This window comes from Genypterus blacodes, unplaced genomic scaffold (genome assembly GCF_046128005.1).
Source record: "Genypterus blacodes isolate CSIRO-AG114 ecotype Tasmania unplaced genomic scaffold, CSIRO-AGI_Gbla_v1 ptg000120l_1, whole genome shotgun sequence".
Lineage (NCBI taxonomy): Eukaryota > Metazoa > Chordata > Actinopteri > Ophidiiformes > Ophidiidae > Genypterus > Genypterus blacodes.
This window is the reverse complement of record NW_027466923.1, coordinates 2,367,879-2,507,989: the sequence shown is the minus strand read 5'-3', so window position 1 is coordinate 2,507,989 and position 140,111 is coordinate 2,367,879. Positions and strand designations below refer to the sequence as shown.

General features: G+C 44.3%; 11 protein-coding genes and 2 long non-coding RNA genes across 23 annotated transcripts; 7 read left to right on the top strand and 6 right to left on the bottom strand.

The window, feature by feature from the left end:
• The first annotated feature begins 47 nt into the window (after window positions 1-47).
• On the top strand, window positions 48-12,330 carry LOC143010039 (serine/threonine-protein kinase tousled-like 1-B). Of its 2 annotated transcripts, none has more exons than XM_076162167.1 (22): window positions 48-465; window positions 2,138-2,208; window positions 2,936-3,004; window positions 3,244-3,282; window positions 3,392-3,467; window positions 3,563-3,606; window positions 3,695-3,784; window positions 3,876-3,956; window positions 4,065-4,157; window positions 4,285-4,395; window positions 4,769-4,905; window positions 5,098-5,289; window positions 5,796-5,862; window positions 5,960-6,057; window positions 6,911-6,992; window positions 7,093-7,184; window positions 7,287-7,376; window positions 8,089-8,258; window positions 8,495-8,630; window positions 8,891-9,002; window positions 9,128-9,235; window positions 9,543-12,330. In XM_076162167.1, the coding sequence occupies exons 1-22, from the start codon at window positions 339-341 to the stop codon at window positions 9,690-9,692; spliced, it is 2,235 nt and encodes a 744-aa protein (XP_076018282.1). In that variant the 5' UTR covers window positions 48-338; the 3' UTR covers window positions 9,693-12,330. The 2 variants fall into 2 exon arrangements, with proteins under 2 accessions (XP_076018282.1, XP_076018281.1); XM_076162166.1 differs by having other exon boundaries at window positions 2,138-2,259.
• Window positions 12,331-12,398: 68 nt separating this feature from the next.
• Window positions 12,399-15,162, bottom strand: LOC143010040 (uncharacterized). Of its 4 annotated transcripts, none has more exons than XM_076162170.1 (7): window positions 15,066-15,162; window positions 14,856-14,982; window positions 13,759-14,050; window positions 13,583-13,682; window positions 13,416-13,498; window positions 13,228-13,343; window positions 12,399-12,769 (listed from the first exon to the last, which is right to left on the bottom strand). In XM_076162170.1, exons 1-7 carry the CDS (start codon window positions 15,124-15,126, stop codon window positions 12,751-12,753), a joined length of 798 nt encoding a protein of 265 aa, XP_076018285.1. In that variant the 5' UTR covers window positions 15,127-15,162; the 3' UTR covers window positions 12,399-12,750. The 4 variants fall into 4 exon arrangements, with proteins under 4 accessions (XP_076018285.1, XP_076018284.1, XP_076018283.1 ...); XM_076162169.1 differs by having other exon boundaries at window positions 12,399-12,765; XM_076162168.1 differs by lacking the exon at window positions 12,399-12,769 and having other exon boundaries at window positions 13,045-13,343.
• A 609-nt stretch (window positions 15,163-15,771) lies between these two features.
• LOC143010166 (Golgi reassembly-stacking protein 2-like) lies at window positions 15,772-20,076 on the bottom strand. The gene is made up of 10 exons (XM_076162372.1): window positions 19,864-20,076; window positions 19,238-19,318; window positions 18,904-19,107; window positions 18,711-18,797; window positions 18,497-18,627; window positions 18,267-18,399; window positions 17,874-17,991; window positions 17,656-17,763; window positions 17,103-17,237; window positions 15,772-16,958 (listed from the first exon to the last, which is right to left on the bottom strand). Exons 1-10 carry the CDS (start codon window positions 19,924-19,926, stop codon window positions 16,699-16,701), a joined length of 1,320 nt encoding a protein of 439 aa, XP_076018487.1. The 5' UTR covers window positions 19,927-20,076; the 3' UTR covers window positions 15,772-16,698.
• On the top strand, window positions 17,991-18,620 carry LOC143010167 (uncharacterized). Its single transcript, XR_012964767.1, has 3 exons — window positions 17,991-18,029; window positions 18,182-18,417; window positions 18,515-18,620. It is a non-coding gene; the product is annotated as an uncharacterized LOC143010167 (long non-coding RNA).
• An 813-nt stretch (window positions 20,077-20,889) lies between the features above and the next one.
• On the bottom strand, window positions 20,890-37,712 carry LOC143010012 (glutamate decarboxylase 1-like). Its single transcript, XM_076162119.1, has 16 exons — window positions 37,637-37,712; window positions 35,656-35,712; window positions 33,792-33,929; window positions 32,465-32,707; window positions 30,066-30,156; window positions 25,611-25,723; window positions 25,412-25,527; window positions 24,994-25,073; window positions 24,818-24,872; window positions 24,612-24,728; window positions 24,447-24,511; window positions 24,088-24,166; window positions 23,858-24,007; window positions 23,646-23,753; window positions 23,420-23,509; window positions 20,890-23,292 (listed from the first exon to the last, which is right to left on the bottom strand). Exons 1-16 carry the CDS (start codon window positions 37,710-37,712, stop codon window positions 23,119-23,121), a joined length of 1,752 nt encoding a protein of 583 aa, XP_076018234.1. The 3' UTR covers window positions 20,890-23,118.
• A 1,547-nt stretch (window positions 37,713-39,259) lies between these two features.
• erich2 (glutamate-rich 2) lies at window positions 39,260-43,739 on the bottom strand. The gene is made up of 12 exons (XM_076162327.1): window positions 43,613-43,739; window positions 43,272-43,308; window positions 42,941-42,989; window positions 42,802-42,841; window positions 42,683-42,722; window positions 42,174-42,222; window positions 41,784-41,820; window positions 41,627-41,700; window positions 41,396-41,532; window positions 40,853-40,910; window positions 40,687-40,758; window positions 39,260-40,427 (listed from the first exon to the last, which is right to left on the bottom strand). The coding sequence occupies exons 1-12, from the start codon at window positions 43,618-43,620 to the stop codon at window positions 40,228-40,230; spliced, it is 801 nt and encodes a 266-aa protein (XP_076018442.1). The 5' UTR covers window positions 43,621-43,739; the 3' UTR covers window positions 39,260-40,227.
• A 14,461-nt stretch (window positions 43,740-58,200) lies between these two features.
• On the top strand, window positions 58,201-64,000 carry LOC143010178 (kidney mitochondrial carrier protein 1-like). 2 transcript variants are annotated; one of them, XM_076162385.1, is made up of 9 exons: window positions 58,203-58,407; window positions 58,519-58,666; window positions 58,750-58,844; window positions 59,088-59,173; window positions 60,172-60,267; window positions 60,364-60,488; window positions 60,578-60,701; window positions 61,297-61,377; window positions 61,851-64,000. In XM_076162385.1, exons 1-9 carry the CDS (start codon window positions 58,344-58,346, stop codon window positions 61,890-61,892), a joined length of 861 nt encoding a protein of 286 aa, XP_076018500.1. In that variant the 5' UTR covers window positions 58,203-58,343; the 3' UTR covers window positions 61,893-64,000. The 2 variants fall into 2 exon arrangements, with proteins under 2 accessions (XP_076018499.1, XP_076018500.1); XM_076162384.1 differs by having other exon boundaries at window positions 58,201-58,407; window positions 60,172-60,488.
• Window positions 64,001-80,437: 16,437 nt separating this feature from the next.
• Window positions 80,438-84,055, top strand: ednrba (endothelin receptor Ba). Its single transcript, XM_076162253.1, has 7 exons — window positions 80,438-80,880; window positions 81,630-81,742; window positions 81,884-82,088; window positions 82,731-82,880; window positions 83,429-83,562; window positions 83,648-83,756; window positions 83,896-84,055. Exons 1-7 carry the CDS (start codon window positions 80,464-80,466, stop codon window positions 84,019-84,021), a joined length of 1,254 nt encoding a protein of 417 aa, XP_076018368.1. The 5' UTR covers window positions 80,438-80,463; the 3' UTR covers window positions 84,022-84,055.
• A 7,131-nt stretch (window positions 84,056-91,186) lies between these two features.
• LOC143010079 (ETS-related transcription factor Elf-1-like) lies at window positions 91,187-98,640 on the top strand. Of its 5 annotated transcripts, none has more exons than XM_076162247.1 (8): window positions 91,187-91,433; window positions 93,864-93,995; window positions 94,086-94,209; window positions 95,425-95,535; window positions 96,035-96,190; window positions 96,280-96,354; window positions 96,451-96,643; window positions 96,783-98,640. In XM_076162247.1, the coding sequence occupies exons 1-8, from the start codon at window positions 91,380-91,382 to the stop codon at window positions 97,423-97,425; spliced, it is 1,488 nt and encodes a 495-aa protein (XP_076018362.1). In that variant the 5' UTR covers window positions 91,187-91,379; the 3' UTR covers window positions 97,426-98,640. The 5 variants fall into 5 exon arrangements, with proteins under 5 accessions (XP_076018362.1, XP_076018363.1, XP_076018364.1 ...); XM_076162248.1 differs by having other exon boundaries at window positions 93,712-93,995; XM_076162249.1 differs by lacking the exon at window positions 91,187-91,433 and adding an exon at window positions 91,462-93,090 and having other exon boundaries at window positions 93,712-93,995.
• A 408-nt stretch (window positions 98,641-99,048) lies between these two features.
• sugt1 (SGT1 homolog, MIS12 kinetochore complex assembly cochaperone) lies at window positions 99,049-115,082 on the top strand. Of its 2 annotated transcripts, none has more exons than XM_076162289.1 (13): window positions 99,049-99,161; window positions 99,265-99,313; window positions 100,746-100,836; window positions 101,095-101,164; window positions 101,252-101,322; window positions 101,558-101,611; window positions 104,007-104,035; window positions 104,246-104,268; window positions 104,579-104,675; window positions 105,988-106,095; window positions 112,581-112,671; window positions 113,522-113,694; window positions 114,371-115,082. In XM_076162289.1, the coding sequence occupies exons 1-13, from the start codon at window positions 99,148-99,150 to the stop codon at window positions 114,470-114,472; spliced, it is 972 nt and encodes a 323-aa protein (XP_076018404.1). In that variant the 5' UTR covers window positions 99,049-99,147; the 3' UTR covers window positions 114,473-115,082. The 2 variants fall into 2 exon arrangements, with proteins under 2 accessions (XP_076018404.1, XP_076018403.1); XM_076162288.1 differs by having other exon boundaries at window positions 104,243-104,268.
• Window positions 115,083-116,284: 1,202 nt separating this feature from the next.
• LOC143010132 (leukocyte cell-derived chemotaxin 1-like) lies at window positions 116,285-123,981 on the bottom strand. The gene is made up of 7 exons (XM_076162328.1): window positions 123,743-123,981; window positions 123,301-123,441; window positions 122,292-122,432; window positions 120,777-120,890; window positions 118,538-118,688; window positions 118,171-118,277; window positions 116,285-117,382 (listed from the first exon to the last, which is right to left on the bottom strand). Exons 1-7 carry the CDS (start codon window positions 123,812-123,814, stop codon window positions 117,158-117,160), a joined length of 951 nt encoding a protein of 316 aa, XP_076018443.1. The 5' UTR covers window positions 123,815-123,981; the 3' UTR covers window positions 116,285-117,157.
• Window positions 123,982-125,237: 1,256 nt separating this feature from the next.
• Window positions 125,238-129,304, bottom strand: LOC143010141 (protocadherin-8-like). Its single transcript, XM_076162338.1, has 3 exons — window positions 126,515-129,304; window positions 126,191-126,416; window positions 125,238-126,036 (listed from the first exon to the last, which is right to left on the bottom strand). The coding sequence occupies exons 1-3, from the start codon at window positions 128,963-128,965 to the stop codon at window positions 125,684-125,686; spliced, it is 3,030 nt and encodes a 1,009-aa protein (XP_076018453.1). The 5' UTR covers window positions 128,966-129,304; the 3' UTR covers window positions 125,238-125,683.
• Window positions 129,305-130,111: 807 nt separating this feature from the next.
• LOC143010177 (uncharacterized) lies at window positions 130,112-137,818 on the top strand. Its single transcript, XR_012964768.1, has 3 exons — window positions 130,112-130,314; window positions 137,461-137,621; window positions 137,696-137,818. It is a non-coding gene; the product is annotated as an uncharacterized LOC143010177 (long non-coding RNA).
• The last annotated feature ends 2,293 nt before the right edge of the window (window positions 137,819-140,111 follow it).

Genomic DNA, 140,111 nt, shown 5'->3' with positions numbered 1-140,111 from the left:
ACGCCATCCCCCACCGCGCCCGCTAGGTGCGCGCAGCCTCGCGATAGCTTCGCCAAGTAGAATCAAAGCTCCGCTCGCGGAGTGGATGCTGACAGGCGCGCGGTGCGGTCATCATGCAAAGGTTACACCGGATCCGTTTCAGCGAGTCTCGAATGAAGCCGCTCCTCCGCAGGACTCATACGGGAGCACAATGCCAGACATCTAGCGACGCAAACACGGACTAACTCGCGTTCGCTGGCCGGTTTTGGCGACAGCAGGTGTCAAACGATGGAAGCAAGTTGGCGATTTCCGCGAACGGCAGTGTGTACGCTCGCTCCTCTCGGCGGTAAAGTGGCTTCATGAGTGTCCAAAGTAACAGTGGAAGTGGTGGTGGAAGTTTGGAGGCGACGCCATCTTGGTCGCAGCTCTCCCCGTCCCCAACGATTTCTCAACAACATATAACGGCGACCGCAAAGAGCAAGGAAGGTATCTAAGCTCGCCAAGTGCACGCCCGACTCTTATTCTGCCTAAAGTGTGTCATTAGCAGGGAAAGAGGAATATTTTGGCCGTGTTAAGCTAACGTTAGTGGAAGTGAAAATGGATGTCAAGTTCAGTGATGGCGTGAATTGGAAGCCAAACGTCAGCTGTCAGTTCATTTGATGGCCAGACTAAGTAGCAGCAGGCTATCATGTTTGCACAAAGGCAGCTAGCTTGTTGTTTTGTTTGTGTGACTGTCAGGTTACGGGATTGTGTGTTGCTCGTAGCTGTGGATGCGGTGACAGCTTAACGTAACAGCAATCAACAGCATCCAGCTGGATATTAAACAACGTAGCTATACATGCAGCCATTAATGCATTACAGTGCCTGACCCTCCTGCTGCTTAAGTTAAGAACAGGCCCTGGGTTTTTACTTTGTAGCCAGTTTGGACGCATCTGGTTGTACACATCCCCGTAGAAGCGTCGTTATTTACTCCGATGTCGCTGGATTTGACGTGACAGGGCAGTTATTCTAAGTAAGATCAATGTGGTTTTATGTTGATATACGCGAGCTAAATGCATTAGTTACGATGTCATAAAGAGTGTGTAGCCAGAGTGTGTTCAGTTATAACACCACCCCAGCTTACATTTGCTTTATGATAACTATAATGCCTTTTAAGTGTCAGAGTTAATCCTCAACCTGATACACTAAGCATTAAAATAGGAACTAAAAGTCGCGGAAAGCTGTGATATATTGCTGTGCCAAGCTGTATACACTAATTAACCTGAAACACTCGCCCCTGTCCTTAGATAACCTAACTTGGGCGATGTAGTGTGTGTGTGTAGTCGTTAGTTTACAGAACAAACGTTTGCATGGTTGCCTATTGTGCCTTTTAGGGCATCGCTCCAGTGTGAGGAACTATGTAAAGATGACAACCAGGAAATGTCCAATAAAGAAAGGAAACATGCAGCGGTATCCAGCAGGGAGCAGACGAGCCCCTTTTCCTTCCCTGGAGACTGATTGTCATAGAATAAAGGCCCAGCTGATGTTGTTATCAGTCATTGTGTACATGTAGAGTTGTTTAATCCATGTTTTGTTGTGTTTATTCGGTGTTAGACGCCTGCTTATCTTGGTTTGATGATGAATTAGGGAGGAATACGGCTTCTAGGATTTATGAAACCATCTCTTGGTTTCCTTGACATGCAGGTGGTGGCACACATCTATCAAAATAGCTGAATTTGTATTTGATTCCAGGATAACTATACGGTCTTGACTTGTTGTGGCTCTGTCTGATCAGAATGAGGTCATTGTGACAGTCGAGCTGCTGAGATGGATTGGTTGAAGATCTCTTTTGTTGACATTCTGGGAGATTCGCTCCATCAACCTTGACTCTGTCTTGGCTTCCAATTCTCGGAATGACCTTCCAAATGTAGTTAAAGCCTCAATGTCAGTCCCCAAACTGCTATCAGAGCCTGATAATGGATCTCCCTTTAATACTGCCCAGTTTAATTCTGTTTTCTACCCTTTTTCTTACCTTAATCCTTTCATTTAATCTCTGCTTGTGCTCATATTTCCTAAAGTTTTGTTACAGTAATGTCGTCTGGCACAGTGTCTGTTGTTCTTGCCCTGGTTTACTGTCAGATTTAACCCCAACGTTGCCGATCCCCTTCCCTCCCGCCAGGCCCCATGGATGAGCTGCAGAGTTTGGATCCCAGGAGACAGGAGCTCCTGGAGGCCCGGTTCACAGGAGCTGTAAGTGGAAACACAGTAGGCAGCACGGGGAGCACCAGTGGAGGTGCCAAGGTAACAGTGACGGAGAAGAGAAAAAAAACCCCCATGAAAGCTTGTGTTTGAGATATGTCACACACCAAACAGTAACACAGCGACACACCCTGTGATCATAGAACGGGATTCCCATCAGCCTCGGAAAGGACTGAACTTCAAGTGGGACTTAAGACGGTGTTTGTTGGTGTTAACAACTTAAAAACTGTGACAATATCCACACAAAAATACGTGCTATTGGCTAAAGATTACCTGAGTAAACACGTCATTCCTGCTGCGGCACAATCTGTCAGTAAAGAATGCTCAGAGGAATATTTGTGACGTCATTTACTGACTCCAGTGTTTTTCTCAAGGGGAACCGATTTCTCTTTGTTGTTCAATGATATTTGTCCTTGATTTGTTTTGTTCACGCGTTTCATCTCGGCAGCTTTCAACGACCCCTGAGCAGCCAGACAATCTATTTATATCAGTTTACGGTTTAATTTCCATTTTATATTCTACCAATCCTATCTGTCTCTGATGTAAGGACGGCTCAGCCTTTATACTTGCTTATAAAGGCTGTGTGCTGTCTCTGCCTGCTCGTGTAGCGACTCTGTCAAGGCTGTATTCTACCTGCACACTTTAGGGGCTTGTAGAGAATTCATTTGTACCCTTAATACTATAATGTAATGTGTGGTGTTTCTCTTTTCTTTGTTAGGGTTTGGCCAATGAGTCTTCTAACCACAGCTACGGCAGCCTGGGCTCCTCCAGTGACAAAGAGTCCGAGGTAAAAACAGGAAACAGTCGTGTTTACAATGAACAGATCAACGGATGTTGTAGCGGCTCTACTTCTTCTACTACTGTTCAGTCACTTTAATTATTGAGAAGGCTAAATAGGAGTCAATGCCGCCCATTATGCAGATACTGATACAATCTGGTTAGGTTAACACTGTTGGTGTCCTTTATGTTCCATCCCTGATCAATCTGCATCTTCCTCCTCCTCTCTCTCTCACTTCTCTCCCCCAGAACTCTGATTTGAAGAGAGGGAGCTCCCCTGCCTACTCGGTATGTACTCCCTCTCTCCCGCTGCTCCGTCCTGTCAAATTTCACTGCTGGAAGCTAAGTTTTGTTCGAATTTATTTCTCCTTTCTCTCGCCTTCATTTCCTTTGACAGACCCCGGAAAAGAAGCACTCCGAGTCTTCAAGAGGGAGAAAGAGAAAAGCTGACACCTATTCGGAGAGTAGCCAAGGTATGATTGACACCTGCAGTAAATCAGAGTAATTAAGGCGTCTGAGCATAACTGATAGCTTGTTTAAAACGTTTTTTTGTCCATCATCTGTGCAGGGAAAACCTCCACACGTGGGCCCAAGATAAGCGACTACTTTGATGTGAGTATTGCAGAAGCCGCTGTCGCTCTTAACGTGTTTGTTCTGATCGGTTTTACTCAACCACTCAAATCTGTCCATTTTGTTTCAGTTCCAGGGAGGAAATGGTTCCAGTCCGGTCAGGGGCCTCCCTTCAACCCGCCGCTCTCCACAGAACTCCCACTCTGCACCGGGATCAATTGTAAGTGTTTCCCACACACACAAAGCAAACGCCCGCGTTGAGTGTTTGGTTGCATTATTAGATCTAATATGGTTACTGAATGTGCCTGCAGATCCGTCAGAACAGCTCCTCTCCAACAAGTCTCTGTTTTGGGGATCACAATCTGAAAGCCTCCTCCACCAAGTTTGTCCAGGTAATAGGACAGGAAACACACTGATCTGACATCGACTTGATACACTTTTCCTTATCAATCCACAACTAACACACGTCTGACCGGTACCTCACCATCTGCTCCTCTTAGACGGAGTTGACGGGCCTGAAACTCGCGGCCCTGGAGAGCAACAAGAGCCTGGACCTGGAAAAGAAAGAAGGGAGAATCGACGACCTGCTCAGGGTGCGTTCTGCGTCTACAAAACTGAACACACGGGAGATCCAGTGTGTTATTTCTTGTTTAATCTGCATCACGTTTATAACTACACAACCTGAGTCAACAATGTCCCTTTTTTGTCTTTGCGCCGCAGGCTAACTGTGATCTGCGGCGACAGATCGACGAACAGCAGAAACTCCTGGAGAAATACAAGGAGCGGCTCAACAAGTGTATCACCATGAGCAAGAAGCTGCTCATAGAGAAGGTACCTGTCTGTGTGTACGTGTGCACAGTGTGGTGTAAGACAGGTGGCTTGGCATTAGGCTGTGGGCCTCCCTGCAGTTTTCTATACGGAGGTCCGTGAAAGCTGTGTCGGAGCTGAAACTAAATAGTGCACTAAACCATAACAATGAGCTTCAAACTGCACAAAGCTGTTGTGGTGTGCTGACTCTCAGCGGGACGGACGGTACTCAGCAGCACTCTCAGCGGGAGACATTCGATCCCGTAACGATATACGTCCACGGATTCGCTTTTGGAATTCGCATTGGAAAAAAATGTACTTGGCAAAAAATTGAAATAGAGGTGAAATGTTACACTCGTGTCTAATTCTTTGTCTTTGTGTGGTTTCCTGTGCCCAGAGCACGCAGGAGAAGCAGTCGTGCCGCGAGAAGAGCATGCAGGACCGCCTGCGCCTCGGCCACTTCACCACCGTCCGACACGGAGCGTCCTACACCGAGCAGTGGACCGACGGCTACGCATTCCAGAACCTGATCAAGTGAGACAGTGAACACACGCCGTTTATGATGTAGCTGAAGTGAAGCGACATGTAATTGTTGTATGACGCCCAAGGTCATGTAAGTTGTGATTTTGCTCGCGTGTTTCAAGTGAGGAGTAGACGGTAGAAGTGTCACCCTGTACCGCCCGCTCAGTCCCTCCGTCTGTGTCTCCTCCTCCTCTACGCATGCAGGCAGCAGGAGGGCATCAACCAACAGCGGGAGGACATAGAGCGACAGAGGAAGCTACTGGCTAAGAGGAAGCCTCCCAACCCGGCGTCTCCCTCCCTGTCGGTCGCCTCGACGTCCGAGCCAAAGCAACGCAAAACCAAGGTGGTCAACGGCAACGATTCGGACCCCTTCCTCAAACCCTCCCTGCCTCAGCTGTGAGTGTCCTGCAATCTGAGCCGCATTCATCTTTCATGTAGACATACTTTGTTTACTTTTGACTGCAGTATACTTTATAGTCCTTCATTTTTCCTCCTTTTTGGCCCATTTTTCCTCATGACGCTCTCCTGTATGATGTGCGGTCCGTCACATAGAGTATCCAGATCAGATGTGTTTAGATCTTGAACTGATGGACCATATTAATATCATTCCAGTCATAGTCAAAGGCTCACAGATATGAAAGGTTGGATTCCTCCTCCGCCTTCATGCTGTAAGGATTCTCTCTCATTCCTTTTGAAATTGGAGACTTGAAAATACGACTATAGCGTGAAATAGATTAGATAGAGAGCCACACTCTAGTTCCACATTAATAATCCCTTGTTAGTTCTGTAGCAGCTTGGACAATATTCTGTTCTTTTCTATTGAATTCAAAAAGCCGTATTGATTTGCCCGAAGCGTCGCATCGTCGACCACAATGTTTGAGACTTGTCCATCTCTTTGTCAGACTGACCCTGGCTGAATACCACGAGCAGGAGGAGATCTTCAAGCTTCGCCTTGGACATCTGAAGAAGGTGGGTGGCAAAAATGTTTGGACTTACAGTAATGTTGTGCGCGAAATGACAAAAACGGCAGATTCAAGCGTTTAAAATGTCCTTTTTTTTTGTGTAGGAGGAAGCTGAGATCCAAGCGGAGCTGGAGCGGTTGGAGAGGGTGAGGAACCTCCACATCCGAGAGCTGAAGAGGATAAACAATGAGGACAGCTCAGCGTAAGTCTAATCTCACGACGCAGGACCCGCCGCTCATCCTCGCCACTAATAGGAATGAGAGAATGAGGATGAGCTCTGGATTCATAACTTCAATTTCCTACTGTCTGTGAAGAAATCCTGACTTTCTGCTTTTACTACGCCTGATGGTTTGCGTTCCTATAAATGTGGGACGTCCTCTTTTGAGTAGGAAAGCTTTATTACTCCCTATTTAAGTAATTAATTGCGTTTCTTCTAGATTGCTCTGATTGTAGTTAAGGTTTTGTTCCTGCAATGCAACCTTTCACGTCAGACATTCTGGAATAAAAGCGTCTTGTTTTCTGTTGAGTGGACCAAACAGGAGAGAGCAGTGTTTCATTCCAAAAGGCTTTTATAGTGAAAAAATCAATAGGAAGCGTTTAAATGGAAACTACATTTTAAAGCGGTTAGTACCCTCGCTCTGAATGAGGGCCGATCGGCAGCGAGGGAGAATAGTTCTGCTCAAACCAAAGAGAAACACAGCGGCAGATTAGCGATTGTGTTATGACTGTGTCGTCTCACTGATTGAGTTAATGTTGTGGAAATTCACATTATGCTAAATTTGCTATGACAGCTATCACAGCGCGGCGCAGGAGTGTGTGTTTGCGCTGACGGGGAAACGGCAACATCACAATCGGAAAACAGAAGATTTAACAAACCGGCGGGGGGGGGGGGGAGATTAATTCACATCTCACTATTTGAGCTTTTACACTCCAACCAGCTGTGTTTCCATTCTAGTCTTTGCACAAAACAGTAAACGATGATATAAGCAAATAAGCTTTTCTCTTAAGATCAGAAGTCGACACGTACTTTAACCCTTGTGTGCCTCCTCACGCAGGTTTAAAGACCATCCCACTCTGAATGAGAGGTACCTGCTGCTGCACTTGCTGGGCAGGGGCGGCTTCAGTGAAGTCTATAAGGTACACACACACTCCTCTTCTCTTCTCTCCTCTCCTCTCCCCTCTCTCTCTCCTTCCTCGGAGCGCCTGTGGATACCAATGTGTTATCTTCCTCTCCCAGGCTTTTGACCTGTTTGAGCAGCGCTACGCCGCTGTTAAAATCCACCAGCTCAACAAGAACTGGAGGGAGGAGAAGAAGGAGAACTACCACAAGTAGGTTACCAGCTCGAGCAAACAAACACACACCTTTTTAAGATACACCGAGACAAAGTGCGTCTCTGGTTAACCCCCACTGTGGTGACCTTTCCCTTCCAGGCATGCGTGCAGGGAGTACAGGATACATAAGCAGCTGGACCATCCCAGAATAGTCAAACTCTACGACTACTTCTCCCTGGATACCGACACGTGAGTGACCTCCGACCTGTGCCAGCTGCAGTCGCGCTAGGCATGGGGTTTTTTTTTTGCACACAGCAGTGGGTTAAATGATGTTTCTATTTTCTGTCAGCCCCCCCCTGCGTCGTACATTTCCAAATAATACATTGCAGTTGTTTACATTCTGCCTCGATGCTTCACGTCAGAGGGCGATACTGGGGAGAGGCAATATCAGAGAAATCAAACAGAGGAACTCACAGAAAACAGGCGTCGCTCTTTCTTTTGGTAACATGTTGTTACCTGGCAGAGGAGGAATGGAAACGTGTTCCTCAGGCCCACAGATGTTTTGAGGAATGACAGAAAATGAGTGAAATTTGAAGCCGTGTGAGTGAAATCTTGACAGGTGCAGCCAGAACCTTAGATGGGGAAGCAATGGAGATATTTTTACGACCTGGAAACGACCCCTCACCTCCCCCGAGGTTTCACTCAGGCACCAAGAATGTGTCCAGTCATGAAGTAGTAGTAGACAGTCTGTGGGAACCTCCACTTATTGATCTGTGCACTAAGAAGTTTAGTTTACACTGCCATAGATTCTTACACATCCACATCACTGTCACTGGCTGAACAGTTGACTTCCTTCCCTACCTAACCACAGCGTTATTAAAAAGCTAAATGTTTGTCCCTTTGCTTGTCCGACTCGTCCCCCTTTTGTTGAATTTGCCTGTCTTCATTTCTCCCCTGTTAGTTTCTGTACCGTGCTTGAATTCTGCGAAGGCAACGACCTGGACTTCTACCTGAAGCAGAACAAGCTGATGTCAGAGAAGGAGGCCCGCTCCATCGTCATGCAGATCGTCAGCGCCCTGCGCTACCTCAACGAGATCAAGCCCCCCATCATCCACTACGACCTCAAGCCGGGTGTGTCACAACGTGCAAATGGCGTCTAGATGCTAGAAAGGGTTTAGCTCATAGGAGAGGAGACGAGGAGCTCTGTGAGTGATTAGGAGCTCAGAGTGTTTCGCCTTGTTAACCTTGAGAGAAGGAAGGAACGGCTGGCTGGGATGATGTAGCTGCAGGCACAGCATACTCTCTGAGAATGCAAACACACACACACCCTTTATTTACTGAGTCTTCCCTGTTTGCTCGGCACACAGGTAACATCTTATTGGTGGACGGCACCGCCTGTGGAGAGATCAAAATCACAGACTTCGGCCTGTCCAAGATCATGGACGACGACAACTACGGCGTGGACGGGATGGACCTCACGTCACAGGGGGCCGGCACCTACTGGTGAGACACACACACACACACACACACACACACACACACACACACACACACACACACACACACACACACACACACACACACACACACACACACACACACACACACACACACACACACACACACACTGTGGTCTAGTCTATCATATTAGTTACTTATATTCATTCCCAGCCCCAGTATGAATGTGATAAAGTCGTAGAGTGGTCTGCTAAAATATGCATGACATCTTCTGACATTGATTGAATGGTGTGTGTGTGTTCCAGGTACCTCCCTCCAGAGTGTTTTGTGGTGGGGAAGGAGCCGCCTAAGATCTCCAACAAGGTGGACGTCTGGTCTGTGGGCGTGATCTTCTTCCAGTGTCTCTACGGACGCAAGGTACCAGACTAGAGCGAGCAGCAACCACCTACGTGTGATAACCGTCCAGGGGCTTCTGGTGATGATGATGATGTTAATTTGTCTCTGTGTCTGTGCGTGTCTGTGCGTGTCTGTCTGTCCAACAGCCGTTTGGTCACAACCAGTCTCAGCAGGACATCCTCCAGGAAAACACCATCCTCAAAGCCACAGAGGTCCAGTTCCCCGCTAAGCCACAGGCCAGCACAGAGGCCAAGGTAACACACACACACACACACACACACACACACACACACACACACACACACACACACACACACACACACACACACACACACACACACACACACACACACACACACACACACACACACACACACACACACACACACACCCATTCTACCACAAAAGAATATAATGTAAGCATCACATTACATTAAACTAAGTAAATTTTAGATGTTGTTTAGATTTCAGATTAGACAAATTGCATTCATAATAAGGCCACACACACACACACACACATGCTGCGGCTGAGTGAGTAAAATGCCTCCCTGTGCTCCTCAGGCGTTTATCCGCCGCTGCCTGGCTTACCGCAAGGAGGACAGGTTCGACGTTCACCAACTGTGCTCAGACACGTACCTCCTCCCTCACATGCGGCGCTCCAACTCCTCCGGCTCCCTGCAGCCCGCCGCCTCCTACGTCCCCACCTACTGACTGGCTCGCTCACGTGACAGCAGCCTCTGGCCAATCGCGAGGAGGGAACCGCCGGAACGTGGAGGATAATAGATTGGGGTGGGGGGGAGGGGGTGAAGGAAAGGGGACCGGCTCTTTTACCTGTGATGTTCCCCCGAAAAAGGATGAGGACGGAGCGGAACGGAAAAAGGAAAACGCGAGACGGAAGCAGGAAGAGGAAAGAGGGGAATCGGAATCCCCCCCCCCCGGTTGCTTACATTGTACAGCTTTGTGCCCTGGAACTCAAGTGTGTGTGAGACGGGAGGAAGACGAATAGAAGAAATTGAAAGGAAGTGGAGGGAGAGAGAGGGGTGGGGCTTAGAGAAGAGGCAGTGAAATTGCGCTGCGTGGTTTTCTTTTGTTACCTCAGCGGATCAGGGGGCAGAAAGGGGTCACGATGAAGCGAGTGGACGATGTTTATGTAAGGCGACTCCTGCAGAGACGATTCCACAGCTGCAGGATGTCCTCCACGCTCTGTGCAAGGCCACTTTCTCTGCACTACACCACAGCACGCCTGAGATGAATGAGAATGGCTGCCGTTTAACAGAATCCCTCTCGGTTCAACCGCGGGGGAAACGTGAGCCGGGAGCAATCAGGTGTAGCTGTGTGGCGCAGAGGAGGGTACAAAGTGTGTGTGTGTGTGTGTGTGTGTGCGCCTGCGTGCGCGCGTGTCGACTGCAATCCATTTTTACTTGGCACAAAATGACGATACATCTCATTGGATTCGCAGGGCCGGGAATCCTGCGGTTCTGTCGGAGGCCGGATGGGATTTAAAAATGTAACAGATAATGTTCCAGGTTCAGAATCTGGGCTTGATTTGCACTTCAGATCCAGATTGCGGCCGACGGCGCCTCGCTGGTTCGGCATGAAGTAATTTTAAAGAACGTGCGCTAGTTCCCGAAATTCCTCCCAAACATTTACATCTTCACTGTTTTTTTTTTAAATCTGATTCAGGTCTACTGCTGGGTTTCCACAATGCGGATAAACCAATCCATCCCCATCCCCATAAAGCTGTTCACACTCATGACAGATCCCTAAAGGAGCGGTGCGGAGTGTTACAGTGTGTATCCTCACCTGACCTGCCTGATCCAAACCCCCCCCACCCCCCAAACCCAGGGCCTGGATCAGCTGTTACTGTGGCTTCACTGGACTTACACACAAGATATGAAAGCTTAACCTTCGCCCCCCCCGGTGTCTCCTCACTCGCTCACCCCGTTACTTTCGTGTTCTCCTCGGAAAAAAAAGCTGTTCTCAGTTTGCTGCTATAAATGTTGCTTTTAGTTGGTAACTTGTGAACTGTTCCGCCTGGCATATTTGCATACTTGAACTCTTTTTAGGATGAGAAAGGATCCGGAGCACCGACTGTGCTGTTCACCTTCTGCCACCGACATCAGCGTCCAACTGGGGTGTTTGTTTTGTTTTTCTTTTTCTTTCTGTTTACTTTCATGTAAACTTCCAACAACCAATGTATGGAGCAGAGTCCCTTGTAGGCCGTGTAGTGATGAGTGGTATCTGTCCATAAGCAGGTGCAGGAGAGGAGGAGGAGGAGGAGGAGGGGGCGGGGCTAAGGGGGGCGTGCTCCAGGTTGGCAGTACTGTAGCAAGATTTACTAAAAAAAAAAAAAAAATCAAGCTTGTCATGATGTAAATAAAAACACTCTATATGTTGTTGTGACACGTTAAGCCTCTGAGAACGCAGACAACCTGGACCCCGGCCCAGCAGCTAGACACGGACACGGAGAAGAAGCCGTCTCATCTTCACCTCTGCTTTCAGAAAGTCTTAAAGGCCTCTCTCTCTCTCTCTGCGTATACGTGCCAGCCCGTAGACGGACCAAGAGGTGTCGCTGCTCCCAAATGAAAGCAGGTGATGAGGTCCAGTCTGTCCGCTTTCATTAACTGTAATTTTCTCCATTAGGGGGCAAATATATCCACTGCTGTCTAGTTTCTCTTCTAACGCTGTGTCTGATTGCATGGGCAAGCCTCTGCTGCTACTGTATGCAGGCGGCATCCTGCAGGGAACACAGGGCTCGGTGTAAGTGCTGGAGAGGAGACGGCCTGCAAAGAGATGTCACGGAAGTCAACCAAAAGAGATGTACAGGTTTAAGTCCTGCTGTTAACTTAACTGTCCCAGGTGTGAAGATGTATGGTTACTCACAAATACTATACAGTCTGTGTCTCACCGCTACTATTGTTGTGGTGTTATCGCTATGGATTCTGGGAAGGATACACTGGTTGTGTCCAATGGAAGCAGCCTTCAAATGCATCTTTCAGTCGATGGAGACGCAGAGCACGACCCCACAGAATAGCTGTCCAGCCTTTTTCATTAGGAGCGCCACAACAAAAAGTGTGTGAGGTGATGTATGGAACTCTGCTGCAGGTCGTCGTGTCTCCAGGGTTTAGACTGGGCCTTCCTCCCTCTGCAAGGATGCGTCCCGTGAAATGAGACATCGCTCATGGGTGCTGGCATCACATGCATACCTGACTGTCCGTGTGTAGACAGGTGTACGTACAGCCATTACTAAACTCAGATACATGTAGGATGGAATCTCATCAGCAGAGCGATGAGGGCAATGCTAGGCTATGTCATTCATATGCAATAAAGATTGCCTTACAAGTCTTAAGTCACGCAGTTTCCTTGTGTAACTTCCTTATATGAAGCAGCAGTGTGTAAGAAGGGGAGGGAGTGCAGAGTAACAGCATCCCAATCCTGCTGCCATAACGCCACCTGACAACAGGAGAAATCACCTCCCACCAGTAGGAGGGGCTAAATCACGGCACATTCCATAAAGGTGTGTGTAGAAGTGACACTGCAACTATGACAGGATAACAAAACATGGAGATGTGGGAAGGAAGTGAATGTCAGTTTATTATTCATGGCTTGACTGAGCATTAGTTTCAGCTGCAGAATAATGTTTATACTGTAACAGTACTTCAACATGCCTGTTAACTCTTCAGTTGTAATCAGCTGCCTCCATGACTCGTCATCTTCACTCTGCTGGTTTCTGGACACACTCGCTCATTGTCAGGATTCCTCTTCCATTTTACGACCTTTGACCCTGTCTTTGAGAACAAACATCCAAACACAAAGATTCATTTATATATGGTAAAAGGACTTTACTTATATAGCACTTTTCTCCAAAGAGCTTTAGTTTACAATGACCTCACATTCACACATTCACGCACTGATGCCAGGGCAGCAGCACCTTTCTCTCAGTGTTTTCCAGAGATATTGGATTGGAACGCAAGGTTCAGCAACCAGAATAGGGCAAACAGCAGGTAAACAGGAAGTACAATGAGACCGAATGCATTCAGGAAAAATATATATATCTTATATTTATGTACATCTTGTTTTTCTACTTTATTCTAGAATAAAATGCCACAAAATCATGGAGATCAAATTGAACAAATACATAAGACAAGATAAAACAGGAAAACAAAAAAATCATTATAATTAAGTCAAATATAATGATTTAAAATTACATTACACTTTGATTTTTAATGACATGCTTGTGTTGTACCTAATGGAGTGAAGCTGATGGATCTCTCCCTGTGAGGAAGCTGCTGCCTCCTCCTCCTCCTTCTCCTGTTCCTCTTTTTTCCAGGATGTTGTCCTCTTCAGGAAACAATCTCTTTTCTTTCACAGCAAACATGTTGCTAATTGGACATTCAGTCGGTAGTGCCGATGCTGAACATGTGCTGTACTCACCTTGAGATAAGATTGTGTTTTGGATGGAATGTTGCCAAAAACTGGAGGAAGGTTCTTCATATGTTCACCTTCTGGCTTCTTGACTGTGGGGAATAAAAACAGCAATGTAGGACAGATGATTTTTGGAGTAAAAGCTAAAAGAAAACCTGAAACAAGTTACCCCTCACCTTTCTGCCCAGATATCCCATAATGCTTTTGGGTGCGAGCTCCCTCATCACTTCTCTGTCTCAGGGAGGGAGGGTGAGGCGTGATGGGCACAGGTGGAGGCTAACAGTGAAACATCAATGTAACTGTTGGATCTTTATTAGGGAACAGATGTTGATGTGATTGAAGTCTAACTCACTGTGGGGTGAGGATCAGGGGTGGACGTCAGATGGGGCAGGTGTGGAGGGTCGCCGGTGGTGGACAGACTCTGCCTCTCTGGAGTACAGGAGGAGGTTGGGAGAGGAGGGAGGTGGAAGGAGACGGGTGGAGGAGGAGAGGAGGGACGCCGGTGCGGGTGAGAGTCAGGGAGAGGAGGGAGGTGAGGTTGGTTTGAGGTAGAAGGAGCAGAGTCAACGGCTAAACTGTCCAGAGAGGAACAAGAGTTCAGCTCCTCGATCAAGGCTTCCTGGGCCTGTGTTATCTGTTGGAGGCTGCAACAAACAGAGGTCAAAGGTCAGAGCTCATGTGGGAATACTTGCAGTGCAGTCATGCCTCTACCTTGGAGGCCAAAGTCAATAGTTAACTTCAGCAGTAGGGGGGAATCAGCAGATTCCATCTTCACTATCTTCAGTAATTGCACTTTTCCATATGTACTCAACCCACTCACATCACTTATACTGATGAAAGTGCTTTAATTAACATTTTAACTTAATTTTTATTGTTAAGTTTAATTTTTTATTTTCTTGTAAATCACTTCAATCTTTGCTATTATATCACTATAATTCCAACTTGTTAATTATTTAATGTTTTATTTTCTTGAGAATTTTTAATCATTTAATTTTTTTGTTAGTCATTTATTTATTTTACTTTTTAGTTAGATTTTATACAGTCTGCTGTACTCTTTAAGTAAATTGTATTAATTTTATTTATATTTAGGTCACTCTTTTTACCCAATGTTTACCTTTTTCTTATGCTTTCCTTCGGGATAAAGTTCTCTCTCATATTATCTTATCTTTTTTCAATAAAATGCACCTAATATGTGCCTCGCTTTGTATAAATTGCTGTGATATGTGTAAAATACATAAAATACCTGTCAAATGTACAAGTTGAAGCACCATTTCGCCAGTTAATTGTGATTTTTGTGAGCTGTGAATCTCCAGCTGTTTCCATTTAAAATCAACCTGCTCGGGAATGTTCTAGAAATGAGTGAGAGGATCTGAATCAAACCGGAATTAGACGCCACCACAATCCAGGAAATGGCTCTTGATTCGACACTTTTCTGTTGCGTTCACTTACCGTCTGTTCTCCCGCATTAACTGCGCCACTCCTGCGCACAGGTGCACGGCTCCTCTCCGGGCTCCAGACATGACGAACAGCACCGCCTGGGATGCGATGTCTTTGTCCTCATTTAGGTCTCCGGAGTCTGAAAAGACATGGAAACTATTTGAGCCGATTAAGGTTGAAGTTCTGGTTGCTTTGTGTGCGTTATTACGGTTACAATCCAACCTGCTGCGACAGAGCTCCGGACTAGTTCCAATTTCGGACAGTCGCCTCCCGCGGTGCTCATCTCCTCTGTCGGGTCTCTTCTGGCCGAGCACACACACACACACAAACACCTACAACTAACTGGAGCTTCTCATTAACCGTCTCAAACTTCGCTGTGTGACACGAACACAGCTGACTGCTCTGTGGCTTCAATACAAACACATTTATGGGCTATTTAGACAACTGGAGTCTACAATTATACTTTTCGCTGGTTTTCATTTGCCACCTTAAAACACATTTTGACACTTTTTAATTTGTAGAAAAATGTGATGGAGGAAATTTTCGGTATAAAACATAAAAAGAAAATCTGAAAATTAAAAAATCTGAAAATTTCAGGAGGAAAGTCTAGACAAATTTTACTAAAATATAAAATCTTTTTAAGTGTTACAGAAAATGTCTATACAACTCAGTGATCAGCTGTTAAACGCTTACTTACTTGTTAAACGGGTTTGTTAACATCTGATGCTGATCAAGTTGCTGATAACCTACAGGCCGCAGGTGGAGCTCAATCAAGCCGAGTTTGCTCCAGAACGAGGGCCTTTGTATTTGTTATTCTTGCTCAGTAACTATTCTAACAGTTGAGCTCCAACAGAAAATAAAACCCGTGACTGCTTAATTGACTTTAAATTCAACAATTAAAAGCAACAAACACACGAGATGCTTCATGTAAAATTAATTTGGTTTTATTGCTCCGCTGTATATAGCCGTTTTCACAAAATGGCGCTACAGCGACATCCTGTGGTCACATAGGATCACTGCAATTCTGTCTGCTCATTCACTTGCATCATGCCAGGACAGGCAAAGAACTTATATACTGTATATATGACGAACCCCTCACCTATCTCATCCTACCTAATCCTCCCCAAACAGCAGGCCTGCATTGTATTCAGTAGCTTGTGTTAAAGTGAAACACAGTCCACCTGCCACAGGCTCCTGGGTGCTTGCATGTTGGTCAGGGTTGTGTAAAGTCCTCTGCACATACATGAAGTACAAAGGGGCAGGTGTGTCTAATGATTCCATAACACAAAGATGGTGCAAAATAATGCAGATTCATTCATTGTTTGGAAACAATCATACAGCAATTTCAAAAAAATTAGTACATGTACAGTGAATCAAATTAATGGATTGGTCAGGACTCTACTAAACTAACAGGTTATACTGTGTACATAAAAAAAACAAAAAGGTGGTACGGTCAGAGGAGGAAAGGGAGAAGATCCTAATACCTGCCGAAATGTGACACACACACACACACACACACAGCGGACCAGTTAATCAAATAGGCAGTAGCTTGGCGTGAAGCTACAGTGCTACAAGGTCTGTTGCAATATAACGATCTAGCCAAACATACATGATGGTGAGACCAGTAAACCCAATCTATGAGTCTATTTATCCTTCATTGCACCACATGAGTTCCCACCCCATAACTGGAGTATACTGGCCTCTGTTTGAACCGTCTGTCTGTCCCTCTTGGCCAAATAAATAGAAAAACAGAGAAAGACAGACAGGGAGAAAGAAAGGGGGAGAGAGAGAGAGAGAAAGAGAGAAACTGGCTGTGTGTTTTGGTTTGATGGAAGCAGGATCTTTCTTTGTCGTGTTATGACGTTGTTAGTGTCGTTTCCGTGGGGGCCGGTGATTCCGTGGCGTTCGTGGGGACGGTTTCCGTGGGGACTGTGAGGTCGGCGGCCCCCTCGGGTGCAGCGGGGGGAGGGGTGACGGCGGCCAAAGTGGCGGGCAGGATGGGGGCGACTCCCTGGGGGAGGAGAGGAGGCAGGGAGGCTAGCATGGCCGGCAGAGGAGGTAAGGGGGACAGACCTGGCAGGTTGAGGGCTGGGAGGGGGACGAAGGGTGGGATCCCTAGAGACAGAGAATAGGAAAAAGAACAATTAGGGATGTGCTGGCCACATTTTAACCTTCTAACAGCTCCAACACGCTTGCTTTGAAGTGTGTGAGCCTGTGTGTCACATGATGAGACAAAGGGCCTGTGAGTGTTCCTGTTACCTGTCGTTCCTGCTGGCAGCGGTAAGGCGGTGGCTCCTGCTAACGACATGGCACTGAGGTCTGGGAGTGTCAGGTTGAGGTTGAGGTTGGGCAGGTTAGGGAGCGGAGGCAAGCCGGCCGGGAGGGGCAGCAGACCTGCAGGTACACACACACACACACACACGTGTCCAGAGGTGTGTTACTCTCCTGTACTGAGGCTCATTTGGAGATCAATCAGGCAGAAATGTGAAAGAAACTGAGAAAGGTTCATGAATGACATGAGTCACAATTGACTCATGGATTGATAAACACTTTCTGTGCTGCAGGACACACACACCATTAATCCCAGCCTCGGTTTATCACTGTGAAAACAAAGAGTCTGAAGCCACCTAACATTATAATCACTCCCAGCTCCTGCAGTTGAGGGAGGATGTTCCTTTTATTTTGTGAAAATGTGCGACACACCCCTTACAAAAATGTAGATAACAAAAGCTCTGTTGTCCTCTCACCTTTGGTCTAATTTCGGGGATAGAGCTCCGACGTGTTAGAAGTGTGTGTGAGACATGTCACCCACCTGGTAACGTGGCGGCGGGATTAAAGGGGGCGGCGCCTGGGTTGAGAGGAGCGAGGGCGCTGAGGGAGGGAGCGGTGGACGAGGGCAGCAGAGGAACTGTGGGCAAACCTGCAGGATGACAAAGCGGCGAGATTAAACAACAAAGAGTTAACGTTAGGCAGAGCTTAGATGACTTTGTTGTGATAAAGGAGAGAACAAAACAAAATCAGATAGAGTACCTGTCTGCAGCTCACTGGGGATGGTGGGCGGGGCCGTGCTGATTGACAGCGCAGATAGCGAATCTTCCAGCCCAGAGGGGACAGAAGAAGGGGGAGGAGTCACGGCCGAAAGCTGCACCTGAGCAGAGGGAGGAAGAGAAGAGGAAGCAAACACAGGTCAGCTTCATTCTTTACTGTGATTTAGGCTGTGATAGAGCAGATCCATGACCAAACATATTGCTTTAACCGGAGTATGAATCAAATGTTTACCATGTGTTTATGCGCTGAGTGAGGATGCTGGTGTTCGCTGTGTAAACATCTTTCTGCAGGATTCATGTCCGTCAACAATTTATCCTGATTTACAATGGGACTACAACGCCTGGCAGAGCTTTCATATTCAGCACGAGCACTGACCTCTGTGAATCCATCCTTCAGCGGACTGAGGGGCTCACTGGGGGAGTTGGCAGGGAAGCTGATCTTCTTCCCCTCCTCGAAAGGCCGGGTGGGAATCCTGTGGAGGTAACCATAGCCGATCCCACATCCGAGGCTGGAAGAGAGGAGGAAGGTATGTTTGTTTACGCACTAATTACTCAGCAAATATATTCAAAACAATGTGACAACTGTGACTATACGTGTTTGTTTACCTGCCCTCTCCTCCCCAGACACTGTTAGGCGTGATGACCACCTCTCTGCAGTTGTCAGTGTCTGTGTTGTAAACATACAGCTTCAGGCCTTTCCCCTCATGGCTCTCAATCAGAGAGAACAGGTCCTCTGACTGTGGACGGAGAAAGAGAGGATTATTCTCCATTCTTTCCCGGACGTCGGTGCATTATCATGGACACAGTTTGGATCAGCTACCTCATTCATAACAGTGTCTGCTCCGATGATGTAGTCGGTGTGTGGCCGCAAGCCGGCGAGGGCGGCTGGAGAGTTTGGCTCCACCTCCTGTTAAACCAGCAAAGGTGTTAATTAGAGCTGTAAACAAGCAAAACAGAGATTCCTAAACGAGAACGACACGCGTGAGAGTATCTGAAACATTTCGGCTGCATACCAGAACATGCCAGACATTCTCATTGGCGCCTTCAAAGCTGCAGAATCGGATGGAGACACCAAGCAAGCCCTGCCCGCCCCACAGGTTGCTTGGGGTGACGGTGGACTCTCTCAGCTCAAGGGTCTTGGAGGAGTAAACCAGCATCTTGACCGGCTTCTCCACACTGGCTTTCAGTAAGTCCTTCAAGGTGTCGTTGTCCTTGTTCTGGAGAAGAAGGCAGAGAGAGCAGATGCAACCGTTAACTCTCCTTCCACTCATCGCTTCATTCTGGTCCTACTACATACAGTGACTGATCTTCCTCACCACCAACACAGTCATCAGTCCATCTGCTTACCAGTCTGGTGTTGTTGATGGAGACAATGAAGTCAAAGAAAGGCTCCAGTCCTGCCCGGTGCCCAGGAGAGTTCTCCTGAACCTGTACACAGACAATCAACAACATTAGTTTACTACATTACCTTTTTATTGATTCATAAAAGATGGAATTAAATCTCATTTTATCCAAAAACTTCTGTTGACTACAGACTGGGGAGTGAACTAACTAACCAAATAATAAGGCAGATAAAACATGATGCAAACACGCTCGGATGTCTTTAAACAAATCTATCAATCAACAAGGAAGAAGCAGGAATGTGTCCGATAATGGAAACCATATCAGTAACATCTTAGCAGCTGTCATTTGAGGCTTTAGCTACGTAGCTTTGGCAACGTCCGACTGGAGTGCACAGCTTGTAGGTAAGTGCGTTTCATTGAAGCATTGGTAGGTACAAACAGACACCACGAGAAGAAATGACGCAGTGTTCTATCCCCGACATATTTTCTAACAAGCTGTGTTGTATTCCGGACGGAGGCCCAGATGTCATCCTCGGCCTGTGGTCACAACAGAGGGCGGGGACTCCACCCAGCCGCTGAGCCGATGCTAAGCTAATAGCTAACAGGAGGCTGTCAGAGGCAAACACTCACCCGGAGGACATGGTAGCCCTCTGAGCCTCCGCCTGGTATCTCCAAACTCTGCGCGCCTCCCATGGCTCCAGTCCTTTAAGACGTTTCGGGGTTTTATGACAGCTTAGTCCCACGGCAGAGTTGAATTCCCGGGGAAAGCTTTCACACACCGGTACACGTAGCCAAATAGCGAGCGAGGCGATGCGCATGCGCCATTACGTGGCAGGAAGTGACTTGTTTCAACAACATTTTAAATCTGTGCATGTAGAATTCTAAGGGTTTAGGATTAAATAATACAATCAAACAATATCAAAGATGAGTTGCACTAAAAAAAAAGAGATTGCAGAGATGGTTTGGATAATTCTGCAAAAATAATAATGATTTGTTACTCAATTTTGCTTTATTTGATTACAGATTGATATTAACGAAGCCCCTAAAGCAGTGGTTCTCAAACTTTTTCTTTCGCGCCCCCCTTTTATAGATCATACAATTTTCGTGCGTGTTGTCCGTGACGTTCCCGGCGCCCGCGCGTGCAAAAAACTCCGGGTTTAATATCTTCCCCCCTGTAACTCCCCTGTAACCAGAGGTTTCCCCTGTAACCAGAGGTTTCAGGGGAAGTTACAGGGGGGGCCAGACCCACTGGTGCTTTCGGACAGTGGTCCCGGTGGCCGGAAATAATCTAAAAGCAAAAACATGTTGTCCGTGCCGTTCCCGGCGCCCGCGCAAAAATACAAGATCACAACATCCTGCTTATTCATTGCTGTGCAGGTGATCTCTGATGTCAAATGATTGGCTTGCACAGATAGATGTTGACCACCAGAGGGGGATGGTGGGTCATTGTAGCCCCTAGTCTCTCTCTCTCTCTCTCTCTCTCTCTCTCTCTCTCTCTCTCTCTCTCTCTCTCTCTCTCTCTCTCTCTCTCTCTCTCTCTCTCTCTCTCTCTCTCTCTCTCTCTCTCTCTCTCTCTCTCTCTCTCTCTCTCTCTCTCTCTCTCTCTCTCTCTCTCTCTCTCTCTCTCTCTCTCTCTCTCTCTCTCTCTCTCAACATGCTGTTGCCACACAAAATGTTTCCTTGCACTTCAAATTTTTGATTATTCTTTCAGACACGATGAAAGATTCCAGCCAATTCCTCTCCTGCTTTTTGAAATGCCTTAGTGACTCTGCATCACTGGACCTGAATATGTTGTGTTGTACAGCTGAAAGATGAGGGAATGAAGAGGAAAGCATACAAAAAGGAGTAAATACGAGAAACAAGTGAATGACTTGACAGAAGAGTGAGGAGATGAACTGAGGGGAGAGAAGAACGGGAGAAGAGAAGGTTTCACACAGCCAATCTGACACACAGCTGGAGGCCAAACAAAGCCTTCTCTTGGATGATTAGGCAGAGGCAATTGTGTGTGTGTGTGCGTGTGTGTGAGTGTGTGTGTGTAGCCCGTTCAGAAGGATACTTTGGATTCTAGACTGAAACGAGTTCAGCTTGTGGCATCAGAAAACAAATGTGTGTGATATGCGCTCCAGCAAAACAGACAGACTCAGTTTTACCTTTAATAGACTTTATTAAAGATTTTATTTAAGATATTATGACTCTGTTAAAGTGCCTGCTGAAAACCCCCTGGGAAACGTTTCGCTCACACCCTGGCTTCATCCAAAACCAGATTGTTGATGTCTTGGAGACACACAGATTACTTTAAATATGATTTATACAATTGTGCCATTCACATATAATCCCTATATACCATAAATACTTCAACATAACTTTTGTTTTGTTTATATATTACTTCGGTAATACACATCTCTTTACAATGGAAGAAAGAAGGTGAACATTGTGCAAAGACACAAACAGGAAACTGGATTCGATTTACAAGATATTCCTCTGAGTTCCCGTAACACTGAATACAGATAATATGTATTACAATTAATATCCTATAGTACAATAAATGTAATAAGAATCAGACACGTAACAATCCTGTTTCTCTCAGGTCTCTATAGAGGGCAGTACATTCTCACAGACACCCCCGCATCTTTTGTGCTTCCCTCCCGAAATAAACCAGCAGAATTTGCTCCATCTTCATCTTAATCTCATCAGACGGCCAAAAACATTCAAGGACTCACAATCACAGAAAGAAGCACATTGTTTAAATTGCATCGCAGTCGAGAGCCGATTAAAATGTCAAATATTACAAACACCTAGAAGTCATTTGAAGGACGATGGATTGCTCTTTTCCCTCCCCGATTTGCTTTCTTTGGCTGACAGTCACTATAAATAAACTTCACTTAAAGTTCCAGTGATCACATTTACAAATGTATTACCGTTGTAATACACATAAAGATACATTTACAATAAAATACCTGAATCTGCAAACAGTGGAAATGCAATAATAGTATATGAGCTTTTTTTTGGAATATAGAATTAAACATTTGACCAATATTAAAAACATCTACAGGTATCACATGATTGCATGAAACAAACAACGAGCCAGCGTTTTACACCTTTCAGATAAATATCACAAACTTAGGATAGATTGAGCCATTTTAAATCTTAATATCTTATCTTATTATATCTCTATGTAAGGGAAAGTATTGCAGACTTTAGAAGAGTTGCTAGAGGGAACTAAGTCCTTTCATTTTAACACAGTTGATTAAGTTGTGCACATTAGGTCGTAGATTTAACAGTGCTACACTAAAATACATGACAGCAGACACACACACTCACACGCTCTCTCTCACACACACACACGCGCGGGACAAGATTCCATTGCTGTACACCTTATGATGTATCTTATGCATAATACATGAATAATACTTCTTAATATTGCAATCTGTGCTTTTCTTCCCTTTTCGTCACATCCGTACCCCAACACACACACACACACACACACACACACACACACAGGCACACATTGAGTAACAAACAACATTGGATTACACACAAATTACAAAATTCCACTGCACACACATACATTAGGACACATGTTGTCATAATTAGAGCCTAAGCGTTCAAATACTGGATAATATGATCTAGAGGAGGAGGAGGAGGAGCTATGTGGGACGGACTGAGAGAGAAACGTGAGCTTTCTCATTGCTATGTTCTCTACAGAATGCTGCAGGTGAAGAATAGGATCATTACTCCGTCTGCAGCAATGTGAATGATGCACCGTGTGTGTGTGTGTGTGTGTGTGTGTGTGTGTGTGTGTGTGTGTGTGTGTGTGTGTGTGTGTGTGTGTGTGTGTGTTAGGCCTGTGGCCACGCGGGGCAGTGATGGCTGGAGATCTGTTGTCTACAGGTCGTGACCGAGCCTCTCGATCTCATCAATGAGGAAGTCGATGTCAGACTGAGTGACGGCAGAGTTGGAGACGACCATACGGAAGAAATTGACTTTCTGACCCTGAGGCTGATAGCCCACCATGGTCGTCCCTGACTCCATCATCATCGCCTTGATCTTTGGTGCCACCTGGTGGAGTAAAGAAACAAGCAAATCAGTGCCTTCCACACGCAAGAACTCTCTCCCGTTTGAAGGATTAAAAGGGTAAACGTCCAACAGAATGGTTCCTAGATTGATTGATTGACAGGTATCGTACCCTGTGAAGCTTCTCCCGCCGCTCTTCACCCTCCGGCATGTCTCTCAGGCTGGGAGGGAGGTACCAGAAGCAAACGTTTGTGTGCTGAGGCTGTGGGTATAGACGTCAGACACAGTTAATAAATACACAAGGAGGACAGGTGGAGGCAGAGAAATTCCTAACTAAAGCGAAGAAACAACTCTGGTAGATATTCTCAATCTATATCGTAGGGAATCTTGACTCTTACCACTCCGTCAAACACCATCTGATATCCCTCCCTGTTCTTGATCTTGTTGTACAGATACTGCGACAGGTCCAGGCACTTGTCAATATGCTGCTCGAAGCCGATGGTGCCCTGCAGGAGAAGAGAGAGATGAAGATAATACAGCATGGAGAATAACAATGACTCGAGACAACCAATGGTTACCAGTGTGTGTGTTACCAGTGTGTGCGTCTCACCTTGGCCTTCCACATGAGCCAAAACTTAAAGATGTCCACATGCCTGCCACACTGAATGGCCTTGTCCCCGGTGTCATAGGTGACGTCGTACTGTTTGTCCGGTTGGAACAAGTAACCTGCACACATGCTGTTACAGCCAGACAGGATTCCCTATAGACACACACACTGTTAGAAGAACTTGTCTGGAAACATTGTGGCTGCAGAGTGTGAGAGTGTGTGTGTTTAGTTACCTTCTCTCTGACCAGGATAGCAGAACACTGTAGCGGCACGCCCATCATCTTATGAGGGTTCCATGTGACAGAGTTGGCCCTGTGAAGTTCAATACACCAGTTTAAGTATTTGTGTAGTTTCAAGTTTCCTTTCTAAGTTGGAGATTATCTTGATTCAATATGATATCTTGATTCAGTAGTCTAATATAAACCCTGTGCAGTACTTTAGTGTGCACACTGGGTGAAAACAGGCTGCCGCTCTACCGTATCTCTTACTGGATGTGTTTTGATCTCAGGTATTAAAACTACAACATGACACTATTGAAAAGAGCCAAAATGACAAAAACATGATACTGTCTCTTTAAAAGGACGACACAAACCTCTCAACTCCATTCAGCTTATGGCGATGCTTCCTGGACATCAGAAGTCCACCGCCCCACGCTCCCTGAGGAGACCAGACGTTAGCACACACCACAGAGGAATCCTTGTATTGAAACTATCAATGTTATTACTTTTACTGCTGTGATTCTTTAGTCTCTGCTTACATCAACGTGGAGCCACAAGTTGTACTTCTCGCAGATATCAGCGATCTCGTTTATGGGGTCGAACGCGCCATAAACGGTAGAGCCACCTGTTGCGTTCACAAACAAGGGCACATAACCCTGTGGGATCAAGGCGAGGAGAGAGTGATCAATAAAGCGCAAGAGGCGGAGAAAGAGAGAAAGAGGGAGATAAAGAAGCAGTCACTAACCTTCTGTTTAGCATCGATGATTTTAGCCTCCAGATCTGCAGGAATAACTCGGCCCCTGTGAGTGTAGAGACGCATATTAACACAATTCTCCTTTTGTGGGACTTAGATAATATTCAGTGGATTGTCTGGACGTCACATGTTGTGCTGTATTGTGGTTTTAAAGGTGAGACCTCTACCTTTCATCTGTGCTGAGCAGGATCACGTTCTCTGAGCCGAAGCCCAGAGCGGCGCCGGCTTTCTTTATGGAGTAGTGGCTCTGCAGGGACAAACAACAGGTACAGAGAATTTACATTTATATTGCTGCTTAATCAGGGTGTGTGTGTATGAGTGTGTATGAGTGTGTGTGTATGAGTGTGTATGAGTGTGTATGAGTGAGTGTGAGGAAGAGTGAGTGAGTGAGTGAGTGAGTGAGTGAGTGAGTGAGTGAGTGAGTGTGTGTATGAGTGTGTATGAGTGAGTGTGAAGGAGAGTGAGTGAGTGAGTGTGTGTATGAGTGTGTATGAGTGAGTGTGAAGGAGAGTGAGTGAGTGAGTGTGAGGGAGAGTGAGTGAGTGAGTGTGAGGGAGAGTGAGTGAGTGTGTGTGTGTCACGTACGTGTTCAGACGTGAAGAGGACCAGGCGGGGAGCAGCAGACATGCCCTTGGTCTTGACCTCAGGGAAGTACTTGTAGCGAGCGATCATCACGCTGTACATGTTAGAGATGGCGCCCCCTATGGAGCAGAGACACACATATCAGCCTGCCGTTCTTCTTCTTTCTTTCCTGTAGCAGTAATTACTCTCTGCGCAGGCTAACCTGGTGAGAAGAGGCCGTCTCCCTCTCCGTTGGGCCAGCCAATCATCTCCCTCATTTTCCTCAGAGTCAGCTGCTCCATCAGCACAAACACTGGAGCGATCTCATAGGTGAACCTGACGAGGATCGGGTTAAGAATGACAGCATCCATCAACATCCACTGTAAGAGCTGAGTCATTAACAACTGCTGTGAATACTGTAAAAGATGAGTGAAAACAAGGCTTGATCACCGTGAACACACACTCACACAGACACAGACACACACACACACACACACACGCTCGTCACAGGCTGGTACCTCTGCTTTTCATTATCCTTGCTAGAATTCCATCCACAGAGCTCAGACTGGAGCTTGTGCTGACTGGGGCTAATTAAAAAAGTGTCTGATAGGAGTCGCGGTAGCAAACATTCATATTCAAATCCAAACTCAGGAGTTTAATTAAAGCACACAAAGCTCTGATGGTTATCTGTCAGTCCTGCCAATCTCAGCGGCCCGTCTGAATGCGGCTGATTTGAAGGCTGACAGAAAAATAAATGTCCTTTTGTGTGTGAGACAGAAAGAGGGAATGTTTGACAGAGATAACAGCTCCTCTGACCCCAAAATCCAGAAAAACTGATGAAAAGACGTTGATATGGATTAAATGTTAATTAAAAGAAAAGGAGGAATCGTCACAACTCTGGGAGCTTTAACCAAAGGATGAGGAACAGAAATAGAAACACTGTGACCTCTGTCAGCTCACCACACTGAATACCTCTCAGTTAAGTCTCTAAAATAAATGGGACACCAGGACTGTGGACTCGAGTCCCACCTTTGCTGACTGGAGACTGTCAGCTTGACTTTGACGCAGCTGATTTGTGGCTGCACTTGGACTTGAGCCTCTTCAAATGGCAACTAAAGATTCATTAATGTGAGTTTGCAAGTTAATATTTGCAGTTACAAGTTTCATATTTTCGATTTATAAAGTTTACTAACTTATAACGTCGGTTTTAGAGTATTATGTCTTGTTAAGGACTTGAAATTCAAACTTTAGGACTTGGGACTTTTTTAATGTCTTTTCACGTTAATAACACTAATTAATCTCTTAATAATTACCAGAGAATCCATGAAACAGAAATGCCTTAAACCCCATGATATCAGGCCTTACTTTCTTAACTGGATTTTAAAAATTTCTCTTAAATTCCAATTATTGTAGAGGTGTCGTGTGTCCTTTTACACACACAAGCTGATGTGTTCAGTGAGCAACAACCAGGCACAACTAATAAAGGAAGGAAACTAGGTTAAATACTGTATGTCACACACACACACACACACACCCTCCAGCAGCTCCAATCAGTTATACAACGCTTCTCTACTTGCATCTTTTAACCCAACGATCTCTCCCATGATAACAACCAAAACTCTGCTTCCTGATCTGTTTGATTACGCTTCACACAAACAAGGACTCTAGCATTTTGGTAGGTCAGGGAGGAGAGGAAGCTAAACGGAGACAACGTCCTGAAGGAGACACAAATGACGACAGAGGGAGAGGAGGGGATTGCGATGTGGGAAGCATACAGACGAGAAAAGAGACATTAAGGTCAAAAGAAGGAGGGGAAAAATAGAGGGAGCAAAACAAGGGGAAGACATCGTCAAGGACAAATAAGAGTGGAAGGAAAAGACAAAGCAAAGGAGGAGAGACAGGCATCTTTTCTTTCTGTTATTACTCCGGTTGAGGCCTGGCCCACAGCAGCATGGATTAGATTGGAACATTAGCTTCAAGTCAATACCAAACCCAAGATTAGGACTTCTGGGCTCTGACAGGGAAATAAACGGCCATGAAGGATAAAAGTGAAAACACTATTTCGTTTTATTGGGAATTTGATACAAAGAAAAAAAACAAAAAACACCAAACATCCTCTGTGTTTCATTTTCTCTCCTCCAACCAGAGCACAGGAGAGACAAAAACATGTGCACCTTTTTTAAATTCTCCTTTTCCCCGACAGTCATTTCACGCTGTAATGACAATAATGGTGATCATTATCACAATCAGAGCCAATCATTGGTCTTTTCAGGGTGAAAATTACCCCTCAGTCACCTGCCTGTCTCCAGGGACGGCCCCTAAATGCCCTTATTATCATCATCAAGGGCACTTTTCCCCCTGTGTGTGTGTGTGTGTGTGTGTGTGTGTGTGTGTGTGTGTGTGTGTGTGTGTGTGTGCGCACGCCTCTATGTGACTAACCCTCTGACCCCCGAGTCACACGCGTCTTTCAGCCCCCTCAAAGAAGCATTGAGTTCAGCCTGTATCCATGGGGACAAAAGAGCCGGAATGAGCGCTCTGCAGGGAGCCGCCCCAGCTAGTTTCCACAGGGTTTGCTGTGCAGCCGGAGGACATTGTGTGTCAGTGTGGGGCCCAGCTGGCCTATCTGCTAAGACCAGCTCACAATGAGCCTGCAGTCAATGGGCCGGAAACCCTCACTGCTGTATCTGGGACACACAGGGCTGGTGTGTGTGTGTGTGTGGGTGTGTGTGTGTGTGGGGACTGGTGTGCTTATCAAAGTGTGCAGGAGCGTGTGCGTGTGTGTGTGTGTATCTGAATTCAATGGCTTCTGTCTGTCTGGGCATTGTTCCAACCAGGAGATGAGATGGGAAGTTCTATGATAATGTTTAAGAAAATAAATTAAATTAACCATCTCAGTTCATCACAGCGTTTAGTTTAATATACAGAAACTGATTCTGTTTCCCAAAGAGTCCAGGATGTGAATTTGTTCCATGTTCTTTACCCAAATGCTTCATGTCGATTAAAATCCCTGCTATTGTTGTTTACATTTTATTATTAATAACGTGGCGCTCACCTTCTTTTTGTTCAAGCTGGATTTTGACACTTTGTGGCTTTGTGTTTTGTGTCTTTTATCCTCTTTAATGCCATTGTTTACACTCCACTGAGTCTGACACTACAGTAGTGCACACTGAACTGTACTGTATTGTCCTGTGACCCATTTGTTTTGGATCTTAAACGATCTTTAGTTACAGTTTTGCCACAGAAATGCAATTGAAAATTATCCAGCTGGCACGTTTATACAGAGATGTTGATTAATGCGGGTTGACTAATGTATACTAAACACTCCCTTTGTGTATGTGGAGCGGAGACTCATTAAAAAGTAAAAAGTAAACAAAAAAGAGAGTAAGAAAGTCCTTCTAATGCAAGCCTGTATGATCATGTCCAGCTGTCCTTCTATCTGAACACAAACGACTCCTTCTCTGTCATTAATATCTGTTTTGCTTTCAGCTTTTGTCAGCAGCAGCGGCTCAGTTCTCGTTCCACCCTCTGTTACATAACACTGCAGTATTTTCACCGTTTCGATGAATTAATGTGAACTTTAAATATCAAACTCCCTCCTTTATGTACAGACCTGTAAGTACCAAACCGGTGTGTGTGTGTGTGTGTGTGTGTGTGTGTGTGTGTGTGTGTGTGTGTGTGTGTGTGTGTGTGTGTGTGTGTGTGTGTGTGTGTGTGTGTGTGAATGTCTGTGTGTGCTGTACTAGTTCCCGTAAATGTAAGCATTGGTTATTTACAACGTGTGTGTGTATTTGTGTGTGTGTGTGTTGTTGTGTATCCCGTGTTGATAGCGTGTGATGTCGCTGTGGTTCGTGCCCTCTATCAAACTGGACCACCGTGTAACTGTGACCTGAGATCAATATGCAATCTAAGCCCCCCTGAGGCTGCAGCGCCTCTGCGATCCAGCAGGGTACAGTGGCAGCCCTTACAGTCCGTCCGTCTGTCTGTCAATAACACGGCCTCAGCGGGACGAGCCAAACACTTTATATAACTGCCCTCAGAGGCCATTTGACCTGCAATGTAGAGAGATGAGGGGAGCAGCACCTGCCTAATGACCCCAGCTTATTCCCTCTGTCCTTTAAAGGGGGAAATCTCTATAATGTCTGTTTCATATCCCATAGAGGTGTTTCCCCTCTATACATCATGATGTGATCTATTATTTATATTATTCAACTGCAATTGATCTTCTGAAGTTTAGGCCTTTTGGACTTTGACTTGCCAGTTTTGAGTTTCAATTTATAGTCCAGGGTTTATTATTCTGTGTCTTTTCACATTAATAAGTCACTTAAAACGACATAAACCATGAAAACAAATCAATTTCTAACCTCTCATTTACCAGAATCAAGCAAAAAATCCCTTAAATTCACTCATACTCTCTTAACTTACCGCATTTATGTCCCTTAATATTCAGTTTAATCTAAATGTGCACTGCATCATTTTATAAGAATACAATAAAAAAAATCAGTGGGTTAGATTGTGTAGTGAGACGAGGGAAACACCGCAACGACCAGCAGCTGCTTTGCCTGTTTGGCTTTAACAAGATAACGATTTCCGGTGGGGAAACATCTATAATGTCCCCCTGTAACATATAGAGGAGCGTATGTGTGTTATGAACACACGTGAGCAAAGAGAGCAGACTTACATGTTGGTGTTTGCAGTGGAAGTGAGCCACTCTCCTGCCAGGCCGATGATGTCCAGACCAGACGACAGCTGGTTAAAGAAACGTGGGTGACCTGTGAGAGAAACACACACACACACACAGGCTTTTTTCATGGGTTTGCTGTAACTGCGTCATATATAAAGAAGAGAGTGTGTATCTATCCGCCTTGTACATAAGGATGCTTTATAGAGGTGCATAAAGAAAGTAATCCCCTGCAGGCTGAAGCTGACTGCCTAACTCTGATTAATAAAGAAGAACAAGCACAATACGAAGACCGGAAAGAGATGAAACATTTCTTTAACTTCACTGTTTTGTATTCTACTCATCAACCGTGAGGCTCACAGGTTATAATAAGGGATCTGACACAATCTGCCATAATTACATCGGTAGCGGTTGTATGACAGCCGTTTAGGCTGTAAGGTACTTCCATTAACAGAGACACTACGAACGGGCCTGCAGCCTGAACGCATCGCTGCCGTCACTTAAACGCCACGTGGATGTGCACAAAGTAACAGCACTGATTTATTTAATAAGAATAAGAAAATTAATGTAATAATGTTTCGCAAACTAATAGTAACTGACTTGTTTTCACGTTGTTGGTTTGTACTTGTCTGCTGCCCCTAACTATAAACTCTGATGTCACACTTTTGAGGAGGGGGTCTCTTGTATCTTACTAGTTTACAAGAGAGTTTAGGCCTCTGAAGCTCTTTTAAACTAATGAACGGGGAGGAAAAGAAACAAAGCTCTGCATCGTGGGTCAATGTTTCAGCACCATGGACAGCTCATCCCATTATTTCCACTGCCAAAACCAGGCAAAGGGGAAGACGTTTCTATAAACACACAACATATAAACTGCATTGCTTTAAATAAGAAAACTAGGAAAATAGAGAAACATATTATTATGTAATGCAGCCATTTTGTGACAAATGCAAAATGAGAGAGAAGCGTTCAGCTGAGAAGTAACAGCATAATCTCTGCCTGTCCTCGCTTCTCCCATTTTTAACTCCACTTCACAGCATTAGCACAAACTGAATTCAATGATATTACTGCTGACTGCATTCCATTTAGCTGTGTCAGTGCCAGAGTGCCTGCATGTGCATGAGGGCTTACTGTCTTAATGAGAACACCGTGAAAAACAAGGTGCGTTTGACATTATGCAGCTGTACTTATTACTTTTTACATTACTACATGAATATATCCAATTTTTAATTAATTGAATTAATTAAAGACTGCACATATAATGAAAATATAAATAAATAAATATACATGTACATAATTTGGAGCAATGTATGCACATGTATGATGTATGTAGGCTTAAACTGGAATGTGTATAAGCTTGTTATTACACATGTATTACTATATTTACAGTTTTTTTCTGATATATTACAAAAAAATCATTTATTCCTTGATAAGGAGGCTGTATTAGTAGTCAGTGTTGATTTAGAATGCTTTATAGAAATAACATGAGGCTATTTAATTGTCATCTTAAATATTACAATGATCACTCTGATACCAAAGTCTACAGTTCATCATCGGTGTTTTTCAATTCCTGCGATGACAACTCGGTCAGTCCGCTGAGAAAAATGTCCCCTTCACTAGAATCATCTTGAAAATGACAAGTGGTGTGAAGTCTGTGTGATGTCTAAAAAACCCCAGGGACAGTTTGAGTTTGAGTGTGGTGTGGTTTCTAACAGACTGTGTTGGGATCCCCTCAGGCCACACTCGCTTCAATGAGTCCAGGAGACAGACGTGAGAGAAAGAGGACGTCAACTGAATTACCAGAGGGACAATAAATAAGGCAGTCAGTGGAACGAGCTGTACGCTGTGTGGCACACAGACATGGTTTGTGTTGTGTGTGTGACCTGTGTCCTCAGCACTGTCATATCACTAGTATTTGTCAAAATGATAGTTACAACCACGTTACTGTAAAAATATGATCCAATCATAAACATAAATACCATAAAGTACTATAAGACACTCATTAAAGAAGCTAGTTTGTAAGTGTAAACTGTTAAAGCTTCATGTTCAGCTGTGGATTGATGGTGCCTGTGAACGTTTGCAATTTAACCCATTCAGCATGGAGGGAAAACTAATACTTTTACTCTGTCTGCACATTTATTGTTCAATGGGGGCTCAATCTGGCAATCAGCATCACATATAATACATCTTCTTTTGGAGGAGACCTGCGGAAATAGATCTGGATCGTTCACAGTGAAGATTGGGCACTGGGTTTTAATTCAGCTGGCTTTCATGTTCATTGGGAGAGACCTTTTCCAGGTAAGGACAGTAATTCCCCCCCTTTCTATCCCCTCCATAAAACCCATCATAAACATTTCTGGATCCTCTGGGGCTCAAATGACACAACCAGTCTACATCCCTACCTGTACGGACGCCATACTTGAGCGTGTCTCTGCAGTCCACCAGGATCTGCTCCAGGGACTCCGGCTGGTCCGACAGCTCCAGGTTGAAGCCCTCCATGCCCTCGAGCAGCTGGTGGGGGTGGTGGAAGTCCAGCACCTTGGTGGAGCGGTCAAACGTCTTCTTGACGTAGTTGGTGAGGATGTCCACCACCTCCAGCAAAAACTGGATGGTCGGCTCTTCTCCATTTTTGGCAGGTAGCAAGTCTGAGAGGAGAGAAACATAACGGGATCAGCATCAGTTAAACATTATAGGCCTATAGGTTATGTAGTTAGTGTAGGATTTGCTTGATCCAGCTGTGTGTCAGCCTGCGAGCACAGTGTTCATCGACTATATGACAGGATACATTTGTTCATCCCTTGTGTCATATTTGATCTCATTCCAAATTTTTCATGCGGAAAAATGTCAAGAAAAGGCTAAAAACTGATCAAACTGCACAAATAAAAGCTGAACATCAATCACAAATTATGTCCCGTGTCAATATCACAGCTCCGCGCTGTAAACAAGATCAGAAACAATTTTTCCATTTTAAATCATATTCTAATAATAATCAGTGTCACTCTGTCCACCTCTGACTCACTTTGTTTCCTGCTTTTGAACATTAAAACGATCCTTATCATGGGAAAAGATAACAAGAGCAAATGAAACAATATTGATGATGCTTATCTGATCCACCTACACCAGGCAGCAGATGATGATTTAAGATTTACGTTGAGAGAAAAAGAGAGCAATCGTTTTCAATGGTTTGTGCAGCCGAATTTAAAGGGCCATACCAGTGTGTTTGCATGTATTTCTATTATTTATTAGTTTTTATTGGTAAAGGTATTTATTGGTATTGGTTCCTATATGTTTGTGGGATTGATTTTAAAGATTTGCACTGTTAAACTGCTTCTGCAATGAAAATAAAGGCATTCTATTCTATTCTCTTCTACTTTCTCTCTCAACCCATGAACTTGACTTTGAACCTTTCTGTATTGTTTCTGTTGCATCATACTATAGTGCACTGGTTGTGTTGGTCATATATTATAACGTCCCTTAGTAAAAATAAAAAATAAAAGTTGCATTAAACTGATTTACTTGCAGCTTTAAGTGCAGATTCAATTGTATACGCAATTCCAGCAAGTTCGGTGATTTTCATTGGATGGAATATTGGATTAAGTCAAACACATTTTCTGTTGGACCTCTAGAATTCTTCAAACAGACACATTGCGCATTAATTAATTAATTCTATTTAAAGTCCATTCGATTGAACCCAGTGTGATGATTTGGTGGGGCTCGAACTCATCTCACCTCGGGCGAACAGGTTAGAGAAGTCGATCTCGCTTTGGCGGAAACGCGCGTCCCGGTCGCTGTTGTCGCAGCCCAGCAGGTTCTTCTGACCCGAGAGCCTCCCCTTCTCATCCAGGCTGTTGTTCTTCTGCAGGAACCCTAATGGAGGACAGCAGTTATCACCACACATCTCCATCTCCATCCTGGGCAACACGAAGCGGCGACACCACAAATGGAATCAACGATCAAGCGAACGAGTAAGTGTGTGTGTAAAAAAAAAGTGATGTGGGAATACAACGCTATATATACACGTGTGTGTGTGTGGGAAAGGGGGGGGCGGAGGGTGTGTTCTTCATTCTGAGTTCAGACTTGCATGCTTTTCAAGTGAAAGTGCAGTCTTGCGTGTCCCATGTCCTACCCACTCTGTGACGTCATCGCCGCCCAGACAGGAACCCCCCCCCCCCTTCACCCCTCCCCCCTCCCTCAGACTGAGGCCAGCCCGCGGTACTGACCCAGGCAACCAATAAATACACAGCTATAAAGAGGAGTTAATGACGTGTGTTACAGACCCAAGCTGTCCTCCCTAAGGTCCACAAGATAACGCCCTAAAAATATAGATTTATTATATTTATGTCAAAAAGAGCTCCAGCAGCATGAGATCGATCATTGAAACCCAAACCAATATCTGAAGAAGCTTAAATCTAAATTCTCTTTTCCTCTCGGGCCTTTTTCAGTTTCCTGCCTCTTGTCTCTTGTATTTCTCCCGTGGGGGTGAAATGGGAGAGACGTGAGGCGGCCGCGTGGGTGACCGGGGCCTCTCGTCATCAGACCCACAGGCTAACGTCCACTGACCTTCAGAAGATGGAAACGCACAGTGACAGGCGCGGACGGGCCTATAGCTGTGCTCTAATAGCCTCATCACTGTGCTGGAGACTAAACCGAGCTGTGTGTGCGCAGGGAAATAGCTGCAGTGATGGAAATGCTGGAAGGAGTAAGAAAAATGGTGACAGCGAACGCATCACCACCATGGGCGGACCTGTATAGGCATGTCAGGGGCCTAGATCCAGGCGATGGGCCCCTTAGCTAAGGCTTTTCTCATCTGAACATGAAATTCAAGGTACAATCTGTAATTTATGTTAACCAAGGTAAAATCAAAAATCAAGAATTAGTGTCACTGAAATTGACAAATCTTTCTTTTTTTTTATTATATGCTAGAAATCAAGGAGCTTTAATTTCTGTGTATTTAATTTAAGTTAAATGAACTGTGGTGGGAATCTGTCAGAAAATGGCTCAGGGGAAAATTGTTTGAATCTAGCAAGGTGGTTCTATAGATTAGGCCAAGGCAGACAAAGCCACATCTGTTCAAGGCAGACAAAACACACACACACAGTGCTTAGACTAAACGAACAGCACATTCTTCAGATACAGATACTCAGGTTACAGTGACACAGTGCTATGCTGACGTCATTACAGAGTGTATGAGCACCTGGTGTGGTGAGCTAGGCTCATGCTATCAAAGGTCACAGCAATGTCACGTGAAATGGGACGCTTCCATTACAGAACGAAGATAAGATGAGGTCTGATTATGATTTAAACCTGAGGGAACAATTGATAATATTTGAAATGTTGTATATGAAATAAAAGCAATAAGTTACAATATGAGGCTGATTTTATAGATGTAAATATTGAAATATAATTGTAAATGCATTACTATTAGGGGCCCCTTTTATCTGAGCCCCCCCATCATGTTATAGATCATATGATGTATGATAGAAGGAGACATATTCATTATTTCTAACAAGATTTCTATTCAGCTGCTTTTTCTAAAAATTGCCTTTCTCGTTTCCATGCATTCATATTTGGCAGATAGGCCCGGGAAACTTACCACAGATCTTCATCCCCAGTTTCCGTGTGCATCCGTGCATCCACGCATACTCGTTGGCTAAAACAGAATCAACCTTTTGAGTGTGTTTGCAGTAACACAGGCCGCAGAAATGGAGGAGAATGCGCAAAGCATGGAGAAGCGAGCATGTGGAGTGAAAGATGCGCCGCACGGCTCTTCACCGGGTGTGTGATGCTCAAATGGCGACCTCGTCTTCATCATTTCACCCGTTTTTGGGGTGTGTTTATGTGTGTGTCTGCGGTTTGTGGCTGTTTTTCCCCCTCTAAGGCCAGAATTTATCCCCTGATCATAAGAGGAAATGAGTCTTATAACATTTCCGATTTCAGTTCAATCAATAAGGACCGAGAGTGGCCCGCGCGGCGGATCCACGCCGGCTCACACACACGCTCACACACCCAGCCAAGGGGCGGAGTGGAATTAACACCCGTGAAATGAGCTCACGGCAGAAATTAATTGAGTGAAACACAGTGTGAGTGGAGCTGGCTGGCAGTGGATGCAGAAACCTGAAACTGCGTCTAAAACCCTCACACACACACACACACACATGCGCGATACACACACATACACACACACCGAGCTAGACATGCGTGAGCAGAAGCGTAGAGAATAAAAATTCAGGGGCCACACACACACACACACACACACACACACACACATATAAGCGGACCTGATGGAAAACTTTTCAAACAAAACACAGCTATTTAAATTCACGAGACACACCGGAGGCCAGTCACACACACACACACACAAGCACACACACACACTTGGAGCCGCCGGGCGTGAGATGAAGCGTAGCGGAGAGATAATGGCAACATCCAGCAGCAGTACACAGACAAAACAAACATCTCCTTTTATAATGGACTTCTCTACAAATTCACATTTTTGGAACACATCTGAGCTTATATATAAACAGTACATATACATATTATTTTCTATAGATTTCCGAGCACCCAAAGGCCACAAATCACAAATACAGGATTCAAATCTAAAAATGTGAGCTGGAGTTGTGCAGCGACCCTCTGAGCTGTTTCCTATTTCAGCATTGAGGACGAAAATTGACTTCAATCTCCTCAGAGCTTCCAGATCATACCACCCCCCCCCCCCCCCCCCCCCCCTCCCATTACAGCGCAGGTGGCTGCTCAAGTGCTTAATGGGGGCCGATTTTTTTGGGGGGGCTCTTTAAAAATAATCACAAACATAATCAGGGGTAATTAGAATATTTATCCACTTCATATATCTTCAACTTAAAAAAAGATCAGATTCAGAATTTACATTTTGTCCTCTAAAATAGCAACGAGCGCTTGTAGGGCCCTCTACTGAGACGCTCTGAGAAACGAGATAACGGGCGAAAAATGGCAGCAAAGAAATGATTCTAAATATAAACGGATACAAGCTGTTTTCGAAATCGGAATAAGAATAAAATGGGGATTAAATTCTGTGCAGATGATCGATAAAAAAAAGGAATGTTTAATATTTCTGAGTTGTACTCATTTCCAAATCATTCTCCGGGTTTGAGCTTCATCATCATCATCATCATCATCATCCTCACAGAGCCACTCGGAGGTTTACAGTAGCGCCTTTTCCTGCGCCAGGTTCGCCGCTCGATGCGCACCGCTGCCCCGCCAGACAGCGGCGAGGGCAGCGGTGATGGCTCTGTTTTTAACCGGGGATGATTAACGACGGAGCCCGGCACAGCAAATAGCCCCGGCGAGACGAGAAAGAGGGGAGGAGGGGGAGGAGGAGGAGGAGGAAGAGGGGGAGAGGATGGGGAAGAGGAAGAGAAAGGAGGGGGGGGGGGCTATTATAGGTTTATGCTCCCCTGCACTACCCGGGTGCCCTCGAGCAAGGCAGCGAGTCCCTGCACAACTCCAACCTTAAAGTGGATGTATCCCCCCACGCACCCCCACCCGCGCGCGGACACGGTGCTCTTGTTAAAAAAAGGGGGAGGAGCGTGTTGACCTACTTGTGGATGGAGGTCTTAAATTGGAGGTGTTCGGGTCCTGGTCCGCCCCGGTTGCTCTCGGTTCAGACGTGGCCATGATAGTCCCTCTGATCGGTCTGAGCTCCAAATGAGGAATAATTCACCTGCAAACAAAAAGGGGGGAGGGGGGTCAGACATTTAGATTCCCGCAGAAAATGTTATAATAATAAATCTTATCAGGATTTATGAAGCCAAAGGGGAGAGATTTGATCCCAGAGTGTTTCACCAGAAAATAGATTTATGTGTGCAAGACACTGATGGGGACATTCTGTAACATGATGATGCCTTCATGCGCCATTTGGACACGAAGACGCCCAATCAGACCCGAATACGCAGAACAAACAATCAATTCTGGATCCACATTTCTTGCATTTAATTTGGTGATATACGATTGTAAACACTTGAAATAAACGAATGTAAAAGTTTAGTTAAGTTAGAAAGAGCCACAAGTTTGTTTTGACGTCTTTTTAAAACGCTAAATGATCGATTTTAAGCAGCAGAGAAGCTGATCAACCACATAACGCTCAAAGCTGCAGATATTTAAACAATAATTCAGGACATATCTATGGGTAAATCTTCGCAAAAATACTCTTAAATCGAAGATGAAGGATTTATCTGATCAAGACTAAACTATAACGTCCATTTAAAAATAACCTGGACGTCATTCAACTGATTATTGACTCGGCAATCGACGTTTCAATTAAGTTGAGCTTTGAAGAGGCACAAACGAACCATCATCGCTCAGCGTCAGAATGAGACACACACTCATGAATTCATTCTGCCGGAGTTTAACATTATTATTAAACGACGTGGGGAAATATCATAGATTTAATTTACCTTGTAAATATGAATTTCTTCCTTAAAACTGTCAAACTTGCCGCGTAATAATCTCTATATTCGTGCAGATGTCGTCCCCCTCTATTAAGATTTACGCGCAGAATATGAAGGACATCTTACCGGCTCACAGGTTGTCTGCTCCACACAAACTATAGTCTATGTGATGGATTTCCACGCGAGACACGGAGGGGAGCAGTCCACAGGGTAGAATGATGGCGGAATACCAACAGAACGCAGTTAGTAAAATCCCATCCGGCAGCGCGCAGGTGTGACCCTCTCTCCCCCTCCACAATATTTGTTATTCTTTATTTATCTCCCACACACTTCAGACGCCTTTTTATACGTCGTGGTCTTTTCACGCAGGCGTGAGTCACAGCTTTGCCCACCCCCCACGCTCCCTCCCCTCTCCTCTCCTCCACTCCCTCCTCCCCCACCCTGACGGTTAATGAAGCTTCCCTGAGTGCGCCTGACAGCCTCGATTCACTTTTAAGAAGACGGGAAAAGCCAAAAAGGAAAAACACCAGTGACGTCTGCATGCCCGTGGAGTCTGAGGGGGGGAAAGATGGAGACACAGTTGAGTAAGTCATGTGTATGCTACAGTGGTGATTTTCCCATCATGAAACATTCTGGGTGACAAAAGGGAAAGGAAATCTTGACGGTTTTGATGCCGGATGTCTGTGATTCTGTGAGAGGCAGAATAGAACATTTTTGTCATCGAGTGTGAGCACAGCAGGAAAAGATGGAGACTCGAAATACAAAACTCATCTCTGTTGATCGTGTTTACCTCAAGGCATTGCACATTTTGATGACACACACATGGTGACTCAAGGAAAGAGGAAGGACAGATCACAACAACAACATATGATTATGATCAGCTATCATCAAAAAAACAGAACATTTGTGCATCTTATACTCACCCTGACTTTATCAATGGACTTGCACAGTTTCAACTCTGAATTTAGAAGTACTATTGTCTCCCCAAAGGTTTAAACACACATCCAGTTCAGGTTCAATAGGACATGAGTGCATTTCCCCTGTGCCCTCTGTCCCTGACCTTGCAAATAACTCATCTCTAAAATTACAAATGCTACAAACGCCACCCGCCCGCTCAAAGGTTAACATAATAATATATAAAAATGTAACAACCGCTCCCAGGGATGTTAGAAAGCTACCTGCTGGTGTCCAAAACACCTGTAGATGTTGCGTGTTAACAATCACCTGGCTTCTGTTCATGACCTTCAGTGTGGAACGCCGCTGTTGGAAGTGAAGCGGGGGAATGTCGGGTGGAAGTATTTTGGACTTATCGATGCAGTAAAGGCGGTTTCACCCACCTTCCCTCTCGACTCGAGGGCAGACACCATTATATAATACCGAGGAGATGGAAATGATCACATGCAGCATCTTCAGTCTGTGACATGGACAATAACGCTGAGTCATCAAACTCTCTCCCTTTAAATGCTTTTATGGTGGGCGCTGACTTTTCCTTCCTGTTATTCCCGTTATTCTTCACCTGGAGAGCAGCCATCATGTTTATTCAGCCACTGCAAGTTATGCAACGTCTGTGCAAGGTTTATGTGTGTGTAGAGCTCAATATTTGATGTCTAATCTTACCGTTGTTGTGACTAGTTGTCTGTATTCTTATGAAATGACCTCATTTGTTGTTTTTCCAAAATTATGAGATCTAAATAAGTCTGATCTGTTCTGTTGGTGAGACGCATTTGTGTGAAAGTCCAGATTTAGTGGTGAAGGTGACAAGGTGGACACGGTTTGTATCTGTTCCCGTGTGTTTCTTCATCGTGGTCTTCATCTGAAGGTGCGGAGGAGGAGGAAGAGGAGCACCTTGAGCTTTCAGATGAGTCTGCGTCACTTCCAGAGTTGTCCGAGTCATCAGATTCATCATCGTCGTCGCTGCTGCTGCTCTGCTCTGCCTTTTGATCTAATTGGAGAGGACACAATGGAAGCATGACACTGTGTTTGGATTGTGTGTGTGTGTCTGTGTGTGCCAAGGTTCTTCTTGTTAAGACTGCTCCTCCTCTTTACAAGCTAAACTTCCAGTCGTTCAGTCAAAGTGTTGGAGAAGTCAAAAGTGCAAATTCTCACTTCTGAACATGTTGGTTGCTTCTTCCTTTCTAAAAGCTGAAACTAAAGCTAAACAGATAGAAATGCTAATGTGTGTTGGAGAAACAAACACTCACCATCCATCACTTTCTTTCGGATCAGTGGGAGGAACTCTGCAGCTTCTGGGTTCTCCGGCTCATAGATGACAACTGGAAGGAGCAGAGAGCGTCACCGCTGACTGACCTCACCGCTGACCGACTCATTGATTGACAGACATACCGGTGATTAATGCCAAACACTTACTCATCTGACACAGTTTGTGGGCCAGCGGGAAGTCTCTGTCCATCACAGCTCTGAGGAACTGAAACATAACAGTCCTGCGTGAGCTTTAATTACCTCCAGGTGAGTGTATTCCAGACAATAAGGGGAAACTTTGGCTGCCAGGTTGACAGCAGTGCAGCTAAACATCAGCAGGCACAACACATCAGCGGGACGGTATCGCTGTAGCAACGGACTGTAACAGACTTTGACTGGGGCTAATTAAAAATAATGGGCTGTGTGGGAAGCCACAGGTGAACCATAAGGTTTGTGCTCTGTGGGTGTTAAGTATCTTCATCATCTTCAATATTGGCTCTTTCCACCCCGGAATGTGTATGAATTGCATTTTTGTGACCCTGAATAGATCGGTGTAGAGTTTGTGATTATGAACCCGTGCAAGAAGAGTCACATCCATATAAACCAATAAGAAGTTGTTGTGGAGTCGATGTGAAGTGTTGGTAATCTTAACTGATCATAGAAATAACTTGAATTTGACATAAATCCATCATAAAAAAAAGTCTCAATCACCTCCATCATCAGCTCAACCGGAGCCTTCAAGTCTTCCTCCTCAACATCTTCGTCTCCTTCTTCTGTCTCCTCCTCCTCTCCATTCAGCTCACGTGGGGGGAGGGGTTTGCCTGATGGAGGAGCATGTGCGGTTCCCCCTGACAAGCAAAATCATCATCATCATCATCATCATCATCATCAGCACAGCCGGTTCCATCCCTCATGCAGATACACTGACTCATAGTGTCTCACCTGTGTGTGAGTGTCTGGGTTCTTCTGTACGGGAGTTTGTCTTCACTGCGGCTGAACCAACGTGTTCTTCATCCCTGAAATCAGGATAGGAACTCAAGGCTGAATCTGAGGGATGTTTCAGTGTTTCCTTGAGTGTACATGAACTATTCGTACTGACCTTGGTGTTACACTGATGGATTCTTCTGATTCACTGTCTAGAGGGAAACCACAGACATACAGTAAGTTAATTAAGTCAGGACACATCAGGGAATTCAAATCATTTACTGCATAGAATGACTTGCTGCCCAAATTAGAATGATGACAAGTGTCCCCTGCTTCTTCTCCTAGTAGTGGGGCTGCTGTTAATCATGTGGACCTGATGCAGATTTCAGTGAAAGCATGTGGTAGGATAACAGATACGAGTGTGACATGTGGTCAGACTTTAAGGATAAACGCTTTTCTCTCAAACTTTCCCATATATTACTTACTGAATTCGATTAACAAGAATAATGGATTTGGGTGTGGAGTAATACCAGTGAGCAAACGTACATTAGAAACCCGTTCTTACCTTTTGAATAAAGAACCTCAGCTCTTACAGATCCAGACTGTGGAGTCTTCTGGAAGGAAATTACAAGTTGAATACAAGTTTAAAACGGTGTGGTTGTCGTTATCATCAAATACAGCCAAACTGAGTTAATTGGTCATGGGAAGCAGTATAAAGGAAGTCTCTATGTGCATGTCCAACCCTCAGCTTCATGGTCATAAGGGCTGGGTCTTCAATTTAACATTTAAGAGTGCGATTGCAGTTTCAAGTTGCTTCTGGAGACTGTAGGGGCTCAAACAATCAGGAAGGAGCTCGAAGGAGGACTGAAAGGAGCCAGCTGAAGTGGTTTGGCACCTTGAGATCTCGCTGAATGGGTTACCAAATGCCTAAAGGCCTCTGTGCAAAATTAGGGGGCCTCAAATTTGCAAACTAAAGCCTAAACTCGTAGGTGTTTTGGTAAATAGCTCTCCACATGACCAATACATTGAAACTGTGGAAGAGTCGCTCTTTTTTATAGCTTCTCAGATCCTCACCTGTCCAGAATGAGGTTGTGGACAACGAGGAAGTCTCTTTCTGGGTACAAAGACAAGACACAGGATGAGCCAAACAACTGAATTCTGACTTCTTTTAGCCGAGATGGGTCGTTTCTTACCTTGGGTTATGAATGATGGTCTTTTTCTCCTCAGTTTCTTCTATAACATGACAATATCATGTTGTTAGTGATTGACAGAGGAAGAAGCTGGAACTTGTGCTTCGTACACTGATGTCTAAGTCTAAATCACTTCTCTTACCATTTGATTTGTGGATCTCAGCTTGAGCAGAGGTCACTTTTGATGTTGGCTTCACAGGAAATAATGAACAAATTGGAACACATGCAGTTTTAATGGGACACGTGTAGCAGCAGTCGCACAACAGTTATGGACAAAAATGTGTAAAGTGACAATAATCTCTAAAGGTATAAAGGGAGCAACAAAAATAATTTTTAAAGTAGCTTTACATACATATTGAACATACATACTGCTTGTATTCATGCATTTCTCTGATTTCTTGCTCACATTTACAGTTATTCAGGAGTCCAGTATTAGTTTACTTTAATTTGACTATAGTTTATAGTGTTCTTACCTGCGCAAGCTCAAACGATTTCCCCGAACAGTCCAGCCTGGAGAGGAAGATTCAGAAGTGGAATCATTTAAGACTTTGACTCATGACTTCGTTAAAATGCCGGTAAAAAAAAATTCATGTCTTGACGTACAATGTCCTCATTAAAATAACAATACAGGAAGAAATATCTAGAAAAGTAGCTACAAGCCTCCTACAACCTATTCCAATACATTATTATTATTATTATTATTTTAACATTATATAAGGTGTAAAGTATTTATGTTACGTATTTTACTTTGGCTAGCTTATTTGCTTTATCATGTTTTGTGAATGTATTCTTACCGACGCTGTTTTTTGCTCACCTGCTCATTTGGAAGAATGAAAATTACTTCACTTTGTACTGTTTTTAAATACTTTTATGGCAATATAATAGAAAACAAAACTAAGTCAGGAGCTCAAACGAGCGCTGCAACGCAACACGGAAGTAAGCTGTACTGTTTCCACAGCAACGGGGAAGGTGCGTTTAAGTGCTGCCGGAAAAGGGATTCACGACAGACAGACAGGCAGGCACACACACTGACAGAGAGACGGATAGGCTTCTTTCTGTGTCTGTCCACCTACCATGTCAGCCATATTTCATTCTATAAGTAGCTGTAACTGCTACATTAGCTTTGCATACATCAAAGTAGTGTGTGTATGTGTGTTAGATGTTCATTAGGTTAACAGAAAAATGTGTCGGCACAGTCACGTTTTGGGGTCTCAGCTTCAATTATGGGGTCCATCAACCCCATAACATTAACCATTTGTTTAAGCTTAATGCTGTGGTTCTTAATTCTGGTCCTTGTGGGCCATACTACTATGTACGTTCAATCTCTCCCTTCTCTCCCCACACTAGATTTGCTGAATCAAGTGTCTTCATTGATCAAGAGAGCTTGATTGGTCAAAGTCACCCCATTTTCCCAATCATGTGGGATTGAGTGTTCATATCTTTTTGGAGTTTGAAGTGCTGTATAGGACGATTAGGCTGTTTTGGAATGTTTAAAGGCATTCAGAGGCTGAGAAGGAGGCAGAGAACCATTTCACACACACTCACACACACACCAATGCCAATTAGGCAGTGCAATGAGGTTGCTCGGACTGAGTGCTCCCTTGGGATCCTACCATCATGCCGCTGAACCGTGTGTGTTGAAGTGCAAATGGGCACATTTGCACAAATTTGTGCTACATGTGTGTATTTCTATGGGTGTCAGAAGGCAATGTTCCTCATGAGAAAGAAAACAATTCCTTTATTTCCAACAGTAGCACAAACCAAAGAAAAGAAGTAGCTGATGAAATCCACTATCTGCAATGCAACATTATCCTGTAAATACGAAATGTTAACACAATCTGTGATGCATTGCTGCAAACTTTGGCTGTGCATATCCACTATTGCTGTAGTGATTAAACATTGGAGTTGGTTGAAAAAACCCTTTGCACCTACTGAACAGATGTGAGGGGGTAGCTTGGGCTTGCATGGTATGGTATGGTATGGTATGGTATGGTATGGTATGGTATGGTATGGTATGGTATGGTTAAACTTGAGCTGCCTTGAGTGTGAAGGTGATTGCTCTACACAGTATAACACCTGGCACACACCAGGGGAATCTAGTTCCGTCGTGCACAGACAGTTTCAGGAACTGTATTATGGCTTCTTTTCACCAGTGGGAAATCAGTTGCTGGTGCAGCACCCCTGAATGCCAGTTGTGTCCCAACCAAGCAGGAGAGAGTGTTACCAGGACTACATGCTGGAGCGTGAGTGTCTTACGCCTGTATTTTTTTTATGAATACATGATCTTCCTAATCTGATAAAGTTCCCCTGTTTTGGTCCATCGAATAAGAGCCAATGTGAAACAGCAAACATGTACATGAACATGATGGAGCATGATCAATTGTTTTAAAGGTCTCATCCACACACACACACACACACACACACACACGCACGCGCGCACACACACTCAACAACAGATGGACAGATAGAGCTCTGAGATCCTTAACAAACCACACATACACACATGCACACACACACCTGCCATAGAGGCTTGATAGGAAAATATATTCCACACAGACCACATGATAACAGAATCATTTCACACTCCACTGATGCTCTCTGCTGCATCTTTGTGTACGTGTATGTGTGTGAGCACCTGAATACACATCTATTACGGTGCTGCTGGGCTGAGTCTGCACTGTCTACGCCTTGAAAGACTCTGTTTCTATTTGATGAGGCCCGGGGCCATTTTGACAGCAAGCAGGAAAGATGACATGAAGACACAGCACAATGTGTTCCTTTGATGGAACGGCATGGAACATACTGTTCCCATAGTAACATCATTAAAGAGGCTCGGCATTAACAAAATGAACCAATATCATGCTGTCATAATGACTTCATCTGTGGGCATGGATGTGGGTGTGTGCCTATTTGGCGTGTGGACGTGCGCCACATCAGCGTTGGTGTCCTCGGGCACACGTGTTTATGAAGCATCTGTGCAGGTCTATCAGTGTGATGTGGTGTATGACGATCCGTCCTCACGCCTCACAGCCTCTGGCAGGCTGAAAGCTAATCATAAATGCAAATTACAATCAGAGGAGCAGATCGGAGCTGGAGAGGATAATTGCTCCATTATGGCCGTGTGTGTGAGCAGGCGTGTGTGTCGATGGATGGATGTGACTTATTTGTGTAACAATGAGAGAGAGAGAGAGAGAGAGAGAGAGAGAGAGAGAGAGAGGGGTTTGGGGGGCGGGATGTGGGGGTAAGAGGAGAATTTCCCAAACCTGAGACACTTATTGTACGTCACAAGCAGACTCCATAATGGGATGAGTGATGGTGTTCACTTCTATAGTGTACAAGAGCCAAGTAAAAGAGTACCTGTGGGTTAGGGTGCCAGAGTGCTTGGTGAGTGAAGGCAGGGATTGGAAGCTGGAACCTAACTTAATCCAATTCCAGGCCAAATATGAAGGTATACTCTCAACAAAAACAGCAACAACCTGTGTTTGACTCTTCTTCAAGGTGCCACAGTATATTCCATCTAGCTATTCTCTGTACTAGTTGTACTCAAATACAAGCCTACTTCGTGTGCTTTGCGTTGTTTGCGTCGTGTTTGAGGAAGAGGATGTGTGACGAGATCTATCTCTACCACCAGTCACCATCTAGAAATATATTTAACTCTGGATTAATTGGTATTTTAGTTCAGATTTTGCTTCTGGAGTCCACCTACAGTACATATGGACTATATGGGCTCAATACCTGCTTATCTTTTGCCCTTTTCACCTCAATTTATCATTGAACCACTGAAAAAAGATTGTAAGTGAGTGTGTTTGTGTATGCATGCATACGTTTACCTAGATGCCAGTTACTGTATTTGCCCTATTAAATTGCTCACTTGTTTGTGTCCTTGTTACATGAGCCAAAGGGTTTTTACTGCTAATATGAATATTATTACACATGCTTTGCTTTTAATGTGAAATCTATTGAAGTGTATGACTTCAGCCTCTGGGTACTGTGTGTGTGTGTGTGTGTGTGTGTGTGTGTGTGTGTGTGTGTGTGTGTGTGTGTGTGTGTGTGTGTGTGTGTGTGTGAGAGAGAGGGAGAGGGAGCTTTTGTGAATGTCATCATCATCATAATCATCATCATCGTCATCGTCATCCTTGGCTTTGTAAGCACTCTTTCACTTACTCCTTCCATTTTTCTGCCCCACAACTCATCGATGTAGCGGCTCCATCTGTCTCTCCTTCAGCCCATTTATCATTTCCTCACTCATCACCTCCTCTCTCTATATTTCTTCATTTTCTCTCTCACTCCATCTCTGTCTCCGCCGCTCTCATCATTCTTCCCATGGCTTTTCATTGCCTCTCTTCCTCTCTCAGTTCCATCCATCTGCTTCCCACTTTTATCCCAATCTGCTTAGAATTGTGTGACTCAGCCTGTAATGTCTGGGTGGTCACAGGTTAATTTGATCCATTTGTAGCCTGAATGCACGGAGGGACAAAGTTGACCAGAAGACTCAAGATGGTCTGTATATAAAGAAAATGTTTGTTTACCTGCATGCACCTCTGTTTGGACTTGCAAGTCTTTTTTCGATTATCTCAGGTCAAGTCTAATGTCAGCCGGTGTGTGACTCAGTAAAAAGTTATTAACCATGAAAAGACACACAACCAAAAGTCAAGTTTAGAGATGGTACAGGACAGTTCAATGCTTCATAAACCACATTTAAGCAATGCGGAGATCCATAATGCTGGTTTCATACCTTTAGGGAGAATTCTTTGATTCTTTTCAAAGTCGATGCTCTCTCGTCCTCTCTCTCTCCCCCCCCCTCTCTCTTTCTCTGCCAAACAATTCAAAAGTTTGACACCCACACTCTCTCACACACATTTTTTGAAAGTCATCATCAGTGTGTTTTCATCTCTTGCCTTTACAGAGCGACAGCACAGCCACCTCGACCACAGTGAGTGTGACCTCCAGGTACGACCCATCACAAGCTCTTCAGGAACAAAACCCGCCTGGAGGACTCTGTCGTGGCAGGCGATGACCTTCTTGCCATTCTTGATAAGCTGAACTCTCACACACTTCCCCGGTGGAGGAGTTTGGCATTTTCACCTCCACATTGACATTCTCAAGTGAGGCAGTGGACAGTGGTTGAGTGAAAGACAAAGACACCACATCCAAAACGAGATTCCACACTAACCAGGTCAGGATATATTTGTAAAATACTTATAAAAGATCAAATCCTAAATGTTTTCATACAATTGTTTTGTATTATTTTCTTTACAAGTGTCAGTTATGTTAATTGACAAGTGTATTTGTGGTGTGTGTGCAGGGAATAGGGATTTGTATTCCAGATTTAGCCGCCCGTATGTCCCACACTGACCTTGTGTCAGCGAACAATGTCGATGTCAAGGACAGTGTGTCTTATATCTCGCAATCTCCATCAAACACTGGGAGTCGGCAGCAGGTTGTGAGCAGATACGATGTCTTGTTTGGTCAAGCTTTTGAATTGTTTGGCCTCCCATATTGAAACAGCCTGTAAGGAGACAGCCACGTCTCCTGTAGAGCAGCTGGGTGATTATAAAGATTTATTTCTCGGCCGCTCTGCTGGCTCGACCGTGATTATGATACCATAACACAAGGTGCCATAAAGAAAATGCTGTCAGCTAAATGAAAAGTGGAACGCTGAAATGTGTCGCCATTATGTGATCAATCACACCTGTCAAACACTGAGCCCTCCATCAGGAACGCTGTCAGCTGTCAACCATTTCCTCATCTCCCTCGCCTTGACATTCTTTAATTTTGTGTCCTTTCTAATGTGTGTGTGTGTTTTGTGTGTGTGTCTGTGTATGTGTTTCTGGGTCATTTTGCCTCTTTTCCCAGGCGGCCACAAGTCTTCCACCTACAATACCTCATGTGAGCGCTGATAAGAGGTGAAGAATTACCAGACATGTTGGCCACATACTGGCTGAGATCACACACACACACACACACACACACAGCGGCCCCCTGTAATATTTCACGCGGAAGAAGAAAGGAGTGCATACATCATTCTGACAGAGTGAGAATGGAGAGAGACATCCCTCTGTTATCTCCACTCACACACACACTGTCAGAGATTTATAGTACAAGGGTTTAATGGCGCCCTCACACACCTCTCTCTCTCTCCCCCCCTGTAAGCGTCTACCTCTCTCTTCACTCACACAGACACACAAACACACATCCATCCATCATTCATTCTCACTCCCTGTTTTCCTCCTTCTCTCCATCCTTCCTGCTCGTCTGTCTCATTTCTCCCTTAACCACCATTTCCCCCTTCGTCTCCTTCTCATCAAACAGCTCCCGGTACCTCTTCCTCCCCTCGCATAATTGAAGGTACGGTAAATATAAAGATGTCAGTGTCTGGCTCAGTTAAAAGGAGGGAAAGAGGTTTCTGGTGATTCATCCCAGTAGGAAAGAGGCAGGCAGTGAGGCCGAGAGGACGGATGTGGAGAGAGTAAAAGCTGCATGTATGCACTTATGCGTGTTTATTAATAGTTTAATGTTCCCAATAAACTCCATGCTGACAGCCATACATGACACAGTAATGGGGAGTGGTTAAACCTTAAACACAGACCATTTACCCGTGAGATTTATAGAGCCACGCTCACCGCCACTGCACACAGCTGATCAATGTTTATTCCTTTTATCAGTGTTGGGGCTCATATCGTGGTCATACAGGCTCAGTGACATGACAGGGGAAACCACAAGCACTGGATAAGTGTAAATCCAAAAGTCAATCTTTCAATGGATCTGAAGTCGTTGGATAACATGAGTGTGATACAACCAAACAAAATATGCCTGCTGCAAATTCAGCCACTACAAAAGGTCCAAAACAAACCATGGATGTCAATGATGTTCCAACGATATATAGGTTGTAGATTTGAATTCATGTTCCTGTTGAGGCAATAATGTAGCTAAACACCATAAAAAGGTCGGCACAGAAACATCCACGCAAACTCTAATTATGCTGCATGTCATGTGATTCCATTCCATTCGTGGCTTGATTGCAGCACTTAGAAACGATCAGCCTGGTGAGCGTGTAAATGCAGTGAATGCTGCGTGAAAGCATCATCACATGTTTGGTTTATCACACCTGCTCACACCTGTGAACCCTGAGCTGGTCTGTTAAACCAGGGGGATCATGGATAACATCATTACGTGTGTCTCTGTGTGTGTGTGTGTGTTTGTGTGTGTGTGTGTGTGTGTGTGTGTGTGTGTGTGTGTGTGTGAGTGTGTGTGTGCACTTTGGTGGAGAGGGAGAGTACTTTGAAGTATGACTACACCCACTGCTGAATGCTGCTAAATAGAACTGGAAATGAACAATATTTTCCTCTTGACCTCCTTTTTTCAAAGCTTTATGTAATGGGGGGGGGGGGGGTCTGCTTGTGACGTACAATAAGTGTCAAACTGAAACATCACAGAGACCACCCAACAAACACCTAAACACTGTCTTCACACACCACTTCATCAGTGATGGGGATGAGAGGTTACTACAAGGTTAATGAAGTCAACCCCATCTCTCTCTCTCTCTCTCTCTCTCTCTCTCTCTCTCTCTCTCTCTCTCTCTCTCTCTCTCTCTTACTCGATAACATTAATAAAATATCAATACAGAGATTTGTCCTGAGGGACGACATCATCTAAACAGTAAGAGACTGAGTTTTAGGGTCTAATAACCGTCATTAATGACCATGATTGTGTGTGTATCTTTATGAGCCAGTGTGTGTGTGTGTGTGTGTGTGAGAGACCGAGCACACACTTCTCACTTCCATATCTGTGCTATCAGATGGTTGGAAAAATAATCGATTATCCCTTTCTTGTGTTACACTTTTTCATTTTCACCTGAATGTCAGGTTTTGTATGCAGGACAGGTTCACACTCCCTTACCCAAGTACACACACACACACAACACACACTACACACTCACACACACCCGCTCGCCCTTCAATACAACCCTATAATTTGCCAGATGCGGCGAATCACTGGTTACTATGGCAACTACAGCGGGTAGAGTTTTTCGCTTTCGCGATTTTGGTGACCATACTGCATACACACACACTTTGGGGCACACACTGGGATACACACTCATCATGTGATCATAAGCGAGGCTCTGAGTGGTGGAGGAGGATCGAAATCCAGCTCTGCAGCCGTCGATTTGGACTGGAGTGCTGGTGACAATGATGAGCGTTAGCAAATCATCCTTGAACGTGGGCAAAAAGGTTCCATTTTATGTTAACGTGGCAAATTTGCTTATCAGAGGAACACACACACACACACACACAAAGGCGGGTGAGGAAAGCGGATTCTCTTGGGGTAGAGGGCAGAATGAGGAGAATTGACACTAGAATCCATTGACAACTGCAGTGAGTCACAACCGAGCTGTACACACACACACACACACACACACACACACACACGTGCAGATGCTCTAATACAGTCTCCTGATGCAATCTCAAGAGCCAAAAGTGAACATTTTTGAATGAATCTTCATCAAACGCGGTGTGTAGTCTCAGATGTTTCACATTGTAATTACAGTTTGTGCCTTTGTAGAGTCACAACACTCAAAATGCTGTTTCCTCCAAAATAAACCTCCATTCATCAGCTACACTAAAAGCGAACTAGTGCTGAATTCATAAACGCAAGGCAGGGGATTATCCACACACACACACACACACACACACACACACACACCTCTACATCTGGTTGAAGCTGATAAGAGAAATTTTCCTCTCCTCAGGGAATTTAACACGAAGGAAACCACAAGGGAGGGAGATGTGACATAAAAGGGTGGGGGGGGGGGGGGGGGGTTCGAGTGAGGGGTGTGTGTGTGTGTTTGCTTTTGGGGGGGTGGTGACAATCCAAAATTGAAGGGTGTGTGTGTTTCTGCGTCATCCCTGCAGTTGCCTACAGTCATAGTAGGGCAGAGAAACAGTGGTTAGAAACAATGTGTGTGTGTGTGTGTGTGTGTGTGTGTGTGTGTGTGTGTGTGTGTGTGTGTGTGTGTGTGTGTGTGTGTGTGTGTCCCAGTTGCCTCAGGGTATCTGTGTGTTCTGTTCAGGCTGGTTTAGGGGAATGGCAGCTAATCCATAAACAGCATGTAGACACACACACACACACACACACACACACACACACTCCTGGATCGTACAGACAGTCAGTTTAGTGAAGATCTACAGGAGTCTGGATCTCATCAGATGTCATTCTTAAAGACTTATGGGGGTCAGAAATGTAGAGAAATGTCAGCTGGTAATGTTAAACTCATTCGATCCAATGGCAGCAATATGGAATTTCATTTTTTGTTTCATATGGTCTCACAAACGCTGTGCTCCTCCTTGATTTGCCCTTCAGGCAGCGTGGGAGGAGCTGAGATGAGAGGATGAGGGCGCAGGATTTTGTCTGAATTGTGCGTGGGCGTCTTACGTATGTCTGACGACTGCCAACCCAAGCGACGTCAGCTGACAAAACGCAATCCCTCCCTGCCTCCCCTTTGCTTCCTGTCAAGTTATGCAAATTTGGATTTAAGCTCTGGGTGCTTTAGAGCCGCAGCCAATCACAGCTTAACTCTATATCAGGAATTTACATAAATCTGCATGGCTAATGTTGTGTGCAAATTGAAGGAGTGACACTGTGACTTCACCCTCTCTGGGCGATAATAGAACACAACAACTGACCTTAAACTGAAAATGTAACGACCTGACCGATCCATTCATTTCCATTCAGACTGACTCAGTGGAAAACAAACTGCATTTGTTTGTGTAATTGCCCATGAGGGAGAGAGATGAGGAGGCAAAGAGATGGTGAGAAAGTGAGTGTGAGAGAGAAACAAGTGAATAAACAGAGGAGATGGATGAGTCTATTAAAGCGGAGGCTAATCCAAGCTATTAGGGAGCGGAGAGGGAGTGTGGAAGTAGAGGATACATACGTGCGGTCTAATGGCTCTAAATTCAGTCCTAAATGGACCAAAGGAGCGGTGGAGATGATTATAAATGTACCCGGGGGTGTGGCTGGAATTACCTTTACTCCTCCATGTTCCTCTTCTGTGATATTCAATCTGCTGCTGAAATGACTGATCAACTAATCAAAGCTGATTGGAAGCCCCCTTTCGAGACGATTTGGAGGAAGAAATGTGCAGATATACCCGATCACCATGCAGACATTACTGTTGACTGGGAGAATGTGTGTTATTTATTGTTAATTGTATTGCCTCCTCATTAGATTCCTCAAATGCAGTCGCTCCTCTTGGGGTCCATAAATACCCATTAGGAGGCAAAGCTAGATATTAACACTTCGATATTCTCTATATATGTACATAAAAGAACAAACAGGCAAAACAAATAAAATATAAAAGCCAATTAAAGCAATACAAACAAAGTAGGTTAATGATTTTCATAGGTTGATATTGATATCAGCTGATTTGTTGCATTTTACTGGTATTTGCTCTTATTTGCTCCTGCTCTTATTTCCTCTCTAAGCAACAGCATGTCAGCTGTTCTTATGAGTCATTACCTGAGAGTTAAGGTCAACTTCAAAGGTCTTGGCCAACTTAGATTTTCATTTGAGTTTCCAACATTTTGTCCAATCTCGCTAGATTCTCAATCACAGGGTGACCCTCTGCTTGAAACTCTTTTGGAGGTCTTCAGTGAGCAGGAGAGGGCCTTGATACAGGAATACTGCTGATGGGGCACAAACCCTGAGGTGGATGGACACTTCAGGGGACAGTCAGGAGTCTGCTGAGTCAGGACAGGATTAGACTCGGCTTGCAGTACGAAAGGGTCATTCAAATACTCACTTCCCACTTTATGTCAATCCAGAGGAATAGAGAATAGTGTGTCCACTAGGGGGCGGTGTGAAGGACAAAACGTAAAGCTTCTGTCGTGAAAATATTTGAGGAAATATGAGATGAGATTACACAGTTGAGCTTTGTTTGTGTGAAGATGCCAGCATGTGTATAGTACACACACTAGTCAAGCACACATACACACACGCGCACATACACACACACACAGACAGATGTTTACCTCATGACATACACACACAGGACAACTTGCAGGAAGTAGCCGCAGTGAATCATGGGTATTGTATAATTTGAAAAAAAGAAGAAGGACGTCATGAAAAATGTGATGATAATAAAGTCAAGTCTGAAAAAAAAGAAACATTTGTCATCATGCGTCATTGTGATGTGAGCGTTTTGTATAACTGAGACTCTCCTGATTGGACAAGAGGGCAGGCCACGGCTTACGTATGACCAATCAGAACGCAGCATGTCACATTCATTGATTTAGCTTTGTGTCCATGGTCCTTTTTGAAGCTGGAGGGTGTGAGTAACGCGGGGGTGGAGGTGGGGGTGGGTGGGGGAGTCAACAACTAGGCCATGCACACACATATGAAGACACACAAACACACACACTAACCATAGTGGACAAGCCTTCACTTTCCATTAAGTTCAGTGCTGCCCTGAGGTTGGGGGTAAAAATACTTACACCACAGAGAGAAGCACCAAAACGACAACAGTGTGCGTTTGTGTGTTTGTGTGTTTGTGTTAGGGGACTCTCCTTGTAGTGAACACGTTTTTATAAATCATTACTTTAACAGAGGAGACACAAACATAAGCTTTTCTACAAGAAACTAAAAATAAATCTGTACAAACAAAGTGATCAAAAGAAGAGTCAGGATCAATGATTACACCGGCTTAGTCATCTAATCTCTGTACGGTACATCAACAATAACTAATAATGGGGTTTGGTGTATTTAATGGAAAGGAAAATGGGGCAAGAAGGGGAAAAAGAGAAAGTGGTTTTCCTCTATATAGGACATGTGGGGGTGTATAAGTGTTTTATCCGTCTGCGTGAAAGGCAGATCGTGACTTAACTCCCCCCTCCCCACTTCTCAACCAGCCAAACCCCAGTGTGTTTCCTCCTGAAGAGCTTAAGGTGTAAATAGTTCACAGTGTTCTTGTGGGGGTGTTCAACATGGGGGTGTTTTGCACATACAGGGTTACATAACTGCACAATCCTATTTCACTCTAGGGTCACACATTATACTGTTATCTTGTGACCACCGCTCTGCACAAGTCATTGTCACATATTAATATGGAATACACACACACACAAACACACACGGTCCCTCTGCACAGAGAGACACTCATGTAAAACACCAGTAGAGTGATGCTCAGTGACATTAGTACGATGTCCCTGCAGTCACTCACAAGCAGCACAAAACAAGTGCTCCTGTTTCACTGACACAATAACATCACAATGCCAGAGGACAAAGACATCATCAGTGTGTGGGTGTGTTTTTACATGCGTGCATAATACAACGATGATACAAGGGCTTTGTCGCCACAGAAACACATATGGGTTGTGTGTGTTCTGGCTGGTTTGGCACAACGTCCTCCTGCCACTCCTGGATTACGGTGATATCATTCATTAATTTGAGAATAGATTTCTAACCGTTGACCACGGCGGCACTAATCAGTGTCCACTTAACCGAAACGTTGGCTGGCCTTTTCCTTTATGGAAGAATGGAGCAGCACTGGTTCTTGTTCATCTATGAAGCAATTATTAATTAGGGGACCATTATATTCCAGTTCATTTATCACGGTGAAATGTGGAAATGATCAAAGCATCCCTCAAGTCAAGAGTTTATATGCTACTACTTTTGCCTTGGTTCTGTGTCTGTCATTTAAACCTGCTTGCATCACAGCTGCTCGACCACACTGTCCCATTTAGGAGGATCCTTCGAACGTGACCTGACCGAGATATGCAGCCTTTGTTTGAAATACGTTTGGAGGACACAACCGGTGTGTCCTTCCTCTGTCTTACAATTCCCAGAAACCACTATGATCAAAGCAAAATTAATGGCAGTGATGTATTCAGATTTACACTGAAATACAATGTACCTTTTATTTGGAACCATATTATTTGGTACAATTTTGGTTCTTCTGCTATTTTTACTCGGTCTGATACAATAAAGATGACAAATAACCTAGATTTCTTTGTCCATTCACACCTTTCACTGGGTGCAAACAAACAAATGTTTTGTGCAATGAGATGAGAACTTCAATCAGTACAAAGGCTGCATCTCTCAAGGAGTCACCCCCATGAAATGACACCCAGTTCTTACATCTCAATGTAGTGTTAATAAAGGTCGAATGAAAGATATTTTTTGGTTATCACCGGAGTGTTAGTGCCAATCACAGCACCTTCCTTTCAGACTAAACCCAAGAAGCGATACAGGTCACAGAAATAACAAAGTAATCTCCTCTCACCTCCTCCCAAATAACACAACTGTAATCTCCAGCTTTATTTTGTTCTCTTCCCAAACACAGATACAGATATACAGGATCCTCTCACCGTCTATCCCAGCTCTGTTCCTCCACTATACTTTGACAAATCACCACATTAAATGTGGCCATTTTTAGATGCACCACACTTCCCTCTGCTTATTGATTTCAGATAAAACTGCAATATTTCCATTCATTTATTTCCGTTTGTCGATGTTGTGCACACACACAAAGAAAGGCGCACAATGATACACACGTACTTTCTCTTTCTCCTTGGTCGTTAATAACGTACTGATGGCAATACTGAGGTTACTGACCCATAGCAAAGCCATTCATCAAACAATGCAACTAGCATATGATCATAATACATTTGCTGGAGATGAATGTCTTGCAGTCATGTGAATAGACTCCATACTTCCCAGAAGGACGAATGTGATGGGAAGCAGATCAGATCAAGCTGAGGTATTTACACGGAGAATTACATTCTGGCTTGAACTATTACACACATCCATAAAAAAATCAAATCCTCCAAATCCTATTTTACTATAGAAAATCATAGACTGGTTGATCTAAATGCCCCTGTCGGTTCCTTATCCTAAATGTTTTCAATGCAGACATGTGACACTTATCTAAATATACCAAGTCACCATCTGTTTTATCCTTGTTTCTCTTATTTTTTTGTTAACCCTCCTCTTTAATGTGTGAAGAATATCTAAACATCTTCCATCCAGCTTAACCAGATTTATTAAATACATTTCAAATATATATCAAAGTAAGATGACTATTTTAACAGCAGGTCACTATTTTTATTGTCTTCTTAATCATTTTACTTCTGACCTCCTGCAATTTGTACCTCATCATTAAGCAGGAAGTGCATAGCCTGCATATAATCTATATTTCTTTAGGGTGTGAGACATCAGTCACCCCTCTAATGGCTCGTCATTAATCTTTGCAGTAGGCTTTGGTGTTGGAAATAATATTACAGTAGTGTTGTACTGAACTCTAGTGGCGGCAAGGTAAAACTGCCCCATGTGTACAGGATGGAAGTATGTAAGGAAAATAAATATCTTATATGTAATTGTGCTATTTCGTGATAATAGTAATATTAGATGTGAATGCAAAGGCTTGACCTTTCACCTCTAATCTTGCAGACTGGTGGGGATTCCCAGGTTTCAACCTCTGTGGAGTCGTGGTCAGGGTCGTTGATACTCCTGATCAGTCTTTCTGGTTGTAACGATTGTTGTTGCGCCCCCCTGTGGTCAGGTATGTATGATGACCACCGTTGTTGAGGTTCTCCATTCTGACGTGAGACGCTGATTGTTTAGTCTCCAACCTCAACCACAAATTTGGTACATAAGGATGTGATGTCAAATGCCCCCTGGGGGTCAATCATAGCAAATCAAACAATCAACAAAAAGTACTATATTCCTCTTAATAAGATCAGATGTGTCAGCTGAATGTGGTTTCTTGTTATGTGACTGAAAATCATGTGAGGGGGAGTCAACAATGAACACTGTTGTAAGTGTTGCCAAAGTGTATTCAATATTCACGTGTGCACACATACGCACACACACACTCACTCACTCACACACACACACACACACACACACACACACACACACACACACACGCACACACACACACACACATACACACACACACACACACACACACACACACACACACACACACACAAACGGCTTGCACCACACTTCCTCCATAGCTTTATGGGACTTGTGCTTTATGTATTTTCCTGGATCGTGTAAAAATCTAAGATCAATGAACTCTTTTCAATGTTTTGCCTTTTCTTTTTCAACGTCTACAATTTGTGTCTTGACTTTGGTGAAAAGTAAAAGAGTTTTCAGGAATTAAATTAGGATTTTAGGAATTTGGGAGGCTTGACATAAATATTAAGATCCTTATTTTACAGTGCAGCTTTTTGAATGGCAAATGAACACAAATGCCATAAAAGTATGAGAGTAAATTTGCATTTATAAAACAAAGCCATTATTCTGCTAGAGAACGAAAGACAAAACTGCCTCCCGCAACTTCCTCCTCCGGCGTGGTTGCTAGGTGACAGCAAGTGGGCGTGACAGGGGAGCCGGGATGGGCGCGGCTATGTTCACACAGTAGCGCCTGGCGGGAGGAACGTGGAGACGAGCTGAACAGAACGCCGCTTTACCTTTTAACGCCTGTAGTTCACGTTCAACCCGAACCCGAACGCTTTAACACGGAACACCACAACCGAAGAATGTCTAACAACAGCTGGAAGCCGTTTGTTTTCGGCGGACTGGCTTCTATCACGGCGGAATGCGGTGAGTGAGGCGGGCGGTGTTAGTCGTGCGGCTCTTCCGTAATGGTGTATCATCTATGAAGGAAACGCCTGATGCTTTGTGTGCCTGTGTGTGTGCATATGTGTGTTATAGGGACTTTTCCGATAGATTTAGCAAAGACTCGCCTCCAGGTTCAAGGACAAGTGGGCGACAGTAAATACCGAGAGATCCGCTACCGGGGCATGCTGCACGCCATAGCCCGGATAGGCAGAGAGGAGGGGCCCAAAGCTCTGTATTCAGGGTCAGTCTGCTGTGTGAGTGTGTTTCTGTCTGTCTGTCTGTGTATGTCTGTTGTACTTTATTATAACCATGTGTGTTGTACAGACTCGCCCCTGCCATGTTGCGCCAGGCTTCCTATGGTACCATCAAGATCGGAACATACCAAACACTCAAAGGTCTGCTGGTTGACAGGCCTGAAGGTGAGCTCCAGTCTCTGTTCGTGTCTCCTTCTCTCTCTCTCTCTTTCTCTCTCTCTCTCTCTCACTCACACACACAGACTTAACATGCAAAGAAATATGTTGCACACGCCTGCGGTCCTCTGTGACCTTTCAGGGGAATGTGTCAGGAATGTGTGTGTCTCTGTGTGTGTGTTGGATTGTGCAAACTGTACAACGTATGGAATCAAATTCAGCTCTGTCACTCTTCCCCTTCTCTTGTTTCAGATGAGACGTTGCTGACTAATGTGGCATGCGGCGTGCTGGCTGGTGTCATTTCCTCATCCATCGCCAACCCCACCGATGTTCTGAAGGTAGCCAATAACACACACACACCCACACACACACTGAGACAGAGACAGATCAGCTAATGAGGTGCACACACACACAGATCTCTCCAGTTCTCCCTCGTGTAGTCTGTTTGAGCAGTTGAGCAGGTTTCATGTCATTCCTTGAAACGACATCTGCCAGCAACGTTCCAGGAAAAGAAAAACTCCACAAGCACATTCAGACCTGTTTGGTTGAAGGTACACGTGGAGCTCTCCTGGATGAGATCTTAACTGTTGTCCAGACCTTCTAGACCTGCATTCTGCTGCATTGGTCGACTGCCTACTGGAGTAAACGACATCATGTCACCAAGTCCTGCTATTTATAGACTGAACCCCTTCTCAACTTCACATAGTGTTCTGTAAATGATAAGGGGGCCACGGATCAACGTGTGTGAGCGTGTGTGTGCGTGTGTGTGTGAAAATTGAGAACATTCTAGAATCCTGAATTTGTATCTTTCTAGATACTTTTGTTTGGTTGTCCTAGATTTATTTTTATCCTGATCAAGAATGAAGTGAAAAATACAAGAAATTTATGGAGTTACCAATGGATTTTTATGAATTTCTTTGTAACTTTGAAAAAAAGTTTTTCTACTTGTTTTTATTTTATTTTAATTTTTTTAACAAGCAGATGTTTGCCTCTGACCTTTTGGCGTTCTGCCCGATTAGCTACATGTAGAGTTTGGAACATGCATGTTGGCTCTCGGCGTGTTCAGGCTTCGTAAGTGATGTCATCATAAACCTCCCCGAACCACAACAACTTCTAAATACCAAGCACAGGGGCGATTGCTGGAAACCAGAAAGGAGAAAATACTGTAAAATTTACCAAAACTCTCCTTTGCTTTTGTTTTCACTACATATATTCCAATGAGACCCTGAATTCCCCACCAGTGCTTTGCTTTTGTTTGTGGGCTTGGCAAGTGTACAGCATTCCTTCATAATCCAAGATCTAAGTATGTGTTTTGTTCCCTGTCTGTTCCCTTAAGATCCGCATGCAGGCTCAAGGGAATGTGATCCAGGGGAGCATGATGTGTAACTTCATCAACATCTACCAGCAGGAGGGAACTAGAGGACTGTGGAAGGTAAACACACCCCTGAACACTGCTGTGCTCTTTGTATTGATTGATCAGTTTGAGGTCGGACATCATATCCGCTTGCTGTCCCTCTCTCTCTGTCAGGGCGTCTCTCTCACGGCTCAGCGTGCGGCCATCGTCGTCGGGGTCGAGCTGCCGGTCTACGACATCACCAAGAAGCATCTGATCCTGTCGGGCTTCATGGGCGACAACGTGTACACGCACTTCGTGTAAGTGGCACCGGAAAGGGGAAGTTAAATGAACGAGCAACTGTAGGTTTCACAGATTCTCATAGTAACTTCCGATGTCTTAACTGCAGCTCCAGCTTCGTGTGCGGCCTGGCTGGAGCTTTGACCTCCAACCCTGTGGATGTAGTGCGGACCCGCATGATGAACCAGAGGGGAGGAGCTCTGTACCAGGGAACAGTGGACTGCCTGCTGCAGGTCAGTCACAGGACCGAGGGGACATGTTTACGAAAGAGAAGGAGAAGTTAGAGTAACAAAAGTCGTGTGAGGAAATGTATAATTCGATATAATGGGATATTTTTAGTTCCCTCAATCTCACCACCGGATGGAGAGACTGCTTGGATACACACACACACACACACACACACACACACACACACACACACACACACACACACACACACACACACACACACACACACACACACACACACACACACACACACACACACACACAGCATAGACAATCTCATGGGCTCTGACCCAATCACACTGAGTATAATTTTAACTCGGATCACATTTGGAGTCGAGTTTCCCGTCTTGTTTCCTTGGATCCTTTAAAGATGTCTAACTTCAACACATTCTGGATGTAAAATACACCAAAATAGTTCTAATCATTAAATTTGTAGACCTCAGAATCAGCAAACAAAGCCCTAAAGTTCATCTGAATCGATCCCTTAAGGTTCAGGTGTTCCCAGATTCAGGTGGAACACATGCAGGGGGCTCTGGTTGGTTATCATGGGAGTGATCGGTTGTGTGAAACAGGTTTTGACACGTAGGTTGTGTTTTGCAGACGTGGCGCTCCGAGGGCTTCATGGCTCTCTACAAGGGCTTCTTTCCCAACTGGCTCCGCCTTGGACCCTGGAACATCATTGTATCCTTTTTACCATTTGATCTGGAGTCTGTTTACATTCTCACTTATGTGTTTCAACACTCTGAAATTAGAGTTTTGTGCATTCCGAGCTTCATTGACCGGAAGCTGAGAGGTAAAGCAGTTTAACCCCGTTATGTAACAGAAGTACGCTCCTGCCTTGGTAGCCCAATTGCCGGGGTTAAGAGGAAAAGGGGATTTCTGCTATGGGCCAGATCCTATTAGAAATTCTGGAGCAGGGAATGTGAAGGAGGGGGCTAAGAGAGCGTTTGTCATCCTTCTTCAACCAGGCCAGTGTAATGAGATTACAAACTGTTTGGGTTTCGGGGCAGAACAGACTGAGGTAACAAGGGAACGGCCACAAAAGGAGGCTTTGAGGAACCCGAACCAAAAACTCCTCCCCGCATCACATTCCCCATCATTTCTGACAATCTCTCCACCTCGTGACTTCTGTAGACCTTGACTCCTGCGCTCAGTTCTTCCTGGCGTACGAGCAGCTGAAGAAGATGGACGTGTGAAGGAGCGGGACGAGGCGGCGAAGCAGAGAGAGAGAGAGAGAGCGACGTACGGAAACGCTCTCAGATGAAGAGCAGAAGGGGGGCCAAGTAAGGAACGGGCTGCACGGATCTTTAATGGCACCTCTGAGCAGGGGAAAGGGGGCTGATGTAGACCCGCAACCTGATTCGTATACGAGCTACATGTCCCCGTAAGCCGGACACGCCTGGAAGCCACTGTGACATACAAAACCCTAACTGTAACCTTTATTTCACCTGGTTTGGCCCACAAGATTCATGTTTATTGGTTGATCAACAGGAGAGTCGCCCACCGGTCCCAACACAGCAACTCTTTAATTCTTCTTTTATTGGTTCGGCAGTTTCCTTTGGAGAAAACATGAGGGGTGTTTGTGTTTCTATTATGGTGGCGCCTCCAGACTGAGTGCCTTAGTTTGTGATGATGGTTAGAGACGAACTGAGAGTGAGATCAGTTTGTAGCATCTGACAGTCACAATGTTCAGTTCCCCTCAGTGTGCACGAGTGGCACCGGGAATCCATCTGGTGTGGTTTTTACTTTTAATTTGTTTTTATTTTTTTTCCTCAATCCAGATCCGCCAAGAGACTCCCCAGAGTAATTCCTTTCGGCTCAAGCCAAAAATACACCGGGCTGTAATAGAACTTGCATAAACAGCTTGGAGGCCGGCGTATGCGCTTACAGAGGACACACACACACACACACACACACACACACACACACACACACACACACACACACACACACACACACACACACACACACACACACACACACACACACACACACACACACACACACACACACACACACACACACACACACACACACACACACACCCTTATGTGGCGGGGGGGGGGGGGGACAGACAAGCGGTCCCACCAGAGTGCAGATAGGAAATCAAACCTGCGGCAGGCGGGATGACTCCCTGCGCCCCTGAGCCATATAGGTCACTGCAATAACTCCAATTCCTCACAGGCACTGGTTACATAAGCCTGCACGCTATACACTCAGTCAGCCCCGCACAGTCCTCAACGCTTACACCACTCTGTCATTGAGGGGTGTTACAGGAAAATCCTTTCATTTGGATTTATTTATTGATTTGCAGCTTTAAAAGCGTTACCTCTAAACTGTCCACACACTGTATAGTGTATTTATTTTTAAAGTGCATCCGGTTGACTTTTTACTGTATTTGCACGCAGTTGTGCTCACTGTACGAATTGCAAAGAATGTTTGTGTGGCTGCACCTTTACACCTTGTTATTATTCTGATGGTAAATTGCTGTATATGTGTATATTTGGAATTAAAGATGCACAATATTCCGCCTTGCAGTCCTCTGTGCAGACACACGGGGGCGCTGTGGGGTTACTTTTGCCCACAGTGCTTCTACGACATTTGATATATTTTTTTTCCTACCTTTGGCCCACAAATCTGGCACAGTGTTGTTGTTTCTCAGGGACTCCCACTTTCTTTCAAATACACGTTCAGGCTGCAAACAATCACTTTATGAATTATGCAGCAGAGATGCGGAAGCTAAGATGGAGTAGTTTTTTATTTAGTTCTGTGGATAAATTCCCAGTTTTTCCCCCTCATCAGAGCTGTTTTGGGAAGATGATAGGAGCTCAAGGGAAATTGGTGGGAACCTGGTTAGGTCTCTGTGTTTCAGCCTTGTTCTTTTATTTAGGGTGCGTCATCATGGGACTTATTAGCTGTGGGAGAGAGAGCTGTTATTCTTGTGTCTGCTTCATCTGCGTGACACCTCCAGTTATTGTTGATGTGACAAAGTTGCTGCATTCACTCGATTCCAAACGACACCACTGAGCTCGACGGAGGCAATAACAGGCTGACTCTGGGAACTAAAGTCTTTTTTTTACTTATTTGACACATAAAAGGCTTTGCAGTCACATAATCAATCAATCAAAATGTGACAAATAGCCTTCAAGGTAGTGAATGGCCTCATTTAGAGGCTTTGGTTTGTGCTGACAGAACATAAAGCAAGTTTGAGTGTTAGAGAACATTGAAAATGATATAAAGAAGCTTTTGTAATTGTCTAAAGTTTGACACTACATCTATCTTAATCTATATTTCTTAATAAAAACCCAGACTTTTCTTTATTTTTCCATGTACAAATGTATTCTCTAGAATCTTCTTTAGTTAAATTCCTTGCAAACTCTTTAACAATGTGTTTGCTTTACCACCTCTTCATTTGAATCGATCTTGTCTTTTCTAACATGATTCTACTTCTATACAGATTCCTCAACAGTCCAAAGATTGTCAAGACTTTCCTTTATATTCTGGAATTACTTATAAACCATAAGATCTTTCCCAAGCCTAAATGTGTCAAGTCGTCAATTAAAGACAGAGCAAAGTCAAAAGCAGTGAAAAGTTTATCCACATCCGAGCTACAAGGACACTTTGTAAGACTGGCTGATATCACTGTTGAATCAGCGTTACAGCAAATCCCAAACATCTGTAAGTTGAGTTGAATACATGAAAGATTTCTTTTATAATAATGGGGAAAAACAAGAAGGGCTGAGTCGTACCAGGAACTGCCATTTTCTAAGTGGGCAGCCTGCCTGGCATCACGTCTTTTGGCACAGGACAAATACGGCCTCCGGGGATTCCAGTAGTCACAGACGTGCTGCATTATGGGTATTATTTGCTCTGTGCCCCCAAGGGTGCAGGGGGCTGGATCCATTGTGTTCCAGGGATCAGAGCGAGGGTTCTGTGAGAGGGATAAGGCTGCTGCTCTGCCCTTTCTCTCCTTCTGTTTGTTCTTTCAGCCATTTCTCACATGGAAACACTGCGGCAGCAACACGGCGACAAATAAATAAATGAATAAAAGGGACGAATGGATGGAAATGTAGACAAGGACACAAATCTATCGTGGTCTGTTGATCCATGAAAAAGGAAAAATGATGCCTGGGGGCTGCATAATACTGCAAAGATCTCGGGCCTGTTGCCATTTCTTTTTCACTGCACATCGCCTGGAATATAATACAACACTTTTTCTTTGCCCACTTTGAAAAATGATCAAAAAAAATGGCAGGGTTGCTTGGGTTGAGTAAAATAAATGATCACCCCCCCAAAAAAATGTTTACAGTCCAGGGATTCTGCATAGCATCAAAATGCTTTACTTAGAAAACTCTTTGAGAGGAAAGCAAAAAAAAAAGTGCAGCCTTCTGCAATATGAGGCTGGGCTGGGAGGAAATATCATTTTGATGAATCGTCCGGTTTGGTCCGATCTGTACACAACAGGCATACAGAGTGAACAGCAGATCTGACAGAGATGTCAAATGATGGAAATCCCCCTGCAAAAATATCTGAACAGACAACAATAAAGCAAGTGTATAAGAACCAAGCCAATACTTGTGTTGATTTTCGGGACATTTACGTTCAAACAAGCTCACTGATGTTGTTGTCTTGTAAAGCTGTTGCGTTCTGGAGACATTAAGCAGGTTGGTAAGAATGAATGGACCCTATTGAATCTATGCAACATGCTGAAACTAACTTCACCGTTGCCTCAGAGTGTTTTCCTACGATCTTTGACGCGGAAACATCTTTGTTTTTCATGATGTGCCTTCTCATATCAGTTTGCAGCTTGTGTGATGTTGCTCTATCTATAAAGTGAAGAGAGCTGAGAGAAAGTAGTGGAGATAGTATACATGCAAGGGTGTTGTCAGGAGAAATAGTACACAAATAAACTTTATCGTACCATCATTACAGCATCACACAGTTCTATATGCGATTCAAGAAGATATATTTTGCTTTTATTGCGGTGTGCATAACTTCTATCTCTGTGCTGTAGAAGAACTAGTAACTTCCATACAGGTCCATTCAGAGGCCTGTATACCTGGAAAGAGGATGGCAAATACCTCATCGTGTGTCTGTGACCTAGTTTGTTTCACTTTAAAACTTTAACTACCTTGATGCCCAACGTATTTCTTTGTTTCTCGCCGAACTGGGAATCCAACTGGGATCCGTAAATGAGCCCTGAAGACTAAACTACTGTGTCACCCAACCTGGCATGAGGTGTGAGGATAGCAAGTCCAGTTACTCTTAGACTGCCGGTGCTAGATAGTGTACCTCGGGAGATAACAGAAGAAGAAGAAGTATGATGAGGACACTGCGGACCCCCTGCAGAGAAGCAACGAGTCCCTCTGGGGTTGCAGTAGAATTGTTACACCCACATTTGGCAGCGGGCTGTCAGTCATCATAATACGAGGCTGTCAGAAGAATGCGCCTCCAGTTTCTGTTTGTTCCTCCCATAAATATGTTCAGCTGCCTCGTCCGTTGATTCATCTCTGTCAGTAAAACTCCAAACACACAGCAGCAGCCCCCCACCCCCCTAAATCACAGCACGGCCGACCTACATTCACACATCTCTGGAAGGGGATTAGGACCCCAGGGAAGTAGGATCACAAGGATGAGCCGCTGGTAATGCTGCTCCATTGTTCCATTTGGAAAGGAGCAAGCCAACAGTGTGAATGTTAGAGGAGATAAAGAGAGGGCAGATTTGGCGTCTTTAACTTCGAGACTCAAGGAACGTCTGAAGTCGCTGCTGCTGATAACGGCGTGTGACACTTTATTTGTAACAAGATGTATCACTGTGAGAGCACAAAACCACTGCCAGGGACAAACACCCCTCTGTATCTTTACCATAACTCCATAAACATACAGTTCTCTCTACGTTTACCTTTAAATCTGACGCCTTGACCTTGAAAACCTCCCAATAGTGACTTGAATGATAGCTCAGTCTTTGTTACCAACTAGTGGACATACAGCACACACAGAAGTCTGGATGGTTGTCTATGGAACACACACACACACACACACACACACACACACACACACACACACACACACACACACACACACACACACACAAACACACACACACACCCCTATCTATCTATCTATCTATCTATCTATCTATCTATCTATCTATCTATCTATCTATCTATCTAAATCCGTCCCATCATGCACTGCGCTGTGGTCAGCCTGGATCATGTCGTTATAGAACGTGAACACTAGGAAGAGCTCATGGACTTTCTGCTCCAACATGAGAACAGGAGAGTAAACACAGCGAGCCCGACTCTTCCTCACTGCTCCAGCATTCATATCCCATCGTCTGATAAGGGATAAATATTCAAATATTCAACAGTATCACTTTGCTTGGATGCCTGATTTAAAATTCCCTGCCCTTGAGCACAGCACACACACACACACACACACACACACACACACACACACATAGAGAGAGACACACACACACACACACATTAGTTGGATTGCTCACTGACACATGGGCCCTCCCACATAAACACTGCAGACTGAAGCGTTCCTCCAGTGCTGTTTATCTGCTGCTCTCACCCATTTCCAAAGCAACGAGAGAAGGATGAATGATGATGCTGTGGGAGGAGGTATGGGGGGAAGGAGAGGCGGGGGGGGGGGGGGGGGAGAGAGAGGTACGGAGAGGGGATGAAAATGAAGCGATGGCATGAGATGTTAGATGGAGTCAACAGGGAGATGTAGCGAAAACTTTAGTGGAAGTCAGCTGACATGGAAGCTGGGATGAGTGCTTGAAGAAAGAGAATAGAAGATGACAGGAGGAGAAGGAACGGCATGGGAGAGGAGAGGATGCAACACATGATTCTCTATGTGCTCCAATTAGCATTCATATGAAGACTAAGACAGGAAGACAAGCGCTGTCAAGTAAGGACTCCTGGCTCACATGTACAAATAAATAAATTACAGATACATTATATTCGTATTTCCTCTACTAATGAGTGCAACAAATTAAATCTGCTAAAAATCGTGACATGCCTGTAAACAATGAGTAAACAGGATTTTTTTTTGGGACAAAGATCTTTCTAGTATTTAGAAAAAACGAGAGCAGAATTTATTTTAGCTGTTTTGTTATAATTGGTGATAATAAAATACAACAAATAAAAATAATTCAAATTTTTTTATTTATTTTTTATTAATTTCTAGAGTTTTTTAAAATCTAAAAGAACAACATATGCTAGATAAAACACGTACAGTATATAAACAGTGTATATTTTATATTAATCTTTGGGTTTGATCAACCTTAGCTGGGTCGCCTGGGCGATGGTACGTGATGTTGGAAGACCCGAAAGTCCCGCTGACCCCAGGTTGAATCACCTATGATGGGTCCTCGTGCATCTGGTCGAGAAGACGTAACAGAATGTGTTGCTGATAAAAGTGTTCAGCCACAGTGATAAAGCATGTGAGTGTGGGAGAGTTATGTGAGAAAGATAAACCTATTGACCCTGAACTGCTCTGAAAGCTTTGTTTTACACGGACCTTTACTCTACTGTATACGCAAAGGATTTATAAAACATTTTCCAAAGAGCACCAACACACAAACATTGAGCTAAAAATTATCCAACTAAAAAAAGGAAACAATCAAGTATCCATTCCATACAAGAGTTTGTCATCATCATCCACACATTTTGCCCTCGGGGTCACGGATGATTCTTTTACGGAATTCCTGTAAGAAAAGTAAAACAATAAAGGGTTTTATAATAGTTCAACCAGAGCTGAAAGTTTCCTCTTCCAACTGCTCGGTTGCTCCAGGCGGATAAAGTTTTGCCATTTACATGTCTAAAGTTATTCCTCCACTATGGCTTTACAGCTGTGCCATAACCTTCTGAACCGTTGTGCTTCAGTGCTCATGCTTAACCATCTTCTCAAATATCACAGTAGATGAAGAAATGTGCTAAATAGAACCAGGTACGGCGTTGTTTTTGTACATATTGAGCATTAGTTTGCTTTCATTCATACAGTTTGACCCCCGCACGCACACACACACACCCACCCCCCCACACACACACCCTGTTTACCCAATAACATAACTGGGCCTCAATTTGTGTTTAGCAGCTGGCTTCAAAATTAACTTAACACACAGATTTGATGTAACACATTGAGCTTTTCTGTAAAAGAAAGAGAGAGTGTAATAGTGTTTGCGTGTTTGTTTGTGTGTGCGTGTGTGTGTGTGATTCAACCGTCGCAAGAGAAGCACGCAGCCTCTTAGAAAGACACACTGGCACTTTGTATGATGGCGGTCAAAGGGTTAAAGGGGTTGAGGATGTTAAAGTGAAAATTTAATTTGTGTTGTGACCTTACTGCAAAACAGATCCAATAAATCATTTTGCTGTCTGGTTTTGTGTGTTCGTTGGTGCGTATTTGACTTTTATACTGCGAAGGGTGTCTTGTGTTGTTTCGTAGCAATGATGAAGATTAGGAAAGAAAGGATCTGTTTATAAAGAACCCATCAGTAAGCAGAAATCTGGTCATTACTGTAACTTCTACACTGTAGGCTATTGTACATTTCTGTGAAGATATAAACCAACAAAGAAGTCCTCTGAAGGAGCACATTTGCACGTGTGCTCAAATTTGGATAATACTGGGGTTGAGGTAATGAATAGATGCATTCAACAGTTTTCAGAAGAAATGGCATAAGCTTACTCAGGAACATAAAGAATAAAGGAAAAGATAAAGATTGTAATCTGAGTTCACCCTGCATGCATTTCCTCCACAGACACACACTGCCTCCTCACAATCTGATGAAGCAACACATCATGTATATTCAGTATATCCTCTTCGTACATGTATACTCAGGTTATTGCCGTCGTTGCAGAACACACATTGAAGAATGGGACTGTAAGTGTGCAAAGTCAATGTTTGTTTGTTTGTTTGTTTGTCCTCCAGGCCTCATCTTTCTGTTTTCTACTGTAGAAGAAGGGTGTTATGTTGCAAAGAGTGTCCTCAGGAGTATAACCATCCGTAGAAAAGACACTCTGCTTCCTTATTTGTTCATTTATAAATCATTTATCTAAACATATACAGTGTATTCTTTACTTATCCAAACATATATTGTAATAAATGTAATTGCTTAAAACAGCTGCATCCTAGTGACTGATAGAAGTGTGACGGTGGTGTGCCGTTGATGTACTTTGCAGCCTTTGGTTGCACGTTGCAATTGTGCAGGCAGAAGTGTGAAATGTGTGTGTGTGTGTTAGTATTGTGGTTAAAACCGCCATCTTCCGAGAAAGGGGACGGCGCATGTAGGAGTTGGAGGCACATGAGACGCCATTTGGATCCAGAGAACTAGACCCTATGAAGCAGCAGCCCCCTTCTGACCCCAGCTCCATCTATTATAAAGCCCCTGGCTGAATGGGAAGCTGTAATAGGTAAATCTCAGAATAAACACGGTTAGTAGCATAGGAATAAGTATAACATTGAGAACTTCCTTTAATCCTTCAACCCTTTAATGATTTATATTTAAATGAACAGGCTTAGAAGACGGAGAGAGAGAGAAGGAGAATGTTTTAGCTTCAACTGTTTGATATGAAGTCTCATGCCTTTAGGAGACATGTGACGCAGAGCAATGTGTTATGTGCGTGTGTGTGTGTTTGTGTGTGTGTCATTGAGCTGATCTGTGTGAACCCATACAGTTCGTGGCCCTCTTGGCTAACTTGCTGTGTGGTCAGATGAAAGAAGCGGCTCTGTGAAAGCAAATTATTGACAGTAAGAAAGTGACACAGATGCTCTGAGGTGCTACCAAGTCACAAGTCAAGACACACAAGTCACATGTCCTCAACTCTCTCACTCCTTCACAAGTCATAAAGCACTCACTAACAAGCAGGTTACACCCTGGATAGATCCCCAGTCCAAACACACACAGACAGAGACACTCCTGGCCCGGGAATGGAATCCATGGAGTACTCGCGACTGAGCAACCACTTAACATGTATACTGGCGTGTAATATGTAACACAGAACTTAAATTAAATTAGTTTAGTCCCCCCCACAGTGCATCCACTGGCGCTGTGATGTAATTTGTTTCCTAAACCAACTGAATTAATCTTGATATCGGTCCATGAAATGAATTATGGTCAGGTTCTTTTTTATAATGTAAAACTAATATTACAAGATTGAAGCTGCAGGGAGCCTTTGCCCCAGTTGTTTTGTGTGCTCCTCTACATATTTAGGGGGGTGGGGGGGTCACAAATTAATAAAACTTTTATCAGGGAGGATGTGTAGCCAATTAGAGGACAAGTTGTACCAATTGGAGAAAAAACATGACAGCATCTTTTCACAACACATTAATATTCTAATCAATTTGATTCCTTTTGATTTACATTTTATTAACTTGTGTAACTAAATGATGAACCTCAGCCTGTCTTTTTTATTATACACTGTATCACTGTATCACAAAAGTACAACGGTGCTCCTTGTTGATTCTTACAGATTACAGATACACATTCTTACATTTTCTTGCAAAAAACTGACTTCAATTCATCAACACATTATGCAAAGTTTAAAGTTTCAAGCAAGTTTGGGCAAAGATTTCAAATATTTCTTGACTTCTTGACAAGATATGTAATCGAGAATCCTTAAGGTACAACCTCACTGTTCTTTTATTAATGAATTAGTTGTCTTCTCCCTTGACAGCAATCACTGAAATATATTGTAGCAAGGAAGGAGCCTCTTCAGCCAAATACCATTAGACACCAAATGCAAGTGGGACTACAGTACTCTTACTCATCTCCCTACAAGAGAAGAACTAACAGAAATGTTATGTGCGTACATGTTGTCGCTCTCTCCTGCTGGCGTCTGTGTGCCTCTCGGCTCCTCTATCCTGTGAAGATTTGCTCATCATCACCTGAAAGGCAGACGGCTTTAGCTGCAGGCACTTTAAAAGACAACACCCCTTACCTCCACCAACCAAACCTCCAACATGTCTTACAGCTTCCGGCGTTCCCCTTTTGCTGGTGAATTGTGACCTTCCTCTTTTACATCTTGTCCAGACTGCATACTGATGCACTTTGACTCTGAGGGACCATGTGTTTCCATGGTTATAAATCTGAGCATGATTTCATCAAATGGAAAAACTGATGAAACAACACAGTGATGTAACTTTTGCTTTGACATTAAAAAAAGAATTCAGAGTTTCAAGACAAAAAAAAAAGTTGGTATTTGTTTTTTTTTCTTGAAATGCTTACAAACTTTTTTGAGACATTTTAAGACAACTAGGATAAATTATTTTACAGTGATTTTTGAAAGGCTTTCTTATTTTTGGTTATTGCATTATAGTAATATTTCCTTATTGTACCCAAAGGTAGAACGTAGCACACACACAGAACCTGAGGTCAAAGGTGACTGAGTTTCATTTCAGCAGTTTATTCTGACCATGTCAACTAAACATGCTGACACGTTTGTCCTCGTAGCCTTCATCTGAGTCCTGTACTACAAACTGAGATTAAGGGATTAGGTAGCTAAATTCAGGATCTAGTCTGATTCTTTGTCACGACGCTGCCTCATCTCTGATCCCCATGGTAACTAATGCTCCGCTGCAAGCCCGGTCCAGAGCAGTTTTTACAGAGTTTAGTCGGCCAGAAATTTAAAGTACTGCCTCTTGACCAGTCACCACATTTATATACAGGCGTAGGCAGGTGATTGGCTCACAGGATCACATTGAAATTAACTTCCTGAAGCTAAAAACAGTTAAAAGGGTAAATCCCACACAATCTTAGCTGAGGTTAAAGCTCCTATGATATATACTCTACAGTTCCACATTTTGAAAGTTTTGAAGAATTTAACACTGAAACCGTTGTTCAGTCCAGCAGGTGTCTTAGCAATTTTTTTTGGCAGCGGAACGACAAAAATACAACAAGGGACCGCTGAGAAGGAACAGGACTTACTGTATCCCGATGCAATTTCTTGCTCCCTCCACTCACTCTCTCTCTCTCTCTCTCTCTCTCTCTCTCTCTCTCTCTCTCTCTCTCTCTCTCTCTCTCTCTCTCTCTCTCTCTCTTTCTCTCTTACTCTCTCGCTTTCGGCCTTTGTCCTCAAGTACAAGCACTCATGCGAATTAAAGCAGCTCATAAATAATTATCACACTTTTCATCCCTGCAGCGGATAAAACTTAACGCATGATGATGTTGACATGCTGTAATCAGTGACAGTGGAGAGCCTCTAACGCTGCACACGAGTTCCTTCACTCGCTTACAATCCGTCTTGGCATATATGAACATGTTTTTCAAGATTTTCATCACAAATAGTAGAATTTCCCCTCATCACTGTTTCATTCTTCTCATAGAGGAGCTCTGATTGGTCCAAATGGAAATAGAAGAAAAGAAGGAAGATAAGGGGGAACAGAGAAGAAAGAAAGGGAGGCAGGAGAGAGTGAGAGTGAGAGAGAGAGAGAGAGAGAGAGAGAGAGAGAGAGCGAGACAGCGAGCATGATGATGTGAGGAGGACAATGTTAGGATAGGGGTGCAGATTTTGTTTAGATGGTCTCATGGACAGAACACATGTACTTTATGGAGACAAATGTATCTCTCCATGTTTCCCTCTTTGTCCATTGTCTCTCCCTAACTCTCGCTCCAGCTGTCTCCTCTCTCTCTCTCTTGCTTCCTTTCTCCCCTTTCTCTCTCTCTCTCACACACACACACACATACGCACATACACAGGACTGTATTGTATGGTTGTCAACGAGGTCTCAGTGCTAATAGGTCATTATCACAGGACCACAACTAGAGAGGGAGGTTGCCTGAGGGGGACACACACTCACACACACAACATGCAAATACGTTAACGTACACACAGAGCCAGACACATGAGTTCATGCAGCATGTTAAGGGCAGCCTGAGGGCTGTGGTTTAGTCATTAATGGAGTTTAGTGTGGATGTGAGAAGTGTCAGAGGTGCACAGCCTCTCTTTTGTCTCTGCCAAAGAGGCAAACTAAACCCCCGGAGACTCAGAGGGACTGAGGACGGAGAGAGGACGGGATGTAGGACAGATAAAAAGCAGATAAGAGGGAGAGAGGAGGAAAAGAGAGACATGTTTTACAGCATGTCCCTTAGCCTGTGTGACAAGGCAGTAAAAGCCCTGAATCCTATCATTGTTGAAGAAGCTTGTTATTAAAGCATGCTTACATGCTATTCTTTGATGACCTTTGACCTCTGATACAATCAGTTGTGTAAAGGAGAAAGGGAACTTTCTCTGCACCTGATAGGGACATTACTCCTCTCTGGTTTGTTTTCCAGCTCATAAATTCAAAGCAGATGAAAATTGAAAAACCAAAACAAATCCACCTTAAAGCTGCTTAAATAATGAAAAACAAACTCACTTTGCCAGCAAGAAAATACAATGGAAAGGAAAATCAATATTGAATCACAAATGACAAAAAACTGGGGACAGCCAAGTTACCTAAGCCTCAATGTGTTTCCTGTTTGACAGCAGATTGTAAACACTTTGTAATTGGTTGGGACCATTAATATTTGTCATATACTGTGGTGGAATAAATATACCACATTTAGACAGAAAATATAGATAAAATCCCTAAAATAGGTCTACATGTATACAGCATTCATATTATTGATTCCCAAGAAATATCAAGAAGAATATTTCCCAAAGATATTTATATATGCAATTGCTTTCTGAAACATCAATGTAACTTTAAATTTTGCTCCTTCAAGGTGAAATCCAAGAAATAAGTCCTTGTTGCTGCTTGGACCTGCGTGGTAACCATCACAGCAACACCGTTCACATGCAGATGCACATATTATGCTGTGAGTTAGAGTAAGAATGGCATGAAAATTCCAATCTGTCCGTTTAGATGACAGATATCTGACACAGCTTAGATTTATGAATATTCCAGAAATGTTCTAAAAATGCAACGATCACTTGGAATCCTAGTTTAATCTTTAGCTAAATGTAAATACTTGTTGATATGGTGCAGTGGAAAGAGAAGAAAGGCAGTCTCTAATAACTCACCATTGAGTTCACAAGGTGAGGGGGGCAAACAGCAGACAAATGTGCATGAAAACACTCTGGTGGGTGAAGATTGAACTTAAAGTCAGCATGCTGCGGTTCTGAAAGAGCGAGAAGCCCACAGGGTGTGTGTGGATTCTGAGGTGAGATGCCCTCCTGTTGACTTCTAAGTGGATGAATCCCTTCTTGTTGGGATCCCTACACATTAACCAAGTGAGGTATAAAACGTGTCGTAAAAACTTTGTGAATACAGCGATGCATAATTGAGCTCCCCTTCCTTCGCCCTGAATCGTAATTGTGTTTATTGGGACATACATCACTGTCAGATAAGGATGTTAATGACTGTTACTAATATGGGGGCATAAAAGTGTGGCTCAAAGCTATTTTCTTTTGTTTCTTCTTCATTACCCTCCTTTCAACGAAATCACCTCAGAGTTCATGAGGAGGTAAAATCGAAGGCTTGGTTAGCAACAAAAATTTATTATTGCATCACCCATGGAAATAACAATTTGATCAGTGTTTATTTTTTGAAAATGCAGGCATGGATCGACTTTTTTTTAGCATTGAAAGATCGCACATTTGTCAACATCTTTGCCTATTTCTAACAAACAAAGATACAATAAGAATGTTTGTATTCTCGATTAGACTATCAACACTATCAACATTAACAATAAACCGTTTGATTTCAAAAGAATGATAGTAACTGGATTTGTGTAGTCCAAACAACTGCTGTACGCGCCCTTAAGAGAACGATTCAAGTCATTTTAAAGTCCAGATCTAGTACAGATGAAATACTTCTTTCTTATTTTGACCCCATAACAGAGTTAGTTAGTCAGTCTCCTAAGGTTTCATTGTCAACATCAGAAGGGCAGCTGCTTGTTACTCGGGGGAATTGGACCTGAGCCAAAGGACCGTGTGCTTCCTCACAAGGCCGATCTGCTGCTCTTCACATCTTTGCCACGATATGGTAAAGGTTATAACACTTTCAATTAGTCATCACATGAGATATTGAGTGTAGTCAGTAGTCAAGAACAGATGTTAGCAGTGCTAATGTTGTTGGAGGATAAAGGAGCTTTTGTGAGACAGAGATGAAAGACAAAATAAACACTTATCACTCCCAGGATGTACAGGTACATCTCAAAAAATTATATCATGAAAAAGTCCATTATTTTTTGTCACTCATCTCAGAAAGTGAAACCCATATATTATATAGATCAATGAGACATAGAGTGAAATATTTCAAGCCTTTATTTCTTGAAATTTTGATTATTATGCTTACAGCTAACAGAAACGCAAAATTCAGTGTCTCCGAAAATTAGAATATTACATAAGATCAATTAAAAAAGGATATTTTAAACAGAAATGTCAGGCTTCTGAATTAATGTTTCTTTCTATGCACTCAATACTTGGTTGGGCCTCTTTTTGCATGAATTTCTGCATCAATGCGCCGTGGCATGGAGGCGATCACCCTGGGGCACTGCTCAGGTGTAATGGAAGCCCAGATTGCTTCGATAGCGGCCTTCAGGTCATCTGCATTGTTGGGTCTGGTGTCTCTCATCTTCCTCTTGACAATACCCCATAGATTCTCTATAGGGTTCAGGTCAGGCAAGTTTGCTGGCCAATCACAGTAATACCATGGTCAATGAACCAGTTTTTGGTACCTTTGGCAGTGTGGGCAGGTGCCAAGTCCTACTGGAAAATGAAATCAGCATCTCCATAAAGCTTGTCAGCAGAAGGAATCATGAAGTGCTCTAAAATTTCCTGGTAGATGGCTGCATTGACTGTGGACTTCAGAGAACACAGTTGACCAACACCAGCACATGACATGGCAGCCCAAATCATCACGGACTGTGGAAACTTCACACTGGACTTCAAGCAACGTGGATTGTGTGCCTCTCCACTCTTAATCCAGACTCTGGGACCTTGATTTCCAAATGACATGCAATATTTACTTTCATCTGAAAAGAGGACTTTGGACCACGGAGCAACAGTCATGTCATGTGCTGGTGTTGGTCAACGCAGCCATCTACCAGCAAAATTTCAGAGCACTTTATGGCGGACTTGGCACCTGCTCACACTGCCAAAGGTACCAAAAGCTGGTTCAGTGACCATGGTGTTACTGTGCTTGATTGGCCAGCAAACTCGCCTGACCTGAACCCATTACACCTGAGCAGTGCCCCCAGGCTGATCCCCTCCATGCCACGGCGCATTGATGCAGAAATTCATGCAAAAGGAGGCCCAACCAAGTATTGAGTGCATAGAAAGAAACATTAATTCAGAAGCCTGACATTTCTGTTTAAAATATCCTTTTTTGATTGATCTTATGTAATATTCTAATTTTCGGAGACACTGAATTTTGCGTTTCTGTTAGCTGTAAGCATAATAATCAAAATTTCAAGAAATAAAGGCTTGAAATATTTCACTCTATGTCTCATTGATCTATATAATATATGGGTTTCACTTTCTGAGATGAGTGACAAAAAATGTTGGACTTTTTCATGATATTCTAATTTTTTGAGATGTACCTGTAGATATTGTGTAGATGCTCCAGGAGAGAGACTCTCGCAAAGAGGACTGCACTGTATTGTGCTTTCACTCATCGTTCTCCCTGTCTCTTCCTCTCTTCCTCTTCCCTTCCTTCTTGAGAGCTTTGGGCGGGGTCGAGGATCTTCCTGATGTTGTGGATGTGTAAAGCCCTTTGAGACATAGGATATGATATTGGACTATTCAAATAAAGTTGACTTGATTTGACTAGATTCCAAAGTCAGACCCATGAAGAAAATGCCATACATTCCTATTTCTTAAAGTAAAACCCTTTTCTTGTGAAATGGTCTCCATTGCATAAATTGAAGCATGTTTATTCATAGACCTAGATTATAAGTTTGTAAATGGATTCATCTTAGTTGTATCTAAGAATTCCAACTCTGCATGCACTTCCTCAACCTGCAGACTATCAAAATGTCATCAGACCATGCAGCAACAGTCCAGTCCAGTATGGTGGAGTGTGGCATGTGAGCAAAACTGAAGAAAATCGCTTTCAAAGTGTGAAATTTTGTCCCATGACCGTCGCATCACCTTAGGTGTTACTGTACCAAGCCTGCTCTGTCCCTATGTCAGAAAAAATAGACTGCTAGTTCACTAAGAAGCTCATCTGATGCTTATTATCACCGCTGCTACTTAGACTGTATGAATGTTCTCTTTACTGGTTGCAGTATAATGTAGTGAGCTTGGTGTGAGACTGACAACTGGAGAGGGATCTGAGTTTAAACAGCACCTACATTTACCAACTCTGAACATACAGGAGCATAAACTATTTGAGGACAATATATTGCACATCCACGTAAACTAAATGTGACAACTTCTTGTCCTTGTATGAGACTGAATTACTGCGTAGAAGTGCCAGAGGTAAGAAGCGAGCAGCCAAGTCACAATAAGTCTGAAGCTCAAGTCCAAAGTTAAGACCTACAGGTCACAAGTTTTGAAAATTCGATACATGTGTAATAATTTCAACAGTCAATAGTCTTATCCATACTCATTTCGATTTGAATTTTGGTGAGTCTACACCGCTGGTAAACACTTAGAACAGTTATTGTACTGACAGGAAAAGGACTTGCACCAGTATCAACACTTCAGACTTAACCAAAAGAGCAAATAGTCACTGAAGTATGCAGAGCTAATTGGTTAATTCGGTGAGGTCCTTGCTCACATTCCCATCATGCTTCAAGCACCGTTCATACCATGGAAACAAGAGCGAGTGATTTCTCTCTATATCAGAGCCACTGCACTTTTTGTGATCTTTGTTTAATTTTTTCAAATCCTTTCAAAAGCACTCAGCACTGCTACACTGTAATGGTGAGTCTTAGTACCGTTTTCAGGAAAATATAACACAGGAAAATATAACCTCCTCCTGATAATTACACTTATGTTTCACAACTGGTTTGCTGATGATATACTGAGTTATTTTACAAAAAAGTACATTCATTTATCTATTTTGTATCAGATATTTTGTAATCAGTTAAATTGCTCAAAATGTTACTTAACAGACATACAGAATAAGTTTATACGAAGAAGAGCACGAAAGAAAGTCAGGGGACTCATTTCCATCGTGGTCCGTGATCTTTGTAGTTGCTTGGGGCGATGGAGCTCACATGAACAGAGCGGTAAGCAGTGCTGGAGATCTGAGCTACACTGAATAGGCTGCTGGAAGCATGTCGAACTTCATAAATCAAGGTCGGGTTTGCTCAAAATACGTATATGTAAACACAAACACCCTAAAGTAACCTTTTCTCTGGCTCTGGATTGTTCGATTGGCGGGAGATCAAAGTCAGTTGATTTGTTGAAATACATTAGGAAATAATTTACTTCCACAAAAGTACCACAACCCTTAGAATTCCTAATATCTCAACCATAAAATTCAACCAAATAAACAAAATGTGCAGACTATGTTCTGATATCTACATTATTGATTATTATTGACTTGCTGAACCCTGTAAAGCTTCTTCTCATGTTATTCCCAACATGTCAAATGAATGCTGATATTAATTCCCCACTAATGCTGTGACCAAGTTTGGCAGTTTATGGCAGATTATGGGATTGTGTGCAGAGAGGCAGTGATGTAATGCCTCCAAATTGATGTAGACTGCCTTTTCTCCAACTGGGTTAACATGGTGCACATATCTACAGTTTAACAGCAAATTGACCGTGATAAGCTCTGACTGATTGAACCACTGCGGATGTGGATAAAAGGAATCTGTATCAGAAACATATTTTAATGCATTCCATGAATACATGATAAAAAATGATGAAGACCTATTAGATCATTGGATAATTATAATAATGATATTTAGGAGATATACATTTCACACCAAGTACCATCAAAGACTCATCACAAAGCTGTGTAATAGGAATGTTAGGGACTAGTTGCCCTCACATCCCCAATTTCCGCCAGTCCCTCTCTTTGATGAACCCTGAATAACTTAAGAACATCCTGCCTGTTTCCCTCTGTCTGCTGCTCCCCCCTCCTCCTGATATAAAGAGGAGGGGCTGCAGGGCAGGGATCAACTCAGCAGACTCTCTGAACTGTCTACACTGAGAATCACCACCCAGTGCTGCTGAGGACTGAACTGCCAGAGAGGTTGACTGCTGGTGTAGCACGGACACATCTCCACTTTAACACTGCTGACAGCGGATACAGCTAGTTTTGGAGATGACTGGACTGTCACTGCAGGAACAGGATCCCTCTGATGTGGGAACATTTCACTGTACTGAGAGCTCCAGAGTTGCTGGTGCAGTTTGAGCTGAAGTGCAAAATACTGCAGGATTTCTACCTCACTTTGGACTTAGGTAAGTAAAAGAACAGACAAGAAGGAATCCCTTATTGTCCCCAAAGAAAGAAATTTGTCTTTGACTCGTACAGTATATGCTGTTAAGAAAATATAAATAACGTAGAGCATACGTACATGCATACATACATGCACAGACTGACACCAACTAACAAATTGCTCATCGTACAAGACACCCGTGGTCATCATAATGGTGTGATTGAATAGATATGAATAAATAAAAAGTCTATCCTATAGCCTGGCAATCTGGGGTATTGTTGTGTGCCCGCAATAGTATCGCTTTAATCTCATAAGGTATCAGGGATATTTCTACTGTAATCCTGTCAAATAACAGGCCTGATAAACAAATGTTCATTTCCAGGTGTACCCAAAGAAGATCTATTGGATAAAAGCCATATTTAAAACCAAAATCCAGGATGAAAACACATTACTTCTACTTGGAGGTTCTCCTCTTGGCAGGCCAGTTCCTTGCGGCTGCCGGGCAGCAGCCGTTTGAGCCCAAGAGACAAATTCCCCAAAGCCATCTCACTGCCACCCAGAGACAGGGACTCGTAGAGAGAGACATGGGTCCCGTGAGGTCCAACATGACCATGCCGCGTCTCAGGCTCCCACCCATGTGCACCGGACCCACGGAAATCAGAGACACCTTCAAATACATCAACACGGTGGTGTCCTGCCTGGTGTTTGTTGTGGGCATCATCGGTAACTCCACTCTGCTGAGGATCATCTACAAGAATAAGTGCATGCGTAACGGGCCTAACATTCTGATCGGCAGCCTGGCACTTGGAGACCTCTTGCACATCATTATCGGAATTCCAATTAATGTTTACAAGGTGAGCCATGCTTGAATATAACTTAGTGTTTTTCTTGTTATTTATATGTAATATCCCTCTAAGGTTTATCATAAGATTCCCATAATACCTTTTGTTAGGTGATGTATAAACATTCTCCTGGTTTCGAGACTTGCACACACACACACACACTCACACAGGAACGCATACATACCCTTCTAGGGGCCTCCAAGTGTTTTTTGTACGTTATTACTCCACTGGATCCTGAGCCTCCCAATATCCCTTCATGTCTCCTGTGTTATTATCTGTTATTATCTGTTAGGCTCCATGTGTGTTTGTGAGTATAGTGTGTGTTTCTGAGAGAGTGGAGGAGTGTGTATTTGTGTTAGAGGGCGAGAATGTTAAGACAACTGCTTGCATACCAGAGGAAACTCAGGTTGGTATTGGAAGACAGGGTCACATATGATTTCAATACGGCCGCTCTCAAGCTCCAGGTGGCCACATGAAGCCCACATGAAAGCCCAGGGAAGATTGGGCAAAGGGATGTTGTACTCCCAGAGCTTCTGTATCACTGATGACGGACTGAGGGCTCACACTAATTCCCAGAAGAATCGAGCCGTTAAACCTGGACATAAGGAAAACACACACACGCACACATGTTCATGCTGGACACTTGTTACTGCTTGTTAGTGAGGGGCAGAGAAGGAGTCACACCCCACCTTGGTGAATCTAATCAATTTACTCTCTCTCTCTCTCCCTCTCTCTTCCTCTTCCTCTCCCTCTCTCTCCAGCTCCTGGCAGAGGACTGGCCATTCGGGGTGACTCTGTGCAAGTTGGTGCCGTTTGTTCAGAAAGCCTCAGTGGGGATCACAGTTCTGAGTCTGTGTGCATTGAGTATTGACAGGTGGGCCCATGACACTATGGTACACAAGATGCAATGGCAATTTGCAATTTTCTTCAGTTCATGAGCTTACGGAGAGGAGTATTTGTTTGCACTTTCAGGCAGTCTGTTATTGGTTAAATTCTAAAATGGTGGCTCTTGTAGGTATCGTGCTGTGGCTTCTTGGAGCCGTATCAAAGGAATAGGCGTTCCCAAGTGGATGGCTATCGAGATCGCTCTCATCTGGATATTATCCATCATTTTCGCTGTGCCAGAATGTATAGCCTTTGATATGATCACCATGGACTACAAAGGCGACAATCTGAGGATCTGTTTGCTGCATCCCATGCAAACATCTGACTTTATGAGGGTGAGGTCACATATCACTCAGTGGGGAGAGAAGTCGAGTGTGAGGACTGTTGACACAGCTGTGCCCATTGCAAACTTGCACATGCACAGATCCTTACATATATCCATAGATCCTTACAGATAAATTCACAGAGAGAGAGAAAGAGAGAGAGAGAGAGAGAGAGAGAGAGAGAGAGAGAGCGAGCGAGAGCCGCACTCACCATGTGACAGGTTAAGTATCTCTGGTGATATGGAGCCTATGGAAAATATACAATGAATCAGATTCATCCACAGTGCTACTACAAATGTTACATATATCATCGGAGTTATTGCTCCCCTGGCTGACAAAATATATTACACCATCTAGGGGCATGTATGTGTGTATTTTCACATGTCTCCCATCGGCCTAAAAATAACATCTACGAATAGTTAAAATCCCACTGAGCTCGTTCAAAATGTGATTTCTTTAAATGCTTGTCCAGAAGCGCACATCATCTGGGCCTTTATTACACTCTCTGGGGTACTTGTTCACATTTGTCTCAGCATGAGGTTCATACATATACAGAGGCATAATTCTAGTATTTGTATTCTAAGTAATTTGAATTGGAGACAGTATCAGATGACATAACAAAGAGTGTGTGGTTAAACTGTTCTCTCTTTGTAGTTTTACAAGTCTGTGAAAGACTGGTGGCTGTTCAGTGCTTATTTCTGCCTGCCGCTGGTCTGTACGGCTATTTTCTACACCCTGATGACCTGTGAGATGCTGAGAAAGAAGAATGGCGTTCAGATCGCTCTGAGTGATCACATCAAACAGGTGTGTGGATAGATGGTGATCTTCATATTTCCATATTTTCCAACTTGACCCAACACAGGGCAGAGAGTTTTGAATCCCGCCTATAACTCTACAAAATTCTGTTGGCAGGACCTAAAACCAACCAGTCGGCAACCAAAGACAATTCAATCAAACAACAGTGCTAGTTTCATCATAATCCAGAAACCAAATCAATATTTGCCTTATATCAGTAAAAATCATCCTCCATCCGTCAAGCTTAAAATGTGGTATTTGGTATTGGCATCTACATTCAACATCCCAAAAATGTGACATAGGGACTGGGATGCTTCTTCATGGATCCCAAAGGTGACATTTTGAACCCAACCTGAGACGTAATCTTAGAGATCAAGTCTGATTCCGACCAAGCCTGGTGTAAACAGCCGGGTCCCATTGGGTTCAGACAGTCATATTAAGCTCTGGAAACCTGAGGACACTAACAATCAATAGCAAGATATTGCTTGGCACCCTTGAGGTATGAAACTACAATTTCCCTATGGTGCTATCTGTGTCTGTGTTATGTGTGTCTCCAGCGGCGGGAGGTGGCTAAGACAGTATTCTGTCTGGTACTGGTCTTCGCTGTGTGCTGGCTGCCTCTTCACCTCAGTCGCATCCTGAAGCTCACTATCTACGATGAGAAAGACCCAAACCGCTGTGAGCTGCTCAGGTAGGGTTAAGAACACAAATACTCTCTACTACCGCGTGAGAACCACGCAATGCAATTGAACTCTCTCTCTCTACAACTCCCTCAGTTTCTTCCTGGTGTTGGACTATATTGGCATTAACATGGCTTCTGTCAACTCCTGCATCAACCCCATTGCCCTCTACATGGTCAGCAAGCGTTTCAAGAATTGCTTCAGGGTAAGACAGTGATGAAGACCCTCACTTCATTGCTTCTGTTTTCAACCTATGTATGCAGTGCATGTTGTCTCTGAGGTCTTTCCGCTCAGTGCTTGTCTTACACTCTCTCTCTCCTCTGCCCTCCTCGCTCCTCTTGTAGTCCTGCCTGTGCTGTTGGTGTCTACCAGCAGAGATGCTGATGGATGAGAAGCAGTCATGCATGAAGCTGAAAGTAACCGAACGACCCTCTGAGTCCCGCATCACCAACAAGTCCACCACAGCGTGAGCAAGAGGGGTCTAAACGGCTTATTAAAGGTGAAAAGAAAAGAGATATGGTGACCAAGAAAACTAAACTGAAAGTATGAATGACTGAACAAGGATAAGTATCCGTTCGATCTACTCTTTGAGACGTGACTTCAGCCCTCACTGTGACAAAACTTAAAACTGTTACCAGCTGCCATTAACAGAGTGTTCATCCCTCTCCCTGTCGCAATGAACACCAGTGTGCTCCGATTGCTGTATTTGCTGGATAATAAATGTGAGATATGTGAATTGGGCAAAATGGCGTTTGTAGTTGCAAGGTTGAAATATGAGGATACAGCACAAAACCTGCTATGTTCATGTGCGATTAATGTGGATCATATAACTTCATCACATATCACACTGCCTGAGAAAGGGCCCAATAAAATCTTATCTGGATCTGTGTCAGGCTGTATGATATCAAGTTTACATTGTGCGATATATGCCTGGTGAATTGTAACGCTACAACAACTTCTAGTCCATTTGGTTTATAGCGATGAGTCATAGCAGCAGTCAGACAGTGCTTTTCCATAGACATAGTGAGAGTGCCGTTGCTAGCTCCGGTGCCTTGGAGCATAGATTTCCACAACTAACAGCCTGTTCTGGCCCAAGAAGCTGCAAGTCTAGCAACAATGGACCAGGGATCCCAGGAGTCGGGGGGGAGGGGAGGGGTTCCATATGTGCTGGTTCCATATCCTGGCACCAGCACCTTGTCTATGGAAATGTACTAAAAGTGTGAGATTTACCTCCTAGATTACTTAAACTGTCAAAATGTTGTTGCAGTCTGTCTTTATTATGTAATGTGCTAAAGGACAGGATAGGAAACGCCCCATCCTGTGATCTGGGGGCACCATTTTCATTTCATCACAATGCTCTCCCTATCGAGCCAACGGCGGGGTTGGGTCCATTAGTGACAGCTGATCAGGTTCACAGTCTGGATCGTTAATGATGTTTTGACCAGAAATGTGTATAAAATCGTTGCATGTTTTGTACAGTATAGCATTTCAGTATCAGTCTGGAATATGTCCAACAGTGAATTTATCCCTCATGTTTGGCATTTGTTTATGTTCTTTATCTCGTCACAATTGTGCCTTAAATTGTTATTTTGTCCATGTTAGTTTCCTTTGCTTCTAGTTAATGAACTACTGATGTCGCCACCATTCTGCCAATGTAAAATACTGTTGTGTGTCTTCAATACGGGGCCTGTTATCAAGGCTTCGTCCTTATCTTACTCTGACTCGTTACCTCATTCACTATACCCCAAGAGGTAAAGATTTGTTTTTGCAATAAATAAATATAAATAACAATAAATATTTTTAAAAACCCCAATACAAATAAATTGCGTGTGTTTTTTAAAGCAGACTTTTCATAGCCATTATCTGTTGAGACAAAGTCATAAACAAGATTGAGACTGTGATCTTTCAGCTTCATCTGGCGCCACTGTGTGTGTTTGATTTAAGTGTGTCCAAAGACAGTCATCATGTGATAGTGAACGCTAACACAGAACATTACTGTTCATTACTGTTGCACTCTTTCTTTCCCACTTCGTCACAGACACACACACGCACATGCACACGCACATGCACACACACACACACACACACACACATTTTTGACCTGGCAATGTTCCTTCAGGCTGAACCAGTGTCACACATGTCCCATTAGTGGTCAAACAGGCTCTCTGTCCTGTGATCCCTCTCCAGCCCGCCTACTTCTCTCTTCACCCCTTCACTCTTCTTCTGTCTCTTTTCTTCTGCCCGTCTTCCTTCTACCTCTTCCATGAGCTCTATCCCTCTCTCTTTGCCTTCTCTTCCTTGCATTCCTTTCATCACAACCTCCTCTGCCTCTGATCTCCTCAAACGGTTCAATACAGCCTGGAATAAAATCAAAGCCAGTCCTGTAAACAGCCTGGACTGAAACAAATCATATTCCTTGCATTCCTCTCCTAATCCTTTCCTTTCCACTGCCAATACTGCTGAGACTGATTTTTCTGGTTGTGGATGTTGGAATCTCCTTTGAATTTTAATCATTATGAATTCAAAATATGGTTATTTTGTTTAGGAAACTGCAACAGATAGGACGATCGGTGAGTTGTTTTTGATGTTAGCCCACTTTAGGTTTGTGGAATTTGGAAGTACACAGCAAAGTGATACACCATCAAACTGTAATCGGAGCCATTTCAAACAGAATGATTTATGGGGTTCAGCACACTGGTTTGGGTCCTCCTGCTGTATTTCATATGCTTTGGGTTTGACAGTGCACTTTCTTCCTTGTTTTACAGTGCTTGCACTATGTGGCTTCGTCCACTTGAACCACAGCAATCTAACTTGGGGTTTGAACCAAAACTGCACTGATACACTTTTGAGGATGAGGATTTGTTTGTGAACTTACACAAAGGGCTCCAGTAACCAGTTTAAAGTATGCATTTATGAGCTGCACTGAAATCCATGATAACTAGGGGGCAGGAGCTTCAATATGGAGAAAATGGACTCAAATGCGAATCTAAAGTTTATGAAGTTCTACTTTAAATCAAATGCTGGCAATGGGTTCGTTTCTGTAATAACTGGGAACAGGTTGGACTCAAGAGCAGGGCCTCATGGATTACTGAGGCGATTTAATGAGACTGACAACACATGGAAACTACAGTCACAGGCAGAAGCAATAATGGAACAGAAAACAGATAAACTGGAAATTCAACTGTCAGAATTTCATATAAAGCAAGGGACTAATTGAGGGTAACTAAAATAGCACAGCGCTACAAGGGAAAAGGAAACAAATACAGGAGCACAGATGACACCTGGGTGAAATGGAGAACAACAAAAACAAACACCAAAAACTCAGAACACATTGGTGAAGCTGACTTTACTAGACAACGAGGAACACAGAGAAACACAGATGGGAACCAGAGAGGCAGAGAGATCACTGAGACAAACACAGATAACGGGAACAAAATCAGAGACACGCGGAGCACAGTGACAGAAACCAGACTTGCGTAGAACACGGACGGGGAAACACAGGGGACACAACCAGGAACAGAAGCAGGACGAACAGACATGAGGTGAGGGAGAGACACGGACTCAGACAGATGACAACAGGGAACAGGTGTGAACAATTACACAGGTGAAAATAATTAATAATAATAATAACGCCAGACAGGAAACACCTGGGCAGGAAGTAAATCAAAATATACAACAATGGGATATACTACAAAATAAAACAGGACATAATTCAAAAATAGAGGATAATGATGGTTTCACTTTGGTCATATACATCTCCTTGGTTACTGGGATAGATTTTGTCTGAACTCTCACACCTCCCCTCCTCCTCCTCCTCCTCCTCCTCCTCATGCTGTCTCTTCTTTCTCTGTCTTTGTTGCCCCCAGTTAACCAACCTCAGCCTCCCCCGTCAGAGCCGCTGCCTCCAGGTTCTCCGGTAATTGTCTTATTTTCTTAGCAATGTCCTTTCACACGTTTTAATCAAGCCAGTGGTTGGAGTATGTGTGTGTTGTGTGTGTGTTTGTGTGCGTGTTTGGTTAAGGATGACCTCTCAGAACCTCCTGAAAATCAGAGCTCTGTGCTTCTCATTAAACACAGACACGCAGCCTCTGTCTCACACCCTCAGAGGCACAAACACACAGTGTGCCTTCATAAGTGTAAGACACACACACAACCTCAATGATATACAACAGACAGGAAAGGTTCAACTGTTGTGAAGGTTTGACTGCTACGGGCTCTTGGACTGGGGTGTCTCTGAACACAGCCTGCCCTATTCTATTCTTTTCTTCGTTTTTTTACCCTTAAAATCTACCTTTCAAACATTTAGAGAATATGCTTCATAGACCTGAAGCCACACATTTTGTTCACAGTTAATTTGCAGTATATCACTAGATGTTCACTTCAGTACTTGAATTGTCCTTTTTCTCAGCCTTGGTACACACTGAATTGTCCTACACAGCAAACAGCACCAAATGACCCAGATAAGGATCGCCGTCGTTAGCTGTGGTCTCACTCTACCTTCCCTGGCTCTCACTCTTTGGCTCTCACTCTTATCTTTTGATGTGGTCTGATTACACACTGCATCTCAAAGAAAATGTAATGATTAAAAAGCAGATGGACATTTCTCTCTGTGTATAAAACTTTCTGGCCTCCTTTTAGGTTTTAGAAAATCTATTCTGGACTGATAACAGTAGGAGGAGAACTTTCAGTCTGGCACAGCTTCTACTAACATTTGGAGAGAACAAAGAAAATATGCTTTCATAATGAATGTGTGTGTGTGTGTGTGTGTGTGTGTGTGTGTGTGTGTGTGTAGTTCGGCCAAGAGACGAGAACACCAAAGAAAGATATTCAAGTTGGTCTCTCTCTCTCTCTCTCTCTCTCTCTCTCTCTCTCTCTCTCTCTCTCTCTCTCTCTCTCTCTCTCTCTCCCCTCTCTCTCTCTCTCTCTCTCTCTCTCTCTCTCTCTCTCTCTGTGTGAATATGAAGATCTATACACATGTGTGTACGTGTGGCAGCTTGACTGAGCTTTCTGCATTTTTGTCTAATTTGATGTGCTGTTTTTCGTCACACATCATCGATTTCACACTTGGGGGAATGGCTGATAAATTACACAGAAAGTAAACTCATCACTCACTTGCACAGATGAACAAACATCACACATACACACACGCACACACACACAAGCATGAAACACACACACAGCAGAAGGTGAGCAGACATGGCCAGCAGAAGGAATCCATCAGTCTGATGCACCAAGGACCCTGGAGTCCTCCTTCAACTTTTTTCCTCTCATTTCCGTGTCCGGGCAGCAGGTTGATATTTTACTGCTGTAAGTGTCACAAAACTGCAGGTAATTGACCTCCACTCTATTGCTTCTCTGACAAAATGATGACAAAGCTATAAGCCAAAGTACAGAAAAACAAAGAGGAAATACACGCCCAACAAAAACACATATGGTGTGCAGACATTCAAGGAGGCTGCTGGTTTGGTTTGCTACGGACAAAATAAGGAGCTAAATGCAGCAAAAACGATCGTTTTCAGCATTGGATTTAAAATTATGCTGCAGTTTATTACTGAGGAGCCATGGAAATACTATTTAAAAACATATTCTGCTGTTCTTCACATAATCTGAAGTAACAGGGTTTTCCTCATGTTGTTGCTTTGTGTGTTTTCTTTACTCAAAGGAAATCTCATGCATTTTAATTACGTGATGCGTTGGTATTTGGTGTTACACTAATAATTAGAGCAGATAGAAGAGGACAGATGAAACATTTTATTCTTAAAAATACCATCATCTCTCTCTCTCTCTCTCTCTCTCTCTCTCTCTCTCTCTCTCTCTCTCTCTCTCTCTCTCTCTCTCAAACACACACTCTCACACTTACACACAGAAACACAAACACAGTCCAACACATTGCAATAATCAAGTCCTACTTCTGCCACTTTGCAAAAACATCATGGGAGTGAACCTTGTTTTTAGCCAAACTAGCACATGATCATTGACACGGGGTTACCCAGCTCACATGGGAGGGTGCATACTGAGGTCAGAATCATAGTGGGATTTGAAAAGCAGCCAACAATCATTCAAACAAAAAACAAACATTGAAATCCTGAAAAACTGAATAAATTGGTCCATTATACTTTACCAAAACCTTGGTAAGCAAGTTTCTTTTTCTAAAATCCATGCAGGTCTTGATTTTTGCCATAAATGCTAACAATGGCAAACTTATAGATGACCTCTTGCTGACCTGGCCCATGTAGCTACGTAACGCCCTCACCACAGCAGACAACTTTAACCATATGCTGTATAATTAAAATAATATATAATATTGTTTTGTCAAAGCACCAAGTTACCATACTGCACAATCCAATTATATACACGTATATGCAAATGACACCTTCACAACCTGATTCCTTTTGTGCTGTTTACAGACAGAAATAAGTAGGGTAGTTACGCAATCTTTACAGTACTTACAGAGACAGAAGCAGTGACCTTAAGAGTGTTGGTCAATGTAAACAAAAGCAAACTCTGAGGGCACAGATATGAGGGAGAAGCTTGTGAAATGGACAGAATCCACCACAAGGTCAGCTTAGCAGCTTTATAATAACAGAGATATGATATCTGAAATTGAGTTTTAGTACAACAACCACGTCGTAAAAATCTCCTTCTTTTTAAGTCAGTTATTGAGTCCTGAAAGTAGAATGAGATGATAACAATTTCCTTCCAAACAAGCTGAATGTGTTTCCAGAAATGAGTGTCAGGAGGTGAAAACAAGACAAAATGAAGATGTTTGCTGCACTAGAATAACAGAAATGAGATTTCATTCCAGGAACGTTTTCCACACTTGATTGCCATGTGATCCGTTTATCACTGAGAACCATTTGCTCAACAAATAAGGCCTCGTTTGTTGACTGGAATTTCAAAGAGAGAGCAACATGTATTTTCCCGTCATAAATCATTAAAATATGAGTTGACTGAAGAGGTTGGACTTGTTGAGGGTGCTGGTGCAAAACGTTGCCACTAGGGAGCACCAGGGACTAGATAAAGCACAGGTCTCATTACTTCTCTTTTGTGTGTGCATGTGTGTGTTTGTGTGTGTTTAAGTATAGGTGTTATTCCACTTAAAGTGTAAAAAAAACATTAGTTATTGATATTTAGGTGAGGGCTCTATGAATCATCTAACTATCTAAACTAAACTAAACCCAAACCAAATTTGAAGTTTGAGTTTACTTAAAGCTATAGGAGTGGCTTTAGTGGCTTCCTTGTCTTTGAACATTTTCCTTTATAGACACAAAAGCTTTCATATGATTAATAGTGCCTAAAGAATTGAAATTGCCGCGTAAAATCCACAACGTGCTCCTTTAACAGCCTCTATAATTAAGTTCACGGTGCCCTAATGATATCATACACAATGTTATAATGAGCAATGATAGCCTACACATGGATTCTTTCATCTCTGTGCTTTCCCCCCTCATGAAACAAAACAGGCTATTGTTTGCTGATTGCTTGCTTGGCTCTCTGCTGCTTTACATTGCAAATACACCGGTGTTTACATTTGCTCCACACTGACAATGGTCACTATGGGTTACCTGGACTCACAACACAGGTAACCAATCAAATCTCACAGGGGGAGGAGCTCTCAGTGGAAAAAAAAAAAAAAAGAGGAAGCAAGGACAGGCAAGAGTTGAAGGGAAGGAAAAAAATTAACACACAATCGACATTGATCTAAAGTCTGTATGTTGCTGTCATAACTAGAAATTAAAAAAGAGGAATCTGATCTTGGGTTTGTAAGCAGATGCAGCTTCTCCTACTCTGACGGAAGGGATGAGAGCAATTTCTATTCCTCCTCTGGATGTTAGAGCCAGCTGTTGCTCAGCCACACACAGACACACGCCATACACAGAAGGTAAGCACACTGCTTCTGATGTATACAACACGCGCTTCTGGTCAATACAAGAACAAATATTTAATCTGACAAAACAGCAGTATCTGTTCCTTAGGCGACGGCACTGTATGGTACTGGGTGTTCCATGGCATGTGCTGAGGGGAAAGGGAAAGTGAAAGTGTTTTTCAGAAGGTGTGTATGAGTCTCTGTGCACGACTGCTTCAGGGCAGCAGGCCTGAATTGACACCCTGTCTGAGACAAATGTTCAAAAGTTGTTGTGTATGACTTGGAAGTTGCACAAAAAGCTTATACTATAACACAAACACACACACAAATTCATAGCGTGAAGCTTGTAAAACGGAAATGTTGTGACCATTTCTGTCGTTCCCTGATTCCCACTCTCCTCCTCTCCACACACACCATTACACTGTATTCATTTAGCGAAGCCTGGTTACCCCAAGCAACAAGAGAGGCTTATCAGCTGCTCCCTCGCCTGCCATACTGTTATCAGCCTGGCCTAGTTCACACACACATAACACACAGAGACAAACACACACACTTTTCTATCTCACTCTCGCTCACATACACACGCTAACTGGGGAATGAATGTTATGGGGGCTTATCAGTGTCCTTAGGGGCCTGGCAGCCACTTCACAGACTCAGATCCCATTGCAGAGGCCACAGAGACAAACCTATGTGACCAGGGAACTAATGAACAAAGGCTTACACACTCTTACACACTCTTCTATAGCAGCAGCAGCAGCAGCAGCCTACAGGGCACAGCAGCAACCAACATATAGGGTCGGTAGAGTAGCAGCAGTCACCAGTCAAAGAACTAAGCAGTAGCAAACACAGGTGTTGTGGTCACATCACCACATGATCCATACGATCATTTTTCTACTTTTCGTCTGATTTATCATTTGCCAGCGATAAGCATCACTATAAAAATGCTGTATTTATTCCTGCCAAGCCTGTAAACAACAAACAAGCCCATTAAAATGACTTTTGGCTAACAGGACGACTCAATAATAATATTGGAAACGTGAAGATGTTTTCCAGCTATTTTCTATTTTTTTAGCTTTTTGTGGGTGTAAATTTTGAGGATTGAGGAGCGTTTTCTAGAATCAGCATCAATTTGACTCACTGTCTTAATTACCCACAGTTTTGGTTATTTCATCTATTCTGCATGTTGACATAAACATATCAGTGTTTGATATAGCTCACATTTAGCCTCTGCTGAGGATTACAACTTGTTCTCATTGAAATTCACGCCGGACAAGATGTGATTTTGATGTTATGATCAAAAATACTCACCACTCTGTCAAGCCAAATACTTCACGGATAATTTTTTAATAAATAAAGCATCACAAGCTTGATTCTGTCTCATGTCCTGTCTAATCACTGAGCACAAGGAAACATCAGAGGATGTTGAAAATGAGCGGCCTGTTTGCTGGCAGAGATGTTGGCAGTGGTTTGGCACTAGAGCTCAGGAAGCGCGGTGCCTCCTAACTGAGCTGTGCTTCCTGTGTGATAACTGACCCAAACATGTGCATCGCTCACACACCCACAAAGACAAAGCAACGCACGAACACACTCTCTCTCTTTCTGACAGTGGAAATATAGATGTGTATAAATATCTGCCTGTTTCACAGAGAGCGAGGGCTTGTGGGATTCAAAGGTAAGAGACTTGTGAACAAAACTCTAAACTCTTAAATGAGATCTATTGTAAAGTGGATGTGTGCCAGGGATGTGTCAGTAAGATTTGCTGTACAACAGCGGGGACGAGGAGCAAGCAAGGACAAGAAGGAGAGAATGAGCAAGGACAAGGAGAAGATCATAGTTAGAGGAGGATAGAATGGAAAGATAATTGTTTTTCCTTGTTTGGTTTTGGAGCGCTGAATGTGCTATTGACAGGCGAGTTATAAGGAATGTGCAAGTAAATACCGGTAACCTTGAATACTGTGGACAGACGTGTTAATGTTTCAAGTACCACATTTAACTGCCTTACTTCCGACCATACTGCATGCACAAACACACATGCACACACACACACACACACGTCCTAGAACGTGTGACAAGGCAACAGCTTCCTTCCTGTGGCTCATTTTGCCTCTTCAGTTGCAAGATAAGAGCAGACGAATGAGATATTTTAAACAGATCTTGGAGGTAAAAATACTGTTTGATGTCTTTTTAGATTTTATTATAAAGTCTCTACCCCAAACAGGTTTTGTAATCTCACTGTGTGGTTGCTCTTTCCTCTCACACACACACATTTGCTCTTCTCTCTGTTCCCCTACAGGTTCAGTCAGACCACAGGACAGTTTAGCAGCACCCCCCCTACTTCCTCATCGAGAGTCAAAACAGAACACGCCAACATGAGTTTCCTGTGACGCCTTTTGTCTCTGGTCAATAAATGTGCTAACCTCTATGTTCCATGGTTGAATTTAATAGTGTGGAAACAGACTGCTCATCATATTTCTGAGGGGCATTTCACGTGCTAGATCTACACTGGCAATCATCACCATGCTGCAGCAGTCAGAGCTCATCTTTGATTTTGCCAGTGACCATGTTAACATGTCACAGGTGAGTAAACGACCTCTGCGCACTCATGCATGCCGGCGTGAGTCTGTGTGTGTTCCTTGTGTTAATTGATACGTTCCCTGTGTGTTGCAGCTGGTGGGGCAAATGGATTACCCAGCAGTCATTGTGGAGCAGGTCCCCCATACACACCTGATGTCTTATTCAGGTCTAACATTTGAGCACGGAGCAGGGGAGGACCACCAACAGCTCCTGGAAGGTCAGCTCACACACACATTCATGTAGTTCTGTATAGTTAAGTCAGTGAGGAAGGCATTAAAAAGTAGGCTACTTGAATAAAATCATAACAATGTATAGGTCTTCACTCAATCAGCACCTGGTGCCTCCCAGATCTTGATTGGCTGAACACTCGAATCTAATCGGGTGTGGGTAGAGGTGGAAAATGATTGTGTTAGTTGGAGAGAGGTACTGGGGGTTTGGGTTTACCATTCAACATAGATGCCATGACACTCCATTAACATGCATGTGCTTCCTACTTTGCATGGGGGCAGAATCTCTACATAAAGTAGTTCCTACTTTAGTCACAAACTGTGGGTCTGAAAGTGACTTATGTTTACAATTATCATCATAGTCTTTTAACTTGCATAAGAGTTATATAAATGTGTATGTTCTAATTTCACCATGTAATATTTAACATTTCTCATTCAATGAAATGTACCTAGTGGGATTACTCTTTGCACTTTATCTTATGTCATTTCATTTAGGATAATATAAACTAAAAACATTTAAATGTATGAGGTCAATTTGTTGGCCGTTGTGCGCGAGCGTTATTGCTGCACATGCGCAGTAAGAACAGCAGCGCGTGGAGGACCACCCTCCTCAAAAATTCAGGAAGTGAAACAAAACATTCCTGTTTGTGCCTGAAAAGTCAGTAAATTCACTATATTAGGATGTAGACATAATCGAATGAATTTTCACCGCATGTGCCATGGCTTTTTTAGCACCGGTGCATGGAAGTAAAAGTAAGTTATTACTTTGTTTTGACTTGTTTTTCCGGTTCTGTTTATGGATGGGACAGCTAAAGTTGTGACTGCCGAGGCTCGGTTCACGTAGCTATCGATGACTGCCGCCAAAAACATGTGCACCGTTTACTTCAGAATTGCAACCTGCTTTATTTCTTTAAATTTGGCGATTCGTTCTGTATCCCTGGCGGTTAGCTGTTAGCTCTCGTACTTTCTGCCGAGGAAAGCATCTGTTAGCTAGCAGATGCTTTGTGGTTCCATGCTTTGCTCCATTCTGATGATATGATGATGTGCACGCTGCTGTCTGTGCTCAATTACACAAACACGTGTTTGCGCATCTGGTCTTGGTCATGTAATAATGTAGCAAATAGGCAAACGCCTTCAGTTCTGCTTTTACTAAACTCCACCTGTTGACAATTGTTTTTGTCTGTTTCCTCTTCTGTGGGTTGCAGTGGAGCCATTTGAAAGTGGAGATGAAGAGACCATGGAAACACTTGTTGCTGCTGACTCTCTTCTCAATATGGACTGCCCTGATGCTCTCTCCCTGGATCAGCAACACTACTGTAAGCCCCAACACACACACACACACACATGTGAATACACACAGCATGGTATCTGAGTTATATTAGTCACACATGTATCAGCACAGGGTTTCCAGCTTATTGTTAGGACTTAGGTACTTCCATCCTGTGGAGAGGGGGTGGGGTCAAATTGACAGTTGACCACCTATTGAAAGGGGCGTGTCTTTCCACTGTGATATTCTTCCCTAGACTTGTCTCATGCTGGGTGCCTGCAGCCTCTGTGTGAGAGAACACTGAGAACACCAAATGTAGCACCCAAACTGTCTATTTTCCGCCACCCTTTCTGTTGTTGTTTTGTTTTATTTGATGTGCCTAAGCGGTATAATGTTAGGCTAAGCCCTGTCAGCACAGCGCCGATGCCCTTTTCAGTCATGACCTCCTGTGCTTTTTGATTTTGTACATGTTTGACTGCAGTGTGTTATTTTTAGACCTGTGTTGTTCTCTGCAGTTTAATATGTGTATGCCCCCCCCCCCCCTGCAGCCCAGACCTTCCTTCCATCACTGGGTGATATCATCACTAGCCCTGTTACCCAGGTGACAGTGTCAGTAGAGGGGATTGTTGGAGCCGTTGACCAACCACTGTGGCACACTTTGCACACGAGGAAGACTGCAGCACAGCCACAAACCAAAAAGAGAAGTCGGTCATTTTCATGTTTATCAGTATCTTAACAAGCGTATATGTTAGTGTGTTGGCTAATGCTATTCCTTTGTTCTGCCTTTACACAGGTAGAAAACCACGACATCGGAGGGACGAGTCTCCCCCACCAGACATACAAATCAAGAAGAGCAGACACAAAAAAGGTATGGTCATGTGGGAAATATACCTAAATGTATTTCTCAATGTTTGAAAGACCAAGAACCAACAACCAGTTTAATTTTCCTATGTCTGTACTTTAGGAAACACACTGTACCTCTGGCAGTTCCTGATGGAGTTGCTTCAGGATCGACAGGTCTGCCCCCGCTACATCAAATGGACTAATCCTCACGCAGGGATCTTTAAGTTGGTCAACTCAAAGGCAGTGGCCAGACTTTGGGGCAAACACAAGAACAAGCCAGATATGAATTATGAGACCATGGGCAGAGCACTGAGGTACACGTCTAAAACTGAGGTTAAACTTCACCAAATCATAAACATGCTCAACATTGCAATAAATTAGATGTGTCAAGGATCTTACTCTCTAAATCAGCGTGTTTGTAGATGTTAACCATCCATCTCTGTGTTTCCATAGGTACTACTACCAAAGAGGGATACTGAATAAAGTTGAAGGCCAGCGTTTAGTCTACCAGTTCACCTCACTGCCCAAAGACATGATCTACATCACAGATGGAGACGGCACCAAAGAGGAAGATGATGAAGATCATGATGACCATAGTGGCAACGATGAAGATATGAGTGATGACCCGGATGACAGTGCACTATCCTCTAGTGACCAATCAGTGGATGAGGGTGAGTCCCACCCACCACCAAAGAAGACTTGTGCTAGCTCTGACCGAGCACCAGCTACACAGCAGACCAGGCCAGCACCCCGACCCACAAGTCAGCGTGAAACGGTGCTCCGGCCTGCAGGGACCAGCCTGATCCAGGAGCAGCACTTACCTATCGTGTCAGCCGAGATGCTGAGAACCCTCCAGAACCTGCAGAAGGTCCAGTCCCTACAGCCTGCAGGCCGTGCCTCAGTCTTCAAAACCGCTCAACTGCTTGGTAGCATGTGTGAGCAACAGGCCGCAGCTCAGGTGGTTGTAGATGATAAAGGCGGACTGACAACAACTCATGCACCTGCCAACACAAGGAAGCCACACCAATACCAAGGACAAACCATTATGCAAGAGGAGACTCCACAGCTGGTGCCTTTTACTAGCTCTGATCCATAAGATGGACCCCTTCACCACCAAACCTCCCCCACACACGCCAGTACACACTCAGGATCAGTTACAGATTTGCTCCTCGTTGTGACAGCATCTGGACACCAAGGTCCATATTTCTGATCTAGGATTATTTTTGTATTTTAAATTAAATGATGTGAGTTGTAATGTCAACCTTCAGAATTCCAGATAATTGCTTCCTCTCTGACACGAGTTCAGACCTGAAATTGGCAGGAACCAAAATCTCCTTACAGCTTTCAGTTGTTTACTTTCCTAGAAAAAGTAAATCATCAAAGCATGTGTCCGATATCTTAGTCATCTGTCACAACTGTTCCCCATATGAGACACCCAAGACAGGAATGCACTGGAAACCTAAGGCCTCTGACACCTGCTTGCACTTCAGCTCCAGTGTCATGGAGCTTATTATCTGAGCATCACACTGTTTCTTCCTCTGTCCTTCCTTTTCCTGTTTCCCAATCTTTCTGGGTTTTTGTTTTTTTTACTTTCACTTGCTGAATCATTCCCCTGCCTGGAAATGGCTTTTGCACTAATGTTTACTCCTGCTGTATGTTACCTCCCTAAGTGCCTATCCTACCTTCCACTGTTCCTGGAATTTGTCAGGTTATTGAGGGAAAACATTCCATATTCAGATTTTTTTTAAATGATTATTGATTTGTTTGTATTGTGAGTTGCTGAAAAATAAGGGATCACTGTCATTTATATAGTAGTCATGTGGCACTGCAGCTGTTTATACAGTAATCAATGTATCTGTATTTGGATTCATCTTCAGTTGACAATCAACTTTGAAACTGTTGCCTCTTGTAGAATTGTATTGCTACTATTTAGCCTTTCTGACATACGCTCTGTGTAGTTATACTTATATGTGCCTTTTTGACCTCTAAAGCCTTTATCTTTATGCATTGTGATACATACTATACTGGATGTTTGGACATGTGTGACATTGTGCCTTGTTGCCATTTTCTCTGTCAGGTTTGTAAAACTTTTGTTTTGCTGCACATATATACTTCCACTTATACTCTAAATATACTATGCAAGATGTTAAAATGGCTGGTCCTAAATAATTAATGCTAAGATCAGTGTTTTCTGTTCTTTGTATAGTCTCACCCAACAAAAAAATTGTTGTGAAAACAGCTTGCAAGGTTTAGGCTTGCTTCTGTGAGGCTCATGTTTTGAAATTGCTTATGCGTGTGCCTTTTCCCTTTGGACCCTATGCAAAACGGCCTTCAATTTATTCCTAAATAAACAATTTATCAGGAAATTCTTTTGTTTGCTTTACTAGAAAGTTTGAAATTGTGAGAGGTGGAGTTTCTGTTCCTTTGTGTGTATTGTCTGCAAGCCAGAGATGTTAAAGCTAATGTTCTATTATATATCTATATTATAATAATCTATATAATAAATGTGATATTGTGAGTAAAATAAGTGTTTGTCTTTAATACTCCTCGTCAAGTTTACCACTGCGGAATGACTGACAATGAATTATTTGTGTCAAAGAAATCCATGCTGTTGTAGTAAGAAAGGAAGGTCATTTTATTCCAGAGTGGTGTCATGAGTCCTCCAGGCCTGTAGGTGTCGTAAGTAGCACTCTTACTCTCTCTTGCTACTATCTTTGCTAGCAGTGAGCTCCGCGCTGCCTGCTATCACGTTTCCTTCAGTTTCCACATCTAGAACTTTCCTGCTTCTCCAGCCTCACTGAGCATCCACAACAAACCCATGGCAACTGGACGGCAAGTGCAACAAAACACACGAACTCGGTGATTTACAAAGACATCACACATTTGTTTTTAAGTTCAGCTGAATAACAGTGACTTGTCTCTTCTTTTGGTTTAGCACTTTCCCAGATAGCTTCATTGACGAAGACCCACAGAAAGCTCTGGAGGTAAACATTAGCCAGTCACACGCTAGCTCGCTATCCGCTACCTGTTTTAAGCTGTCATATGAATTACACTTGTTTATCCAGCAGATACAGAAGTTGGTTAACCCGTAGCTTCAGTGAAGTTTCTTAGTTTCTCTTAACGATCCTTCTGTCACGAGCTGTCACAAGCTAGCCAAATCCGGCTAATAGCATGCTATCACTACGCAAAAGGCGCAGCGTATCGGTACTCGTAACGTTGACATGACGTAAGTGTTTTCTACTTCAGCATTACGGTCATAACATTAGCAGGAGGGTATTTTGAGCCCTCGCCTTTACAGTAAACTCAAAATTTAACTTCTACAACCTTGTAATGTTGACTTGTTAGTATTAAATGTACTTTAATGTCACCTATAAATTGTGGTGTCTCTGTTCCAGTCAAAACCAACCCTCTATTTCTCAACGTAATTTCCGATTAGAGAACAGTTAATAAAAAAAAATAGAAAAAAGCTATTGGCTCAGTAGACTCTGTAGAGACTTAAGGGTGAGGCTCGGTGTTAATCACAATATTTTATATCCTTTGGCAATATTCGATAGAGAGTATATCTTGATATTAATTGAGCGCCCACACAGTTCAGCGTTCAGCTCTGTTGAGGTGAGGATCAGGTCTCAGAGGCGTTGCTTGCAGTTAGAGTGCACTGTCAGAATTCACACGTTTGAAACGCCAGAGCTACAGAATCTTTTTCCAGTCTGATATTCCTCCTGAGAGTCAACGACTAGACTTAACTTTTCACTTTCCCCCCCAATGCCTGTACATGTAGATTCAGCACTGCCTTGGCTGGGGTTCACTGCACTCGCTGCTTGGTTCTGTCTGTACACTGCTGGAATCCTTTAGTTTTCTCTGCATATGAGACAGCAAAAAGTACCCAGCGTTTTCTGCTCCTGGGGGACTTTTGCTTCTTTGCATCTATTTTTGTAAAATGCATGAAAGTTACTTTGCCGGTGTCTCTCTTGTGTTTCTGTGATGCACAGTACCTCCACTGTGCTGCATAGCAGTCATGACAACAGACTTCAAAGGGATGACGAGTGGAATGTGATTGTTTACCTGCCAGTGTCTTATGAGAGATACGTTTTCGTCACCTAGTGCAGAATTTCGTCACATATGCAATCGTTTCAGTGGCATTGGAGAGAGTTGTTACTGTCAAAGGTGGCAGCAAATTGGCGATACCACAACAACAGGCCTGTGGTTGCACAGACTTGTACTAGTTTTTAATTATTTAACACTGCTGGTTGAGTCTTTCCCATGTTCCCTTTGTGTCTGATGTTATTTACCTGCATGTCAGATGGACCTGCTTTAAGATGTATACCCTAATAGGGCTTTTATCAAGAACAGATCAACAGAACAACTCTCCCTGAATCAAAACAACACTGTATGTTCTGAGAGCCTCTTTCTTTCCAGGCACTTAATGATGCCTTGCAAGGAGACTCCAACAATGCTGAGTGGTTTTGTCAGCGTGCCTACGCCCACATACTTCTCCAGAACTACAGCTGTAAGTCTGCATGCATGCGATCAAACAGGTTTATACAAGAATTAACACAGCAATTAGTTTGTGTGATGATATTTGATTGTGGGACATAGAGGTCCTCCTTATAGTCAAGAATATTAAAAGATCTGTCTGTTCTGTTTGGTTGTGATAAACATATTTTGCATACAGACAAGTGGAGTTATTATTTGTGAAGTTATGCAACCTAGATGAATTTATATATATATTGTATTTAAGATGATTGTTTTGTCTTCTGCTCTTCAGGTGCAGCTGATGATGCCAAGAAAGCCCAGCAGCTAAAACCCAGCCTTCCTCTTGCCTTCATGCGAACAGGGTGTGTATGTGACACGGGTGTGAGAATGAGGGGAAATAATGTGGTTGATCTGGTTGTGTAGGTGCTAAACGTTGTTCCCCTTTGCAGAATAGCAGAGTACCACCTGAACCACTATGAACCAGCCCATGCAGCCTTCACTCAGGGACACCAGCTGGATGGTGAGTGAACAAGAGATAGGCTGTACATATAAAAAAAGAGATCAGATCAGATCTCACTAACACATCACAGAAGTCACTTTTAACCTCATGCTGTGTTGAGAAAGCTGTGCCTGCATGTTAGTTGGATAGGTTTTGAACTCAAATGAACTTTGCTGAATTAGTATGTGCTTAATGTATTACTGTGTACCAAAAATAAAGCAAAGACATGACCAAGTCTGTGTTTTGATTTCCACAGTTTCTGACAAATCCTTTGAGGTCTGGATCAAGCGCAGTGAAGAGATGATGGGGGGTAAGTATCTTTACCAAATGACTGGTCCGTATTTTGTCCGCTGATCTAAACATCAGCCTACTTGTCTTTGCACCATCTTGTTTGTTGATGTAGCCAGAGGGTGTTGCTGGGATACACTGAGGAGGATAAGTGTTGAATTTTGGGAAATTTCAGATGTGCAAGATCAGGCAGTTATTAGATGTCGCCACCTGCGCACACGACCCTCATATTGGTGTGTGGCTGTGAATTTTGGGGGAAAATAAGGGTTAAATAATGTATGCTCGGCCTTACACTAGTCTCACATTACCAGTATCAGTTTTTCGTGTTAACAGTCAGATGTCCACCTGCAGTATGATGTATATTACTTGACTACAAACACGACTGCAGTGGTTGTCTATAGGAAGCTCTAACCATAAAAGATTATAATGCAAAAATACACCTTTAATGGTCAAAGTTGTTAAAAATGACGAAACACCCTAAATCTAAAAAAGTAAGACTTCAAAATCCATTCTCAAACACGTCTCAATTTCTGTGTTTGTCATCGCATTTTATTTCCTCCACTGGAATACTAAACCAAATTTTACAGACTAAACCGACCCAATCAGAATAATGAGCACACACCACGCTGGCATCTCTGCATTTGTGGGCTGGTAGCCTTCATGACTGCCAGAGCTGCTTAGTCCAATAAAAGATGCATGCCATGTCTGGGTGCTGTGTATCTGATGCCTGGGCCCTCTGGTTCATCTCAAGTAAACAAGAGTATGAGTTTTGACAAACACACTTCACACTCGTGTACACATGCATTCCCAGGTGCTGAATGATTCATTCAAGTTAACGTTACTGATGTTTGAACCTCCCAATGAGACCAAAGCCTTTCAAACTCATGCACACAAGACTGCATGTGCACAAACACACACACTATCAGGCGTGCGTCTCAATATACTGTGGGAACTGAAAGTATTCAAGCCCCTTTCCATTGTTGTGATTTCATTTAAGTCTTCTTGGGTATGATGTCCTGTTGGAGGGTAAATTTTTGGCCCAGTCTGAGGTCCTGAACACTCCGGAGCAGGTTTTCATGAGAATATTCCGGTACTTTGCTGCATTGAGTTTGCCGTCAACTCTGATAAGTCTCCAGTCCCTGCTGCTGAAAAACACCCCCGCATCCCCACAGCATGATGCTGCCAACACTGTGCTTCACTGTTGGGATGGTATTGTGCAGATTAGTGCCTGGTTTCCTCCAGATGTGCTGTATAAAGCTGAGGCCAAACAGTGTAATCTTTAGATCATTGCATCAGATCAGAGAATCTTGTTGCTCAAAGTCTTTGGCAGTCCTTTAGGTGCTGACTTTCATGTGCCCTTTACCCAGGAGTGGCTTCCGTCTTGCCATTCTGTCATAAAGCACCAGATAGGCGGAGTGCTGCAGTGATGGTTGTCCTTCTGGAAGTTTCTCCCATCTCCACAGATGATCTCTGGAGCCCAGCTAGGGTGACTCTCAGGTTCTTGGTCACCTCTCTTACCAAGGCCATTCTCCCCTGATTGCCCAGTTTGGTCGAGCGGCCAGCTCTAGGAAGTGTTAGTAATGTCAAAAGTCACTGTGTTCTTGGGAACCTTCAATGCTGCAAAAATGTTGTTCTAGCCTTCCCCAGCTCCGTCCCTGAGCTCTACAGGCATTTATTTTAATGTCATGTCTTGTTTTTTGCACTAAAATGCGTAAACTGTGTGACCTTATATTGATATATAAGCGCCAATAAATCAGGTCCAATCAATTTAATTAACCACAGGTGGACTTGCTGTAGCTGCAGAAACATCTCAGTGATCAGCGATTGTAATTAGACACACCTGAGCTTAATTTCAAGTATCACTGCAAAGGGTCTGAATACTTCCCGTACCCACTGTACATCACCACCCCAGATTTGTGTTCACTCTCTCACACACACACACCAGTAGTCATCCCTTCCCATCACCACACACAGCACCTGGTAAATTCCCACAAACTCTGGTGCCTCTGCTCCATATGCTAATACACAAACTCAGACACATAATCTTTTTCTTCAAAAGCGCCCCCGCCTCCCATTTCAAACGCGACCCCTTTAAGACAACATTAACACGCCTCCTATCATCTCATCTCTCCCGGTGTCTCTAATGAAGTAAATAATGTATGATAGCATGCTGGTAAATGGTGATCAGGCTTGCTTGGCCTCACGGGGCTTTTAGCGGGCATGGATGGACCAGTAAGCATGTTGATGGCAAGCCTGAGTGAGTTTGTCTCTGTATAATGCTAAAATATAGGTTTGCACACGATGTTGTATGATTGTCACATTTCAAACTAGAGTAAGGTGTACCTTCTAACCACAGCATTTCCACCTTTCCACCTTTCCACCTACCACACCCACATTTTTCTTCCCCCTCTCTCCAGAACAGACGCAGAATGGCAGCATCAGCATGGTGAGTTTCTCTGCCAGGCCACCTGGGGGCATTGTTGTTGTTCTCAGCTAGAGAGCGTCAGCCTTGTGTGTGCTGCTGCTGCTCCAGACAAGGAACCCTTACTAAGCTTCCTTTTGTTTTCTCCTTTGTGTGTTGGTTGTTTCCTCCTTTGCTCATCACCACATCTCTCTCTTTTAATTGTTTTGTCTCTGGGGCTGAATGATCAAGCAGACACCAACAGCTCCACCTGTGAAGTAAGTGCATAAACGTCAGTGCATTGAGTCCAATCACTAGGAAATCTGTTTTTATGCATAATTGCTTTGGAATGGGTTCAGATTCATTTTGTTATGCCAGCTTAATGTTCTAACCAAACTGATTAAATGAAGCCTCAGTCGGTTTTCAAGCCCTCATGATAAAAGTACTGCTAAGAGAATAAAAGACTCACAGACTTGCTTTATAGAAGTGATCCACATTTACAAAATTATCTAAATATCTAATTTTTTAAGAAGCATTTCATGTGACCTTCCTATTTTGACATCTCAAACTGTTGTGTGTTTCTCCCAGACATGACTGGTACCAAACAGAATCTCAAGTCATCATCACAATCATGGCAAAAAACGTACCGAAGGACAGCGTTTGTGTCAACTTCTCTGAAAAAGAGGTAAAAACACACGCTTACACTTATATAAGAGAATGGGCTCTGGTTAGGATGTAAATAAGTGAGAGGGATTTTTCTGTGTTTGACTGTGAAGAGCGATTGGATTGCTCATGGGTCTTTTCCTCAGGGGGACCCATTAGATGGGTCGCACATACATACGCACACACGCACACTCCCTCCCCACGGACCCAACTTTGCCTCCAGTGGTGCCTTGTTAACATTGCCCCCAAAGTACAGATCTGAGAGCAATTTACCCTACCCAGATTCTCCATCCTCCTAATTGTATGTAGATAGAAAGAATAACTGATCTAGCATCAGCCACAGAGCCCCCTAGGGAAGTTTCCCTTTCTCTTATTTTCTCTTATTTTTCTTTCCCTCCATCCCTCAGAAGGGTAACCGGAGGGCACCCCAGGGAGCAACTTTGTCTTTCTTAATAGAATAACAAACTGAGTTTACCCTATTTCAAAAGAAGTGGTTCACGCAGAACCACACACTGGCTCCATGTTCTCACATTGTGGTGTGATGCACATATATTCTTTTCACTAGATCAATGAATGCAAAACAAATTAAAGATGAAAGGCGGTGGTTCCATTTATTTCCCTGGCGACTGAGAATGCAGCAGCTGCCTACCTACAAACTTTGCATTAAATAAATTGGCTTTGGAACTTTTATGGAATTGTACAAAGGCTTCTTTAGCCACTACGACCTTCTACTTTTATATTCCCAATGATTGACTTATTTCCCCCCAAAATGGGAACAGTCCAGTTTGATGCACTGGTCGGCCACACGTCGCACAAGACCACAAGTAGATATTCACTTGTCAAATTTGAAGTTTCTTGCTATTTCTTTCTGAGGGCAGCACTTGTGCAGTGTGAGGAGGGAGAGGGATTGGACCACAAAAGAGGCCATATCACTTAAAACCACTCACCCACTTGACCACCCGACAACACGCTCATTCTTAGTGAGTGGCAGGCTGTTAGGAGCTGTCTGATCCCTCTCTCATCACCGCTCACTCTGGCTGAAGGGGACAGAGCTACAAACCGCCGTCTCTGATGATTATTCACAAAGACACCCTGACACCTTCAGTCCCCTTCTTCCTCCTCTTCTTTTCAAGACAATTTAGCACTGAATAACTTTACATCATATTTGTATGTTCCTGCTAACCTTGATCAGTCATGATAATTTCCCTCATGGGCTCAATAAAGTATAGCTATCAATCTGTGTGTCTATCTTATCAAATAGGATGTCATTAAGTCCAGTTAAGTATGCACCTTTATGAGTTAATTCCTAACGGTCCGATGTCTGTCATCTCCAGCTGTATGCCACGATACGGCTGGCGTCAGGAGAGGAATACTGCCTCAAACTTCACCTCCTGCACCCCGTTGTCCCCAAACAGAGCAACTTCAAGATCCTAACCACCAAGGTATCACACTTGTCCTCTTCCGTGGCCTTGAAGTCTTGAAATGCAAAGTTCCGAGAAGGGGGGGATGGGGAAAACCAGTTTAAATTTGAATGTTTTGTTCTTTTGCCTGTGCTGTGTTGGGGCTTTTCGGGGGCTTAGATGTGAGACAAACATTCTCTCAAATCAGAATCTAACTGCATGTCTCAGATGGGCACGCTTTCAAAAATGTTTTTAATGGCCCACTGCACACTAAAAAGCCTCAAACCATCTTGATGTACCATCTGTGATATTGGAGCTCACGGGACAAAACCTTTTGTCTTCCGATTCTCTGCTGTCACCGTGTCGGCTGACCATCACCCAGACAAATGAAAGACGACAAAATGACCTCAAACTAAAAGTGCTTTCTCTCGCCACGTGCAGATATTTGTATGACAGATGTGCTGTATGGGCAGAAGATGAATGCCACTGGGTTCTCATGTGTCATGGTGTTTAATTTGAAGAGGTCCAGTCAAAGGGAATGTGAACGTCCTTTGGTGTTCCACACACGTATTAGATCCTGGTTCCTCTGTTCTCTGCAGCAATCAAAGCTGTTGTGGAAAAGTTGATCGTCTACCACGTCACAATTTGTCTGCGCTAAAAACATCAAACCACAAAAAAGAAATGTTTTAGGTCATGGAAGCGCTCCAGTTTTTGAAAGTCAATGAAGTCAGTGAATTTCACAGAGAATTGTTGGGAATCGTTTGGAATAAAATGCTGTTTGTTGGCAAGCTGTTGCCGCCGTGACTCTCCAATATAAAGAAACAGATGCCAGGGAACATTATTATTACACTACAAAGAAAACATCACATTGAAATGCAAAAGGCGTAACTACAAATGATGTGACATTATGTGTATTACGTTTGCTGTTAAAAAAAGATTATATACCAAGTGTCAGATAAAGAATGTGAAGTAGAAAGCCCTCGCTCTCTGAAACATAAGACTATTTATTACATCGATTATCACACAGAGATTAACATTTTAATTTCCTCACTAATATAAAGCCGCGCCTCTTATTCCTTAATGCTGCTAAAGCTCACCGAAGGGTAGAAATAAGCAAATCCACACTGTGTATTCAGTACGGCTCCTGTGGAGACGTTAGCCCAGTTCATCTCAGCTGCCAACAGGAGATTCACACATACACACAAATCCTCACTCCTACACACACACACACACACACACACACACTTATATTAGGACAGTAGCCACTGAGAGTTTCTCACCACTGTTGAAGGTGATTATAGGCCTAATGAGTAGGGAGGGTACTTTTTACTATAGACTAATTAGTGTCTATTATAGAGGATGTGGGCTAATGAGTGTGCTGGCTGAATATGTGCTGGCTAAGGGTTTAGACCACTGTCACTGTCTTAGTCTGTGGATCTAGAGGCAGTTTGTGGGAATTACTTCTTGTTTTTCTCCGGGAAACTTTGCAGAGAATTAAAAGTTTTAATTTTCGGGCAACTGACCGCTTCTGCCTTGTCAGTACTATTAGCCACTAGATCTGTTTTTCAGCGATTCACACTGTTATTGTTGGATCTAGCTTTTCGATGAGGTAACAGAGGCTCGATTACAAACTAACATAGGTTTCCCAGTGTCTCAGTCGCCCTTAACTGAACCGAGGTCTCATCACAAGCATGTTCAGAGTGTGTGTGTGTGTGTTTTAAAGGGTTGCCAGAAGCAGCTCTGGGTAAAGAAAGAGTCACCTTACCTTGCTTTGACTCCCCACACAGCCATCATGCTATTTGAGCTCTAATTGCAGTTTTAGGGGAGGGACTGAACCCTACTGCAAGTCAGACGCCTTCTGCTCTACGCTCTGATTTAGTGTCAGACTGAAACGTTTGTGTGAAGGTGTGTTTTGTGAATAGTTTGATTTATGAAAAACTATAACACCGCTTTCAGGGCAAACATTAAAAAAGCCCAATAATATGCAATGATGAATAAGAGGACATGCTTGTGTTTATGCTCTTAGTTTGATCGTTTTTTGCCTACGAGTTAAAATAAGAGACAAACAGAGATAATTTATTCAAGAATTAACATAAGCTCACTGCTGCTTACTGGGTGGGATTCCAAACATTTGAAGGTAAAACGGCACCTTTGTTCTATGCACAGCTGCTTGCGTTGCGGCAGAACACCAGTATCAGCCGTACAGAAAAACAGCCTAAGCACGAGCTAAACAGTGCAGTCATCAGATTCAAGCCTCTGTTGTGTTCCTGGGGATCCTGCTTACCCTCGGCTGCTTTTATTGTGACAGAGCCTGATGACCTTTTCAGCGTATTAGACCTAACATCTCCCCGAGCTTCCTCTCTCAGCTCTATGTGTTATTCGCTAAGTAAATCTGGACTAAATATCAGTTCATTAGGTTGTAAGCTGCACACTTTTACGTAAGGAGTAAACAGCCTGCCGTGTGCGTGGCCGCGCTCATCATATCATATCAACCGCCTCCACTGTGCTGTGGAGGTTGACCTGCACAGAAAGCCACTGTTTCTGTTCACATCAGCAGTTTAGAAGCAGAAGACTGCTCGCCTTTCCATCTCTATACACTCTGAAGCAAGGGAAAAAAAGTAATGCCCCACCACACACACACAACACACACACGCACTCACTCACTCACACACTCACTTTTCCATGGCAACAGCAGGCACCGCATACCAGAGGTGCACGTGGGTTGCAGTTTAAACAAGGGCTCAGTCTTAGAGACCACGGCTGAAGATGGTCTTAGACTTTCTCTCCCCCCCCCCCCCACCCACCCCCGCTTTCTTGCTCTTCATCTCTCTACTGTCAGTTTTTTTAATTTCTCTTTTACTCCCTCTCCTTTATTAACACCCCCTCATATATATACACACACACACACACATATATCTTTCAGCTGCTCTCGGTACAAATTCAGATATACACCTAGCACTACGACAAAACACACACCTACACACCAAAGCTCAGTCTTTAGAGAGAGAGAGAGGGAGAGAGAGAGGAGAGTTCAAGCCCTCCTCTCCTCTCCTCTCCTCTCACAAAGCCCTGACTGTTCTCTGGTCCACCGGGCTTCACGGGTACACGCGGTCCTTATGCGCGCACACACACACGCGCCACTGAGTTCTTAAGCCGTCACTGGTAATTGGAGCATTCACAAGGTTCAAGATGGCATAAAAGCTCCTGCTTCTTTTTTTAATCTGCGCAGATGAAATGTGGCCAGACAGGCGGCGTTAGACCCCAACAAACTGATGCCCGTCTCCTTTAAATATTACATTTAATTCTTACGAAGCCAACGTGCCAATGGGGGACGAAGCCAAATGAACATCGGCATCAGCAAATCAAGTTTGTCTAGATTGGCATGTATCCCTAATGAGTGTTAAAACATAAATGCCTTGCCCCCAGAGCTGTTCCTCACCAGTGATTCCTCAGCAGTGTGCCTCTGCCTGTCTCTGTAATAGGCTGCCCCGCTCTCGTCGCTCCACAGTGTTTACGCTTCAACTCCTCGCTGTCTTTAAAGACAACTTAGCAGGGGGAAGCTAAGCCGGGCATGGCTGTGCATACACATACAAACACACACAGTAATCTTACTGCATAGTTGCCATTTACACAGTATTGGTATTGTGTGTGTGTGTGCGTGCCTGTGCCCGTCGTGTTTCGCACATTACCATCAGTGCGACCTCCTCCTGTCCTCTGCCATGACAGACACTCCAACCCCAGGGGTCACAGCGACAACGGGGAGCCAATTACATACCAGTGTGTTTGATCAGAACAGACGTCTTACACACCCCACACACACACACACACACACACATACACACACACACACACACACACACACAATTTTGAAGCCACCCTCGCTTGTTCAGTCAGTTCCAAACTCATCTCCTTTTGGCAAATAGCTGAAGTGGCATCTCCCCTCTTTAATTTGCATGGCTGTCAGCATCTAAGAATGTTTATATTTATTTCATTTATCCGCCTTTTTGGCCGAGTTTGTTTTGAAATCTGCATGGCTCTGGGAAAATCAGAAGGCTGTGTGAGGAGTCGCAGAGGGGAGGAGGGTAGGGGTTACAAAAACTCTCTGGACCAGGGACACAGTCGCCCCTCTGTAAATAGCCTGTTTGTGTGCGTGCATATGCATATGTGTGCTTAGTGCGGTATTGTTCAGTGCAGCCTCTGTAGTCCTGGGTGGTGGCGCCTAGTTGTGGCTTTGCTGTCACATCCCTTTAGGACCCAGCGCCTCGCCTGTCACACACACACCGAAACACGCATAGAGAGACACACACGGCGCCTGGCCTCTCATGTCCCGTAAAAGCAGGGAAACACAGATGTGACAGCAGATTAATGTTGTATGGCCCAGGAGCATGCATAAGCCTTCTCTCTCTCTATCTCTCTCACACACACACACACACACACACACACACACACACACACACACACACACACACACACACACACACACACACACACACACACACACACACACACACACACACCGTATTGGCTCAAGTCATACAATATTCATTCCATAAACATATTCAAGAGTGAAATTGTTCGCCTTCAACACTGGCTGGTAACTCTGAAACGCTGCACGTTAATTTGCTTTGAGTCACTCCCTGCCACAAATTTACTTTATTTATATTCTCGTCTGATGGGCACAAACATCACAGCCTAGTTTCTGAGTATGAATAGCAAAATACAACACAACTCAATTCCAAATGTTGGTTGACAGTGGTTGTTAACACTCTTCACTCTGACTGAAGAACTGACAATGACAGCGGTGATTTCCTTTGTGCTACCTTTGTGTTATTTCACTTCCAAACTTTTTAGTTATTTCATTGCAATATTTCTCTGAAAATGGCATGGATTTTGCGTCAAAACAATTGTGAAATAAGAAAATGAGATATTCTCGTTTGTCTCTCTATTTCTCTAAAATTTCAGAAAAAGATGTCAATGAAACTTTCAAACCTTTTCCAAACTTTTTCCCACACACTTTTATTGAAGGTCACTTGTGTGGCCTTCAGTCAGATGTGGCCGTTAAACTATCACAGTACAGAGCAGAGCAGAGCCGGGAACGATGGACAGAGACATACAGGGACTCGATTTAGTTCAGTAGAAGAAACGGGAGCTTTGATTTCTGTTTCTGCTTCCACATTGACCCTCTGTGTCATTAGTTACATTGCCCATTAAGGAGCCTGTTTAGAGAGAAGGGGCTGATGATATAGAGATGACACAGACCACAGGCAGGCGATTGGGTCTTACCATCCAGAAAGATGAGTTATTACCACTCCATCCATCTTGTATTTATAGATGTAGCATATTGCTCCAAAAACATTGGAAGTCTATTTGGCGTCTTCCTAATTGGCACATAACCCGAGTGAGTAAACGAGACGACACTCAGAGGAAGCCGGCCAGCATATTCATACGGAAGTTAAATATTAATTATTATGTCATCAACGTGTCGTTTCAGCAGAGAAAGACTCTTTTAGCTAAGCAGCCGTTGGCAGGTCGGCCCAAAAGTTAATTTTGGACACGGCGCAGATGTCTTGCTGTGCGCGAGCTTCTTTGTGTAAGAAACCGCTGACACACACCAAAGTAATCTATCATCGCCGCTGCTACTTGCACAAGCTCATCGCAGGAGCAGGAGGTAGCAGCGATCATACCATCTTATTTGCCTCAATCTGCTCTCCTCACTCCGTGTCAGTCAACCTCCCTGCCTACTTATCTCCAACCTTGTCTGCTGCCGCTTCCCTCGTCTGTTCTGACACCTTCATAAATGAATCATCACATCGCCCAGCAGAGCAGAAATGTTCCTTAATTGCACCGACATACCCAGCGCTGTCTTTCACATGCACTCGCTGCACATATTAAACACACACGCACGCACACATAATGGGTGTGGGTGGATGCGTAGCGATGAAGCTGCGTGTCTCCCTGGCATGTGCCCTGTCAGTGTGGTTTGGTGTTAGGAGCGTGTCCACGCGCTCTCGCCTCTCATTGTTTTCCGGCTCTCCCATGTTCTCCCGGTGTAATGATTCGAATTGGATGCTGCTGGTGTGGGATAAGGACCCCCCCTCTTCTCTCTCTCTCTCTTGCTCGCTCCCTCTTCTCTCTCCCTCTCTCTCTCCCGCTCATACCGGCCCTCTGGCTGACAGGCATCTCGTTAGTGCAGTACTTCTGTCAGTGAGGTTTGAGATTGAGCTGTGCCCCCGCATATCCCTGATGTCTTTCTCTTTCTCTCTCGCTCTCTCTCGCCCTCTCTCTCTCTCTCACACACACACACACACACTTGCCAGCAGATTTGATGACAGCACCGAACAGACCGTCTTTCTGGCCACAATAACGATGTGCTGTCCTGTACTTTCTAAAATGTCACTCTAATGGGAGTGTTATTTTTGTCCTGTGCAAAAAAAAAACTCTGAGCGTTTTGTTAAACACTGTTATCTCTCTTGTTCCCTCGCTTTCTGTGCTCCCTCTTCTTCTTCTTCCTCCTTCTCCTCTCTCAGGTGGAGATCAAGCTTAAGAAGACGGATGCCATTAGGTGGGAGAAGCTGGAGGGAGAGGGACAGGACTCCAACATCAAACACTTCACTCCCAGTCAGTGTTCATCTTAACCATTTATGCTCTATCTCCAGCTTTGAGTCTGTCGCTCTTCTCATCTCTTTGTCTCTCGTCCTCCTCTCATCTCTCTCTCTCTCTCTCTCTCTCTCTCTGGAAAGATCAATTTAGTCTCCTGTCTTTGTCTGTTCGGCACTAAACAAAGAGTGGGCAGTGGAGCTCTGCTAGAGTCTTTCATTAGTCTGACAGTGAAGGTAGGCAGGAAAGGGAAAGGTATGACAGCGAAATATGACTCAGTATTTGAGCCCACACGTTCCCATTATTGACGGGATTAATTAGTTATGTAAGTGTGTGTGTATACGTTGATGTGTGTGCAAGAGAGGAGTGGACGGGGGCGGGGGAATAAAAGTTAAGTGGGCAGCCAAACTGTCCTTCCCACACAGCAACAAAAGCTCTAAGATGCCCGCACAGCTGCCTGCTTACGACTTCAGCCACTGTTACATTTCAGCGTGTTTGATGTGATTCTATAACGTGTCGCGTGTCTGACCTAAAAACGTCCGTCTATATTTATGTAAATCTGAGTCCGGATTACATTAAGGGCTCTTCATCTCTTGTTGGATTATAGGGTGTGCATTTGATCCAGAAAATACTCGTAGACACAATGTGATTCTCCCATGTAGCCGTAGTAGAAAATCTGAGGAAAATCATGATATAAGTCAGGGAAAGTCATAATAATCCATTGGTTGTGTTTTATTTATAACTGAATTACTGTCCTTATTAAGCTGATTGTCTAAAACACTTTTGATTAGGTGAGTCTGATTGGATTTATAGCAGTGCATGCCTGTTATAAACAACATTAACTGTGAAAGCCGTTTCCTCTCTCACTCAGACCAGTACCCAACATCGTCCCACCACACTCGCAATTGGGACAAGATGGTCGTTGCCATCAGCGAGGAGGAGAAGAGCGAGAAACTGGAGGGCGACTCTGCACTCAACCAACTCTTCCAGCAGATTTACACCGACGGCAATGACGAGGTCCGGCGAGCCATGAACAAGTCCTTTGTGAGTATGAAAGCTGAGATGCGACCATTTCCTTCCTCCTTCTATTATACTACTTTGCCTGATCAAGCATCCTGTGAGAGTTCGACTGCAGTACCACAACATGTGTGTGTTTATACTGCATTCTTGAAACGTGTTCTCCAATAAACCACAAGATGAGTGACAGAAAGAGGGAGAAATTACTTTAATTAATCATTTCTGTAACGCGTTTATTATGAAGAAACTGCAGCACGAGCACTATAGAATGAGGCAGAAGTGATAGATTCTGCCAGAGTGTAAGATCACATGATCACCAGCACGTATTTACTGACGAATGCAGCGACTCAGCATTCTGTAATATTTACAATGTGATCTCATCATGCTGCAGTACGATTACACCAGGGGATTTATTGGAATTTCTAACACCGACTATTGGTTTACTAGTAGAGTAGGAGTTTTGATTTTATTATTACTTAAACTATTTAAATAAGACGGAGAAGGAAACCTATAGGAGAGTAAAGCCGATCTATCATCTTGATTCCAATAGGAAGAAGTGAAACCTTATGCAAAGAAGTTATCCAAATGTAGTATCGAGTGGAGAGGAGGCAAAGAGGCTGCAGTCACATAGGCGTCATGCGTTGTTGTGTAACTAGTGAAGTGATTGTGTGTGTGTGTGGGCTCTTTGTGTCTCCGTGTGCAGATGGAGTCGGGCGGTACGGTCCTCAGCACCAACTGGACAGATGTGGGCAAGAGAAAAGTGGAGATGAGCCCACCTGACGACGTGGAGTTCAAGAAGTTCTGAGCAATTCACCTCTTGTTCTCCCAATCTAGCCCTCTCTCTATCGCTCTCTCTCGCTCTGCCCCACTTTCACGCTTTTGTCTCGCCCCGTTTTGACGTCCGTCTTTTGTCCACTTTCACCTGTGAACAGCTGTGTTGAGTTGGTCTCTCCCTCCGTATTTACGACACCACTGATCCATACTCAGGATGATCTCTGCTGCAGCTTTATGAGCAGACGAGGTCAAATCATTTGGATTTGTTTACATCATCGAACGACTAAAAGCCAACGGACTCTAAAGGGAACTAAGTTTGGATTTAATTTTGACTGAAGATGCTCCAATTCAGCTTTCAGATCCGCTGTATTGAGGTCATTCTTCTTTCATCTTCAGTCCCTCATAGCTTTCTCATACACCCTCTGCCTTTTGATTTGGGAGCCACTTAGGATGCCCCACGATGGCCACTTGTATAAAAATGTAAAGATGTTAAAAATAAGAAAACATTTCAGATGATCTACGAACATTACTACAACATTTCTTGCCCATGAAGTTTTTCTTTCTGTAAGCAGCCTGACCGACCAATCCCTGGTGTGATTGAAGCCTCAGTGTAAATAAAAGATTTGTTGTTTGGCTCACAAGCATTGTCTCCTCTATGATTTCAGGAAGTCTGAGATTGGATCTATCGGATACAAAAACACCCAACAATTCGAAACAAAAAGCTGTGCGTGGTGCTTCTGTGTGGATCGAGTGTTGAGTTGCTGGTCACTTGAGATGCATTTTACAGCTTGAGAACCGAGGTTTGTGTATCACGGATTGAGAGCCTGGAGTTGTTTGGTCCGGAGGAGAGGATGTGGTCATAGTTAGAGCAGTGATTTAGGGTTGGAGCTGTGGGAAAGCGGCCTTCAGCCACATGGTCTGAGTGGCCACTTAGATGTTGACGAGATTATTATTAGATTCAGTCGAGCACATACAATCCATTATAACAGCCTTGCTGCAGTCTGACCTTTAAGATGATGGTGTTGATTCAGTCAGGAGTAATTACTGTAGCCGTGGTCGGTGGTGCTGTGAAGACGGTATTGTTCTAAGTCACATGGGGTAGAATTCTTCGTCAAAAATCACGTCTGAGGTTTTGTGTGTATACCTTTTTAGCGTTGCCTAGATACAGTCAATCTTTGTACTGAATTTGTTGCTGCGGTGTGGCGACAAACGCCCGTGATTACAGCACACCTACCTGCTACTTCACCTGCCTAAGAGGAAGTGAACGATGTCATCTTTACAAAGGTGGGATTTATAGCCAGGCTGCTCTGATGGTTTGTATTGGTTTGTACAGGTGTGTCTAATAAAGTGGCGACCCAGCGTCTGAAGAGCGGTAGCCGTGAGGGAGCGTCCTGCTGAGGCACGAGAGCATTAATATGGATCAGCTCTCTACCCTCATCACCAAGCCCCTCGCAAAGTTAAGTGTTAAAGTCGTCACACATGGTTTCATCTCTCGTGACGATCAAACGCCCATTTGTGGCCCTGGAAGGCACTCTTGGCTTTCCAGCTCCATTACACTCACACACACACACACACACACACACACACTCTGCTATCCGTGGCACTCAGACACACACACACACACGCACTACGCCTCCATCCGTACCCCTTACCCCCGCCTGAGGCAGCTCTGCGACATCAAAAGGAGCTAAGCACTTTGCATCGTGGGTAAGATCTGAGAGCGTGACGGCTACAGAGTCTTTAGTCTCATTAAAGAGTTCTTGAGCTGCAGCTCTCACATTAAAGAAACTTCTTTCTGTTCTTCCTCCTGGTGCTGCTACCACACGTGACGCATCTCAAACGTGAAACAGAGAGGGGATGCAAGTCGCTCTCTTCAGATTCGCAAACGGGACGTGAAGCCATTTGGCCAATAACAAAACAGAGGGATGACATTTTAAGTTCAAGTTTACTTAAAAAAGGTTTATTTGTTGACATTGCACTTTAAAATGGCTTGTGAAAAGACAAAGAGCTCAGTTCATAATTTTAATATGAGCTGCTTGTGAGGACAGATTAGGTTAAGAGTTAAGACGGTGAACAGCAAACTACACCCAGTAGTATACTCTGCACCTTATACATTTATTTACATCAGAAAGCAAAGAATGAAAGTGAAGGACAGGTTATGAGCTTCATAAATATACTCAGCTTGCAGAGATAAATATCTGATGTTATATCGTATATTTGCGTTAGACGTGTTCTATATTCCTTTGATTGGCAACGGCTCCCCTGGATGTTCCGTATCTGTGTGATTCCCATATGTTCTCTGATGTTTTGCTGCGGCTCAGTAGCGTCTCTGCAGATGGCTGCTTTACAGTCGAGAGACGTGATGCTCTGCGTGGCCTCGAATCTCTACTGCACGTGTATAATGCGATGCTGAACACAGCTCTTAATGCTAATGATTGATATCCTTATGTTGTGCCAGTCTGCACGGTGGGGGACAGGAAGTTGCTACCCCACCCCTTTCCTAAACTTTTCCCTTTACATGACTTGTGGTTCTCAATCCTGATCCTCAAGTACCTCAACACTTCGTCTAACTTCCATCTCTCAGGACTTCATCAAGACTTGGTGACTCCTGGAATGTGATTGGGTAATTAACACTGACTCAGCAAATCAGGACAATCTGTAATGTGGTGGTACTTGAGAACCCCCCCCCCCCATCCTAATCTCTCTCCTGGCAGGTTTACACGATGCCCAGGATGCGAGCCACCCACCAGCGACAGGGCATGATGACCCTGCACGCCACCCTGCAGCCTTGGTAGTTGTAGGGCCATGGGTGGTAACCTCCCAGGGGCTCGCAGATCCTCTGGCAGTGGGTGTAGCTCCGGCGGCACTCGGAGCAGCACACGCCCTGGTGGTCCAGCATGGGGTCGAAGGTCATGGTGCTCTCCTCGCCTTCCAGACCCCTCTGAGAGGAAACGAGAGAGGAGAGTAAAGGTGAGTACGAGCCTGTTTATGTGTCATTCAGCCCAGCGATGTGATCTTTCAGGGATTTGGTGGCAGATAACGCTTGTTTCAGACCAATTAAAAACAGATTCCCGACAGGCAGGATAGGGGAGGAGGGGAAGTTGTCAGATGTGGGTTTTTGTTGTCAAATATTTTCTTTTCCAGCGCATACGGCTCGTACGACTCGTACGGCTCGTACCGCTCGTACCGCTCGCTACTTTCCCCCCTCTGTGGCTGTCAGGAGCTGTGGTGGGGGTTGGGGGATGTTTCATCCTCGGGGGGGTAGGAAGAGAGGGGGATTAGGAAAACTGGGGCCCAACATTAGGGACAAGGAAGGGTGGGTGGGTGAGGGAGACGGAGACGCATGTGTAGCAGTCTGTGTGTGCTCAGCGGGGCAAAGGGGACGCAGCCGAGACGGGGGTCTGGTGGAATTATTCATACAGCCTGGATGCTGAAAGAACAGATTTAAATGGGCTTTTCTAAAGAGCGCTGTCACATCAGACAGCCATGCATAGAAAAAGCATCCACAGAAAACACACACACATGCTCAGATTTGCAATGACAGTCCCTGGCCCTCTGCTGTGACCTCGGCATCTGCTGCCGCTCACACAGCTGTGAGAAAGTTTCCTCTTGGAATGTTTCCTCAGGTAGCCCTCAGATGTGAACAGACAGCTGTGAGTCCTCCATAACGAGATGTAAGCAAGACTGAATGTTACAGAAAATGTGTGAGTTTATCTGTGTGTGACTCACCTGATATGGGTTCTCCGGGTTGAATTCAGCTTCTATGTCCTTTTCCTCCTCAGTTCCAGCTGCCTGGCGGCGCTGGCGGGGGGCTGCCCTCCTCTTCCTTTGTCCGCCTGCACACATCATACTCTCAGTCTCTGACAGCAGGCCTAATTTAGGAATGCAGTGCTGCTAATATGACACTATTCCTGATTGCAGAGATTTCTATGGCACAGAATTCTGTTTTGTGAATTTTTTGACCTGGCAGCTGGCAAAAAATTATTCATTCGGCTGGTTGGAAATCCTCATCTGACTCATCTTCAAAAGTGAGGATGAGTGAGTCGTATGCGTGCAATTATCTTAAGATTTAACCGTGAACTGCCTGGGTATTTACCAGTCGTGTAGGTGGGACGGAGCCAGAAGATTGGCAGATCTCCACACAAGTCTTTGATTTTGTTGCTGAGGAAGGCGGAGTCAGAGAGAGGGCTGCCAGCCGCAACCCAGATCAGATGGTCCTCAAATTTGGCCGGCATCACCTCGTCCTCCTACATGGAGAAGAGGATGGTGAGGAGGGAAAAGATGTGATACCCCCCTAAACAATGCAAACAAACATTATGGAGAAACCTGAAAGCCCTGCTGAAGGTTTGGAATCTCATGTATTTCTGTAGTATTTACCGGAAGTTGCACACACTTTGCGTTTTCCATTCTCTCCCAGTCTAATTCGCATTAATGCTGTGTTGTTAATGCTCCTTAAAACAATATAAAAGCGAGGAAAAGGACGCCCTGAGGCTTTAGTAGAGAGATTCTCCCGTGTGCTAACATTTAGTGATATGCACAATGTCAGGACTCATCAAGATCTGAGGGAGGGAGAAATTAGATGGTCTAAATATACGGCTGATAAACTAATGAGCTTTTAAGGAGATGGACTCTGTAAACATATATAATCTATATCCACAGCTTGCAGGTAAAAAAGGGGGGGGGGGGGGGGGATTCTGTTGGGATGCAGTTGCCTTGAGGCTTTTGTTGAAGTCTGCACAGCACCATAACCATGTTTGGAGAGTGTTATCCTCCAACCTTTCAGAAATGATGTTTTTTTCCAGCTCAAATGATTTGCTGCAGGGACAAATAAAAGCGAGGGTCCTTCTCCACTACACCACTGATAAGAGTTTATCTGACCCACTCTCTGTGTGTGTATCCGTGTGTATGTGTGTCCGCGTCCATGTGTGTGTGTGTTTCCGTGTGTGTGTGTGTGTGTGTGCGTGTGTGTGCGTGCTCTCTCTTCTAACCCATATTTGCCATCACTCTAAATTATAGCAAATGACCAGCCTGCAGCAACCATTACAGCAACATCCCCCCCCCCCCGTCTCTACACACTCCCGCTCGCTCGCAGACACAACAAAGACATGATAGAAACCATCATTTCTGACTCAAAGTCAGCCAGTAAGCACAGATATACACACACAAAAGCACAAATGTGAAGTAAACAACCATTTATGAGGCACAGAGGCAATAAGAGCAGCCCTTCATGATAATTAATTGTGTGCTTGCGAGCGTTTGTGTGTGTGCGTGTGTGAGTGTGTGTGTGTGTTTATGTGTACGAGCGTTCATGATGGCAATTATGGGTGATGTGGATGTCAGGCGTATGCAGGCCTAAATGATTGTAATTATCAGACAGCCTCAATTCAGCAATCAGAAGCTGCGTGTGTTGCGATAATAATTTGGTGGTAGTAGTACTTTAGACTGCTTGATATGTTTTTAGCCCGAATAATGGAATACATTATGTTTCTCTCTCTGAGTGGCCTGTTGCTAAACTTGGCTGTTAGAAAGTGATGGGGGAAATACACACAAATGTAATGTGTGTGTGTATCCGTCCTACATCATTGACTCTGGTGCTTTACACAAATACCTCAACTCACGCTGCTGTGTGGTGCTAAGAGATGAGTATTATTAGAGGAAATTAGTAGTTGTAGTACAGCATTGTAATACATACTTGAGTGGAAACACGTAGTATTTTCATTTTCTTGTTCCCTTCCCCTGAAAATTCCATATTTACTTTTAACAGTTAAAGTAAGTACATGTGTTGTGACTGTTCTTTTACTTGTACTTATATACTAAACCCACACTTCTACCTATAAGTTAATATTTTTAATCTGCAGGGGATATGACTTGACATAAGATCATCGGGTGTTGCTGTTGCCGGGCAGAAACCGTCTCTGTCTCATCCTTATTTTAAGGGAAAGACATTGTCACTCTTAAACTAATTGGAAATCATATTAAAATTGGAGATCTCCATTGTATGTGAATAGAATTTGTAGAATCCAATTCCAAATTTCTGGAATAGTTTTCCCACTCTTAATGTTGAAGGTTTCCATAAAGGAACACTCAGGAAGAGGACAGGAGACGTACATTGTATATGATTGATGACTCGGCATCCATGTTGAGGTATAAGTTTAAGTATTTTTATATTTTAATAGTATCACTCATTAACCCTGAGATGCAAACACCAGCCTATATATTTCCTTAATGTGTGTTATCATTATCAGACTCTACACGTCTAGTATCACTCAGGCTGTATCTTAAAGATGTTGACTCATAATGCTAGTAATCTCTCTCGGATACAAAGACAGGCTCACCAGGTCGAGGGTCATGGAGTCCTTGCTGAGAGCCTCCACGTCAGGCAGGCGAGCTTTGACCTGAGGCTTGATGTAGCACTTCTCCCCTCCTGAAAACCGGATGCCAGTGATCCCCTGGTGAAGTCACGGGAGGTTGAGGTAAGCAACACAAATCTAGACATTAGAACACATAACTAAAGAGAACAAGGTCAATACATTTAGATAGAGTATGGAGCACTGGTGCATTGTGGGGCTTGTATGCACTCATGGGGACATTATGAGTAAAACTTTTCAAAGCTGAACTTCACTGAATGCTTGAGCTAATCATTGCAATTTAATTAAAGGTCAGAGAAACCGCACTCTGACCTTGATGAGATTGACTGGATGACTTCCCCTCTCTCTGATTGGCCCATGGGGTCTCTGCTGTCTCTCTGGGGATCAAACATGTCCTCTCCCTCTTAACTAAATCTAATTTCTCCAACCCTGCTATGACCCAATTTCCCCACAAGGGCCTTTAAAGTTTCAGTGGATCTCATTGAATTCCACCCCAAGTCTGAAGTTACCATAGAGTCGCTCACACCACTTACAACTGCTGTTCAGACGTTTCTCTCTCCTGCTGCTCTGCTGGAGTCAAACATGAAATTTTAAGCAGTTTTTCCACCCAGCGTAATGCACGATTAATGTCAAATTTAAATATGAATAGCTGTGTGCGAGAGGTGAACATATGCCTGGTAAACCTAATTTTGAAAGCTTAAACTATTGTAAATTCGACGGTTTGGGCTGAAAGCAGTAGTAGAAAATGAAAAGTGAAGCTTTTTATTGGGCTACGGTGCAGAAACAGGCACATTGGTCTCATTATAAAGCCTTTATTTTGCCTCCAGCTCCCATATGAAGTTATACAAGTAAGCAAACTCTCAACTAAGGTAGATCAACCTCCATAAGACATCAACAACCAAGTCTAGTATCCTTCCAATCTTGAAGGATACAAACCAGCCTGTGTCTTGTTTATGTGGTTTGAGGGCTGAGCAGCTTTTCAGGCCACACTCCAATGCATTAGTGTAATAGAGTGTCCAAAATGTTTTTTATTGATATATGTCAACCAGTTATAGGCATAATAACAGTTGTTAGTAGAAAGTAAAGATAAATGAAGATAAATCATACATTGTAAGTGTAAACATCCTTCTTGCCTTACAGAGATTCAATTTCATTCAGTTATTCAAATTAGCAATTCAGTGTCAAGTGTTTTTTTTGTTGTTGTTCCAGTTTGACATGAAAATAACTGTATTCATCAGCCGGCACTGCATATTCTTAGAATAAATGTGTAACAATCTCTCCTATCCTTAGTCCTTACTTCCTTCCACCTACAGTGTGAAACCTGACACCTCTCTGAGCCGCTGGAAGGCAGGAGTGGGAGGGCGGCTGCATTTGGCTACAGTGAGTAGTTTATCATTTACATGTTGCTGAAGTTTATACCAAACTGGTTGAAAACAGACTGAAGGAACTGAGCTTTATTTAATATTCGGGATTCCAACTTACAATCTCAAAATCATGGACTTCCACGGCTTCATCTGTCCCGCTGCCGGTGCTGAACCTCTCCATGTTATTGGTTGTATCGATCTCCATCGTGCCTTCCTCCACTTTGCCATTGATGCTCATGCTGTAGTGGACATTGTAGATCTGCAGACACACACACACACACACACACACACACACACACAAAGACACACACAGTAAGCTTCAGACTGGCATGTAAGGTATGAGCTCCCTCTTCACCCACCCCCAGCCTCTCTCTCTCTCTCTCTCTCTCTCTCTCTCTCTCTCTCTCTCTCTCTCTTTCTCTCTCTTTCTCTCTCTTTCTCTCTTTCAGCAGTCACCCTCTCTTCCTCTCATCTAAATCCACTTTCCTCCCTAATTAGGAGGAATAACACAGTCCTGATTGATCACTGCACTTTGGACCTTTCTTCATTCAGGTGTTTACGTCAGGAACAGTTGCCAGGATCAGTGTGTACTGTAAAGCAGAGTTCTCCCTCCTGTCTCTCACACCTCTTGCCCCTAGAGCGTCGGCCGGACCAGAGAGGGGCCTCCACCCCACCTCCACCCTGTAAGGATCCCCCTTCACACACACACACACACTCTCACAACGACTCCATTCACCAAGCTTTGCCTCAGACTGAACCGAAGAAACTTCTGTGTTTGATTTTCATTTTACATATTTGCCTCCGCCATAGAATTCATTCATTCATTTCGAAATGAATAATCTCTTTTGACTTTAAACAAGCAAATCTTCCCCACTGACTCAACATAATTGCACTTGTTTCCACTTCACCACCTCTTATTCATTTCCTTGAAACAAAGTGACACTATTTTTATAGAATGAGCCTATTAGCCAACTCCAGAATAATTGTAAAAGTCAATTTTGCAGTTGATATTTTTCCTCCCCTAGATCATATTAGATCTTCAATGTCTTATTAAAAACTGTAATCTTCTTATGCAATGTAATCAACCACTCAGTCAACAATAGAGGTCATTCACTCCACTCTCTTACGTGCTTCTCGTTGTTGTTCCAGAAGTAGAAAGCTCCGACGGCCCCCAGGAGCAGCAGCAGGGCCCCCGCGATCAGGACCGCGATCCCGGCCTTCAGCAGGCGCCCGGTGGCGGTGGGTTTCACGGCCACGGCGGAGTAAGCCTGCAGTCAACACACACACACACACACACACCAAAGACATGTCCACTGGCTGTCACAACTTCTAATTGCCTGATCAAAACACATGCTGAAAGTTAAACGTATAACTTCCGTACGTATAACACCGAAACAAAAGTAACCAGCGCGTGACGTCATAATAATAAATAAGTGAATTGATGGTGATATAGTTTAGTTTATTAGTCCCCCAATCATCAAACCCCGTCTCTTGTATGAAGCCCCTTGACCTGGTCCCCCCGCTATACCGGGACACACGAGCTCTGTGTATCCGCCTGTAAGCACTCACCGGCGGCATGAACTGCTGCAGGTCCTCCGGTCCCGCTGAGGCGATCGGTACTTTCTCTGAGCTCCCGGCCATGACTGGAACCAAACACCTGAGGAGACCCAGTCCACTAACTCTAACTCTCTCGCCCTCCCTCCTTTCTCTCGCTCCTTTCCTCCCTCCTTCTCTCTCTGAGGAGGAAGAGGAGGAGGAAGATGAACACTCCTGATTATTCACACAGGTCGTGTTTTATGACGCTTCACCGGGGTTGGCCGTGTGCCCAGCGGACACGGGCTGAGAGGCTCGGATGTCTTGAGGGACCTCACATGCCATCAGCGGCGTTCAATCAGCGGGAACAAACAAAGACGGACAAATCCGCTTACCTCCTGCGTTTTTGATTAACAAAATAAAAGACGCAGCCACACATTTACCTAAACACATTCCCCCCTTTAAATTAGACGAGTTGCGTTACTGCAAGATCATCGGAATTTAATATAATCCATTATTAGGCCAAAGATAGATCTGTAATCTGAGTTTATGACCAAAGTGATGACTGACGAGGAATAGATGCGGGACATTAATGCTCAGACCTGCACAGGAAATGAGACAGTCTCCTCAAATCACCCTGGAGCTCATAGATGTCTCTGCCTCTCTTCCTCTCCCTCTCTCTGTTTCACACACTACATTCACACACACTAGAGGTCAGGGGGTTACAGCGATGGAATGTCACATGTTTTCTCTAGCTCATAAGGAGCATAGGTGACGGTACAGTGCAGAAACGGCAGCTTGTGAGACAGACAGGGAAGTTGTCTGCCCCTCCAGTTTCCTTTATTAGTGTCCACATCACCGAATCAGCTGCTAAAACGTCTTGCTGTGTCGGATTATAATTGGAAGTTTGGTAAGAATGGGATGTATTGTGTGTATTTGTCCTTCTCGCCCATTATTGCGTCAGACTGAAGCCTCCTGATGTCCCTGCAGACCAACATTATGCACCTTTTACACACACGTGCTGTCGCCTATTCGTGTACATTTCATGTGCTGAATAATTTATGGATTACATCATACACTTTCGATATGAAACCTTGATAACCTTTGTATAATTGATGGATTCTTGTAGGAGCATAAATCCTAATTTTTAAGCAGTAAAACTCCATTAAGTTCATGAAAGAGAATCGCACATTGGGGATTTCTCTTAATATTGTTGACTTGATGAAGTGATTCGCCACAAACTCCTGGCACCTGTTCTGGCACCGCACCAGCAAAAATCCTAATCACAATAAAGAATATTCCAAACTGACCTTCCTCTGTTTGCTGCAAGGGCAAGAGGCTGACTACTGCAATAACAGCGACCCCTGTCGGTCCACTGTAGTACCTGCCTGTAAAACTGCCTTTCAAATCTGTCCTGCTCACCATCTTTGGCTCACAACCCAAGGTCACAAACATATGAGTCACATCTTTTTAGAATAGTAATTCAAAGTTTATTTTATCTTAGAATATTGCAATAATAAAAAAAATCTGTACAATTACGTTATGGCATTCAAATAAATTTCGTACACATTTATCAACTTGATACATTTTGTGGGTCACCGGCCTCAAACTGAACCGTTTCTGGGCCATTTTTAAATATTAGGCATGCTTGAAGATCATAATTTACAATTCTTATTTACATATCTTCACTTAATTATTACTTTTTATCAAAAAATATATAAATTCTCTGTATGTACAAAAACCTTGCATATGATACACTTGGTGGCCAACAAGTTCAGTGGCTTTCACAATAAAACAAAGCAAAATACACAAATATTAGGATATAAACTTAGACTGTATATATGCACACACACACAATTATATTTTTACATGATTCTCATTGTCATTGATTCATAAATAAAACATTTTAATACAGTATACATTTCTTTGAGTGAGCATAGGCCTAAGTGAGTGTGCATCGGTGTGTGTGTGTGTGTGTTAGACCTCCTCTTGGGGACAGTGTGAGGGGGACGGGGTGTAAACTGGGATAGCGACATCGCTGATCTCTTGGACTCGTACGGGTCGGGGAGGGGTGACCAGAACATAGTCGTACTCTCTGTGAAGCACCTTTTCGTAAACGCTCTGCAGCCCCACGGTCTTGGGGATCTGGGCCTGGTAGTAGTTGTCCCTGCGGTTTGGATCCCGGGGCAGTGAGGCGGTCTTGGGCAGGGTGCTGAAGGAGGACAGGGTGGGGGCCGGAGAGGGCGCTACTGTGGCTCTTACTGCTGAGGGACTCCAGCAGCGATCTGAGTGACCCAGAACCTTACATTCACTGGTGCATGCCCAAAGAGCTAAAGAGAGAGAGAGGAAGAGGTCTGTTAGTCAAAGTGAACACACTATTCCATCCATTGTTTGGTCTTCCTATACAATCTGATGCAACCCAGTACAACATCTCTGCAACAACTCCTGATGTTGATTGTGATTAGCAGGTTAGTGAGCTCCTACCGTTTTGGCCGCCCATGGGAGGAACCACGACTCCATCTTTCTTCAGCCCAGTGTCTCCACTGACATCACTGTCACTGTCGTTGAAGTCGCTGTCCCCCTTGCCGCTGTCTTTCCCGCTGAAGACCGGATCCCTGGCTGAGATGGTGGTGTAGGAGTTGCCCTTCCAGATAGTGATGGGTCTCACTGCCTCCTTACTGGTGCCATAGCCAGGCAGCGTGGAGTAGCCCTATAGGGGGAGGAGAGAAGGGAGAAAGACAGGTTAGAGGTCTGCTGCATGTACAGACACTGGAGGTTGAGCTGCTCTGCCTCTCTGATGCTGCTCACCTCATGTTTCTTGCCTCGGTGCTTGTTGTCAGAGTCATACACACAGGGAACCTCACTGCCGTCCTCTGAGGCCGAGCACATGTCGCTGCCCCCGGGGTGAGCCTGGGCGAAGCCTTCTGGTTGGCTGCTGTAAGAGTGACCCTCAAATCCTGCCTCTGCCACGACCCCGTGGAGGGGCAGCAGCGGGTTCTCCACCACGTGGCTCCTGTCCCGCTCCAGCGTCCCCTTCTCCCCGTATGAGTCGCTGTCCTCTCCGCTTTTGTCTTCCTTCCGCCGGTTGCAGGTGGTGGCGATGAGGATGATGGCGAGCAGCAGGAGGGTGCAGCTCCCCGCCAGGACGACGATGATCACCACGGACAGGTCCCACTGTGCGTGGACCTCGTCCCCGCTGCCGGACTGGTACACGGTCCTGTCGCTCGGAGGGGAACCGGCGATGATGAGGAAGTGCAGCGTGGCGGTGGAGGTGTGCGCGGGCCGGCCGTTGTCACTCACTGTGATCGTTACGCTCAGGGTGTCGTCCACCTCGTGGCTGAGCACCTGGTTCAGGTAGATCTCCCCGGTGACTTTGTTCACGGAGAACACGGACGGTTCCCCGGTGCCGCTCAGCCTGAATGACAGCTCCGAGTTCACGCCCTCGTCCGCATCCCGCGCCTCCACTCGGGTGATGACGTATCCGGTCGGTGCGTCCCGCGGCAGGAGGACCTCAGCGGAGCCGTTATGGAGCCCCGGCTGAATGATGACCGGCGCGTTATCGTTCTGGTCCACGATCCTCACATACACACTGGCGCTACCGGACAGAGACGGGGAGCCGCCGTCGCTCGCCGTGATCCGGAGCTCCAGCTGTTTCATCACCTCGTAGTTAAAGCTCCGGAGCGCGTACAGGGAGCCGCTGGCGGGGTCCAGAGACACAAAGGTGGAGATCGGCGACCCCATGAAGTAGGTGTCAGCGAGTTTGTAGCTGACCTTCCCGTTTGACCCCGTGTCCATGTCTCTCGCTACCACCGTGGTGATGTACGCGCCCGGTGCGTTGTTCTCAACCGCGGCCACCTCATACATCGCTTTACTAAACACCGGCGCGTTATCGTTCTCGTCCGTCAACCGGATGGTGTACTGAGTTATGGTCCTGAACGGAGGGGAGCCCAAGTCCTCCGCCACGATGGTAAGGTTATACTCGGGGATCTTCTCCCGGTCTAACGGGTTCGTACTCACGATCATGAAGCTGTCCTCGTACGCCTGCTGCAGTCTGAAGTGATCGTGTCCGTACAGCGTGCAGTGCACCTGCCCGTTAGCACCGGAGTCCCGGTCCGAGGTGCTGACCAGAGCCACGAAACTCTCCCTCGCCGCCGCCTCCGTGATGTACGCGATCCCCGCGGTGATTGACGTCATAGGCGTAATGGAGATCTCAGGTGCGTTGTCGTTGACGTCCTGCACCTGCACGACAATCTTGCAGATGGCCGGACTCGGGTTCGGTCCTAAGTCGGTCGCCTGCACGTCAAACTCGTACGTGTTCTTACTTTCAAAGTCGATGGGGCTCTCCAGGGTGAGACGCCCGGTTTTCCGGTCCACTCTGAAGAGTTGTCGGATTTCAGAGGTCACCTGATTGCCGAACCCGTACACCACCTCCCCGTTCAGTCCCTCATCCGGATCCTCCGCGTTCAAATCCAGGAGGAGCGAGCCCACGGGCGCATCCTCTGGCAGGTCCACGGAGAAGCTCTTCCTGTCAAACACCGGGCTGTTGTCGTTGTAGTCTTTCACCTTGATGTTGATGCGCGTAGATCCGGTGCGGGACGGGTTACCACCGTCCATCGCCACCAGCTCTAGTGCGTAAGACGCCTGCGTCTCCCGGTCCAGCTCCTTCATCAGGACCAGCTCCGCATATTTAACCCCGTCGGCCCTGCTGAGCACATCGATAGAAAAGTGGCTATTGACGGAGATCTGGTAGCTTTGGATGTAGTTCACCCCGACGTCCTCATCCACCGCGAAGTCCAGCGGGATCCGGGTCCCCACCGCCGTGTTCTCGGAGATCTCCAGACTCGACTCTTTCCGTGGGAACTCGGGGGAGTTGTCGTTGATGTCCTTGACCTCCACCTCGACGTGGATGAGTTTGAACTGCTCTTTGGAGAAACTGACCACATCAAAAGCGATGAGGCAGTGCAGAGTGTGTTTGCAGATCCTCTCCCGGTCTATCCTCTCTCCTATAGTCAGCTGCCCGTCGCTCTCCCTCAGACGGATAAAAGACGAGTTGAACTGTTTCATCATCCTGAAATTGGTCCTGGAGCTGGCGGGCGAAGGAGCGGAGGAAATGTCCTTGGCCAAGTTTCCTATCACGGTCCCCGGCGCGTCTTCTTCAAACGTCTGATATTTCACAGTCTTTGCTTGCGTGACAGCAGCCAGGTTGAACACAAACGCGCACATAAGCAGTAACTGCCCGTTCCTGCCTAGTTCTCCCATCTTGCCACCTTCAATCGCTCCTATAGAATCAGCAAACTGTCCGCCACACAGAGTCCAACTTGTATGTGAAGATGAGAACCAAACGCACCTGTACAAAGCAACTCCTCTCTCCCACCTTGCTCCTGAGCATCCAGAGCCAGGTTTTGTCGTTCCTTATAATAAAATGGTTAGAATAAATACTCCATATGTCTGTCAGTGCGCACTCTGACGCGCTCCTCTCTCTCTGGCTCTCTCTCTCTTTCTGAGTGTGCGCGTGTGTGTGTGTGTACAGGAGGTGTGCTGCTCTCAGCGCAAGAGGGCTGCAGTGTCTGCAGGAGGGTATATACGGCGAGCTATGCAAATGAGCCGCACTGTGACCAATCCGGGCTTTGAAAGAGGGAAAGGAGAGACTTCTGAAAGACCTCTAAAAAAAAAAAAGAAGCCCTGTTTAGAGATTCCTGGACTGTGCGGAGAAACTTGGCGCCCGATATGTGGGCTAAACCCCGGGTGCTTGATTTAATACAGGGGCTATAGTTTCCGTTAGTTGTTTATGTTCCCGGTGGCGGTTAAATGAGTCTGCGCGCCAAACACACATTGAGGTGGGGGGGGGGGGGGAAGGAGGCACAGAGATGCGCAGTGTCCCTGAGTTAGAGGACAAAGCGTTTGAAAAGGAGTGTCTGCTCGGAATGTTACATCCTCACACGCACACACGCACACACGCACTATCAGAATAAAGGGACTTAAATGCTTTAAACGCTATTCGGGTGGATCCCCCCTCACAGACACACACACACGCGTCCAGTGCAGCCCCACGCGTGTAAAATCAGCCAGATCTGTCCCGATGACCTCTCTCTCTCTCTCTCTCCATCGCTCTCTCCCTCTCTCCTTCTGATTTGGAATTTAACTTTATACATGCAAATGAGGCCGATTTGTCATTTTCTCCCCCTGAACACTCCGTGGACAGATAAGATTTCAGATAATGCACTTTTTATGGACTTCAATATATTGCTGAAACATCTTAACTCCCATAATAATGTCAGGGCCGCGGACTCGGGAGAACGAGGTGTAACTGCTGGTAATAGCAACGTTTTATGACTCATTTTATTTCCATTCATAAATGCCATTAAATGTGCTCTGCTTGCTTATTCATTCCTCTGCCGTCGCGTGATGTAATCCACTCATTGTTTGCTTATCAGATCACGTTTGAATCCAGAGAAGAAAAACGGGGCGTCTGGATCAACTTCAACATGGAGAGTGTAGTTGGATTTCCATGGTCTAGTCTCGGCTCAGACCGGATCAGATCGGTGCGGGGTCGTGTGAGCTGGGGTGTTTAACGGTCCCGGTTTCAGCACGAGACACAAGAGGCGCAGGTGAAGATGACACACACACACACACACACACACACACACACACACACACACACACACACACACACACACACACACACACACACACGCATAGACAAGGCTGCATACGCGCTCTCACACACACACAGACCCGTTACAAATAGGATTTGGCTGCACACGCAGGGGGGATTTATCAGGATCTGAATAGTGAGATTCTATCAAAGGCGCATGAAGGCCTCGTTAGTATGGCGGCGGTATAATGGCTTGGCAGGGTCTCTCTCTTTGCAGCGTCCACGCCGGTATTGTGGTTCCCCCTGAGCCGGTCTGTGGGGACCCTAAGCCCCCCGCTGCCTCTATGCAGCCCTCCGCCTAACTGCAGCATAATGAGACAGAGCCACATGCAGCCTTTGTGTCCCCATCCAGCCCCCCCTAAGACCTGGCCCGGTCCTGGACCACGACTCCTTTCATTACTCAGAAATGGGAGATGAATCGCGCTGGACATGAGGGTCCCTCTTATTAAAATACATTTAGAGAGCAGCCCGGGCCCCGTCACGGCTCTTTAAGAGATTTCCCTCATTCTTCCCTTTATCCCCTCCACTCTCTCTCTCTCTCTCTCTCTCCCTCCCTCTCTCTCCCTCCCTCTCTCTCTCTCTCCCTCTCTCCCTCTCTCTCTCACGCATGCACACATAAGGCAGGTTTTTCAGGGGCAACACTTGCCTTTGCACTAGAAGCTAATATCAGTTGACATGTTGTATAAAGAACCCATCTGCCACAGAAAGTCAAACAGACACCTGAATGGACAACATCCATTCACGCTGTGTGCAGTTGGACACAGCGGGACTCGATCCAAACCCATGCACGAGCTGGAGGGAAACTAAAAGAGTGTTATATTGAGATATTAGGAGAGAAATATAGTGTCAATGATTCAGTTTTATAGGGGATTGAAGAAGCATATAGAGCTAATAAAGGATGATTATTAGTAGAGAGTAATGTTGAGACTGATGCAAAGATCCTTTATTAACTTTAACCCTTTGTGAACAGGTTTGTGTGTGTCTGTGTGTGTCTGTGTGTGTGTGTGTGTGTGTGTGTGTATGTGTGTGTGTGTGTGTGTGAGAGAGAGACATAGGATGAATCTTAGTAGATATTAGTGCACCAGCAACATTGAGACTGATGCAGAGATCTTCTATTAACTTCAACCCTTTGTGAACAGGTGTGTGTGTGTGTGTGTGTGTGTGTGTGTGTGTGTGTGTGTGTGTGTGTGTGTGTGTGTGTGAGTCTGTGTGTGTGTGTGTGTGTGTTGTTCCCATTTCTTTCTCTCCATATAGACTGTGGAGGTATTCGGTGTGTTTCTCTCACATGGAGCAATCAAAAGCAAATTGCACGTTTATGTTGTTGAGTCTCCCCTTGCGGATTAGACAGAGAGTAGGACAGATTTTGGAACACACACACTCACACACATTCACACTCACACTCTCACACACACACACTTACAAAAAACAAAACCCGGATTGTCTCACGCGATCACCATGTCAAACTCACCCCGTCTGCACGCGAGTTCAACAATAGTAGAATTAGGATGAGAGATTCTCAAATCCCCTCTATTCTTTAAGGATATATTAGCATTTTCTTTAACATATATATATAGATCTTTTGGACACACACACCCTCCCTCCTTCTCCCCCCTCTGTCCTTTCTTTCTCCCATTGTGGTCCCATTTGCTCTAGTATTGCTGGGTATTTGGAGTGTGAGGCCGCGGTCGCCCGATCTCTTGCCTCTTGTTTAGGGCTTAACTCATTGAGATGGAAATGGACGATTTGGTCCCTTTTGTCCATCAAGATAAGCGGGAGAGAGCGAGGGGGAAGTGTGAGAAAGAGAAGATGTAGAGGTGGAGGGAGGGAGATGGGGGGGTTTTAAGATAATCGATCCGGGCGCTGGACTCCCGTCACTCACCCACCCACGCCCCCCCCCCCCCCCCCCCCCTTAACCTTTGCTTAACTCGCGTGCCATCACAAGCGCTCCCTCCTAATTGGTTCCCGGCACTAATTATCCAATTATCGCCTCTCCACCGGAGGATCCACTGCAGGCACCCCGGGGCTCGCCTGCTATAATGGCCTCATCCTCTATTGATGAATCTGATTAGGAGTGAATGCGACACAGAGCAACACTTGAGGAACTTGTGTCGCGGCCCCTTTACACAGAGAATCACACTCCAGACCGAGGAAGAGCCGCAACATGCGCGCTCATTCAACCTGTATGACAAGAAACACTTCATCCAAACTCTATACATGACCAAGTGCTGCGCAGGTTAATTAGGCTCTTGTGTTTAAATGTGTGTGTGTGTGTGTGGGCCCCAAATGGTGAAAAGAAATTAAATGTCTCTAAATATCCACTTTACACTCTCCTTTGTTTGGGTACTAAAATGTCTAATTCAAGTTGACAAGAGGCGCATCTGTCCACTGAAGGACAGGGCAGGGCGGGACAGGGACTGGGACAGAGACTGGGACAGGGACAGGGACAGGGACAGGGACAGGGACAGAGACAGAGACAGGGACAGAGACAGGGACAGAGACAGGGACAGGACTCCTCTCCAACACAAATGATCTGAACGATTTTCGTCATTGCGTCATGTTTAATCGATCACGGCACTGACACCGCCTAATCGACTAAATCAGGTGCGTTCACTTGATCGATCTCACAGATTTGGATTGAATGAACACACACAGATGATCCACAGGGGGCACTATTGAGAACCACACTGGGTGCTTGTGTGTCTCTCTCTCTTTCTCCGCAGCACGAGCAGCACATTGTTTTAGAAAAAAAGAAGTGAAATTGGCCGTTTGGAGCTAAATCACCGCTCTGATCACGATGACGTCACGGAACGAGCGCGGTATACAGTGTCAGAGCTTCTGCTTCTTGTGCCGTGAGTCTGAATGGAGCAGCAGGCGCGGATTGGCACCAGAATGCCTCCAGATTGATAACGTCCACTTACACTAAACATTTATCCCCCTTCCTCCATCTCCTTTTCTCTTAGTTAACTTCTGTTCCGATCCATCACCCCTGCAGCCCATCTGTCCCCGAGAGCTGCAACACTTTGAATAAATTCCTACCCGACAAACAAAACGGTTAACATCTCATGAATACATCTTTTTACACCCGCACACACAGATTGGGGGGAAAGTTTAGGGCCAGTGGAGTAACTAGTGTAAAGAAATCTGTCCCGGGACACGCCCACCCCTCTTCCACTTCATTACCGGTATTGTGGTCGGGAGCGCGCAATCTGTGCGGCCGGCTCCGCCCGGCCCCGCCAGCTTTCTAATGACTTTCCAATGATGATTTAAAAGGTCGCTCAGCCTTTCCTTTCCACAAGCTCCGCCCACCTCCCCTTTGCTTTCTTTCACCCGCCATCAAGCTTTTGTGTGCAAGTTGTGTCCATCACTGGCATTCTGGAAGCAAGTTTCAGGGCGCGGGGGGGAGGAGGTCAGCAGGAGCGCACATAAAGATTCACACATCAGGCCTACATAAAGGAGAGAGTTAAGTTATAGCAGTGTTATATGGTAGGGGGGGCAGGGGGGGACCAAGTCCGCCCCCCCCAGCTCAGTGTATAGTGGGAGAATGTGGGGGGAAACAGAGTCCAGCTTGTGTCTGGACTCTCAGGACGCTGCATGAATGTAAAACAACACAAACCTCTTTAACATATTTAATCTTTATTTCAATCATAAAAAAAAAGGACAAAGCTGGATCAAATATGGGTGTGTGAGCAAGTGAAAGGCTGCGGGGTGTCTACACACACACGCATACACACACACACCTGATGGCTGCGGTATGAGCCAGATTGTGCCACGCTTTAAGGTGAACAGATGGGGTGGATGAGTTAAGAGAAACATAGAGGGAGGAGGGGTGGGGACAGACGGGGGGGACAGACAGACAGGCAGGCAGGCGTCTGCATATCACTCATATGAACTTATGTCTCCCCGTCTTCTTCTGTCCCCCGGCACAGACCGTGTGTATTAAAACACCAACATGCAGATATCATGCTAATAAGCGGCTGTGATAATCCATAAATCATTGGGACTTTGTGAGAAGAAGGATAGAAAGAAGGAGAAGAAGAAGAAAAAGAAGAGACTGACTAATCGCTTCACTTTAATCCCTGTAGTCAGACATTTGCAAGTGAATATAGAAACACAACAGCCTGTGTTGTGTTGTGAAATATGGCAAAATCGGCACACGCACACTCACACTTCTATAGGATTGGAGCAGAACATACCAAGCACTGCTCAGCTGGAATGTTAAAAGTATAAAGTTAACCATCAGTTCCTTGAAATGACTATGTTTACTCTATAAAAGTATCTATAATCAGCATCAATAAGCCCTTGCATTTCTTCACCTCTGATCAAACTGTGCTATGTCCCAGTGCAGCAGAATGACATCACACCAAGCTCATGCACCATTTTTCAAATACATTAGGAAAGCAAACATAACTGAGGAGCCCCGGAAATGAAAATTGAAGCTTACAGCTCTGAGGGACATAAGCAGAATAGCAGCATTTCCATTATTGATCCAGACATAAGTTGATCACAGAGTCTCTTGCTGTGTGCATCGGATGCATCATGTAGCAGACTAACACAGAGCACAGAGCAGACACAGGCCTGCTCTATTTAAAAGGAATGTTTTGTGTAGCGTTGACCACCACGATTATAGTTTGCTCAGTAAACATTAGCAGTAATCAGACTATAGTGTACGATTTTACTCAAGCGTGTAAACTCTCCACTCCGATTACGCAATCCACTGTGGAGATCAGTGGAATCTTATAATTCGGCCCGTGTGTGTTCCACTTGCATTTTTGCCTTAATTGCAGTCCAGTATAATTGGTGCATGGTGTAAATGTAAATATAGTGATTGAGTTTGATCCACATTTTAACAGAGTAATGAGCCGTTTAATGCTGTGCAGCTGTGTGACGCTTTGATTCTAATGATACGCTTCATTATGATCGTTAAAGTTGGGACCAAGGGTTTGATTCCAATCCTGAATTACAAACATTCTACAGTTCATTAACTTTTTTTTTTACTTTTAACCTCTAACGCACGTTCTAGAGTTTGAATCACTCACAAAGAGTGTGTGAGCCTCAGTGAGGAGAGGAGGAAGCCTTTCACACAAACTCGCATCCCTATTAGATAGAGGCGACAGAACTCCTACTCTCACTTACTTTGTAATTCCTCCCTCTTATCTCCTCTCCCACTCCTCCATCACGCTTATTCCCCCCTTTTCTCTCTCGCTTCTTCTCCGCCGTAACTTCATTCTGTTTCAAGTCCCTGCAGCAGTGTGTGGAGCAGAGCGTGCAGCCATATTAATTTGACTAAAGAGTCTGTACAGGTAACACAGGTCCAGCTGGCTGTGTGTGTGTGTACGGCGTGTGTGTGTGTGTCCTCTCTCACAGAGCATTAAAGCTCCCCTGTTTATGGAGTCACCCTCCATAAACAACACTATATAATTCTCTTTGAACGTTAGCGCGTGTGCTTCATAAAAACAAAAAGCAAGATATGAGGGGACGCCACGTACACACACACACAGAGAGCACACGTACAAGCACACAATAATGCAATCAGTGTGTACTCGCTGCGCATGAGGCTTTGAAGACAAATAACTATATTCAGCCAATAGTCTATATGCAACTAAAGCTGAAATACATCTCACTGTAGACCTAATCAATATTTCAACAGCCGTGGCCTTGATTGTTCATGCAGGCCATGGGACACATAATGAGGCAAAGTTGCACAGACAAGCGCGCTCACCAAAGAAGGCCATCAACTAACGGACCAAATTATCCCTCAGATCTCCTGGATCAGTGCTTCTCCTCTCCTTCCTGGTGTCAGATGTTATTGAAGTGAGCCGCTTGAGACTCTCTGACACACGTTGGTTCCTCTGATCCGCCGTGTCACACCTCACATGCTGTTTGCTGTTCAGGGGCCATGAACAGATGCAAATAAATAAGGTTTGATGTGTTTGAGGCTCAGGGAGTGATGCCGGTCCTTCAGTCGGTCATCAGATAGATGATCTGTGAGAGGTGTGTTGAACTCGTGTTTCTTTTAGTGGCTATTTCAGGTTAAATATGGACAAATGGGACGTCAGGTCTTTGATACACAATATCTCAGATCTCTGGGCTCATGTTTGTCGCAGGAATATAGATTGATGCAATAAAGTTAGGAGTTCTGATAAAGTTTATCAATTGTAAACAAAGAGATTGTCACACATGCAAATACACACACAAACACACAGCAGGAACCAGCTTATTATTATCATTGCTCACACATTAAATGAGGAATAGTCAAATTAGTATTGGGCCGAGGAAGAATACTAATATATCGGAATACGAGAAGAGGAAGAAAACAATCCTTCACAGATCCTCATCACGGAGCACAAATCTAGGCTATTTTATAAACTACAACCCCTAAGGAGGCGTCGTTCTTGATCGCTCCTCCCGCCTAAGTGCCCTATTTCTCCACATAAGCATCTTTGTTTGCGTCAGTTGTCTGGCATCACTGGGAGGAATAAGCTCGCTTTTCGATTCATCTTATCATTTTGCGTGTCGCTGGGAAAAAAAGGGCTAAAAAAAATGGGTGAAACGTTCAAATTCAGGCTTTGTTGCCAGAGAACAGAAGGCTGACAAAGTTTTATAGAGGCAACCATGAAGTTCTGCCTCATTAGATAGAATGGCTGTTCTATATTCAGGGTCTCTGTGGGGCTAACAAATGCAATGAGTGAGCTAAACTTGGTTCGTTCCACCAGAGCAATGGCCTTTTTGTCTGGGGTTTGGGTGGGTGGGGTTGGCGGGGGTACAGCACACACACACACACACACACACACACAGACACACACACGGCTGACTCGCCTGTGATCGCCTATAGAGACACCTTCAGGTATCTCAGTTTGTCCTTGAGTTACACAATCCGCTGGTTACATCAGAGTTCAGAGCCAGACTGATATCAACAGTGAAGTTAGCGGTGAATATGCTCAAGGGCCAAGGTTTCTTTTATTAATATCCAGCTGTAAATTAAGTTTTTCAGAGTGAAGATTCCGTTTTCAAAGATAGCTGAGGAATACAACAGTCACCACAACAATACAAATATATTTCCCCTCCCTACATGCATCTTCTGAATACTAATTCTGTCTAGACTTCATGCCCCTGCTACTCTTGCACCTATGCTGGATTCACACTTCTGAGACGTTGTTTGCCAACCTCCTGAGAAGAAAGCAGACGACACGCAGGAAAACAAAGAATTCCACCTCATCGGAGCGCTTTGTGACTGGAACGCAGTCTGATCTGCCTGCCCACGTACGTATATGTTCTGCCTTTACAATAAATGTGTAGAGACAATGCGAGTAAAAATCACCCGCCTTCTCCTCCAGGCAGTGCTAGTCCTCTCCTGAGGTGGTTGAATGAGGAGCTGTGGACAATGGCCGCCCACGCAAATCAGGTATTTGTTTGAGTTTGTCTTTTTAAAACGGGTTGATGAACCTACAGGTTGAGGAAGAGGGTAGTGTAACGTCTCAGATACTGAGACCCAACGACAGCAGACAGCATCCAGATAAACATGTGGGACGTTGAGGCGTAAATGCAGGCGTGTCATCGGGCATTTAGATGTTCTGGACTCTGTGTTTCTTCTTCTTTCTCTGTGTAGTCTTTCTAAGCCTTTTGTAATCATGAGACCATCGGTGTACTTAAAGACACAAAACCTGTATGTTCAAATCCAAAAACAACACACAAGCGATGACATCATTGATGAGTGAGCAATGGCTGGACCTGAAGGTAGATAATAGAATGGATCTGTTCACATGTTTACTTCGGAACATGGTGGTATACAATATAAAGTAAAGAGGAGAGGACAAAGCAAAGTACTCACAAACTCTTTTTTTTGTGTCTTTCGTACAAATTTCCTCACCTATCAGGAAGTCAACATCCATCATGAATGCTACAAATAGCTCTAACATTTGTTTAAACAGGTAGGATTTGAGGATTTCTTTGCTGGGTGTTGAGTTCTTTTTTCGAGAACGCACTTCCAGCTCAGGCCGGTGGTGTTTGAACAGCAACTCCCAACCTCCCCCACCTCCTGCAATATTCAGCGGCTCAAAGATGGAAGAGGGCGAAGCAAAGAGAGTCCAGAATCACAGAAGCACATTCTGTCCTCCAGGCAGAAAGCAAACAAGAAAGATTATTAGTATTTTGCATGGAGATGTATTACAGCTTCACTCGAGGCTTGAGTTGGACGTCTGCTGCAATACACTCATACACTCATACACTCATACACTGCACTTAACTGTGAATGTATGAGTGATTACTGCAGACAGACAGACAGGCAGGCAGACAGGCAGGCAGACAGACAGGCAGGCAGGCAGGCAGGCAGGCAGGCAGGCAGGCAGGCAGGCAGACAGACAGACAGACAGACAGACAGACAGGCAGGCAGGCAGACAGGTAGGTAGGTAGATAGATAGATAGATAGATAGATAGATAGATAGATAGATAGATAGACCTTCATCCAGACCTCTAGTAGTGAGATCTGTTAAATTTAGACTGACTGCAGCAAATTACTTTCAGTGTTTATTTTTCCACAGTATTTACATTCTCAGTATCCTGGACTCTGCCTGGCCTGAATATTTTAACTAAATCCTCATGAATCTAAGGACACATCTCTGAGACGTCCTCCCCCAAAAAAAGATGAGAGGATTAGGAAACATCTAGAAGTTTCTGTTTGAAGTCAGTGTCCCAGTTTCAGTTCCATTGCATAACACTCATCTGCTGCTGTCACTCCTCCCTCATATGATGTCATCATGTATTATTTTCTGGTATTTAACTGATGAATTATAATGTTTATCTCTATTCACGTTGGTTTGTGCTCATTAGGCCTGATAATAGAGCACTACCCTGCTATTAGAGGTGTTTAGCAGCCTTGTGTGTGTGTGTGTGTGTGTGTGTGTGTGTGTGTGTGTGTGTGTGTGTGTGTGTGTGTGTGTGAGGACGTGGGTATGTAATGGGCAGATGGACGCAGCTCCAGGGTCGCCCTCACCCCTGACCCCCTACAGATGTCCCAGTCCAGGCACAGCTCCCTCACCAAGGAGCGGAAAATCACTAACATACCGGAACCGACTCGTCAATGAGAAGAACAATTAGGCCGGTTGAGGCGGCACGAAGCGGCCATGTGATCAGAGCGGAGATGAAAGAGACGCGGGGGCCTTTCGGGGGCCGTACGGGGCTGTGCAGGGGTCTCTCTCTCTCTTTCTCTGTTTGACCGATGGCTCTCCTCTGAATAGGCCTGTGGTGGTTATACATAAATTAAGAGGTTAAGTGAGCCATCAGGCGCAAATGTTTGCATTTATTAACGAAGCATAAAAGCCCCCAGCAGTGAACCCGCAGACTGACTTTAAGCACATTTCTGAGCTTTTTTTTCTCCTCCAAATGAGCCACAGTTCATATATACAGATCAATCACATATAATTACCACAGGCTCATTTAAAGCCTTTCCCAAAGTGACCACACATTAGTTAGGATGAATATTTATAATGCAATTTGATTTGGTGACACAATTTAAAACCTTTGTAAAGCTGCTGCAAACATTGATGTATTAAAATGCAGAATTGGAACATAATTGGGTTTTGGAGTTCAAGAATAATAGGAGAATGTGTGTTTTGCATTATAATTCACGCTCCCTGATCTCTGAAACATTGGGTCAAAATCGGTCTGAGTCACTGTGCCGGGGTAGTGTATGAAGAGAACGAGAAAGAGGAAGATGAAGAGAGGCTGTAAACATCACGTCGGTACCTGCAAATC

Bases quoted from the DNA above. Each gene is read 5' to 3' on its own strand.
- LOC143010141 (XM_076162338.1), bottom strand. From the start codon at position 128,965: ATGGGAGAACTAGGCAGGAACGGGCAGTTACTGCTTATGTGCGCGTTT. The intron at 126,417-126,514 runs GTGAGCAGCATC...CTCCCCCTATAG, and splicing joins ACCGAGGCAAGAAACATGAG to GGCTACTCCACGCTGCCTGG. The intron at 126,037-126,190 runs GTAGGAGCTCAC...CTCTCTCTTTAG, and splicing joins TCCCATGGGCGGCCAAAACG to CTCTTTGGGCATGCACCAGT.
- LOC143010039 (XM_076162166.1), top strand. From the start codon at position 339: ATGAGTGTCCAAAGTAACAGTGGAAGTGGTGGTGGAAGTTTGGAGGCG. The intron at 3,607-3,694 runs GTGAGTATTGCA...ATTTTGTTTCAG, and splicing joins AGATAAGCGACTACTTTGAT to TTCCAGGGAGGAAATGGTTC. The intron at 7,185-7,286 runs GTAGGTTACCAG...TTTCCCTTCCAG, and splicing joins AAGAAGGAGAACTACCACAA to GCATGCGTGCAGGGAGTACA.
- LOC143010040 (XM_076162168.1), bottom strand. From the start codon at position 15,126: ATGAGCACCGCGGGAGGCGACTGTCCGAAATTGGAACTAGTCCGGAGC. The intron at 14,983-15,065 runs GTTGGATTGTAA...ATGTCTTTTCAG, and splicing joins CCGGAGCTCTGTCGCAGCAG to ACTCCGGAGACCTAAATGAG. The intron at 13,344-13,415 runs GTGAGTACAGCA...TTGCTGTGAAAG, and splicing joins AAACACAATCTTATCTCAAG to AAAAGAGATTGTTTCCTGAA.
- ednrba (XM_076162253.1), top strand. From the start codon at position 80,464: ATGAAAACACATTACTTCTACTTGGAGGTTCTCCTCTTGGCAGGCCAG. The intron at 81,743-81,883 runs GTGGGCCCATGA...TGGCTCTTGTAG, and splicing joins TGTGCATTGAGTATTGACAG to GTATCGTGCTGTGGCTTCTT. The intron at 83,757-83,895 runs GTAAGACAGTGA...CTCCTCTTGTAG, and splicing joins GTTTCAAGAATTGCTTCAGG to TCCTGCCTGTGCTGTTGGTG.
- LOC143010132 (XM_076162328.1), bottom strand. From the start codon at position 123,814: ATGGCCGGGAGCTCAGAGAAAGTACCGATCGCCTCAGCGGGACCGGAG. The intron at 123,442-123,742 runs GTGAGTGCTTAC...TGTTGACTGCAG, and splicing joins TGCAGCAGTTCATGCCGCCG to GCTTACTCCGCCGTGGCCGT. The intron at 118,278-118,537 runs GTAAATACCCAG...TGATGTGTGCAG, and splicing joins CCGTCCCACCTACACGACTG to GCGGACAAAGGAAGAGGAGG.
- LOC143010012 (XM_076162119.1), bottom strand. From the start codon at position 37,712: ATGGCCACGTCTGAACCGAGAGCAACCGGGGCGGACCAGGACCCGAAC. The intron at 25,074-25,411 runs GTACGTGACACA...TTGTCCCTGCAG, and splicing joins TCCTCTTCACGTCTGAACAC to AGCCACTACTCCATAAAGAA. The intron at 24,512-24,611 runs GTAAGCAGAGAC...TGGTCTCCTCAG, and splicing joins ACTTGTGGCTCCACGTTGAT to GGAGCGTGGGGCGGTGGACT.
- LOC143010079 (XM_076162247.1), top strand. From the start codon at position 91,380: ATGTTAGAGCCAGCTGTTGCTCAGCCACACACAGACACACGCCATACA. The intron at 93,996-94,085 runs GTGAGTAAACGA...TGTGTGTTGCAG, and splicing joins ACCATGTTAACATGTCACAG to CTGGTGGGGCAAATGGATTA. The intron at 95,536-96,034 runs GTAAGCCCCAAC...CCCCCCCTGCAG, and splicing joins CCTGGATCAGCAACACTACT to CCCAGACCTTCCTTCCATCA.
- LOC143010166 (XM_076162372.1), bottom strand. From the start codon at position 19,926: ATGGGAGGCGCGCAGAGTTTGGAGATACCAGGCGGAGGCTCAGAGGGC. The intron at 17,764-17,873 runs GTACTCTATCTG...GTCATCCTGCAG, and splicing joins CCCCAGTGAGCTGCAGACAG to GTTTGCCCACAGTTCCTCTG. The intron at 17,238-17,655 runs GTGGGTGACATG...GTGTACCTGCAG, and splicing joins TCCCGCCGCCACGTTACCAG to GTCTGCTGCCCCTCCCGGCC.
- sugt1 (XM_076162288.1), top strand. The intron at 101,612-104,006 runs GTAAGTATCTTT...CCCTCTCTCCAG, and splicing joins CAGTGAAGAGATGATGGGGG to AACAGACGCAGAATGGCAGC. The intron at 106,096-112,580 runs GTATCACACTTG...CTCCTCTCTCAG, and splicing joins TCAAGATCCTAACCACCAAG to GTGGAGATCAAGCTTAAGAA.
- erich2 (XM_076162327.1), bottom strand. The intron at 41,821-42,173 runs GTAAGAACGGGT...GTTTCCCTCTAG, and splicing joins TGAGGTTCTTTATTCAAAAG to ACAGTGAATCAGAAGAATCC. The intron at 41,533-41,626 runs GTGAGACACTAT...TTTGCTTGTCAG, and splicing joins ACCCAGACACTCACACACAG to GGGGAACCGCACATGCTCCT.
- LOC143010178 (XM_076162384.1), top strand. From the start codon at position 58,344: ATGTCTAACAACAGCTGGAAGCCGTTTGTTTTCGGCGGACTGGCTTCT. The intron at 58,845-59,087 runs GTGAGCTCCAGT...CTCTTGTTTCAG, and splicing joins GCTGGTTGACAGGCCTGAAG to ATGAGACGTTGCTGACTAAT. The intron at 59,174-60,171 runs GTAGCCAATAAC...TGTTCCCTTAAG, and splicing joins ACCCCACCGATGTTCTGAAG to ATCCGCATGCAGGCTCAAGG.